This window comes from Heterodontus francisci, chromosome 1 (assembly GCF_036365525.1).
Source record: "Heterodontus francisci isolate sHetFra1 chromosome 1, sHetFra1.hap1, whole genome shotgun sequence".
Lineage (NCBI taxonomy): Eukaryota > Metazoa > Chordata > Chondrichthyes > Heterodontiformes > Heterodontidae > Heterodontus > Heterodontus francisci.
In genome coordinates, this window is record NC_090371.1 from 54,279,576 (window position 1) to 54,423,754 (window position 144,179).

The 144,179-nt window shown below is 44.0% G+C and overlaps 2 protein-coding genes across 3 annotated transcripts; one reads left to right on the plus strand and one right to left on the minus strand.

Moving 5' to 3' along the window:
• Positions 1 to 5,419: 5,419 nt before the first annotated feature.
• On the minus strand, positions 5,420 to 8,090 carry LOC137382863 (apomucin-like). The gene is made up of 3 exons (XM_068055669.1): positions 8,069 to 8,090; positions 7,178 to 7,522; positions 5,420 to 7,095 (listed from the first exon to the last, which is right to left on the minus strand). The coding sequence occupies exons 1-3, from the start codon at positions 8,088 to 8,090 to the stop codon at positions 5,420 to 5,422; spliced, it is 2,043 nt and encodes a 680-aa protein (XP_067911770.1).
• Positions 7,929 to 80,817, plus strand: c1h18orf54 (chromosome 1 C18orf54 homolog). Of its 2 annotated transcripts, XM_068030669.1 has the most exons (8): positions 7,929 to 8,206; positions 19,095 to 19,412; positions 21,072 to 21,944; positions 27,555 to 27,705; positions 41,561 to 41,666; positions 54,915 to 55,049; positions 68,450 to 68,523; positions 80,013 to 80,817. In XM_068030669.1, exons 1-8 carry the CDS (start codon positions 8,200 to 8,202, stop codon positions 80,101 to 80,103), a joined length of 1,755 nt encoding a protein of 584 aa, XP_067886770.1. In that variant the 5' UTR covers positions 7,929 to 8,199; the 3' UTR covers positions 80,104 to 80,817. The 2 variants fall into 2 exon arrangements, with proteins under 2 accessions (XP_067886770.1, XP_067886780.1); XM_068030679.1 differs by lacking the exon at positions 54,915 to 55,049.
• The last annotated feature ends 63,362 nt before the right edge of the window (positions 80,818 to 144,179 follow it).

Below are 144,179 nucleotides of genomic sequence, written 5' to 3' on the forward strand. Positions count from 1 at the left end.
ACCTTACTCAAAAAAAAATTACTCACTTGTTCCTTATTATTAAGCTATTTACACACGCACCCTAACACTGGTGTACCAACTCAGCTATTTAGAGTTATTCCCTAACAGCAGTTACTCACCAACCAATCACCTTGCAGATTTCCTGTGACATCACTGCTCACTTTGTTGGGACTCGGCATCCCAATAAACATGTGATTTTTGGGGAAGTTTGAAGTTTGCACATTTCTGTGATTGTTTACAGTGCCTTTGTTCCTGTTGGGGTCTGCAGCAGGATGGTTAGATTAAATTAGCCTTGGTTTGGAGTTCTGATCATGGGAGTCAGCAGTGGGTGGATCCACTCTGTCCTCACTTTCAGTGCTGTGGTGAGTCATGCAAGGGCTGTTTACTTCAGGGTATTGTTGGTTCCCTTTTCTCCTGACTGAGTCGGAGGATTCTTGGCAAATCTTTCTTTTATCCTCTGGGACATTCCTGCTTGCAGGTATTTGTCCAGATTCTACTGCACGCCCCTGTGGCACCTCGACTAGGTGAGGCATCATCCTCATGGTTTCTCTGCCCTCTTGAGGACTTTCTTTGTCCCTGCAAGTTTCTGTAAATGCTGTTAGCAATCCTGGTGGGGTGTTTCTGGTGTCTGCATTTACATGGGAGGATGTGGCGTCTAACTTTTCCAAAGTTTCGGGGTTGGCTGACCGGATAGTAGGGGTATTCATTTGGGAATCCTCCTTTAACCTGTTCTTTGTCCCTTTTCCCCCTTTCCTCTCCAACTTTTTGCCAGCCCTGTCCCCTTTTGTTCTTGGCGGGGTCCCTTACAATTCACCAGCCTTCTGCTGGAGGGTTTCCCAAAAGCCGATGCAGGAATTAAGGGTACAGATTTCACTGCAAGTTGGACTTTTCCCTCAACATGGCGCATGTGGCAACTCCTACAGAACTCCACCACATCTTTGTGGAGTTTTGGCCAGTCAAACTGCTGTCTTATGTGGGCTTTGGCTTATTGTATACCGACATGTACAGCCATTGTAATCTCATGGGCCATTTTTAATATTTCTCTCCGGTACCTTTGCGGCACCATGAACTGGTGAACCACTGTCCACTCTTTGTCCTCAGGTCTGTGAGGAGAACTCCACTTCCTCATCAGTACCTCATTCTTTAAATAGTAGCAACCAGGGACTCCCTCTGCTTCAATTTCAGTCTGTGCAGCCTGTGCTAACTCTCCCAATACTGGGTCGGCTCACTGAGTGATGGCTAGGGAAGATCCATTTAATTCATTCCCTGGGTCCGCTGACTTTCCAAAGAAAGTTTCAGACAGAGAGATCACATGGTCATCTGTCTGCAGTGCTGATTCAGTCTGAACTGGTTTGGCCATGGCCCCATTCACTACACATTCAGGGGAACTGCAGGGGACTGTCTCCTGCCACTGTCCTGTCTCTCTGACCTTCTGCGGTCTCTCTATTACTACTGGGGAAGCTACCACCTTCACCCCCGCCAGACCATTACCTAGGAGCAGGTCAACCCCATCCACAGGCAAACTAGGGACAATCCCTACGGTCACCACTCCCGAAACTAGGTCGCACTCCAAGTGCACCCAATGTAAAGGTAAAGGCGTACACTGCCCTCCGATACCATTCACCACAATTCTGGTGTTTACTGCACTCTCTGGGGGAAAGGTCATGCCTTTTCCCAGCAAAAGGGATCTGGTGGCCCCTGTATCCCTGAGGATTACTATGAGCTGGCTTGCCCCACTCGAGGGGTATGGGGTTACTCTCCCTTCAGATACAAAATTCTGATAACCTTCAGGGATCTCATTAAATTTTCCTGCACGCGCAGCAGTGTTTTTTCTGGGTCTTAATGCTGCTGCAGTCAGAGCCACAGCTTGTTCTGCTGCGCTTTCCATCAGGGTCCCTTCTTGTTCACTGAGCGGGTGTGCCCCGATTAACCCTACAGGCGTTCCCTGTAGTCTCCAGCAGTCAGCTCTTAGATGACCTGCCTTATTACAATGGAAGCACACAGGCCTCTGGGTCTCACTTCTACTTGCAACACCATCCTTTTTGGCTGGAGGAGGACCCCCTGTGTATCCCAAATTTTTTTTCTCTCCCAACACTGCTTGGGCTTCTATCACCTTCCCACCCTTTGTCCTTTTCGGATTTGTGGGGGTGACTAGGAAAGGTTTTCCCCTGGGAACTGACTTGCATATTAGAGCAAATTCATCAGCCAGAACTGCGGCTTGCCTCGCTCTATTTACTTTTTGTTCCTCCAAATGGGTCTTTATGGAACGTGGGAGAGAGTTTTTAAATTCTTCGAGGAGAATTACCTCTTTGAGGTTTACATAGCTGGGTTGCACTTTAAGAGCCCTCAACCACTGGTCAAAAGACAGCTGCTTACTTCTTTCAAACTCCAAGTAAGTTTGATCAGCTTGTTTCTGGAGGGTTTTGAACTTCTGGCGGTATGAGCTCATATGCCCCAGGGATAGCATTTTGTTCAGTTCATAATTTGATGAAATCTCATCTGGCAACAGGAAATAAACCTCATGGGCTTTTCCTGTTAGCTTATTTTGCAGTAGGAGAGTCCAACTCTCATCCGGCCATTTTAACTGCCTTGCAAGTTTCTCAAAAGATACAAAAAACGCGTCCACATTTCCCTCATTGAATTTTGGAATCAGTTGGGAAAATTTTAAAAACTGAGCACACAGACCCAAATTACTATTCTCCATATTGGCCATGCTTTCACTGGGATTACTCTGTCACCCTCTAGCTAACTTAAGCTGCCTCAGCTCTCTTTCCTCCTGTTGCATCCGGAAATTTCTTTCTCTCTCTCCTGTCTTTCTTTTTCTCTCTCCTGTCTCTCTTTTTCTTTCTCTTTTCTCTCTCTTTCCCTGTCTTCTAATTCAAGTTTCCTCTTTTCCAATTGTATCTTTGCCTGTCTGACTCGAATTCTAACTCCGCCTTTGATTCTTCAGATTCGAAGGAAAAATGGTTGGCCACTAGATTTTGGAGTTCAGACCGCTTAGCCTTGGCACAGAAAGTGATTCCACACTGCTCAACCGTATTTCTCAACTCTTCTATAGACAGTGCCTTTAACTTATCCCAAGTTACTTCACCCTGGCTTGGGTAGTTACTGGCTGCATTCGTGAACATGTTAGTATTCTAGCACACACAACCACAAGAAAACCTGTATTGAAGTCTTTTCCCCTTTTGATTGGGATCAATTTGATTTCCCACTTCCAATTTCTCGTTTGTCTGTGGGTCCAATCTGGACACTAGCCCTCAAGTTTCTGTTACGACCAGGTGAGGAAGGGGTCTCAGGTTCCCCTTTTGCCTTTTTCCTTGTTTGGCCGTAACAGGGTTTAACTTTTAAAACACAATGTTTCAGCTTCACCTCAGTGAGTCCTTACTCAATGCTCTCTAATTATAATTGTAAATGAACCAATCATACAGGTTTTCTCAGGTTTAAACAAGAAAGGTGTAAGTTTATTAACCTTATCACACTAACCCAATTAAAATTACTAAAAACACGCGATGCAACCACGCTAGTGTGCATACGAGATAAACATACACAAATAGATACAAAGGAGGAGAAAGAATTAAAAGGGGAGGGCTTGGAGTAGTAGATGGAATTCAGTTACTGTCTTTAGGTTTGCTGTAAAGTATTTGGTTGGAACTGCGGTCTTGTAGTTCTCACTGAGGCCCAGTGCACACTTTCAAACTTGCTTCTCTGGTACCAGAAGGCTGAAGAGGTCGTCTGTCTTGAGGCTTAAGTTGCTTCTGTGGGTCTCTGGGACTTTGCTTGAGAGAGGGAGAGACAAGGAGAGAGCTTCCTTCTCTTTTGTCTTCAAATTGCAGTCTGCCCCAAACCTTTCTGTGAGACACAATTCAAATAGTTTCCTGTCTGGCCAGCAGGTAAGTCATGTGACCAGCTCTTTGTTTGAAACAGCATCTTCTGGGGAGGATTGTTGATTCTTCAAAACTTACTAGACACACTCGGTGGGGTGCTGTCTCTTACAAGGTCAATCGCTCTCAACATCCTTTGATCATCACTACTGACAAAACCATCTCATTATTGAATCAGGGAGCAGTCCCATTGTCTCTCTGTGCAACTGTCTATCAGAATGCAAATGTGCAACTAGGTTTTCAGCCGTTCAACTCTGTCGTCTTTTTAAACAAGTTATGATCAATGTCCAGTAAGAAGTTCACGTAGTGTTCCATATGACAACTTTAATACGTTTCCATTTGGCAGGTGTGGTTTCCATCACAATGTTAATATGTGGTCCAGTTAGTAGAGCATTAAACTGCAGGTTCTGTTACACTGTGCCCCATTTTGTTTCATCTGACCCTTAAAAACAAGAAAACCATTCCCCTAAAAAGGTTTATAATTCCATCCATATTGGCCGCCCATCAATTATATATTACTAATGTCAGGAAATTCCCCACCTGCAAAGAATCAGGAAAATTAATTTTGCCACATGAACATTGATTTTAAACTGTTGTTGGTGAAGACTTTGGTTGGAGAGAGACAATAGCATATCAACTGATAGTATTTCAAAGGACAAAGGAACTATTCCCTGCTCCAAGTTAATCCACAATGGACTTTTGATTACCAGACTTGAAGGTGGAAAGGCTAGCATTCCAGGTTAATTGCTAAGATGGCCGAATACACAAACAGACGTGGTCGGACCAATTTAGTCACATGACTGGCTGACTGTTGGAGTTTTTTGAATTTGAACTTCCAACAGGGATTTTGAATTCAGAAAACCTCTCTCCTGTCTGCTCTCATCTCGCTCTCACCAGCTTCGGAAACCATTGAAGCCACATAAACCCCAAGTGAGAAAAGCTTCCTACAGTGAACAAAGTTTAAGAAGAATACTGGACCCCAACGAAAAGCAAGACTACTTACAAAAGGACTATAGTGACCACGAAGCACAGTAAACAAGATACTCTTCTGATATTGCCTCAAACCTCTCCATTTTATTTTTCTTCTGCTCTTTTCTGTCCCTATTTGCATGTGTGTATCGCATGTGCATGCTAGCATGGGCGCGTTGTATATCCGTAGGCATTAACCATGTTAGAGTTTAAGTTTAACGTTTAATAAATTTCACTTTTCTTCTTTAAACCTAAGAAAGCCTGCTTATGTTCATTTCTTTGCTTTATAATTGGAAAGTGGTGAACAAGGATTCACCAAAGGGGGAGCTCAAAACACAGTGTGTTTAAAATTAAACCCTGTTACAATAAGACCAGGTGAAGAAAGTAAAAGATGCTTAGACACCAATCTCACCTGGTCGTAACATTAATTACAATAAAAAAGAATGCCGAAAGTAAAACAGTTTGGAAACTTTCCAAAGGCTAATGAAGCCCGAACCCAGTGGGAGTGTGATTCCAGTGAAGCTTTGCACTGAAACCATTGGGAGGGTGACACCAGTGGACCTGTAGACTCAACATAGTGAGAGAATGACTCCAGTGGAGCTGTACACTAAACCCAGTGGGAGGGTGACACCTGTGGAGCTGTAGCCTGAACCCAGTGGGAGGGTGACCTCAGTGGCGCTGTAGCCTGGACCCAGTGAAAGGGTGACTCCAGTGGAGCTGTAGCCTGGACCCAGTGAGAGAGTGACTCCAGTGGTGCTGTAGCCTGGACCCAGTGAAAGGGTGACTCCAGTGGAGCTGTAGCCTGGACCCAGTGAGAGGGTGACTCCAGTGGCGCTGTGTCTTGGTGCCAGTGAAAGGGTGATTCCAGTGGTACTGTAGCCTGGACCCAGTGAGAGGGTGACTCCAGTGGAGTTGTAGCCTGGACCCAGTGAGAGGGTTACTCCAGTGGAGCTGTAGCCTGGACACAGTGAGAGGGTGACTCCAGTGGCACTGTAGCCTGGACCCAGTGAGAGGGTGACTCCAGTGGTGCTGTAGCCTGGACCCAGTGGGAGGGTGACTTCAGTGGAAATGTAAACTGAACCCAGTGAGAGGGTGACTCCAGTGGCGCTGTAGCCTGGACCCAGTGAAAGGGTGACTCCAGTGGAGCTGTAGCCTGGACCCAGTGAAAGAGTGACTCCAGTGGAGCTGTAGCCTGGACCCAGTGAGAGGGTGACTCCAGTGGCGCTGTGTCTTGGTCCCAGTGAAAGGGTGACTCCAGTGGAGCTGTAGCCTGGACACAGTGAAAGAGTGACTCCAGTGGAGCTGTAGCCTGAACCCAGTGAGAGGGTGACTCCAGTGGAGTTGTAGCCTGGACCCAGTGAGAGGGTGACTCCAGTGGAGCTGTAGCCTGGACACAGTGAGAGGGTGACTCCAGTGGCACTGTAGCCTGGACCCAGTGAGAGGGTCACTCCAGTGGTGCTGTAGCCTGGACCCAGTGGGAGGGTGACTTCAGTGGAAATGTAAACTGAACCAAGTGAGAGGGTGACTCCAGTGGTGCTGTAGCCTGGACCCAGTGAAAGAGTGACTCCAGTGGAGCTGTAGCCTGGACCCAGTGAGAGGGTGACTCCAGTGGCGCTGTGTCTTGGTCCCAGTGAAAGGGTGACTCCAGTGGAGCTGTAGCCTGGACACAGTGAAAGAGTGACTCCAGTGGCGCTGTAGCCTGAACCCAGTGAGAGGGTGACTCCAGTGGAGTTGTAGCCTGGACCCAGTGAGAGGGTGACTCCAGTGGCTCTGTAGCCTGGACCCAGTGAGAGGGTGACTCCAGTGGAGCTGTAGCCTGGACCCAGTGAGAGGGTGACTCCAGTGGAGCTGTAGCCTGGACCCAGTGAGAGGGTGACTCCAGTGGCACTGTAGCCTGGACCCAGTGAGAGGGTGACTCCAGTGGCGCTGTAGCCTGAACCCAGTGAAAGGGTGACTCCAGTGGAGCTGTAGCCTGGACCCAGTGGGAGGGTGACTTCAGTGGAAATGTAAACTGAACCCAGTGAAAGGGTCACTCCAGTGGAGCTGTAGCCTGGACCCAGTGAATGGGTGACTCTAGTGGAGCTGTAGCCTGGACCCAGTGAGAGGGTGACTCCAGTGGCGCTGTAGCCTGGACCCAGTGAAAGGGTGACTCCAGTGGCGCTGTAGCCTGGACCCAGTAAAAGGGTGACTCCAGTGGAGCTGTAGCCTGGACCCAGTGAAAGGGTGACTCCAGTGGAGCTGTAGCCTGGACCCAGTGAGAGGGTGACTCCAGTGGCGCTGTCTTGGTCCCAGTGAAAGGGTGACTCCAGTGGTGCTGTAGCCTGGACCCAGTGAAAGAGTGACTCCAGTGGCGCTGTAGCCTGAACCCAGTGAGAGGGTGATTCCAGTGGAGTTGTAGCCTGGACCCAGTGAGAGGGTGACTCCAGTGGCACTGTAGCCTGGACCCAGTGAGAGGGTGATTCCAGTGGAGTTGTAGCCTGGACCCAGTGAGAGGGTGACTCCAGTGGCACTGTAGCCTGGACCCAGTGAGAGGGTGACTCCAGTGGAGCTGTAGCCTGGACCCAGTGAGAGGGTGACTCCAGTGGCACTGTAGCCTGGACCCAGTGAAAGGTTGACTCCAGTGGAGCTGTAGCCTGGACTCAGTGAGAGGGTGACTCCAGTGGAGCTGTAGCCTAAACCCAGTGGGAGGGTGACTCCAGTGGAGCTTTAGGCTGAACCTGGTGGGAGTGTGACTCCAGTGGTGCTGTAGATTGAACCCAGCGAGAAGATGACTCCAGTGGAGTTGTAGATTGAACCCAATAAGAGGGTGGTGCAGTGGAGCTGTAGATTGAACCCAGTGAGAGAATGACTCCAGTGGAGTTGTAGATTGAACCCTGTGAGAGGATGACTCCAGTGGAGCTGTAGATTGAACCTAGGGAGAGGTTAACTCCAGTGGAGTTGTAGATTTGACCCAGTAAAAGGGGTAGCTACAGTGGCGTTGTCGACAGTCGGCCACCGCTCTGAGGGGTTTTGTTGCCATTGTGCCAGAGGGGGCGCAAGCGCATTGTGATCCAACTGTAACAATTATCGGAGGCGGAAGTTTGTGTTTTGAGCAGAGACGGAGAGGGAGCTGGGAGGGTTGCTGTTCTGTTGGCGAGGGGCTGCATTAGAAACAGTCTCCGAACAAATATAATCTAATACATATGGTCGTTATTGATGTTTCCCGGTTTCACACTCACTCAGATTACTGGCAGGGTTCATGTGTTGTTTTAATCCTCCCCTCAGCAGGCTGCAGGGTTTGTGTGTTGACAGGCCGCTTCAATCTTTACTTTTTTAATATCTTCACCCTGCGGAATTCTGGCGGATTTATATGAGAGGTAACAAAGATTGTGTATAACTTTTTAATCTCTTCAGGGTCATTGTCGTAAAGAGCATTCCTTTTAGATTCAAAATATCCAATCAAATAACTGCTATTTGATTCTGATTATTTGATTGGATATGTAAGTTTTCCAGATATGTTAATTTAAATTATTACATATGTTTTATATGTGTGTGTATCAATACTCTTGCATGTTAGACTCAGACTAATTGTTAGGAGACATTTGAAGACTTGTTTGTGTTCATGTTAACTTTTTAAATATTTGATGGTAATCAGGTCAGTAATTGCTTATTGCATTCCTCTGGCTGGCCGTTCGTGCATCCCTCACCCGCTTTGTCCCACTGTTGCTGGCTGTGCTTTCAGCCGTCTCGGTTTTAAGCTGTGTAATTTTCTCCCTAAACTTCTCAACTCTCCCCACCCATCTCTCCCTCTCCCTCCTGGAAGTAAGCTCCAGAGTGATGTCAGGTATTTGGTGAGAATGGGAACTCAGTGGAGAGGAAGGAAGTCGTGCTAAGCAATTTAAACCAAGGGATAACTGTAAATATGTAATTAATTAGATCTAGGATAAAATTAAAATGAACAATCCTTTAAGTGGGTCCAAATGCATTTAATTAAAATCAGTTTTGCAGAAATATTTAAATATTAAATCGGAGTAAAGAGATACTAAACTAAAAATCTATATATAAACATAAATATATATAATGAGATGTATTGTAATATATATCGGTTATGATAGGTTACATATAAAACATATTGTAAAATAAGTAGATAGACTTTTAAGCAAAATGATGAGACGACAGATACTCGCTGCCTGCAATTCCTGTGCCACATTGGAACTTCAGGATGCTTCACGTGTTCTGGATAACCATGTGTGCACAAAGCGCTTCCAGTCACTCAGAGTTTCTGAACTTGAGGAGGGGCTGGAATCACTACAGGGCATACTGGAGGCTGAGAATATCTTGGAGTGTAGTTCCAGGAGGTAGTCACCACATAGCTACCAGAGTTCAGGTGGAAAGTGTGTGGGTGGCCATCTGGCAGGGTTGGGAGAGGCAGGTGGTGCATAAGTCCTCCAGGTGTGAAGCACTCTGCAACTGGTTTTCAGTGAAGGTGACACCACCATGATTAAGTGCCAGCTAGTGCACATCCCTGAATTTAACTGATTGGGTGCAAACCTATCGTGGAGATTTGAGGAACAGTCGGGAGTTGTGGTCCACTTTAGGAAAAGGGGCCAACAGAGAGCATTTCTGGAGTTAGGGAGGAAGTTAAAAAGCAAGACTTTAAAGGTAGTAATCTCTGGATTACTCTCAGTGGCAGCCCATGGGGGGAGGCGGTGGCATAGTGGTATTGTCACTGGACTAGTAATCCAGAGACCCAGGGTATTGCTCAGGGGACCTGGGTTCAAATCCCATCACAGCAGAAGGTGGAATTTGAATTCAATTCATAAATCTGGAATTTAAAAAAAAAAGCTAGTCTAATGATGGCCATGAAACCATTGTTGATTGTTGTAAAAACCCATCTGGCTCACTAATGTCCTTTAGGGAAGGAAATCTGCTGTCCTTACCTGGTCTGGCCTACATGTGACTCCAGACCCACAACAATGTGGTTGACTCTTGCATGCCCTCTGAAATGGCCTAGCAAACCACTCAGTTGTACCTAACCGCTACGAAGTCAATAAAAAGGAATGAAACCGGATGGACCACCCGGCATCGACCCAGGCACCGTAAACGACAACGGCAAACCAAGCCCTGTCGACCCTGCAAAGTCCTGGAACTCCCTTCCTAACAGCACTGTGGGTGTACCTACCCCACATGGACTGCAGCGGTTCAGGAAGGCAGCTCACCACCACCTTTTCAAGTGCAATTAGGGATGGGCAATAAATGCTGGCATGGCCAGCGACGCCCACATCCCATGAATGAATTAAAAAAAATACTTGAGTATAAGTTTAGTCAGGTAGGATATTTGACTGCAGAAATCGTGCAGGAGGGAGGGCTTCAGTTTGCTGGGGCAGGAGGGGTCTGTACAAGATGAGCAGGTTGCACCTCAACAGGGATAAGACCAATTTCATTGCAGGGAGGTTAACCAGTGCTGTGAGGGACGGTTTAAACCAATGTGGCAGGAAGATGGGCACCAGGATGAAGTATTCAAAATAAGGAGATACCAGGAGCGCCAAGGACTCGGAGAAACAAACTGCATTTAAAATAATGAGTAATTCAGAAATAGGAGGGATCAGAAAGTAGAAATGCAAGGCAGACTAAGATGGGCATGTGTGTAAATGCATGGAGCATGGTAAATAAGGTTGGTGAGCTGTGGACACAAGTAGCCACATGGGAGTTTGATATAGTGGCCGTGATGGAGACCTGGCTCAAGCAACGGGAGGAATGAGTACTTAATATTCCCAGCTATAATGTAATCAGGAAGTATAGGGTAGGGAAAAAAAATGGGGGGGGGGGGTAGAGTTGGGAGTATTGATTAAAAAATACTGTTACAGCACTAGAAAGGAATGATGCAGTTGAGGATGCAAGGACATAAAATGTTTGGTTATAATTAAGTAACTGTGGAGGAGCTATTACACTGCGGTGTGTACACTATAGGCCACTGAATAGTGGGAAGGAAATAGAGAAACAAGTTTGCAGGCAAACTGCAGAAAGATGCAAAAATGTTAGACCAATGATAATAGGGGACTTCAATATCATAAAATATCAGGTAAGGGGCAAAGAGATGGAGGCATTTCTGAAATGTGTACAAGAGAACTTTCTTGATCGGTATGTCTCCTGCCGAATGAAGAAGGAAGCAGTGCTAGATGTCGTTCTGGGGAATGAAATGGAATATGTTGTAGAGGGGGAGCATTTGGGACTGAGTGATTACAATATCATTACATTTAAAGTAGATACGCAAAAGGACAACGATAAACCAAATGTGAAAATACTCAACTGGAGGAACGTTAATTTCATTGGGCTGAATTTTATCAGCGTGCTGTGCTGTGCTGTGCTGTGAAGTCGACAGCCTTCGACACAGAAGTGCCGCCGCCAAGCCCCGGCAATATTATGTGTGAGGGCTCATTTTAAATGGAGGGGGCAGAGAGTCTGCCCCTGATGACGTAGAGGAGGCGGCCACCGCGTCCCCCGGTAATGTTGTCTGGCGCAACCGTGCAGGCGCCGGTGCCATTTCTATAGGGCTTCCATCCCTTCAGGAGAAATTAACATTTTTAAAGGTGCTGGTTCAATGAAAATTTAAATTAAGATTTGTCCACACCTGCAATCCCCTCTCCAACCCACCCCCCATCCCCCCCCATGCATAAATAGTATTTTTGGCCTATCCCCCCAAAAAAAATTAGTTATCAGTAATGACCTTCTCTCCCCCCCGCCCCCCCTGAACTTTATTCCCTTTGACCCTAAACCCCTTCCCACCATCCCCACACCCAACGAAAAAGACTTGTCCTGCTTCCCCGCCCCCCCCGCCCTGATAATCTGACTCCTCTGCTCCCCACCCTCCACCTGTGTCTCGCCTCGGAACTCCGTACGGAATTCTGACCACACGCGAGTTGTGGCCGGTGGCCGTAAAATTGACGAGGGACGGCTGGCGGTGGCAGGTAAGTTCATTTGCGCGATTACCCTCATTTACATATTTTAATGAAGGCCCCACCGAGGCCTCGCTGCCGCTGCTAATATCTGGCGGGGCATTCTCGGCGCCGTGGGTCCCTGGCGGGCCACTCCCGCTAGCATTTTCCGGGCCTCCCTACCATGACCCACGGCCTTGAGCTTTAAAATCCAGCCCATTGAGTTGACAAGGGATCTGGCCCAAGTGGGACGGCATCAAATATTGGCAGTGAAGTGAGAGGCTTTTAAAGAGGGCATCGTTTGAATGCAGACTAGGCACATTCCCTCAAAGGGGAAAGGAAAGATATCCAAGGCTAGAAGTCCCTGGATAACTAAGGATAAAAAGATTAAAATGAAACAGAAAAAGGAGGTTTAAAATAAATATCAGATTCAAAATTCAGTAGGGAACCAAGCTGAATGCAAAAAGTGCAGGGAAAAAGTGAAATGTAAGTAAGAGCGACAAGGAGAGTGGATGCGAATAGGTAAGTGAACCCAAAAGTCTTTTTATAACGTATAAATAGTAAAAGGGTTGTCAAGGAAGAATGTGGCCAATTGGGGACCAATAAGGAAATCTTCATGGCTGAAGTATTAGAGTACTTTGTATCTTGTCTTCACTAAAGTGGATGCTGCAAACATCACAGTAAAGGAGGAGACAGCAGAGAAATTGGATAAGATAAAAATAAAGAGGAGGTATTAAAAAGGTCAGCAGGGCTCAACGTCGAAGTCACCCCATCTGGGTGGGATGCATCTTGTGCTAAAGTAAGGGTACAAATTGTGGAGGTTCTAGACACAAACATCCAATCCTCCTTAGATACGGGAGTGGTGCCAGAGGACTGGAGGTTTGGAAATGTTGCACCTCTTTGAAAGAAATTATAGGGGTAGGGATAAACCCGACAACCTCATATCAGCCAGCCTAACGTAGTTGAAGGGGTATATTAATCCGAGGCCAAATAAATTGGCATTTGAGAAAATATAGGTTAATAAATGAAAGCCAGCATGGATTTGTTAAAATGTAATTGTGTTGATTCAGTTCTTTGATGAAGTAATGAGAGGGTTGATGAGGCTAATGCGGTTGATGTGTCTATGGACTTTCAAAAGGCGTTTGCTAAAGTACCATATAATAAATTTGCAGCATCAGCAATATTTTGCCGATAGTACCATACAATAGATTTGTTGGCAAAATTGAACCCATAAGATTAGAGGGGGATTTTCTGTAGGAGGGTATTGGATGGCACCACCCGACTGGTCCAGGCACTGGAATTGCATCTTTGGAAGCCCAATAGCCTGCTCAATGGTTGTCCTGCTGAGTAGGTGGCATTGCTTCTATTGTCACTGTGTCTGTCTGGGGCTTCTGTCAAGGGGTCAGTGGCGATCTCTTCAAGGGATTTCCCTTGTTCCCTAGGATCCATCCACTTTGGGGGTTGGAGTGAAGATCTGAGACAGTCTAGAATGACGAAAGATAAAGCAGTCACTTAGTGCTAGGGGCTTGGATGGGGCAGAATTTGTGATGAGCATCCAGGAGGGCTTCTTGAAACAGTATGTAGCTAGTCCAACTAGGGATGGGGCCATTCTGGACCTGGTATTGGGGAATGAGCCCGGCCAGGTGGTCGAAGTTTCAGTGGGAGAGCATTTCGGGAGCAGTGACCATAATTCCATAAGTTTTAAGGTACTTGTGGATACGGATAAGAGTAGTCCTCGGGTGAAGGTGTTAAATTGGGGGAAGGCTAATTATAACAATATTAGGCAGGAACTGAAGAATTTAGATTGGGGGCGGCTGTTTGAGGGTAAATCAACATCTGACATGTGAGAGTCTTTCAAACGTCAGCTGATTAGAATCCAGGACCAGCTTGTTCCTGTGAGGAAGAAAGACAAGTTTGGCAAGTTTCGGGAAGCTTGGATAACACGGGATATTGTGAGCCTAGTCAAAAAGAAAAAGGAAGCATTTGTAAGGGCTGGAAGGCTAGGAACAGATGAAGAACTTGAGGAATATAAAGACAGTAGGAAGGAACTTAAGCAAGGAGTTAGGAGGGCTAAAAGGGGTCATGAAAAGTCATTGGCAAACAGGATTAAGGAAAATCCCAAGGCTTTTTATACATATATATAGAGCAAGAGGGTAACCAGGGAAAGGGTTGGCCCACTTGAGGACAGAGATGGGAATCTATGCGTGGAGCCAGAGGAAATGGGTGAGGTGCTAAATGAGTACTTTGCATCAGTATTCACCAAGGAGAAGGACTTGGTGGATGATGAGCCTAGGGAAGGGAGTGCAGATAGTCTCAGTCATCTCATTATCAAAAAGGAGGAGGTGTTGGGTGTCTTGCAAAGCATTAAGGTAGATAAGTCCCCAGGGCCTGATGGGATCTAACCTAGAATACTGAGGGAGGCAAGGGAAGAAATTGCTGGGGCCTTGACAGAAATCTTTGCATCCTCATTGGCTACAGGTGAGGTCCCAGAGGACTGGAGAATAGCCAATGTTGTGCCTTTGTTTAAGAAGGGTGGTAAGGATAATCCAGGAAATTATAGGCCGGTGAGCCTTACGTCAGTAGCAGGGAAACTATTAGAGAGGATTCTTCAGGACAGGATTTACTCCCATTTGGAAACAAACGAACTTATTAGCGAGAGACAGCATGGTTTAGTGAAGGGGAGGTCGTGTCTTACTAATTTGATTGAGTTTTTTGAGGAAGTGACGGAGATGATTGATGAGGGAAGGGCAGTGGATGTTGTCTATATGGACTTTAGTAAAGCCTTTGACAAGGTCCCGCATGGCAGACTGGTACAAAAGGTGAAGCCACACGGGATCAGAGGTGAGCTGGCAAGATGGATACAGAACTGGCTCGGTCACAGAAGACAGAGGGTAACAGTGGATGGGTGTTTTTCTGAATGGAGGGATGTGACTAGTGGTGTTCCGCAGGGATCAGTGCTGGGACCTTTGCTGTTTGTAGTATATAGAAATTATTTGGAGGAAAATGTAGCTGGTCTGATTAGTAAGTTTGCGGACGACACAAAGGTTGGTGGAGTTGCGGATAATGATGAGGATTGTCAGAGGATACAGCAGGATATAGATCGGTTGGAGACTTGGGCGGAGAAATGGCAGATGGAGTTTAATCCGGACAAATGTGAGGTAATGCATTTTGGAAGGTCTAATGCAGGTGGGAGGTATACAGTAAATGGCAGAACCCTTAGGAGTATTGACAGGCAGAGAGATCTGGGCGTACAGGTCCACAGGTCACTGAAAGTGGCAACGCAGGTGGATAAGGTAGTCAAGAAGGCATACGGCATGCTTGCCTTCATCGGTCGGGGCATAGAGTATAAAAATTGGCAAGTCATGTTGCAGCTATACAGAACCTTAGTTCGGCCACAATTAGAATATTGCGTGCAATTCTGGTCGCCACACTACCAGAAGGACGTGGAGGCTTTGGAGAGGGTACAGAGGAGGTTTACCAGGATGTTGCCTGGTCTGGAGGGCATTAGCTATGAGGAGAGGTTGGAAAAACTCGGATTGTTTTCACTGGAACGGCGGAGGTGGAGGGGCGACATGATAGAGGTTTACAAAGTTATGAACGGCATGGACAGAGTGGATAGTCAGAAGCTTTTTCCCAGGGTGGAAGAGTCAGTTACTAGGGGACATAGGTTTAAGGTGCGAGGGGCAAAGTTTAGAGGGGATGTGCGAGGCAAGTTTTTTACACAGAGGGTGGTGAGTGCCTGGAACTTGCTACCAGGGGAGGTGGTGGAAGCAGATACGATAGCAACGTTTAAGAGACATCTTGACAAATATATAAATAGGTAGGGAATAGAGGGATATGGGCCCTGGAAGTGCAGAAACTGTTAGTTTCGGGAGGCATCAAGATCGGCGCAGGCTTGGCGGGCCAAATGGCCTGTGCTGTACTGTTCTTTGTTTGAGTCATGGCAGCTGCCGGGAAATTGTGCACACATGGAGGAAGCTCTCGTGGTGGGGAGCAGAAGCCCTTCCTGTTGATGGATCTCACTGCCTGGCCACTAGGTGCCTTGTTGGCCACTTGGGTGCAATCAATGATGCCCTGTACCTGGGGGAAATTCAGCAATAGAGGCAGAACCCAATGCTCTCTGTCCCTGTGAGGTTATGTTGGTTGTTAAATGAATGTGCTGTCCAGCTCTAGTAAAGAGAGCATCAGTGACCAGGAAGATGCAGTGGTATGCAGTTGTTTTTGAGATGTCACTAAGGTCCACAGCTGATCCTTGGAAGGAGTCAGAGGTGAAGAAGTTCAAGGCCACAGTGACTTTGGCCACCGCCAGAGCATGGCAACCAGTGGTATAAGGTCTTTGGCAATGAGGTCACAGATGTCTGTGACCATCTGCCTGGAGAGCCGCAGTCTTCTGGGATACTGGGTCTCGGTCATCTCCAGATAGCTCCCTCTTCGGCAGTCGATTGGTTGAGGGTTTGATCCCCATTATCTTCCTACCTTTCTTTCCTCTCCTGTGCTGTCCTGATGCCCGGGGCTCTGCCTTTCCTGCGAAGGGTATTGCCCCTCTTCACCACTGGCCCCAAAATGTGACTGTCGTGCCCCCATTGCCAGCTGGAGCCTTCCTTCTGGGCAGGCGGCCGCCCAATTGTCTTTGACAACCTTGCCCCCTGCTCTTCTGCCCCAGCGATTCTAGGAGGGTGCCGACCCTGTCCAAAGCCTGAGTGCTGAGAGCCCACTCTCCCTACCACCTGTGCAGTTCCAAGCACATCCATTTACCAAGTGCCCATCCCCTCCTTTGTCGCGCTGACCCGCTAATGGGACTGGGGTGATGCCTTGGGACAGCCATGGCAAGGCTGGGACATTTTATCCTGGGCGGCGCAGTGGTTAGCAGTGCAGCCTGACAGCTCCAGCGACCCGGGTTCAATTCTGGGTACTGCCTGCGTGGAGTTTGCAAGTTCTCCCTGTGTTTGCGTGGGTTTCCTCCGGGTGCTCCGGTTTCCTCCCACATGCCAAAGACTTGCAGGTTGATAGGTAAATTGGCCATTAGCAATTGCCCCTAGTATAGGTCGGTGGTAGGGAAATATAGGGACAGGTGGGGATGTGGTAGGAATATGGAATTAGTGTAGGATTAGTATAAATGGGTGGTTGATGGTTGGAACAGACTCGGTGGGCCGAAGGGCCTGTTTCAGTGCTGTATCTCTGAACTAAATACTTTAGGAAATAAATAACTTCGCAATTTGTAAAAGGGTATAGGTTCATAGAATGCAGTGAAGAAAGTTTCTCAGAACACGTCTTCAGCCAGACAAGGAAGTAATCGTATTTGATTTAGTTAACGGAACTGGTTGGCATTGTGGTTGTAAGGTGACATCTTGGGAATGGTGACTGTAGCAGTTGAATTCTCTTTAAGGCTAGAAAGGGAGGAAGGATGGTCATAAATTAAAATGTTGGATTTAAATGAGGATAACTTTAAAAAGATAAGGAAAGAATTGACTAGAATAGTTAGGAGAAATTAGTTGAGAAATCTGCAGGAGTTCGATTAATTGCAAAATAAGTACACCCTTCAAGGGTGAAAGGGGGACTTTTAGGGTGAAGAAAGCAATGACTATTGGTATAATTAGAATGAATATTAAACGAATGAAGACCATAAGGGTGAAGAACACTTGCCGCTATTCTAATTAAGTATGTCAAGATAAAGAGAAGGTTAAAAGAGGAAATGGTTCCATTAGAAACAGACTTAATTATGGCAATAGCAGAGATCAAAGAGATAAATTATAGAAATTACCAACACTGAAGGAGGCTGATTGCATTTCTTTGCTCTTTCTTCATATCCTTTTCAAATGTTTATTTAGTTACATTAAAATGATGTAGCCTGTACTTCAGTAGTTACTTGTAGTAAAGCTTTAATGAACTGAGGGCGAGGAAACTTTTCCTAATTTACCGTACTATTAGGTAGGGAGTTCCTGGATTTTGAACCAACTTGAAAGAAGGAAAAGTGATATATGTCCAAGCCAGGATGGTGTGTGTTTGGAGTTGATGGCGTCCCCGTGCACCTGCTACCCTTGCCCTTCTAGGTGGTGAAGTTCACAGGTTTGGGTGGTGTTCCCAAAGGAGCCTTGATGAGTTGCTGCAGTGCATTCTGTCGTTAGTACACCGACAGTGGAGGGAGCAGATGGGCTTTGTCCTGGATAGTGACGAACCTCTTGAGTGTTGTTAGAGTTGTCCCCAAGCAGGCATTTGGAGAGCATGGCATCATACTTGTGCCTTGTATGTAGCAGAGTGGCTTTAGGGAATCAGGAGGTGAGCCACTCACAGCAGAATACCCAGCTTCTGAGCTGCAGTACTAGCCATGGCATTTGTGTGGCTGGTCTGGTTGAGTTTTTAGTTAATGGTGAACCTCAGGATATTGAATGTGGGGACTCAGCGATTTCATATAATTGTTCTGTTTATATTGATATCTACATGTTTCACTCCATTATTAATCTCCTGCCTTCCTTGATGTCTTCTCCACTGTGAATATGGGAGCCAAACACATATTTAGCAATCCTACCATATCCATTGAATAGTTAATAGAATAATTGGAAAGAAATTGAAGACAATTTGTGCCCAGCATGGTCCCGCAGAGAGCAATTGAAATGAATGACCAGTTAATTTGTTTGTAGTGGTGTAAATACAGGAAGGAATGGAATATTGATCAGGGTACCAGGAGAACTTTTCGAATAGTGCTTTAAGGTCTTTTAATTCCATCTAAACCAGCAGACAGTACCTGTGACAATGTAGCACATCCTCACACCTGCACTGAAGTGTTCCAGGCTGGAGCTTAAACCCATAGCCTCTGACTCTTAGGTGAGAGTGCTACCATCTGAGCCAAATGAATCCTATTATTTATTTAAATACTGTCATTTCCTGCAATAATGAATATTTTAAAACTGCTACTATTACCTTCTCATGCAAAATGTGCACTTATCCCTCCAAGGTCCTTGAATACTCCGTTGCCAAGCAATCACTTGCTCACATTCCCCAGCATCCTCTGTTTCAGCATCTCAGAATGTTTTTCTATCTGCCCATAGTGGTCAATCCCCTCTGGCCAAAGACAATCTGGATGACTGACCATGGCTTGTTTTCCCTCCTTGAGCTGTTTGCTGCTTCCAAAATGATTGCTCACTCCATTCCCCTCCACTGGGGCTTCACCTTTGCTTCATAGTTCTGCTTGCTCGTGGTTCCACTCCTCTCTGTCCCAATGTAATTACTGCATCTTCTCAAATAATGTCTTGTATGTAAGTTGTTGAAAATGCTGTTGTAACGTAACAGCAAAATCATATACTTATCTTTTTGTTCTTTTTGATGCCTTAAGATGAGACAAAGGCGCAGGATGCGATGTCAACGATCGGCATGAATGATGGAATGGACTTCCATTCTCCCGAATCTACTGTATCTAGATTATTGACCAGTGCTGGTCATCTGAGCAGCTTTGATCATTCTTATGGCTCCACTCAATTTCACAGCTCCATCCTCTACGGAGGTAGAACTTACCAGTCAGCGTCGCAGGCCCTGGAAGCTTACATTGACAACTTTGAAAAGAAGTTGCTGTCCCCTTTGGGAAGTTCAAACAAACCGCATTTGGGGAGAAGTTCCAAACCATTTTTCACTTCCTCACAAAGCAAGAAAGAGGGTAAGAACATTTGGCTTTCCTTTCCTTATCCAGGGCCAAATTGCTATGAAGTTATAAACTCTCAAAATTCAATCTTTTGTTTTTGTTACTGTGAAGAGACCGGAAGATACTGACTCCTGTAGGGGCATAGTTCTGTGGGGAGGAGATGTCTGTCACCCTCCAGTACCTCACCCATTTCTGAGGCCAAAGAGCAGGCTATTTTATCATGTGGCCAACACAGGCAACTCTCTTCCCGTATACTCGCGGGCATCATCCCGCGTGGGTTGCTAGGCAGTGATCAAAAGTAGGCACTTGGCTAATTTTATTCTCCTCTCCAGATAAAGGAAATCAATTTTTTGCTAATCTGCTGCTCCTCTGGTTCTGATCAGCTAACTTGCGGAAATGAAATGAGACTTTTCGGATCTGTATGTTTCAGTGGCACACCACATGGTGCATTTAGTCACTTGGTTTCATTTAACTCTCTCTCACATGTGGATTTATGTCCTTTTTTATGGCTAGAATTGGACCTTTTATACTTCTGGTTTATCTGTTAATTTTTGTTGCTGTCAACTCTATGACCATTAACTTGGGGGTGCTTGTGATGCAGTTGTAATTTGTGACCAGAATTTAAAGGAGGAAGTTTGTGACCTCTTCCTATTCCCTGGAATAGCTGCTTTTTTTTTTCTTCCATCTTGGCTAATGTAGGAAAGAACGAACTTTCATTTATGTAGTGCCTTTCACAACCTCAGGAATTCGCAATGCACATTACAACAGATGAAGTGCAGTCACTTGTAATATAGAAAAATGTAAACTAGGTTGGAAATGTATTCCTTCTAGCTTGTTTATTTGTGGTACATTTGTGTATTTTATCCTATAAAGTCACAAATGTAAAATCTTGAGTCAACCCACTTTGGTCACGTTTGCACACCTATTGTTTTTCCTGAGTTGGAAAGTAACACAGTATTGTCTTAAAAAGTTAAAAAAACCTCCCAGGTGGGAGGGTTACTATTACTGTTATTAATATCTCTAGCCAAGTTTTATTTTAAGATGAATTATTTTAGGTATTATTCTTCTCATTTTTAAAGTCACCCTCGTATTGTGCAAATTCACATTCTTAGCAAAATTTAAGCACTCCTTACATTTTGTTTGTATTTTCAAAAATTTAGATCATCACCTCCCACGTTATTAGACAGTCTTTTGTTTTTCCATTTTCTCCTTTCCTTCCCTGAATGTATTGACTTATGTCTGGGTACAATTCCACGGGCAACAAACAGCCTTTAGTACTTTGACCAAGTTCTCATTCTTTATCTGTAAGCCAAGCCAGTGAGTGCTAGCAACTATACAACTGTCTGGGTCACAGCTAAACCTGATTCATTTCACCTAATGTCAACATATGCTTAGGCCCAAGCAGGAGCTGCTGTATATTGAACAGCCGCAGGGACACTGGCTGAATTTTGTTGTCACCCCCCCTCCTCTCACCATCACTCCCCACCTCACCAAAGACTTGCCCATACTACCACAGCTGCTGACATCAGCTAACTCAGTGTAGACTGGAGATCATACCTGGACCATTCTGTTCTGTATGTCTTAGTTCCAGACTGAACACTATTCGCCCACTGAGCTACTGAGGGAATTAAATACATTTGTTGTTAAATAACCAGTCCTTTATTTGTCTTGTAGTTTTCAGAGAGCGACATTCCTTCAAGGATTTGGATTTTCCCAGTCGGCCTTTGAGGAGGCGGATAGCCAGTGATCCAGATCTTGCGAGCCTCACCACAGATGACCTTTTGGGTATGCCACCGGATGGCTCCTTACCATTGACACGATCCTCTGTGCTGCAGTGCTCAACACAGAGTCGACAGCATTTAAGAAGCCACCTCAATCATAGCTGTTCCTACACGTTTGCAAAGCATGCTCCAAAGTCCTCTCCAGAATATTCTGAGGATTGGCGTCACGAGAGAGATGACAGCTTTGCATTGCTTTGTGGGAAAGTTGGTTATAGCCCATTAAAACGAACTGCAGGCCTCAAAGCATCTCGATTCTCGCATCTAGGAATGGTGCCACAAGAGAAAGATAAATACATGACTTCCTCCATTCCACCATCCGTTCCCATGGATGACTGTAGATTCAGAAAACATCGGCTTGACTCCATTTCCCGGCAGAATTATCCTAGGTGGTTAACCAGCCAAAAATCAGAACTGGGTGTCTCTGGGATAACTAGCATCCCTGAACTGAAATACCCCGGCTGGCTTCAAGACTGTGACCTGGACTCTGATACATGTGATCAAGAAGCATTGAATGAAAGGAAGTATCCGTTATCAACTCGATATGAGACTGAGCTCACAGACTCCAGATTGTACTCTGGATCTGCTGGATATACGCCAAAAAAGAAGCACTTTTCCAATTATTTAGAGAGTGCAGACCAAACTTTTCATAAACACACAGAGCATGGCATTGGTGGCACTTTAGGAAGCACAGCTTTGCATATTGCTCGGTTTGCCCACTGCAATACTGAGGACGTGGAAGATTCTCACTGCAGTAAACCTTTTAGAGGTATAGTAAGTTGTGGTACGGGAACAAAGGTCAACCTCGGAACTCGCTACTTAATTCATTTATGTAAACCGAAATTGGTGCAAAAAAGTAGCAAAAGAACATCTCCTGGTTTACCATTATGTAGGCTTGCCTTGGTGGAACACAAAATTCCATTCACTTTAGCATTTTGACTTTTCATTTTTGGTGTTTGAAACATGGTATAGTAACATAGAATATTTATAGCACAGAAGGAGGCCATTCAGTCCACTGTGTCTGTGCTGGCCAAAAAAGAACTATCCAGCCTAATTTCACTTTGCAGCTCTTGGTCCATAGCCCTGTAGGCTACAGCACTTAAGATGCACATCCAAGTATTTTTTTAAATGTGATGAGGGTTTCCTTTCTACTACTCTTTCAGGCAGTTAGGTCCAGACCCCTACCACCTTCTGGGTGGAAAGAAATTCTCCTCAACTCCTCTCTAATCTTTCTGCCAATTACTTAAAATCTATGCTATCTGGTTATTGATCTATTTCCCTTAGCAGAGAGGCCCTTCCTATCCATTAGGCCCCTCATAATTTTATAGACCTTAATTAAATCTCCCCTCAATGTCCACTGTCCAAAGAAAACAACTGCAGCCTATGCAATCTTTCCGAATAGCTAAAATTCTACAGTCCTGTCAACAGCCTTGTAAATCTCCTCTGTACTCTCTGTAGTGCCATCACATTTTTCCTGTAATGCGGTGACCAGACCTGTACACCATACTCTAGCTGTCCCTAACTAGTTTTTTTTTTCAGTTCTGACATAACCTCTGTATATATTCTATGCCTCAGCTAATCAAGGAAGGAGTCCCATATGCCTTCACACCCATCTTAATCTACATGTCCTGCTACCTTCAGGTATCTGTGGACATGCACTCCAAGGTTCCTCTGTTCCTCTACACTTCTCTGTATTCTACCTTTTATTGTATATTCCCTTCCCCTTGTTTTCCTTCCCCAAATGCATTATCTCACACATCTCTGGATTGAACTCCATTTGTCATTTTCCTGTTCACCTGGCCAGACCCTTGATAGCTTCCTACAATCTTCAGCTTTCTTTTTCATTATCAACCCCACAGCCCATTTCGGTATCATCTGAAAACTTCTTAATCTGCATATTCTGCCTGTATTTTCTGTTTTAATTGCCAATGATCTTTTATTTTGCCAACCTTTTTTTATTAAGTTGTTTGCAGATCATTTCACAGATTATCTTCCTCTTGGTGATTGGGCCATCTGTTGGTTCCTTCTCTCTTTTTCCAACCTTCCTAAAATGCCTGTTGATCTCAGTCTAATGCAGGTCGCACACCCAAAGTATCATGACTGGTTTTTCCCTTTTACAGAAGCTGACTGACCTACTTCCCGAATTTTCCGTTTTTATCTCTGATTCCTAACAGTAGCAGCTTTTAATTTTTATTTGCTGTAAAAATTCCATGTTGCATGTGCGAACGGAATTGATGGTTTACATTTAGGATTGTATTACCGAGCCTGATTTCACTCTAGAGTCGCTTTATGTAAAGTGACTATTTAACAACACAGTGGAGCCATTAGCACAGGTATTAATCACAGTTTTACTGCTTCTGTGGATGCAGAGATAATACAATTTCTGACATCATAGGCATGGGGAAACTTGGCTACAGAGTAAGAACTTTCGTATATATAGTATTATTAACATAAGGTGCTAAACAAACAGAAAAAAGTACATAAAAAGTAGTGAAATACTGCCGATGCCAGAAATCTGAAATAAAAACAAGAAATGCTGGAAATATTCAGCAGGTCTGGCAGCATCTGTGGAGAGAGAAGCAGAGTTAACGTTTCAGGTCATCAGAACTGGCAAATTTTTTTTGAATTCATTCATGGGATGAGGGCGTCGCCGGCTAGGCCAGCATTTATTGCCCATCCCTCATTTCCCTTGAGAAGGTGGTGGTGAGCTGCCTTCTTGAACCGCTGCAGTCCATTTGGGGTAGGTGTACCCACAGTGCTGTTAGGAAGGGAGTTCCAGGATTTTGACCCAGTGACAGTGAAGGAACGGCAATATAGTTCCAAGTCAGGATGGTGTGTGACATGGAGGGGGGGACTCGCAGGTGGTGGTGTTCCCATGCATTTGCTGCCCTTGTCCTTCTAGTTGGTAGAGGTCGTGGGTTTGGAAGGTGCTGTCTAAGGAGCCTTGGTGTGTTGCTGCAGTGTATCCTGTAGATGGTACACACTGCTGCCACTGTGTGTCGGTGGTGGAGGGAGTGAATGTTGTGTATGGGGTGCCAATCAAGCAGGCTGCTTTGTCCTGGATGGTGTCGAGCTTCTTGAGTGTTGCTGGAGCTGCACCCATCCAGGCAAGTGGAGAATATTCCATCACACTCCTAACTTGTGCTTTGCAGATGGTGGACAAGCTTTGGGGAGTCAGGAGGTGAGTTACTCGCCACAGGATTCCTAGCCTCTGACCTGCTCTTGTAGCCACGGTATTTATATGGCTACTCCAGTTCAGTTTCTGGTCAGTGGTAGCCCCTAGGATATTGACAGTGGGGGATTCAGCGATGGTAATGTCATTGAATGTCTTGGGGAGATGGTTAGATTCTCTCTTGTTGGACATGGTCATTGCCTGCCACTTGTGTGGCGCAAATATTATTTGCCACTTATCAGCCCAAGTTTGTCCAGGTCTTGCTGCATTTCTACACGGACTGCTTCAGTATCTGAGGAGTCACGAATGGTGCTGAACATTGTGCAATCATCAGCGAACATCCCCACTTCTGACCTTATGATTGAAGGAAGGTCGTTGATGAAGCAGCTGAAGATGGTTGGGCCCAGGACACTACCCTGAGGAAGTCCTGCAGTGATGTCCTGGAGCTCAGATGATTGACCTCCAACAACCACAACCATCTTCCTTTGCGCTAGGTATGACTCCAGCCAGCGAAGAGTTTTCCCCCTGATTCCCATTGACTTCAGTTTTGCTAAGGTTTCTTGATGCCATACTCAGTCAAATGCTGCCTTGATGTCAAGGGCAGTCACTCTCACCTCACCTCTTGAGTTCAGCTATTTTGTCCATGTTTGAACCAAGGCTGTAATGAGGTCAGGAGCTGAGTGGCTCTGGCGGAACCCAAACTGAGCGTCACTGCGCAGGTTATTGCTAAGCAAGTGCCGTTTGGTGGGACTGTTGATGACACCTTCCATCACTTTACTGATAATTGAGAGTAGGCTGATGGGGTGGTAATTGGCCAGGTTAGACATAGAGTCATAGAGTGATACAGCACTGAAACAGGCCCTTCGGCCCACCGAGTCTGTGCCGACCATCAACCACCCATTTATACTAAAACTACATTAATCCCATATTCCCTACCACCTACCTACACTAGGGGCAATTTACAATGGCCAATTTACCTATCAACCTACAAGTCTTTGGCTGTGGGAGGAAACCGGAGCTCTCGGCAGAAACCCAGGCGGTCACAGGGAGAACTTGCAAACTCCGTATCCTTGGGTCCTAAAACAGGTGGCTTCAGAGACAGCAGATGCTTTGGTTGAAATCTTGCAAAAATCCCTTGATTCTAGAATGGTTCAATGGATTGGAGGGTAACAAATATAACACCACTATTGGAGAAAGGAGGGAGAGTGAAAACAAGGAACTACGGGCCAGTTAGCCTGACTTCAGTCATAGGGGAAAATCCTGGAATCTATTATTATGGAAGTGGTAACAATGCATATAGAAAATCATAGTATGATCAGACAGGGTCAATCAACATGGTTTTATGAAAGGGAAATAGTGTCTCATAAATTTATTAGAATTTTTTAAAGATACAGCTAATGGGAGGTAAAGGGGAACCAGTGAATGTAGATATAGATTTCCAAAAGACATTTGATAAGGTGTCACATAAAAGGTTATCACACAAGATAAGGGCTCATGGAGTTGGTAATATATTAGCATGGCTGGCGGGTTGGTTAGCGGACAAGAAGCAGAGAGTAGGGATAAACGGGGCATTTTCAAGTTGGCAGGCTGTAAGTGTAGAGTGCCGCAAGGATCAGTAATGCTGGGTTCTCAGATTTATATGATCTATATTAAAGACTTAGATGAAGGTACTGACATTTCTGACGATACATAGCTTGGTGGAAATGTAAGCTGTGAGGAGGACAGAGAGAGGCTGCAAAGAGATAGAGACAGGTTAAGTGAGATGGGCAACAAAGTGGCAGACGGAGTATAATGTGGGGGAGTGTGAGGTTATTCCCTTTGGTAGGAAGAATAGGAAAGTGAAATATTTTTTAAATGGTGAGAAACTTCCAAACTCATGTTCAGAGAGATTTGGCTGTCCTTGCACAAGAAACACAAAGTGAGCATGCAGGCAAAGCAAGCAATTAGGAAGGCAAATGAAATGTTGGCCTTTATTGCAAGGTGGCTGGAGTACAAAAGGAAGGAAGCCCTGCTACAGTTGTACGGGGCTTTGGTGCAACTACACCTAGAGTACTGTGCATAGATTTTGTCTCCTTATCTAAGGAAGGATATGCTTGCCTTGGAGGTTGTGTGGCGGAGGTTCACTAGATTGATTCCTGGAATGAGAGGTTGTGTAGATTGTGCCCATTCTCTCTGGAGTTTAGAAGAATGAGAGGTGATCTCATTGAAGCTTCTAAGATTCAGAGGAGATTTGGCAGGGTAGACACTGAGAGGTTGTTTCCCTTGGCTGGAGAGTCTAGAATACAGGGGGCACAGTCAGGATAAGGAGTTGATCATTTCATAGTCATAGAGTCATAGTCATAGAGCGATACAGCACTGAAACAGGCCCTTCGGCCCACCGAGTCTGTGCCGACCATCAACCACCCATTTATACTAATCCTACATTAATCCCATATTCCCTACCACCTACCTACACTAGGGACAATTTACAATGGCCAATTTACCTATCAACCTGCAAGTCTTTGGCGGTGGGAGGAAACCGGAGCACCCGGCGGAAATCCACGCGGTCACAGGGAGAACTTGCAAACTCCGCACAGGCAGTACCCAGAATTGAACTCTGGTCGCTGGAGCTGTGAGGCTGCGGTGCTAACCACTGCGCTACTGTGCCGCCCAATTTCAGACTGATGAGGAGAAATTTCTTCACTTCAGGGTAGTGAATCTTTCTAATTCTCTATTCCAGAAGGCTATAGATGCTCAGTCGCTGAACATAAGTAGTAGGAGTAGACCCTATGGTCCCTTGAGGCTGCTGCACCATTCATTATGATCAGGGCTGATCTTCTGCCTCAACTCCACTTCCCCGCCCAATTCCCCTACTCCTTGATTCCCTGAGAGACCAAATATCTGTCTATCAGCCTTAAATATATTCAACGATGGAGCATCCACAACCCTATGGGGTAGACAATGTTGAGTATATTCAAGGCTGAGATTGATAGCTTTTTGGACTGTCCAGGAATCAAGCTATAAGTAGTTTGGGTGGGAAAGTGGAATTGAGGTCAAAGATCAATCATGATCTTGTTGAATGATGAAGCAAGCTCAAGGGGCCAATTGGCCTACTGCTGCTCCTATTTCTTTTGGTCTTATGGAATAGAGTTGCATTGGACAATACTGGAATGCACTTTCTGTAATATAGTGTCTCATCAAAGAATCTCCTTTCCTTCCCCTGGTCAGACGAACACATTGATTTACTAATCCAGAAGGCAGAACGTGTTCTTGAGGCACTCTCACAGCATATGCCCAGTCCACAACAGAACCATGGCAGTCCTGGTACTGAAGAGGTGCTGGAAGCTGATCGATCCTGGGACAATCCACCTGTTACATTGTAAGTTAAACACACGTTTCTATTTTCCTTATTGATAAAGTGAAAACAATATACCTTGCCAAACAGCATATTTCTCTGAGATTTTATCTATTTTTGGGGTCAAGAGAATTGTACAATTTCCTTAAGATGGGATGTTTAGACCAGAATAGATTGTTGGTGTAAAAACTTCCATTTTGTCCAACTGCAGCTCCTAAACATTGCATTAAATACAAACCAAGGTACAATGTTCTATAATAATAGAATGTGCCTGAACTAGTGGTAGAAAATACTGGAGGTGACCGCCTTGTTATGATTGTACTTAACATTTCTACTTCAGTTTGAATGGCCTATTGATTTGTCTCCAGCAAAGATTTTCCTTTTTTCCTCCCAAGTTTCTTTTCACAATGGTTAATAATTGGAAAGGAAAGTGAGGGCCAGTTGCTAAAAGATGAGCCAAAATAAATCTCCACTCTGGAGAGTGCATGCTGATGGAGGAAGGAAAATGCTGATGAATGAAGGAAAAGATCACCCACAGTAGATAGTTCCCTGAAATGGGATTTTGCCTGTGATAAAAGCCAATACTTAAAACTGATTTGATGGAATTGTATGGGTAAGTATGTATCTGGTGCATACCTATAAGATTATCACCTCTTACAAAACTGGAAGACCTTAAAGAGGAAGTGTCACCTTGTTGAGATTTTCCTGCTCCAAGTCATTATCTCAAATACTGCTGGTTTCCCTCCCAGGATATAGATGGCACAGCAAATTTGTTGTAGTGTATATGTGACTATCTACATTGTGCTTTGCATCAGATGGAGTAGTAACATCAAGAGGGGATCTACAATTTTGATCCAGGCAAATTGTTCATTGTAGGGAAGTGTTCAAATACTGCAGGACATTTAAAAATTGGGAAACTTAGAGTAATATGGGAGTAAAAGGTGTGGAATAAGTTGACAGGAAATGGAGCAGTCCATGCATGTTTTTCTGATTATTTCAATTGTTCCAAGAGACTGGGTTACATAAAGCTAAGAAGTCTTGTGCTGTTCCAAAATGGGTTAGATGTTGACAGTATCCTTTATAGTATAATAGGTGAAACGGCAGGAGGTATTCTGTAACAAAAACATGCTCGGGTTTTTGGCACTTGAGGGGTTAAAATAACTTGGTGTATTGTCTAATCGTTCAGCCATTTTTGAAATATGCAAACATGTTTAGGCTCACACTGAATCCTTGCAACTTTCTCACTAATCTCCCGTAATACTACTCAGTACTCCCACGCAATAAATCTTGCTCAATTCATTGCACGCTTTTGTTTTCAGTTGAGTAAGGAAGGTATAATTTACTGATTATATGATCTGTCCTTAGCAATAACTTGGATCAGAACAGGCCCAGTCTAGCAAGTTCACTGATCTTGGTCTGGATGGGTGTTGAGTTGCTACAATATGCCTCAAGTCCCCTAAGCAGGTTTCTGATTATGATTCTGTGATCTCTCCTGTAAAATACATGCGTGTGAATATTGAATTGGGACAGGACTGAACAATCTACAGTACTGCCCCACTCAACACCCATGAATGAACAGACTGCACATTCTACTTATCTAAGCTTACAAATGAGGAATAGTCTCTTTGCAGAGATACTAAAGGGCTCCCAACAGCATTGGGGCATTGGTGAGACCACATCTCAAAAACTGAGTGCAATTTTTGTCTCCTTATTTAAAGGAGGAATGTAAAAGGATTGGAGGCAGTTCAGAGGAGGTTTACTAGATTGATACCTGGAATGAGTGGGTTGTCTTATGAGGAAAGGTTGGACAGACTGGGCTTATTTTCACTGGAGTTTAGAAGAGTGAGGGGAGACTTGATTCAAGTATATAAGATCCAGACAAGGTGGATGTGGAAAAGATGTTTCCTGTTATGGGTGAGTCCGGAACTAGGGGGCGCCGTTTTAAAATTAGGGGTTGCCCTTTTAGGACAGAGATGAGGAGAAATTTTTTCTCGAGAGTTGTGCGACTTTGGAACTCTCTGCTTCAGAAGGTGGTGGAGGCAGGGTCATTGAATATTTTTAAGGCGGAGGTTGATAGATTCTTGTAGGGCAAGGGAATCGAAGGTTATCGGGTGTAGATGGGAGCCTGAACAGATCAGCCATGATCTTATTGAATGGCGGAGCAGGTTCGCACAGCCGAATGGCCTACTTCTGCTTTCAAATCATATGTTCGTATGTTCAAAGCTAGATAAAGAGTCACAGCCTTTAATATAGGGCACTGAGAAGTTCAGAAAATTTATAGAGGAGTAGCTATGAAGTAGTGGCTGGTTGATGCTCACGTTTGGCTTTAAGGAAAGTAATTAGGGGAGATTTTGGGGTCTCCAGCCTGGAGAAATGGTGCAGTAAAATATAGTGTTTGGTGTGTGGAATTATCATACTATGTCTGTTAAAGCTTTGGAAAAAAAAATCAGTATAATTATAGATTTCTCCCTACTTAACCTGATTTGTATCTGGATAAAATACTTTGAACATAATGGAGCAATTTGTGGCGATGAATTGAAGAGCATCATGAGGTATTAAAGCATATTGGTTTATTCCATGCTTCACTATTCCATATTGATACTCAATTAATTTTCTGTCTATACAAGTAACAATAGTGGTTGGGAGGAGAGAGAGAGATGGCCTTGATTTTGAGCCTTATCTTTCAACATTATTACATAGAATTACAAATAGTCGTTTAGTAGTACAGAACTTGAGTATTGCTGAAAAGGCAGAAAGAATATGTACAAACATTGCGCCTGTTTCAGCTGAACAAAATAAGTGATAGCCATTCGCTGGTTCATTCCTCAAGGCAATGCCTTGACCAATCACAGTCAAACTGCCTGGTTTAACTTTCAAACAAAACCTGGCAGTTAACTGTCAGTCACTGTAAACTGGTGTATTCTCCATGGCAACACCTCTACCAATCAGAGTTCACTTGCCAACCAATCAGCATTCTGTTCTCGTTCAGTATAAGTTGTTGTTTTCCATTACATTGGTTATTCTTGCGGATTGTCCTGATGAGTGCAAGACGAAAAGCTTCAACAACACGTCTCTATTTTCAGCAATACATAAAATTACATAGAACCTACAACAGAGATGGGCCATTCGGCTCATCTGGTCTATGTTCCAAATGAGCCTTCTCCCAATCCTCTTCATCCAACCCTATCAGCATACCCTTCCATTCCTTTTTCCCTCATGCACTTTCCGAGGATCCCCTAAAATCTATGCCACTTGCCTAAACTACTCCATGTGGTAGACACTTCCACATTCTAACCACTCTCTGGGTAAAGAATTTTTTCCTGAATTCCCTATTAGCTTTATTAATGACTATCTTATATTTATGTCCTCTAGTTTTGGTTTCCTCCACAAGTGGAAACATCTTCAATGCATCTACCCTTTCAAACCCTTTCATAATTTTAAAGACCCCGATCAGATCACCCCTCAGTCTTCCTTTCTAGAGAAAAGAGGCCCCAGAATGTTCAGCCTTTCCTGATAAATATATCCTCCAAGTTCTGGTATTATCTTGTAAGTCTTTTTTGCACCCTCTCCAGTGCTTCTATATGCTTTTTATAATATAGAGACCAGAACTGTTCACAGTGCTCCAAATGCTGTCGAAGCAAGGTTCTGTAAAAGTTTAACATAACGTCCCTGCTTTTCAATTCTCTCCTAGAAATGAGCCCCAATGCTTACCTTGCTTTTTTTTGGTCTTTAAAAGTAGCGATGCAGGTTTATGTGATTTGTGAATCTGTAACTCTAGATTTCTTTCCCTTCTACCCCATTTGGACTCTTATTATTTAAGCAGAGTGTGGCCTTTTTATTCTGTCTACCAAAGTGTAATTCCTCACTCTTTTCTGTGTTGCAAATCATTTGCCAAATAGACAAGAGTTACTGTGTTCTCCTTAAAGGAGAAACCGGCCTTGACTAGTTACCTGCAGTAGGAAATGTATCTCCATACTGAAGTGACTATCACAGTAATATTATCGCAGTACCAATGGGTGGACTAGTAATGATTATTACAGTATATGGGTTAAAGACTTAGCAGCAAGTCACTGAGCTGTGTGTTAAGTTCTTCACGTTGTGTTCTGTACAATTTTATGTTTTTAAATATTATAGGTTTTGTTGGACAAAACAATTTGTGCAGTACTTTTTATGAGGAAGCTTTTGACAATGTGTTGTGTTGTGCAGTACGGCAGAGCCATCTGCTGATGAGAAAAGGTTTTGTTGGCTCAACGTGATTTTTTTTTTAAACCTTCAGAAACCACAAACAGTAAATGGTAGTAAAAACTGAGATAGTGAGTTGTGAATTTGAAGTTGTAATGTTATATAATGGCCTCCTTCCATGTTGAAATTAATATACATAATATATAGTGATCTGAAGGGGGATTTCTTTTTGTAACAGCAACATATTGCAGAATTCATGAACTTTTAAAGCCTCCTATGACTCCATAGTTGCAAGCATTCTCCAATGTGGCACTGAACCATGCAAGCTGATCCCTCCTTTTCTGATTAATTTATCTCAGCGAGAGCACAGGTAGGGATGGTGGGCAAGAATCGAGAAGAGCTCTTGCTCCTGATCACCAACTACGAATGCTGAAATCTTGAAAAGAAATGAAAATGCTGCAAATGCAAAGCAGATAAGTTAGTATTTAAAAAGAGAAATGGGCAGTTTACAATTTGGAATTTAATCTTCATCAGAAGTCAAAAGAGAACAGACCAAAACATGGAGGCGAGGAGAGAACAGGTGATGATCAGACTTCAAGAATGCAATACAAGAACACAAGAATTAGGAGCAGGAGTAGCTCCTTGAGCCTGCTTCGTCATTCGATAAGATCATGGCTGATCTGATTGTGGCCTCGACTCTACTTTTCTGCTTGCCCCATAACCCTTGACTCCATTATCAATTAAAAATCTAACTCAGACTTGAATATATTCAATGAACCAGCTTCCACTGCTCATTGGGAAGATAATTCCACAAACTAATGACCCTTTGAGAGAAAATATTTATCTTCATCTCCGTCTTAAATAGAAGACCCCTAATTTTTAAACTGTCCCTAGTTCTAGACTCTCCTACAAGGGGAAACATCCTCTCAGCATCCACCCTGTGAATTCCCCTCAGGATCTTGTACATTTCAATAAGATAATCTCTCATTCTTCTAAACGCCAATGGGTGTAGGCACAAGCTGCTGAACCTTTCCTCATAACCCCTTCATCCCAGGAATCAGTTGAGTGAACCTTCTGAACTGCTAATGCAATTATATCCTTCCTTAAGTAAGGAGACCAAAACTGTACACAGTGCTCCAGATGTGGTCTCACGAAGACCCTGTACAGCTGTCGCAGAATCTTCCTACTTTTATACTCAATTCCCCTTGCAGTAAACATTCCATTTGCCTTCCTAATCACTTGCTGTACCTGCATACCAACTTTTTGTGATTCATGAACCAGGCCAACCAGATCCCTCTGTACTGTAGATTTCTGCAATCTCTCTCCATTCAAATAATATACTGCTTTTCTATCCTTCCTGCAAAAATGGACAAGTTCACATTTTCCCACATTTTACTCCATCTGCCAATTTTTTTGCCCACTCACAACCTATCTAAATCCTTTTGTAGACCTTATTTGTTCTCTTGACAGCTTACTTTCCTGCCTATCTTTGTGTCATCATAAAATTTAGCTACCATCCATTCAGTCCCTTCATCCAAGTCATTGATATAAATTGTAAACAGTTGAGGCTCCAGCACTGATCCATGCGGCACTGCACTAGTTTCAGCTTGCCAACCTGGGAATATCCCTACTCTCTGCTTCCTGTTAGCTAACAAATCCTCTATCTGTGCTAATATGTTACCCCCTACACCATGACCTCTTATCTTAAGTAGTAACTTTTCATGTGGCACCTGATGGAATGCTTTTTGGAAATCCAAGTAAACCACATCTACAGGTTCCCCTTTATCCACCTTGTTTGTTACTTCCTCAAAGAACTCTAATAAGTTAGTCAAACATGATTTTCCTTTCACAGCCATGTTGGCTCTGCCTGATTGCATATGATTTTCTAAATGTCCTGCTATTACCTCCTTAATAATGGAATCCAGCATTTTCCCTATGACAGATGTTAGGCTAACTGGCCGATAGTTTCCTGCTTTCTGTCTTCCTCCTTTCTTGAGTAGAGGTGTTATATTTGCGATTTTCCAATACGCTAAAACTTTTCCTTAATCTAGGGAATTTTGGAAGATCACAACCAATGCATCTACTGTCTCTGCAGCCACTTCTTTTAAGACGCTAGGATGCAAACTGCCAGGTCCAGGGAGCTTGTCAGCCTTTAGTTCCAATAGTTTTCCCAGTACCTTTTCCCTAGTGATTGTGATTATTTTAAGTTCCTCCACCCCCCCACCTCCCCCCCCCCCCCCCCCCCCCCCCACCACCACTTTTACCTCTTGATTTTCAAGTATTCTTGGGATGTTTTTGTTCCTTCTCCAGTGAAGGGAGACACAACATACCTATTCAATGCTTCTGCCATTGCCTTGTTTCCTGTTATTGATTCCCCAGTCTCACTCTCTAAGTGACCAATGCTCACTTTAGTTACTCTTTTCCTTTTTAAATACTTACAGAAATTCTTATTATCTGTTATTATATTTCTAGCTAGCTTTCGCTCATACTCTAATTTCTCCCTCCTTTTTTTTCAGTCATTCTTTGCTGGTTTCTAAAATCTGTCCAATCTTCTGACCCACCAATAATCTTCGCACTTGTTCTTTCAATTTGAGACAATCCTTAACTTGCTTAGTTAACCACAGATAGTGCATCCTTCTCATAGAGTCTTTCTTTCTCAATGGAACTTATCTTTGCTGGGAGTTATGAAATATCTCCTTAAACGCTTGCACTGCTTTTCTACTGTCCTACCTTTTACTCTACTTTCCCAGTCCATTGTGTTGTGTGGCACTGCCACCATGCTAAATGGGATAGATTGCAACAGATCTAGCAATGCAAAACTGGGCATCCATGAGGCGCTGTGGGCCATCAGCAGCAGCAGAGTTGTACTCGACCATAAATTGTAACCTCATGGCCTGGCATATCCACCACTCTACCATTACCATCAAGCCAGGAGACCAACCCTGGTTAAATGAAGAGTGCAGGAGGGCATGCCAAGAACAGCACCAGGCATAACTCAAAATGAAGTGTCAACCTGGTGAAGCCACAGCACAGGACTACTCGCGTGCCAAACTGCGAAAGCAGCATGCGATAGACAGAGCTAAGCAATCCCAGAACCAGCAGATCAGATCCAAGCTCTGTAGTCCTGCCACATCCCAGCCATGAATGTTGGTGGACAATTAAACAACTAACTGGAGGAGGTGGCTCCACAAATATCCCTATCCTCAATGTTGGGGGAGCCCAGCACATCAGTGCGAAAGATCAGGCTGAAGCATTTGCAACAATCTTCAGCCAGAAGTGCCAAGTTGATGATTCATCTCAGCCTCCTCCTGAAGTCCCCAGCATCACAGATGCCAGACTTCAGCCAATTCGATTCACTCCGCGTGATATCAAGAAACGACTGAAGGCACTGGATACTGCAAAGGCTATGGGCCCTGACAATATTCTGGCAATAGTACTGAAGACCTGTGCTCCAGAACTTGCTGCACACCTAGCCAAGCTGTTCCAGTGTAGCTGCAGCACTGGCATCTACCTGGCAACTTGGAAAATTGCCCAGGTGTGTCCTGTACACACAAAGCAGTACAAGTCCAACCTGGCCAATTACTGCCCCATCAGTCTACTCTCAATCATCAGTAAAGTGATGGAAGGTGTCATCAACAGTGCTATCAAGCAGCACTTGCTTAGCAATAACCTGCTCAGTGACGTTCAGATTGGGTTCCGCCAGGGCCACTCAGCTCTTGACCTCATTACAGACTTGGTTCAAACATGGAAAAAAGAGGTGAGGTGAGAGTGACTGCCCTTGACATCAAGGCAGCATTTGACCGAGTATGGCATCAAGGAGCCTCAGCAAAACTGAAGTCATTGGGAATTAGGCAGAAAACTCTTCGCTAGTTGGAATCATACCTAGTGCAAAGGAAGATGGTTGTGGTTGTTGGAGGTCAATCATCTGAGCTCCAGGGCATCACTGCAGGAGTTCCTCAGGGTAGTGTCCTAGGCCCAACCATCTTCAGCTGCTTCATCAATGGTCTTCCTTCAATCATTAGGTCAGAAGTGGGGATGTTTGCTGATGATTGCACAATGTTCAGCACCATTTGCGACTCCTCAGATACTGAAGCAGTCGATGTAGAAATGCAGCAAGACCTGGACAAACATCAAGGCTTGGGCTGATAAGTGGCAAGTAATATTCGCGCCACGAATATGTGCCAGGCAATGACCATCTCCAACAAGAGAGAATCTAACCATCTCCCCTTGACATTCAACAGCATTACCATCGCTGAATCCCCACTATCAACATCCTAGGGGATATCATTGACCAGAAACTGAACTGGAGTAACCATATAAATACCGTGGCTACAAGAGCAGGTCAGAGGTTAGGAATCCTGCGCGAGTAACTCACCTCCTGACTCCCCAAAGCCTGTCCACCATCTACAAGGCACAAGTCAGGAGTGTAATGGAATACTCTCCACTTGCCTGGATGGGTGCAGCTCCAACAACACTCAAGAAGCTCGACACCATCCAGGACAAAGCAGCCCGCTTGATTGGCACCCCAATCGCAACATTCACTTCCTCCACCACTGACTCACAGTAGCAGCAGTGTGTACCATCTACAAGATGTACTGCAGCAACGCACCAAGGCTCCTTAGATAGCACCTTCCAAACCCACAATCTTTACCACCGAGAAGGACAAGGGCAGCAAATGCATGGGAACACCACCACCTGCAAGTTCCACTCCAAGTCACACACCATCCTAACTTGGAACTATATCGCCGTTTCTTCACTGTCGCTGGGTCAAAATCCTGGAACTCCCTTCCTAACAGCACTGTGGGTGTACCTATCTCACATGGACTGCAGCGGTTCAAGAAGGTAGCTCACCGCCACCTTCTCAAGGGCAGTGAGGGATGGGTAATAAATGCTGGTCTGGCCAGCGATGCCCACATTCCATGAATGAATTTTTAAAAAAAGTTCGCCAATTCTGCCCTCATACCCTTGTAATTGCCTTTATTTAAGGTTAAGACACTAGTCTTAGACCTACACTTCTCATCCTCAAACTGAATATGCAGATATGCAGAACTGAGGCCAGTAGATTTATTGGAAAGCAGATCTTTCTTTACAGCTGGAAGAAGGGAGAAATTGCTCAGTAAAATAGAAAGAGCATCTTGGGCTGAGAAAAGACTTTAAAAGACAAAAGATGCACACAATGGAAAGGAAGTTGGAATATAAATGGACCAAACGGGCAGGAAATGGAGGAATACGTACATTCTGAAGTTAAGATACATATCAGCCATGATCTAAGCTGGTAGAACAGGCTTGAGGGGCTGAATGGCCGACTTCTCTTCCTATGAAGTTGTTCAAGGTAGAATTCAGATAGCCAATTTACAGCAAGCTGAAGAGATACTATTCCTGAAGTTTTGTACTACTTCACCTAGTTTACAGAAGCAAGTCAGTGTCAAAGATGGAAAGGTCAGGGTGGGAACAGAAGGATGAATTGAGGTATGAGCCACATGGATGTCAGGATCATGCATGATGACAGCACAGAAATGTTCAATAACATACAAAAGCAAAATACTGTGGATGCTGGAAATCAAAATAAAAGCAGAAACTGCTGGAAATACTCAGCAGGTCTGGCAACATCTGTGGAAAGAGAAGCAGAGTTAACGTTTCAGGTCTGTGTCCTGTCTTCACAACTGGGAAAAGTTGGAAATGTCATAGATTTTGCGTGAATGAAAGGGGGAGGGTGGAAAGAAGAACAAAGGGTAAGGTCTGTGATAGGGCAGAGTCAGGAGAGATTAAATGGCAAAAGATTTCATGGTGCAAGGCCAAGTGGTAATGGGACAAGTGAAGAGACAAAGGATGTGTTCAGAGGAGTTGTGAATGGCAGGATCCTGAATAGCAGCCGTCCAAAAGCAAAGTCAAGGAAATAAGAGAGAAACAAGGGGAAATAAACTTACTGACAAAGAAAAATGAAACAAAATGGGGGCGGAGGTTTTGATTTATATTGTTGAACACAATTTTGAGTCCAGAAGCCTATAAAGTACCCAGTCGAAGGATCGAAAGATGAGGTTCTGTTCCTTGCCTTTACGTTGAGCTTCATTGGAACACTGCAGGAGGCCAAGGACCGAAAGGTCAAGAGTGGGACCAAGGTGGAGAATTAAAATGACAGGTAACTGGAAGCTCAGGGTCATGTTTGCAGACTGAGTTGAGGTGTTCCACAAAGTGGTCACCAAGCCTGTGATTGGTCTCCCAATGTACAGGAGGCCGCATTTTGAGCAGTGAACGCAGTATACCAAATTGAAAGAAGTGCAAGTAAGTCACTGCTTCACCTGGAAGGAGTGTTTGGGGCTTTGCACGGTGAGAAGGGAGGAAGTAAAAGAGCAGGTGTTGCATCTCCTGCACTTGCATAGAAAGGTGCCATGGGAAGGGGAAGGGTGTTGAAGATGATTGAGGAGTGGACCAGGGTGTCGCGGAGGGAACAGCCATGTCGGAAAACTGATAGGGGAGGGGAGAGGGAAGATGTGTTTGGTGTTGGCATCATGCTGGAGATGGCGTTAATGGCAGAGGAGGGTCCATTGAAACTAATTCCATTTCCTGCTCTTGCCCTGAAGTGGAAAAATTCATCATCTTTCCTTCCACTTCCCATCCTTCTCTTGCCTTCACATGGTCTATCTCTGATTTTCCTTTCGCTTCCTTGACTTCTCTCTCCATTTCTGGGGATAGGCTATCAACCAATATTGACTACAAGACCACTGACTCCCACAACTACCTTGATTACAATTCATAACGCCCTGCTTCCTGTAAGAACTCTCTTCCATTCTCCTAGTTTCTTTGTCTCCGTCGCAGCTATTCGAATTATGCAACTTTCTGTCCTAGTGCTTCTGATGTCTTTTCCCTTAACCGAGGACTCCACCCCTGACTGTGGTTGACGGTACCCTCGACCATGTCCATTCCATTTCACGCACTCTGCTCTCACTGCTTCCGCTCCCTCGCAGAACCATGATAGGGTTCCTTTTGTCCTCACCTTCCACCCCACCAGCCTCCATATTCAATAGATCGACCTCTGCCATTTCAGCCACCTCCAGTGTGATGCCACCACCAAACACATCTTCCCCTCCCCTGTCAGCAATCCGAAGAGAGCCTTCTCTCCATGATACCCTGGTCCATTCCTCACTCACCCCTAATGCCCCCTCCCTTTCTTAAGGTACCTTTCCGTGCAAGTGTAGGAGATGCAACACCTGCCCTTTTACCTCCTCCCTTCTCACTGTCCAAGTCCCCCAACACTCCTTCCAGATGTAACAGCGATTTACTTGTGCTTCTTTCAATTTAGTATACAGTATTCACTGCTCACCATGTAGTCCCCTCTTCATTGGGGAGACCAAACGCAAGCTGGGTGACCGCTTTGCGGAAAAATCTCCACTGGTTGGACTCATACCTAGCACAATGGAAGATGGATGTGGTTATTGGAGGCCAATCATCTCAGTCCCAGGACACCACTGCAAGAGTTCCTCGGGGTAATGTTCTAGGCTCAACCATCTTTAGCTGCTTCATCAATGACCCTCTCTCCGCCCACGCCCCTGTCATAAGGTCAGAAGTGGGGACTTTCGCTCTTGATTGCACAATGGTCAGTACCACTCATGACTCCTTAGATATCTGCATGCAGCAGCAATGTTGCCAGGGCTTGAAAGTTGCAGCTATGAGGAAAGATTGGATAGGCTAGGGTTGTTTTCCTTGGAACAGAGGAGGCTGAGGGTGACTTAATTGAGGTGTACAAAATTATGACGGGCCTAGATAGAGTCGACTGGAATGACCTATTTCCCCTAGCGGAGAGGTCAATTACCAGGGGACACAGATTTAAGACGATTGGTAGAAGGATTAGAGGGGGCATGAAAAACATTTTCACCCAGAGGGTGGTGGGTGTCTGGAATTCACTACCTGGATCGGTGGTGGAAGCAGAAACCCTCAACTCTTTAAAAGGTACTTTGACCTGCACCTGAAGTGCTATAACCGGCAAGGCTACAGACCAGGTGTAGGAAGGTGGGATTAGATTGGGCTGCTAGTTTTTTCAGCTGACACAGTGACGATGGGCTGAATGGCCTCCTTCTGTGCTGTATCTTCTCTATGGTTCTAAGACCTGGACAAACATTCAGGCTTGGGCTGATAAATGGCAAGAAACATTCGTGCTACCCAAATGCCAGACAATGACCATCTCCAACAGGAGAGAATCTAACTATCTCCCCATGACATTCAGTGCCATTGCCATCGCTGAATCCCCAAACCATCAACTTCCTGGGAGTTACCATTGACCAGAAACTGAACTGGACCAGCCACATAAATACTGTGGCTACAAGAGCAGGTTAGAGGCTGGGAATTCTCAGTGAGTAACTCACCTCCTGACTCCCCAAAGCCTGCCCATCTTCTACAAGGCACAAGTCAGGAGTGTGATGGAATACTCTCCACTTGCCTGGATGGGTACAGCTCCAACAACTTGAGAAGCTCGACACCACCCAGGACAAAGCAGCCCACTTGATCGGCACCCCATCCACCACCTTAAACATTTACTTTCTCCACTGCTGGCACACAGTGGCAGCAGTGTGTACCATCTACAAGATGCACTGCAGCAACTCACCGAGGCTCCTTAGACAACATCTTCCAAACCTGTGACCTCTACCACAAGGACAAGGGCAGCAGACGCGTGGAAATAACCCTCCAAGCCACACATCATCCTGACTTGGAACTATATTACCATTCCTTCACTGTCACTTGGTCAAAACCCTGGGACTCCCTTCCTAACAGCACTGTGGGTGTACCTACCCCATGTGGACTGCAGCGGTTCAAGAATGCGGCTCTCCACCACCTTCTCGAGGACAATTAGGGATGGGTAATAAATGCTGACGTAGCCAGTGATGATCACATCCCGTGAATAAATTTTGAAAAAAACACCTCCACTCAGTCCACAGGCATGACTCCGAATGTCCCGTTGCCGGTCCTTTTTATTCTCCACCTTGCTGCCACTCTGACCTGTCTGTCCTTGGCCTGTTGCAGTGTTCTAATGAAGCTCAACGCAAGCACGAGGAACAGCACTTCATCTTTCGACAGGGTACTTTCCACCTTTCTAGACTTAACATTGAGTTTAGATTTTAGATTGTATCCTCAGCACCCGTTTATTTTTTCTTTGCTCGTTTGTTTTTTTTCTCTATTTTGTCTCTTATTTCCATGACTTTGTTTTCGGACAGCAGCTATTCTGGACCCTCCCCAACAGCACTGTGGGTGTACCTACACCACGTGGACTGCAGCGGCTTAAGAAAGCAGTTCACCACCACCTTCCTAAGGGCAATTAGGGATAGGCAAGAAATGCTGGCCTTGCCAGCAATGTTCACATACCAAGAATGAATAGAAAAAAAAATCCTGCCATTCACACCTCCTCGAGACACAGCTTTTGTCTCTTTACTTGTCGCATTACCACTCCCTTTGGCTTTGCACCATGGAACCTTTCGTCATTTAATCTCTCCTGCCCTCCACTCTATCACAGACCTTCTGTTCTTCTCCCTACCATCACCCCATTCACTTGCTCAAAGCCTTTACATTTCTGTTAGCTGTTATCACCCGTGGACCTGTACGTCAGCAAGATCTGGTGCCTTTGCAGGGGAATGTTTGGGATCTAGTCCTCAGTGATAAATTGACTGTTGAATTCCTCTGTAATCTTTTTTTCCTGTTGTTTATCTAGCAAATCTCCGGTGCCCGTAGGCCACAGTGGAGAAGATTGTTTTGAATCTTCAAACCCTGCTCTGATTGATGACTCGCTTCAGGACTTTTTAAATACTGCCCATCAGGTTAGTGTAGAGGGAGGATGGTTACTAATTCTCATTCACTCCCACTCTCATTCATTTTCCTTGAAAAAGTATTTTTGAAGTGTACACGCTGTTGTAATGTAGGATATGCGGCAGCCAGTCTGCACAAAGCAAACTCCCCATGAGCAGCAATGTGACAATGAGCAGATGATCTGTTTCTGTGCTGTTGATTGAGGGATAAATATTTGCCAGGATGCCAGGGACAACTCCCCTGCCTTTCTTCAAGAAAGATCCATGGGACCCAAGCAGAGAGATGGGGCCTCGGCTTAATGTCTCATCAGAAAAATGGCACCTCCGATGGTGCAGCACTGCTCAGTGATTTTTGTGCTCAAGCCCTGGGACTTGAACCTGGAACCTTGTCAATCGGAGGTGAGTGTGCTGCCAACTGAGCTATGGCTGACGCAGCTGTGGAGTGGAAAGATTTTATTTTGTTTCTCAGTTTGATGTGCACACCATAAATATATAACAAAGTGAGGGATGCCAATTCTAGGAAGGAGAATGCTTTCTTGTTTTGGCATCATATCAAGCACTTCCAGCTCCAGGATATCATAGTTAATTAAAAAATAAAGTCTCCTCTGCTCCAAGAGTGCCTTGAGCACAGCATCAGAAGTGTACTCCCTACCATGCCAGTTTGTCATTTTCTATTTCCTTCATCTATTGGATCTGTGAGTAAAATTGCCAATTAGTGTTAAAATTAGAAGTAGCTTTGTGCTGTGGATACATGCCCTCTTCCAACTAGATGAATACTATTTTACTTTGTTTCAATTATGACCGTTGTAATAAATAGACATGGGCAGCTTCCACCCCGGTACTAGCTGAGAAATCTAGAATATGGGCACAGCCTCTGGATAAACAGTCGATCATTTAGGACTGAGATGAGAAATTTCTTCATTCATAGGGCTTGAATCTTGGGAATTGTCTGCCCCAGAAGATTGTTGATGCTCCATCATTGAGTATATTCAAGATTGAGACTGATGGATTTTTGATCTCGGGGAATCGGGGGTTATGGAGAGTAGGTGGGAAAGTGAAGTTGAGGTAGAAGATCAGCCATGATTGTATGGAATGGAGGAGCAGGCTCAAAGAGCTGAATGGTCTACTCCTGTTCCTATTGCTTATGTTCTGAAGGACACTGGAAAAGAAAGGAAAGTTGTATATCAGACAGTAGTTAATAGGATAGAAGGATTGAAAGTGTTTATTTTTGAAGAGGTGCTGATGGAAGCTTTGAAGGGGCCAGTGCCTGTGGAGAGGAAGCCATTTATTAACAATAACAGTTGTCTGATTTGGGTGTTCAGAAGTTTAATGGGAATGGGAGGTAAGTCTCACGGTCCACACAAACATGAAAAGCCTGGGAAAGACTGAAATAGGATGGAAACTAGAGAAAACGTTGAAAGAGTTGGTTTCGTCTGCTGGCTGCATTAGGAAGAGGTGGGCAAGTTTTACTTAATGGGCAAAGGAAAGTCAGGGATGGTGGGAGGGGAAGTAGCAGAACCAGTTGAACAGATGGGGTTCAGTTTTGGTCTGGGCCTGTTTTTGGGAGAGGGGAGTTTAAAATGGGCAGTTGGATTATCATTTTGCTTCAGGATGATCCTAGAGAAGTCTGTGGTTTTGGCACTGGAGTATGAGGCCCTGTAAAACTTGCAGTGTTTGACAGATCTGATGATTGAGGTATACTCAAATCTGCAGTCCTTGGATTTAGGGAGCAAAAATTGGTACCATTCAAAGAACAATGACAGGAATATAAAACATTGAGGGTGAAGATGAAGGAGTGGTTCAGTAGTTAAACAGTCGCAGGGATATTTTAGTGAATGGAAGGTCAAAGGCTAGATAGTTGGTCGTTTGAGAATGTGATTGTAAGTGACTGGGGGGAGATTTTTCCCCCTGGACTCGATGCAGAAGGCAGAAATTATTTTTTCAGGATTAGTGTGACATGCTTTACCACAGTTGATATAGAGATTACAACATGATTTAATACGAAATTGGATTAATATTTGAAAAAGAAGAAAAAAGGATATGGAGAAGGGGCAGGATCTAACCAAGGAAGTACTACTTTGATTTTTTTTTCAGGTAATGTGAAGCAAGTTGGCAACCTAAAAGTGGAATGTTTGTAAAATAGTGATGGCAATACAGTCAGTGTAACAATAAAAAAAGGGTAAAGCTGTGTCAATGATGCAGTAGGTTATTGGAAAAAAAGCAAATTATAGCAAGGCAAAAGGATTTTTAAAATTCGATCTTAAGATGTGGTTATCGCTGGCAAGGCTGGCATTTATTGCCAATCCCAAATTGCCCTTATAGGCCATTTCAGAGGGTAGTTTAGAGTTAATCACATGGCTGTGGCTCTGGAGTCAAGTGTAGGCCGGACCAGGTAATGACGGCAGATTCCCTCCTCTGAAGGACATTAGTGAACCAGATGAGTTTTTATAACAATCGGGTAGTTTCATGAACATTATTAATGAGACTAACATTTTATTCCAGATTGATTGATTAATTGAGTTTAAAGTCTCCCAGCGACCATGGTGGGATTTGAACACGTGTCTCTGGAGTATTAGTCCAGGCGTCTGGATTACTAGTCCAGTAATGTTATTATTGTGTTACCATCCCATTAGTCTTGTTTGGAATAAATGAGATTTGGCAAACAGAACCATAGATATGTATTGGGAAATATTTAACAGGAGATTGTCAGCATAAGTTTCAGTAAAGAAAACAGGGAGTACATTGAAAGCTAAAGATCCATGAATGAAAAGGAACATTAGATCAAGTCTGGAATTAAAAAAAATACTTAAATGGAAGGTAAAAATGAAAGCCAAAATAAATGTAAAGATACGTGGAAAAGCTACAAGAAAAATGAGCAGTACAAGATAAAATAAACAAAACAAACAGAAAAGTATAATAAAAGAGCTTTTTAATTAGGGACATCAGTAGAGTCATAGAGTTATACAGCACAGAAACAGGCCCATCGTGTCCCTACTGGCCATCAAGCACCTATCCTAATCTTATTTTCCAGGAGTTAGCCTGCAGCCTTGTATGCTACAGCATTTCAAGTGCTCATCTAAATACTTCTTAAATGTTGTGAGGGTTCCTGCCTCTACCACCCCTTCAGGCAGTGTATTCCAGATTCCAACCATCCTCTGGGTGAATTATTTTTTCCTCAAATCCCCTCTAAACCTCCTGCCCCTTACCTTAAATCTATGTCCCCTGGTTATTGACACCTCTGCTAAGGGAAAAAGTTTCTGCCTATCTACTCTATCTATGCCCCTCAGAATTTTGTATACCTCAATCAGGTCCCCCCTCGGCCTTCTCTGCTCTAAGGAAAACGACCCTAGCCTATCCAGTCTCTCTTCATAGCTGAAATGCTCCAGCCTAGGCAACATCCTGGTGAATCTCCTCTGCACTCTCTCCAGTGCAATCACATCCTCCTTATAGTACTCCAGCTGTGGACTAACTAGTGTTTTATACAGCTCCATCATAACCTCCCTGCTCTTATATTCTATGCCTCGGCTAATAAAGGAAAGTATCCCGTATGCCTTCCTAACCACCTTACTTACCTGTGCTGCTGCCTTCAGTGATCTATGGACATGTACACCAAGGTCCCTCTGACCCTCTGTACTTGCTACGGTCCTACCATCCATTGTCTATTCCCTTTCCTTGTTAGTCCTCCCAAAATGCATCACCTCACATTTAGGATTAAATTCAAATTGCCACTGCTCCGCCCATCTTACCAGTCCATCTATATCGTCCTGTATTCTAAGGCTTTCCTCCTCACTATTTACGACGCCACCAATTTTCGTGTCATTTGCGATCATATCTCCTATATTCATGCATAAATCATTAATGTACACTACAAACAGCAAGGGTCCCAGCACTGATCCCTGCAGTGCACCACTGGTCACAGGCATCCAATCGCAAAAACAACCCTCGACCGTCACCCTCTGCCTCCTGGCACTAAGGCAATTTTGGATCCAATTTGCCAAATTGCCCTGGATCCCTTGGGCTCTTACCTTCTTGACCAATCACCCTTGCGGGACTTTATCAAAAGCCTTACTGAGGTCCATGTAGACTACATCAACTGCTTTACCCTCATCTACACATCTAGTCACCTCCTTGAAAAATTCTGTCAAGTTTGTTAGACACGATCTCCCGCTGACAAAGCCATGCTGACTATCCCTGATTAATCCCTGCCTCTCCAAGTGGAGATTAATCCTGTCCCTCAGAATTTTTTCCAATAGTTTCCCTACCACTGATGTTAGACTCACTGGCCTGTAATTACCTGGTTTGTCCCTGCTACCCTTCTTGAATAATGGTACCACATTCACTGCCCTCCAGTCCTCTGGCACCTCTCCTGTGGCCAGAGAGGATTTGAAAATTTGTGTCAGAGCCCCTGCTATCTCCTCCCTTACCTCACATAACAGTCTGGGATACATCTCACCTGGGGGGCCTGGGGATTTATCCACTTTTAAGCCTGTTAAAACCACTTATACCTCCTCCCTTTCAATGCTAATTTGTTCAAGTATATCACAATCCCCCTCACTGATCTCTACATCTGTATCATCCTTTTCCATAGTGAACACAGATGAAAAGTAATCATTTAAAACGTTACCTACGTCCTCTGGCTCCACACACACAGATTGCTACTTTGGTCCCTAATGGACCCTAATCTTTCCCTGGTTATCCTCTTGCCCTTAAATATATTTATAATATGCCTTGGGATTTTCCTTAATCTTGCCTGCCAGTGTTTTTTCATGCCACCTCTTTGCTCTCCTAATTACTTTAAGCACCCCCTACACTGTCTATACTCCTCTAGGGCCTCCACTGTATTTAGCCCTCTGAATCTGCCATAAGCCTCTTTTTTTCCTTATCTAATCCTCTATATCCCTTGACATCCAGGGTTCCCTGGCCTTGTTGGTCCTACCCTTAACCTTTACGGGAACATGTTGGCCCTGAACTCTCATTGTTTCCTTTTTGAATGACTCCCACTGGTCTGATGTAGACTTTCCTACAAGTAGCTGCTCCCAGTCCACTTTGGCCAGATCCTATCTTATCATTATTGAAATCGGACTTCCCCAGTTCAATACCTTTATTTCCAGTCCATCTTTGTCCTTTTTCATAACTTCTTTAAATCTGACAAAGTTATGGTCACTATCCCCGAAATGCTCCCCCACTGATACTTCTACCACTTGTCTGGCTTCCTTCCCTAAGATTAGGTCCTGTACCACCCCATTACATGTAGGACTTCCTACGTGCTGGCTCAAAGATTTCTCCACTTTAAGAATTCTACCCTGTTTAAGCCTTTGGCACTAAGACTATCCCGGTTAATATTGGGGAAGTTGAAATCCCTACTATTATTACCCTATTTTTACACCTCTGAGATTTGCCTACATATATGCTCCTCTGTCTCTCCCTGACTGTTTGGAGACCTGTAGTAAACTCTCAGCAAAGTGATTTCCTCCTTTTTGTTTTTAAGTTCGACCCATATGGCCTCATTTGAGAAACCTAAGATATTATCCCTCCTTACTGCAGTAATTGACTCCTTGATCAATAGAGCAATGCCACCTCCTCTTTTACACTTGTACAGGTCCCACCTTTGCCAGATACAAACCCAGTGGTGCAGGAAACTAAAACCCTCCCTCCTGCACCACCTCCTCTGCCACGCATTCATCTGCTCTATCCTCCTATTCCTATACTCACTAGCACGTGGCACCGGGAGTAATCCAGAGATTACAACCTTTTGAGGTCCTGTTTTTTAATCTGCTATCTAGCTCCCTAAATTCTCATTTCAGGACCTCATCCCTGTTTCTACCTATGTCGTTGGTACCAATGTGAACCACGACTTCTGACTGTTCACCTTCCCCCTCAAGATGTCCTGCAGCAGCTCCATGACATCCTTGACCCGAGCACTAGGGAGACCACATACCATCCTGGGGTCACATTTGTGGCCACAGAAGCGCCTCTCTGTACCTCTTATGATAGAATGCCCTATCACTATAGCTCTCCCACTCTTTAATGAAGAGGAATAGTTAAGATGGAGGTAGGACAGCTAAGAGATAGATACATAGAACATAGAACAGTACAGCACAGTACAGGCCCTTCGGCCCACGATGTTGTGCCGAACCTTTAACCTACTCTAAGATCTAGGTAACTACCTACCCTTCATTCTACTATCATCCATGTACCTATCCAAGAGTCGCTTAAATGCCCCTAATGTATCTGCTTCTACTACCACCGTTGGCAGCGCATTCCACGCACCCACCACTCTCTGTGTAAAGAACCTACCTCTGACATCTCCCCGAAACCTTCCTCCAATCACTTTAAAATTATGCCCCCTGGTGATAGCCCTTTCCACCCTGGGAAAAAGATGAACGAAGCAAACCTGTATTGGGGAGTGGGGAAATGGATATGATGAATAAATATGTTGTCTGTGTTTCAGAGAAGTGGGGTATTGGCATTGTTGAGCCACCACATACCAAGTGTAGAACAGTTAGTGGAGGTTATTATTAAAGGAGCAATGATACTTAAAGAGTTGATCAACTTTAAGGTAGATAAATTAATGAGATCTGTTGTTTTATGCCTGAAGATCCTGAAAAATGCTAAGGAAGAAATAGTGGATGCTGTGATTATAACTTTCCAAAATTCTTGGAACTTTCAAAAAGGAATCATAGAATGGCCTCCTCCTGTGCTGTAATCATTTGGCCTGCTGTGTCCATGCCAGCTGTCTGCAAATGCAACACACCTTGTCACACTCCCCCGCCTTTTCCCAGTAGCCCTGCAAATTTTCTATTTCAGATAATTATCCAATTCTCTTTTGCAGGCTTTGATTTGAATCTGCCTCCACCACACTCTCAGGCAGTGCATTCCAGATCCTAACCACTCACTGCGTAAAAATAGTATGTCGTCATGTCACCAATTCTTCTTTTGCCAATCACCTTAAATTGGTGTCCTCTGGATCTGGTTCCTTTGGCCAATGGGAAGTGTTTCTCCCTATCTACTCTGTCCAGACCCCTCATGATCTTGAACACCTTTATCAAATCTGCTCTTAATCTTCTAAGGAAAGCAGCCCCAGCTTTGCAAATCTATCCACACAACTGAAGTTCTTCATCCCGGGAACAATTGTCGTGAATCTTTTCTGCACCCTCTCTAACGCCTTCACATCCTTCCTAAAGAGTGGTGCCCAGAACTAGATACAATACTCCATTTGAGGTTGAACAGCGTTTTTATAAAGTTTCACCATAACTACCTTGCTTTTGCACAATATGCCTCTATTTATAAAGCCCAGGATTCCATATTCTTACTTTGCTATTTTCTTAACCTGCCCTGCAACTTATAATAATTTGTGCACAGATACCCCAAGGTCACCCTGCTCCTGCATCCCCTTTAGAATTGTACTCTCTGTTAAATTGCCTCTCCTTGTTCTTTCTGCCAAAATGAATCACTTCACGCTTCTCTGCATTAAATTTTATCTGTCACTTGTCTGTCCATTCCACCAGCCTATCTTATACCCTCTTGAAGTTTATCACTATCCTCTGCACAATTCACAATACTTCCAAGTTTTGTGTCATCCACAAAATTTTGAAATTGTACACCCAAGCCTAGGTCATTAATATATATAGAGAAAAGCAGGAGTCCTAACACTGACCCCTGGGGAACCCCACTATATACTTTCCATCAGTCCGAAAAACAGCCGTTCACCACTACTCTCTGTTTCCTGTCACTGTCAGTTTTGTACCCATGTTGGCTACTGTCCTTTTTATTCTATGGGCTCTAACTTTGCTGACAAGTCTGTTATGTGGTACTTTATTAAACACCTTTTGGAAGACCATATGTACCTCCATCAACCCTCTCTATTACCTCATCTAAAATCTCAAGCAAATTAAACACCATTGGCCCTTAACTAATCCATGCTGGCTTTTCATCCACATTCGTCCAAGGGGCTGTTAAATTTGTCCTGAATTATTGTAACTAAAAGCTTTCTCACCACTGAGGTTAAACTGACTGGCCTGTAGTTGCTGGGCTTGTCCTTACACCCTGGTTCAAAAAAAGGGTGTAACATTTGCAATTCTCCAGTCCTCTGGTACCACACCTGTATCTAAGGAAGATTGGAAGATTATGGCCAGTGCCTCCACAATTTCCACCCTTTTCTCAGTATCCTTGGATCCAGATTTCGGAGCTTGAGCAGCAGCTGGAGTCATTGTGGTGCATCCGCAAGGCTGAGTGTTTCATGGATAGCACATTTATAAATGTAGTCACCCGGCAGCTTAGGGGTATGCAGGCAGAGAGGGAATGGGTAACTGCCTGGCATTCAAGAAGGACCAGGCAGGTAGTGCGGGAGTTCCCTTAGTGCATCTCATTCACCAACCAGTATTCCGTTCTGAATACTGGTGACAGTGATGGTTCCTCTGGGGTGTGTAATCAGAGCCTCGTCCACAGCACTACAGCAAGCTGAGCTGTATAGGGAAGCTGGAGGAAGATTAGAAAAGCAATAGTGACAGGGGATTCGCTAGTTAAGAGGAACAGACATTTCTGCAGCCGCAGAAGTAAATCCAGGATGGTATGTTGCCTCCTTGGTGCCAGGACCAAGGATGTCACTAAGCGGCTGCAAAGCACTCTGAGGGGGAGGGTGAGTAGCCAGTGGTCGTGGCCCATATCGGTACCAAGGATGTGGGTAAAAAGGGTGAAGAGGTCCATCAGGCAGTTTAGGGAGCTAGGAAAGAAATTAGCAAGCGCATGACCTCAAATGTGGTCATTTACGGATTATTCCTAGCTCCAAGCACATGGGTGTATAGAAATAGAAGGACAGAGCAGATAAATGCATGGCTTGAGAGATGGTGCAGGAGGGAGGGCTTTATATTCCTGGGACCTTGGGAGCAAATCTGGGGGAGATGGCACCTGTACAGGCTGGACGGCTTGCACCTGAACTGAGCCGGGAGCAATGTCCTTGTGGGGTGATTTTGTAGTGCTTTTGGGAGGATTTAAACTATTTTGGCAGGGGTGTGGGAACCAGGAGGTAATATTAGAGAGGAAAACCAAGGTGCACAGAGAACTGGGAGAGACAGATATCACTAGAGTAGGAAACAGTAAGGTATTAGGTGGGGTCAGTGCAGAGAGAATCTAAAAAGGTCTAAATTAGCTTGACTGTGCAATTGTGTGAATGCGTGGAGTGTGGTAAATATGGTTGGTCAACTGCAGGTGCAGATAGTCATGAGGAAATACAATGTCATGGCGATAACAGACATGTCTCAAAAAATGGCAGGACTGGGTACTAAATATTCCTGGATACAAGGTATTCTGGAAAGATAGGGAAGGAAAGAAAGGATGAGAGGTAGCAGTATTGATTAAGTAAAACATTACAGTGCTGGAGAGAGAGAGGATGTCCTAGAGGGGTGAAGAACAGAATCTATGTCATTAGAACTAAGAAACAATAGAGGTACCATTACATTGCTGGGTGTATTCTAAAGGCCAGAAACTAATGGGAAAGATACAAAGGAACAAATTTGCAAGGAAATTACAGACAGGTGCAAGAATTATAGAGTACTTATAATGGGGGACTTCAGTTATCCTAATATAGATTGCAATAGTAGTAGTGTAAAGAACATAGAACAGTACAGGCCCTTCGGCCCACGATGCTGTGCCGAACCTTTAACCTACTCTAGGATCAAACTACCTACATACCCTTCATTCTACTATCATCCATGTACCTATCCCAGAGTCGCTTAAATGTCGCTAATGTATCTGCTTCTACTACCACCGCTGGCAGTGCATTCCACGCACCCACCACTCTCTGTGTAAAGAACCTACCTCTGACATCTCCCCGAAACCTTCCTCCAATCACCTTAAAATTATGCCCCCTGGTGATAGCCCTTTCCGCCCTGAGAAAAAGTCTCTGGCTATCCACTCTATCTATGCCTCTCATCATCTTGTACCCCTCTATCAAGTCACCTCTCATCCTCATTCGTTCCAATGAGAAAAGCCCTAGCTCCCTCAACCTTTCTTCGTAAGACATGCCCTCCAGTCCAGGCAGCATCCTGGTAAATCTCCTCTGCACCCTCTCTAAAGCTTCCACGTCCTTCCTATAATGAGGCACCCAGAACTGAACACAATATTCCAAGTGTGGTCTAACCAGGGCTTTATAGAGCTGCAGCATAACCTCGCGGCTCTTAAACTCAATCCCCCTGTTAATGAAAGCCTTCTTAACAACCCTATCAACTTGGGTGGCAACTTTGAGCGATCTATGGACATGGACCCCAAGATCTCTCTGTTCCTCCACACTACCAAGAATCCTGTCTTTAAGCCTGTATTCTGCATTCAAATTCGACCTTCCAAAATGAATCACTTCACACTTTTCCAGGTTGAACTCCATCTGCCACTTCTCAGCCCAGCTCTGCATCCTGTCAATGTCCCGTTGCAACCTACAACAGCCTTCCACACTATCCACAACTCCAGCAACCTTCGTGTCATCGGCAAACTTGCTAACCCAGCCTTCCACTTCCTCATCCAAGTCATTTATAAAAATCACAAAGAGCAGAGGTCCCAGAACAGATCCCTGCGGAACACCACTGGTTACCGAGCTCCAGGCTGAATACTTTCCATCTACTACCACCCTCTGTCTTCTATGGGCCAGCCAATTCTGTATCCACACAGCCAACTTTCCCTGTATCCCATGCCTCCTTACTTTCTGAATGAGCCTACCATGGGGAACCTTATCAAACGCCTTGCTAAAATCCATATACACCACATCCACTGCTCTTCCTTCATCAATGTGTTTTGTCACATCTACAAAGAATTCAATAAGGCTTGTGAGGCATGACCTGCCCCTCACAAAGCCATGCTGACTGTCTCTAATCAAACTATGCTTTTCCAAATAATCATAAATCCTGTCTCTCAGAATCCTCTCCAATAATTTTCCCACTACCGACGTAAGACTGACTGGTCTATAATTCCCAGGGTTATTCCTATTCCCTTTCTTGAACAAGGGAATAACATTTGCCACCCTCCAATCATCTGGTACTACTCCAGTGGACAGTGAGGACGCAAAGATCATCGCCAAAGCGCGGCAATCTCTTCCCTCGCTTCCCGTAATATCCTTGGGTATATCCCGTCTGGCCCCGGGGACTTATCTGTCCTCATGCCTTTCAAAATTTCCAGCACATCCTCCCTCTTAACATCAACCTGTTCGAGCATATCAGCCTGTTTCACGCTGTCCTCACAAACAAACGACCAGGTCCCTCTCACTAGTGAATACTGAAGCAAAGTATTCATTTAGGACCTCCCCTACCTCCTCCGACTCCAGGCACAAGTTCCCTCCACTATCCCTGATCGGCCCTACCCTCATTCTGGCCATCCTCTTGTTCCTCACATAAGTGTAGAACGCCTTGGGATTTTCCTTAATCCTACCTGCCAAGACTTTTTCATGTCCCCTTCTAGCTCTCCTAAATCCATTCTTCAGTTCCTTCCTGGCTACCTTGTAACCCTCTGGAGCCCTGTCTGATCCTTGCTTCCTCTACCTTAAGTAAGCTTCCTTCTTCCTCTTGACTAGCTGTTCCACATCTCTTGTCATCCAAGGTTCCTTCACCCTACCATCCCTTCCTTGCCTCATTGGGACAAACCTATCCAGCAGTCGCAGCAAGTGCTCCCTAAACAACCTCCACATTTCTGTCGTGCATTTCCCTGAGAACATCTGTTCCCAATTTATGCTCCCCAGTTCCTGCCTAATAGCATTGTTATTCCCCCTCCCCCAATTAAATATTTTCCCATCCCGTCTGCTCCTGTCCCTCTCCATGACTATAGTAAAGGTCAGGGAGGTGATCACTATCACCGAAATGCTCTCCCACCGATTGATCTGCCACCTGGCGTGGTTCGTTGCCAAGCACCAAATCCAACATAGCCTCCCCTCTAAGCGGCCTATCTACATACTGAGTCAGGAAACCTTCCTGGATACACCTGACAAAAACTGCTCCATCCAAACTATTTGCACTAAGGAGGTTCCAATCAATATTAGGGAAGTTGAAGTCACCCATGACCACAACCCTGTTACTTCTGCGCCTTTCCAAAATCTGCTACTCTTTGTCTCTGTTGCTATTGGGGGGCTCTATAGAAAACTCCCAATAAAGTGACTGCTCCTTTCCTGTTTCTGACTTCCACCCATAATGACTCAGTAGACAAACCCGCCTCGAAGACCTCCCTTTCTGCAGCTGTGATACTATCCCTGATTAGCAATGCCACTCCCCCACCTCTTTTATCTCCCTCCCCTCCAGAGAGGGGTAAGAGTTTCTGGAGTGCATTCAGGAGAATTTTCTACAGCAGTATGTTTCCAGTCCAGCAAAGAAGAAGGCATTGCTGGATCTGGTTCTGGGGAATGTGGTTGATCAAATTTCAGGAGGGGAACATTTAGGGGGCAGTAATCATAGCTAACGTAAACCTTATTACACTATGGAAAAGGACTAGGAGTAATCCAGAGTAAAAATAATTTATTGGGGGAGGGCCAACTTCAATGGGATGAGAACGGATCCGGCCTAGGGAGGTTGGAATCAAAGATTGGCAGGCAAAACTGTAACAGAACAATGGGCTACCATTGAGGAGATAGTTTGGGTATGGTTAAGGTGCAATCCCACAAGGGGGAAAGGTAGGGCAAATAAATCCAGAGCTCTCTGGATGGCGAAAGAGATCGAGTAAGATGAAGCAGTAAAAGGGCGTGTATAACCGATGTCAGGTGGATAACACAATGAGAACCAGGCAAATATAGAAGGTTCAGAGGGGATGTGAAAAAAAAATAAGAGAAGCAAAGAGAGAGTATGAGAAGAGACTGGCAGCCAATATAAAAGGGAATCAAAAGACTTCTATAGGCATATAAATAGTTAAAGGAGGAGTCAGGCTGATTAGGGACCTAAAAGGGGATTTGCGTATGGAGCCAGGGGACATGGCATATTTACTTTGAAAACATTTAAATACTTAAGCCTTTGAAACACACAAGATAAAAGGAAAACCTGAATGCTTCAAATCTGAAATAAAAACTGGCAGTGCACAGCAGGTTAGTCAGCATCTAAAAGAGAAAGATAGGTTATTTTTTTTTTTTGGTGGGACCTTAACTTTCACTTACAGATGCAAATTGACCTGCTGTGCATTGCCAGTGTTTTCATTTGAAATGCAAAGCATGAAAACCTGTCCTTTTTTTTCTGAGATTTTCCCCCTTCTCTTTACTCACAAAGTAAACTGAATGCAGTGCTCTGTTCTCTTTGATTTTAGAGGAATCATCCTGGTTCATCAGGAATTTTTGGAGGAAAGCACCATGGACCAGTTGAAGCACTCAAACAGATGCTGTTCAGCTTGCAAACGGTGCAGCAGAGCTTTGATGATGAGCACACAGAACAACATGAAGAGGTTAGAAAAGTAAACTGGAAAGCATCTTTGAATTTCTAGTTTAAGAATACAAACTTGATAGTATAGAGTGTAACAATGTAGTTAAAGACGTGATCTAACAAATGCTTCTCAAAGTTATTTTGGTTGATGGATCCCTTTTCACCCTGGAGGGGTGAAATCAAAAAGGAAATTAGGACAGCAAAGAGAGGGCATGAAAGAATATTGGCAAGCAAAATCAAGGTGAACCCAAAGATGTTTTATCAATACATTAATAGTTAGAGGATAACTAAGGAGAGAGTAGGGCCCATAAATGACCAAAAAGGTAACCTACGTGTAGGAGCGGAAGATATTGGTATGGTTCTTAATGATTAATTTGCGTCTGTCTTCACAAAAGATGGAGACGATGCAGATATTGTAGTTAAGGAGGAAGAGTGTGACGTATTGGATGTTTTATTTTTTATTTTTATTTATTTTATTTAGAGATACAGCACTGAAACAGGCTTTTCGGCCCACCGAGTCTGTGCCGACCATCAACCACCCATTTTTTATACTAATCCTACATTAATCCCATATTCCTACCACATCCCCACCTTCCCTCAATTCCCCTAGCACCTACCTATACTAGGGGCAATTTACAATGGCCAATTTACCTATCAACCTGCAAGTCTTTGGCTGTGGGAGGAAACCGGAGCACCCAGTGGAAACCCACGCGGTCACGGAGAACTTGCAAACTCCACACAGGCAGTGCCACTGTGCTGCCCATAAACATAGGGAGAGAGGAAATATTAAGGAGATTAGCATAGTTAGCATAGAAAGTTGATAAATCACCAGGGTCAGCTGTTAAAAGACGCAAGAGAGGAAATAGCAAAGGGTCTGACCATCATTTTCCAGCCCTCACTGGTGGTGCCGGAGGATTGCAGAATTGCTAACATTGTACCTCTGTTTAAAAAGGGAGCGAAGGATACACCGAATAATTACAGGCCAATCAGTCTAACCTCAGTAGTAGGCAAATTATTGGAATCTATTCTGGAGACAGAGTAAACTGTCACTTAGAAAGGCACAGGTTAATCAAGGATAGTCAGCATGGTTTGTTAAGGGAAGATCTTATTTGACCAACTTGATCGAATGTTTTGAAGTAACAAGGAAGATAGAGAGGGTAATGCAGTTGATGTGGTCTACATGGATTTTAGCAAGGCTGGTTAAAAAAAATAAAATCCCATGGGATTCAGGGAAATGCAGCAAGGTGGATACAAAATTAGCTCAGGGTAATTGTTGACTGCTGTTTTAGCGACTGGAGGGCTGTTTCTAGTGGCGTTCCACAGCGCTCAGTACTGGGTCCCCTGATTTTTGTGGTGTATATTAATGATTTGGACATAAATGTAAGGGGCATGATCAAGAAGTTTGTGGACGACACAAAGATTGGCCGTTTGGTAGATGGCGAGGAGGATAGCTGTAGGCTGCAGGAAGATATTGATGGTCTGGCCAGATGGGCAGAAAAGTGGCAAATGGAATACTTGGAGAAGTGTGAGGTGATGCATTCGAGGAGATCAAACAAGGCAAAGGAATATGCGATTAATGGGAAAATACTGAGAAGTGTAGAGGAAGTAAGGGACCTTGGAGTGAATGTTCACAGATCCCTGAAAGTAGCAGGACAGGTCGATAAAGTGGTTAAGAAGACCTATGGAATCCTTTCCTTTATTAGCTGAGGTATAGAATACAAGAGCAGGGAGGTTATCCTGGAACTGTATAACTCATTGCTTAGGCCACAACTTGAGTATTGTGTGCAGTTCTGGTCACCTCATTACAGAAAGGATGTGATTGCACGAGAGAGGGTACAGAGGAGATTTACGTGGATGTTGCCAGGACTGGAAAAATGCAGCTATGAGGAAAGATTGGATAGGCTGGGGTTGTTCTCCTTGGAACAGAGAACGCAGAGGGAGATCTGATTGAAATGCAGAAAATTTTGAGGGGCCTGGATAGAGTGGAGGTGAAGGGTCTATATCACCTTAGCAGAGAGGTCAGCGATGAGGGGGCATAGATTTAAAGTGATTGGTAGAAAAATTAGAGGGGAGATGAGGAAAAACTTTTTCACCCAGAGGCTGGTGATGGTCTGGAACTCACTGCCTGAAAGGGTAGTTGAGGCAGAGACCCTCAACTCATTCAAAAGGAGTCTGGATATGCACCTCAAGTGCCGTAAACTGCAGGGCTACGGACCAAATGCTGGAAGGTGGGATAAGAATAGGTGGATCGTTTTTCGGCCGGCACAGACACGATGGGCCACTTGGCCTCTTTTTGTGCCTTAAACTTTCTATGATTCTATGCCATTCCAGGGAGACTCATGTCTCCACTAATGTAGCTCTGGCGGAAATGGCAGCCCCTGCCCTCCTACTGAAGGCATCTCCATGGCACCACTGACACTTCTGCTGCTGGGCCTTCAGCATCGCCCACACTCCAAGGATGGCCGTCGGCTCTACCCATGTATCCCACTGAATGGACCTCCCGACATTGGTTCCTAATTGGCCAGGGCTCCCGGAGGCAGCTTCTTAATTGCTCCCCTCGGGAAAGATCATGTCTAAACACCCCCGAAGCCACCTCTGGGTTCCTGACCCGGAATTGAGGCTGGCCATTCAGACCAGAGTAGCAGATTTGGTTATCAGCTAGCCCTTTGTTATACAGCTATAAAGTCCTGAATCATCCTGTACAATATTGGTGATTTTGAGATCCTGAGCTGTCTTATGCATCCTTTTGCTGGTGGGTAACTACACTCCATTCATGGTCCATTTGATGATGTCTCTAAAATTGCAGCACAGCTTCAGAGGGTCACCCAGATGCACTAAAAACATTTCAGTACTTTGTATGGTGCCCAATGTGGTATGATATGTACCATGGAAAGAGGCACCAAGAATCAGCACACAATCTATTCAGCTGATTATCATTCCTTGCTCCTTGTTTTCCCTTCTCAGTTTGGACTTGACTGCATTCAGACCCTTCATGCATCTTCAAAGGATTTCTGTGGAAAAAGATGGAGGTTTTGATGACAACCTAGAAATTCAATTAAATGGATTAATAAGAAATTTGAAAGTGGTAAAAATCCTTTAACTTTAAAAAATGAAAAAATAAATGAGATAAATTTCAGCAAGTGGCTGAAAATTTCTGACTTTTGTCAAAGTACACCATCGGAGAGATAATTTACCACATCCTTCTCTCTTTCTTTGGTGTTCAACAAAATAAGACATAATAAATTTAGAAGTGTATCTTTTTCCAGCAGTTTCTTTGTTTGCTGTGAATACAACAAAATATAACAATCACAGAATTGTTGCAGTGCAGAAGGAGGCCATTCGGCCCATCATGTCTGTGATTGGCTCTCTGAAAGAGCAACTCCCTCAGTCCATTCTCCTGTCTTCTCCCCATAACCCTGCACATTCTTCCTTTTCATATAACTGTCGAATTCCTGTCTGAATGCTTCAATTGAACCTGCCTCCTCCATGTTCTTGGGCAGTGCATTCCAGACCTTAACCACTCGCTGCGTGATAAAAGTTTTTCCTCATGTCTCTTTTGCTTCTGTTACCAAATGCTTTTAATCTGTGCCCTCTCGTTCTTGATCCTTTCACGAGTGGGAACAGTTTTTCTCTATCTACTCTGTCCAGACCCCTCATGATTTTGAATACCTCTATCAAATCACCTCTCAGCCTTCTCTTCAAGGAAAACAGTCCTAACTTCTCCAATCTATCTTCATAACCGAAGTTCCTCAACCCTGGAACCAGTCTTGTGAATCTCTTCTGTACTCTCTCCAAAGCCCTCACATCTTTCCTCAAGTGAGGTGCCCAGAATTGGACACAATACTCCAGCTGAGGCCAAACCAGTGCCTTATACAAGTTCAACATAACTTGCTTGTTCTTGTACTCTATGCCCCTATTAATAAAGCCCAGGATACTGTATGCTTTATTAACTGCTCTCTCAACTTGTGTCGCCACCTTCAATGACTTGTGCACATATACACTCAGGTCCATCTGCTCCTGCACCCCCTTTAGAACTGTTTCCTTTATTTTTTGTCTCTCCATGTTCTTCCTACCAAAATGGGTCACCTCACATTTCTTTGCATTGAACTTCATCTGCCAGCTGTCTGCCACCTGTCTGCCCATTCCACCAACTTGTCTCTGTCCTTTTGAAGTTCTACACTATCCTCCTCACAGTTTACAATGCTTCCAAGTTTCGTATCATCTCCAAACTTTGAAATTGTGCCCTGTATACCAAGGTCTAGGTCATTAATATATATCAGGAAAAGCAAGGGTCCCAACACTGATCCCTGGGGAACTCCACTACTAACCTTCCACCAGTCTGAAAAACATCCATTAACCACTACTCTTTGCTTCCTGTCACTCAGCCAATTTTGTATCCATATCTCTACCATCCCTTTTATTCCATGAGCTACTGTCCCTTTTATTCCATTACACTTAATCACTGCAGATTCCTCACTGTTCTCTCATTCTTCTCACCACTACAAAACAATAAATTGTTCACAGTGCAAAGCGAAAGGGTTTTTTTGGCTGCTATTTACTCTCAACTGCACAAGGGCTTTTGACGATCTCCACACTTGTCTTTTTTTTAAAAAGCGACAGAAATCAGCCAGTCTTCTCGATCCTGATCACTATGCAATATCCCACCCACACACACAAAAGTGCACATGTATAAAATGAGTCAGACTTGATTGCAATAATACCTCGCAGTTAAATAAACTCTTGCTTATTTACTGTTCAGACTCGTACCTGAAAACTGACCATTTGGCTAAGGTTTCAAAGAAGAACCCTGGAACTGAACCCCAGTGTGTGTCAACACTGTCTGGAAATGAGGACAGGGAAAATACATTTAAAAAAAAAAAGAAGCAGCAAAGAATATTTTCTGATTCTTGAATGAAAATGTGCTTGTTTTTGCACAGAGCATTGATGATCTCATTAAGCACGTTAGTTAGTGAGTTACTGAGCCTAGCCATGTGTAGGAACTGAGTCATCATTAGTCATTAATCCTAGGGCGCTTTAACTTCAACTCTCTTCGTTCAGTTCTCTGCCTGGCTCATTACTGCCTTTGAACTGAACAACTGACTGATTACACAGTCACCCACCCGAATGCATTCCTTCCCTTTATCTCAAATTGCTGAAAGTATTAACTCTTTCGGGTTTCATTTCCTCCTATTATTTTCAAAGTTTTAAAACCCAAGCTGGATGTCACATAGCTGCGGCTTCCTGATTTACCTTATCAGCTATTCTTTCAGCATTGGTCTGCTGTACTTCACTTAATTAAAGAGAAATTGACATGCTTTCCCTCTTTTAAGCCTGTAAGTTATTGTTGGCATCACTCCTAATGTCTGTGATATTGGAGCACTAGTGAACAGCAATTAAACACTCATTTTGTCGTGTTTCAAATGCTTCATGATCACACTGGAGTAAAGGTTGGTTCTGAATGCCACAGTGGTCTAAATTACATTATTCATCAATCTTGATTGTTGCTAGTTGAAGAACTTGTTCAAAGCACAAAGCATCATATTCATATATGCAATACATAAGTTGGCAAAGGACAATTGGCAAAAGCAGAAAAGGGTAGCTGCAAGTGTGAGGTGACAAGCACAACATCCTGTCAGGTCTCAGTGGTGCACACTATATCATATCTAACCCTGCCATAGCAAGTTACAACTATGTAAGAAAGTCAGAAGGGATGTGCCTAAGGAAGCTGAGATTATAGCAGGGAAACTGTGACAGACAAGCATCATCTCCTTCAGGGAGGCTTCCCGATTACATCATTCATAAGTACCGCTTTGCCCGCAGCTGTCAATATCATCTTGGTCCTCAATGTAATAAGTTTGGCTCCATCCATGCCGACAGGAAACATCCACAGTGTCAGCTCGAAGCTGTCCACAGATGTATCACATGATTTCCTCAGCAAGTCAAATGACCTGATCATTTTCACTAATAACCACCAGAAGTTGTAACAGGAGAAGACATCACCATTCTGTCAAGGTTGAAAGGTCATGCAGTTCTGGCCTCTTGAGCATCCCAATTTTGATAGCTTCACCATTGGCAGCTCTGCCTCCAGCTGCCAACAGCCTAAGCTCTGAAATTCCCTTCTGAAACGTGTCTGCTTCTCTTCTAAGATGCTCCCTAAAACCTACCTCTTTGACCAAGCTTTCGGTCATCTTCCCTAATATCTCCTTATGTAGCTCATTGTTACATTTTGTTTGATAACACCCCTGTGAAGCACCTTGGCACCATTTACTATATTAAAGGTGCTTTATAGAAGCTTTCACATGCGTTCAAGTCCTCTGAAGAAGGAATTTTCCTCCACACAAGATCGGGGGCAAGTTGTTCAACCTTGCCCGTCTAAGAGCGAAGTCCAAAGTACGGAAAGTCCTCATCAGAGAACTCCTCTTTGCTGACGATGCTGCTTTAACATCTCACACTGAAGAGTGCCTGCAGAGTCTCATCGACAGGTTTGCGGCTGCCTGCAATGAATTTGGCCTAACCATCAGCCTCAAGAAAACGAACATCATGGGGCAGGACGGCAGAAATGCTCCATCCATCAATATTGGCGACCACGCTCTGGAAGTGGTTCAAGAGTTCACATGTCAGCCAAGAGCGATGTCTCAATTCATTCCATCTTCGCTGCCTCCGGAGAATACTTGGCATCAGGTGGCAGGACCGTATCTTCAACACAGAAGTCCTCGAGGCGGCCAACATCCCCAGCTTATACACACTACTGAGTCAGCGGTGCTTGAGATGGCTTGGCCATGTGAGCCGCATGGAAGATGGCAGGATCCCCAAAGACACATTGTACAGCGAGCTCGCCACTGGTATCAGACCCACTGGCCGTCCATGTCTCGGCTTTAAAGATGTCTGCAAACGCGACATGAAATCGTGTGACATTGATCACAAGTCGTGGGAGTCAGTTGCCAGCGTTCGCCAGAGCTGGCGGGCAGCCATAAAGACGGGGCTAAAGTGTGGCGAGTCGAAGAGACTTAGTAGTTGGCAGGAAAAAAGACAGAGGCACAAGGGGAGAGCCAACTGTGTAACAGCCCCGACAAACATATTTCTCTGCAGCACCTGTGGAAGAACCTGTCACTCTAGAATTGGCCTTTATAGCCACTCCAGGCGCTGCTCCACACACCACTGACCACTTCCAGGCGCTTATCCATTGTCTCTCGAGATAAGGAGGCCAAAGAAGAAACAGGAGGAGGCCATTTAGCCCCTTGAGCCTATTCCACTGTTCAGTGAGATTGTGGCTGATCTGCAACCCAACCTGCCTTTGCCCCATATTCCTTTCCTTAACAAAAATCTATCCATCTCAGATTTAAAAGGAACAATTGATCTAGCATCAGTTGCTGCATGCAGAAGAGAATTCCAAATGGCCACTGCCCTTTGGTGTAGAAATGTTGCCTAATTTCATTCCTGAAAGGTCACACTCTATTTTTAGAGAACCCCCCCACCAGTCCTAGACTTCCCACCCAGCATGAATAGTTTCTATCTACCCTATCTGTTCCCCCTATTATCAAGAAAACTTCAATGAAATCACTCCTTAACATTCTAAATTCCGGGGAAATACAGTCTTAATTTGTGTGATCTCTTTTCCAATTGTAACACTTGGAGTCCAGGTATCATTCTGGTAAACTTATGCTGCTCTTCCTCCCAAGGTGTTGTGCCAAAAACTGCTCACAATACTCCAGGTGTGGTCTAACCAGGGCTTTGTTTGACTGAAGCATGGCTTCTACTCACTTGTATTCTATTCCGATAGATATAAAGGCTAACATTCCATGAGTCTTTTTGATTATTTTCTGTACCTGTTCAGGACATTTTAATTATCTATGTACCTGGACCCCCAAGTTTCTTTGGACCTCCACTGTTTCTAGCTTTCAACCATTTAGAAAGTCCCCTGCTCTATATACTTTTTAGGTTCAAAGTGGTTCATTTGCACAGTTTGCCCATTCACCAGCACCATATCAGTAATCCTCCCTTTCTTAATCTGGGCTGCCCCATTCTTCAGTGATTTTATTCAGGTCCCCTCAGTGCTTATTCCATTCTTTAAATACCTCCTGAGTGCAGTACACATATTGAAAAAGGCAAAATCATATCTTGAATTTGTTTGTACTTGTCAAAACTTGAAAGTAACTCTCCAATGGCCCTTTAATAGTGACTTAGAACATAGAACAGTACAGCACAGTACAGGCCCTTCGGCCCATGATGTTGTGCCGAATCTTTAACCTACTCTAAGATCAAACTAACTACCTACCCTTCATTCTACTATCATCCATGTACCTATCCAAGAGTTGCTTAAATGTCCCTAATGTATCTACTACCACCGCTGGCAGCGCATTCCACGCACCCACCACTCTCTGTGTAAAGAACCTACCTCTGACATCTCCCCGAAACCTTCCTCCAATCACCTTAAAATTATGCCCCCTGGTGATAGACCTTTCCACCCTGGGAAAAAGTCTCTGGCCATCCACTCTATCTATGCCTCTCATCATCTTGTACCCCTCTATCAAGTCACCTCTCATCCTTCTTCGCTCCAATGAGAGAAGCCCTAGCTCCCTCAACCTTTCTTCGTAAGACATGCCCTCCAGTCCAGGCAGCATCCTGGTAAATCTCCTCTGCACCCTCTCTAAAGCTTCCACACTTCTTACAATCTTATTTATTCTTGTCTCTAGATTTTCCTTTAAAATTTAGAAACTTAGACGAAACATAGGGAGGAGTTTTCCCAGGCCGGTGAAGGTGGGATCATGGGTGGGTGGGCCGGGAAAATAGCAGAAATTACTGTCGGGCAGGTATCCCAACTTCTTCCCGCTTCCTTCTGTCAAGGCAGGTTGGCAGTGAAGTTGCAAACCCCCAGGCCTGAAGCAGGTATAGCCTCAATCAGTAGTCATTTTACGCTTTCAATGTTGCACGTTCACATGCTGTGTTGGCAACTCAGCAAGTTAGAGAAGGCGAGTGCACAGTGGGAAGTCATTGAGGGCTGAATTAGACCTGAAATCAGCAGTGTAAAGGGGGAAAGTGGCAAGTATTAGACCAGCCATAGTCAAAAATTTGTGCTGACAGGAGCAACTCCTTGAGGCAAATATAATAGATTGTATTGGGCAAAAGCAACTTGGTGCCATTTCATTAGGAGAATTGAACACCTATGCAAGGTGATCGTACGCTCAAATGCCTGAGACATCACAGCACTCGTGGCCGAGATGGACTCCTCTATCTTCAGCTCAAGGGTGCGCACTGCCTGCCAAAATTCTGACATTCCCACACATTTCCCATTGTTGCACCACAAGTAGCCAAGGTTCAGCATCTGTGTCGAGTTGAGCATAGCTGGAGGTGTCCTTGGGACTCCGAAAGGGACTCTGCACAGCTGTCCCTGCCTCCAGCACCTGCTGCTGCTTACATGTGAAATGTTCCTCACCTTGTGCCACCCTTTCTATCTGTGATGCAGGACCCACGGCAGTGAGTGTATCTGCACTGGTGGAAGGTGTGCATGAGGCAAGTGACGGTGCTCCGAGGACTGCATTGCCTCCTCCCTCATCTCTTGGCGCACCTCCAGCAATGTCCCTGTGGAAGATGAAAGACATTCATTCGTGCTGCATATAGGTGACAGAGGGATCAATCCCTAGCATTTTGCAGACCATATTTGTTATATGGTGACAATAGCTTGTTACAGTCAAGTGAGGAGGGATTGAAGGGCTTCCCTCTTTTCCCTCTCCTTGTTTGACCACAGCAGGGGGAGGTGGTGGTGTAGTGGTATTGTCACTGAACTAGTAATCCATGGCATCTGGTGAAATTTAAATTCAATTAATAAATTCAAATAATTAATAAATAAAAATCTGGAGTTGAAAGCTAGTCTCAGTAATAGTGCCATGAAACTGTCATTGATTGTTGTAAAAGCCCATCTGGTTTACTAATGTCCTTTAGGGAAGGAAATCTGCCATCTTTACCTGATCTGGCCTACATGTGACTCCAGACCCACTGCAATGTGGTTGACTCTTAACTGCCCTCTGAAATGGCCTAGCAAGCTAATCAATTGTCAAAGGCAATTAGGGATGGGCAACAAATGCTGGCCTTCCCAGTGATGCCCACATCCCATGAAAGAATAATATATTTTTAAAAATTCTTTCTTAAAGTGGATGTACTGGCCAATTCGGTAAGTGTTTGACTACTTACTTGCTATGATCATAAGAACCAATCAGACAAGTTTTCTTGAGTTAACAGAGGGAGGTGGTGGCGTACTGGTATTGTCACTGGACTAGTAACCCAGAGACCCAGGGTATTGCTCTGGGGACATGGGTTCAAATCCAACCACAGCAGAAGGTGGAATTTGAATTCAATTAATAAATCTGGAATTAAAAGCTAGTCTAATGATGGCCATGAAAACATTGTCGATTGTTGTAAAAACCCATCTGGTTCACTAATGTCCTTTAGGGAAGGAAATCTGCTGTCCTTACCTGGTCTGGCCTACATGTGACTCCAGACCCACAGCAATGTGGTTGACTCTTACATGCCCTCTGCAATGGCCTAGCAAGCCACTCAGTTATAGCACCACCTTCTCGAGGGCAATTAGGGATGGGCAATAAATGCTGGCCTGACCAGCGACGCCCACATCCCATGAACGAATAAAAAAAAACAGAGGTTAACTTTATTGTACCTAAACCAAACTAAAATGATAAACAACATGCCAACTTTCACTCACACACGCACCTCTGGACATTTATACACACACACACACACGCGCGCGCACAAATGCGTTAGAGTGGGGAAATGTCGATTGGTTGAGTTAGAGTCCATAAAAAAGGTATACAGTCTGAGGTTTGGTGATTCAGGTGGCTTCTAACTGAATTTGGTGGTCCTGAGGCTTTTAGTTTGAAGAGGTAGATGACTGATTCGATGGGTCTTGTAGAAACAGTGATGCGGATCATTTCCTCCAACCGAGTTTCTGACTGTAGCAGGAGTATGCAAAGGTGGTCAGTCAGTAGGCAGGATTTGAAAGCTTTCAAGCTGGAATAGAGAGAGAGAGACCCCACACTTAGGGTCTGTTCATGTCGAGTCCAATTGCTTCTCCTTTGTTGCAGAGAAAACCCCCATTAAAACCACAGATGGGGAGGGGCTTGTCACATGACAATCACTCAGTCATTCAAACACAGCAGCTAGTAGTATTTCTCTGCTGAAAAGAACAGGTAGTTCCTTTAAACTTCCTGGGTCTTGTTTCTTGCTGGGAAATACACAGACATTTTGTCTCCCTCCTCACAGTCCTTTGCAATATAGGATACAGTGTAGCAAACTAGGTGATCATCTTAAGCTGTTAGCAGTCATCCTGTTTTAAATGTTCTTTTTAAATTTCTTCAAAAAAAATATAAATTCAGATTTCCAGTCAGTGGACCAAAGAAAAATATCATTCAACAAAATGCATTGGTGTAACAGGCTCGACATGTGTTACAGGACCGTGCAATGTGGAAGTGAGATATTTAATGCTTTCACTCAGTCTCTATGCCACCCCATCTCTTTACCGGTGACAGCCTGCACTGCTGCCACACTGCCAATTTCCAGGGCATTCTCCGCCATTGCCATCACAATGGCCAAGCAGGCAACTCCACCATCACTTCTCTGCCTCTCCTGGGAATGTAGACTCCCCTTCTGCAACGAGAAATGGCAGAGAGTTAGGACTGTTTGAAGTACAGTCTTTGTTCAGGAGGTATGCATGACATTTGAGGGGGAGGGGTCTTGTGGGATGGGGAGTGCTAGGTCAGCACATTATGGGTGAGTGTCAATGCTGGCTGTGGAGATGGAGTGTTAAGGCGGAGCCTGGGGAGAAATTCTTCTGTTTGATTGGGGTTTATGTGTCTCAATGGATTATCTGTGCTGGAGACTGCAAAGAAAGTGAGAGTGATGGCTGTGAGCTGAGAGTTGCATGGCACTCACCTAAAGGCCTGCTTGGGTATGCAATTGAAAGTCGACCCGGGCCCGACCCGACCGCATCCAACCCGGGCCCGAGCCCTTCTGTTTTTTTCCCACGCCCGACCCAACCCAACCCAACCCGACTCCCAGAATGAAGTTACTATAGATCTGCAGTACTGTTTGACTGAAGACTTCTGGTTGATGAGTTTACTTCCCTTTCCCTCCCTGAGCAAAAGGCAGCATTGTGTCCAGTCCGGCCCGGCCCCGCATGTCGGACCTGGAAGAGAGACCCGACCCCGACGCGGGTCTGGTCTGGTTCGGGTTGGGTGGCCATGCTCGAACTCACCCTGCCAGACCTCATGAGGTCATTGAAATGTTTCCTGCACTAGATCCACATCCTCCACTCCACACTACAGTGGCTCACTCCTCTGTGACCTCCAGCCAAGTCTGTTTGGTGAGGCTGGCTGACCTCTTTCTACCATCTTCTGGAAAAAGCACCTGCCTCCATGCCCTGGCTGCTTCCACCTCTAGGGATATATCCTTGAAGTGGGTGAAGCAGCCCTTCCCGTCTCCCATCCATTCTCTTCCTCTTTCGTGCCTCTGAACAAACCACACCGCACAATGCTGCTGCTGTGAGTAGTGCCAGAGTCCCTTTAAAAACTGATCCTTCATTCGTGCTTCTGACACTTCATCCTGCCTGTTCCCCATAATTGGACATCAATCCCTGAGGCATAGTCTTAATTAGTTGACTCCTGTAAAGAGTAACCAGAAGGCCTGCTACTCGGACAGTTGGATTGTTGCCCCAGAAATGGTCCCTCCATAGGACTAAGTCCACAAGATTCCACCCATTGAAAGATTTATATCACAGAAGGAGGCCATTCAGCCCATTATGTTTGTGCTGGCTGAAAAAGAGCTATCCAATCTAATCCCACCTTCCAGCTCTTGGTCTTTCTGCCTCTACCATCCTTTCAGGCAGAGTTCCAGATCCCCACCACCCTCTGGGTGAAAAAGTGAAAGGTCAGGAAACCACCACAGCAGGAGAAAATGCAAACTAAATCAACAAGGTAAGAAGTTACAAAGTTTCAAAATCCTGCGAGCAGATAATACAATGAGTCTTGATTTCAAAACAGGCAAGGAGGAGAAAGGGCAGGTTGGATGATGTATTTGTAGCTCAGAGGAGTAATGTATGTAGTATCAATAATATATATAGAGAGAGAAACAAGGAAGGTTGAGAGAGAGGAACTGGAGACTATGATGAAACGTGTCTCCCTGTCAGAGTTTTTAATATCTTGTCCAAGATTGTGATAGAGGTGCTACACGGTCTCAGGGAAAGAGCAAGTTCGTGGGCTTTATAGACAATTAAAAGCAACTCAGCTTCTAAATGACACTTGGTGGACTTCCAAAGACCAATCAGTGTCTGAAGGTATTTTTAAAATATATTACATGTAATTATTGCTACATTCATGATTTTATCCATTTGTTAAACAAAACTTTTCTTTTAAACAGATACCTAAAAACATAATGACTCAGACACAGGGCTTGGATTTTGATGAGGCACCTGGCAACAAATCATTACAGAGGTATATAAATGTGCTCTGATCTGCCGATTTAATGTTGGGTTACAGCAAAGCCATTATCAGTGGGCACTGCGGTAGGTTGTTGTGACACTTGGCTAAACTGTTGCTTTGCAAATGTGATCTTGTGGCTGTCATTGTGGAAAGGTTAATTTCTGTACAGAACCAAGCCCCATTCATCCAGCATCCCTGTGAGCGTCGATCTACGTTGGCTCCTGGTCCAGCAATGCCTCAATTTAAAAATGTCCTCTCCGAGCTCACCTTTTCCACCTCCTCCTTCCTCGACACTGTTCCCACTAAACTGCTGAACACCAACTTCCAATCCTGGTCCAAAAACAAAATACCACGGATGCTGGAAATCTGAAATAAAAAGAGAACATGCTGGGACTCCTCAGTAGGTCAGGCAGCATCTGTGGAGAGAGAAACAGAGTTAATGTTACGTCAGAGTATTCTGCAGCCTTTGACACGATTCATCACGCCATCCTCCTCCAGTGCCTCTCCACCATCATCCAGCTCGATTGCACTGCACTCGCCTGGTTTCATTCCTATCTACCAAATCGCAGCCAGATTATCACCTGCAATGGTTTCTCTTCCTGATCCCGCATTACCTCTGGTGTCCCCCAGGGATCTGTCCTTGTTCCCTCTTATTTCTCATCAACATGCTGTCCCTCAGCGACATCGTCCAAAAACACAGCATCAGTTTCCACAGTGTGTGCTGATGGCACACAGCTGTAACTCACCACCACCTCTCTGGTCTCCTGCACTGTCACTAAATTATTCGATTGTTTGTTCGACATCCAGTACTGGATGAGCAGAAATTTCCTCCGATTAAATATTGGAAAGACTGAAGCCATTGACTTCAATCCCTATCACAAACTCCATTCCCTAGCTACCGACTCCATCCCACTCCCTGACAACAGTCTGAAGCTGAACCAGTCTGCGCCCAACTTTTCTATCAAATTTGGCCCGGAGATGAGCTTCCGCCTACATAGCTGCACCATCACTAAGACCCCCTATTTTCACAGGGAGATGGTGGTGTAGTGGTCATGTCACTGAGCTAGTAATCCAGAGGCCTGGACTAATGCCCTGAGGACTAGGGTTCAAATCCCACCATGGCAGCTGGTGGACTTTAAATTTAATTAATAAAATTTGGAATTGAAAGCTAGTCTCAGTAATGATAATCAATTGCTGTAAATCTGCTGTCCTTACCTGGTCTGGCCTAAATGCGACTCCAGACCCACAGCAATGTGCTTGACTCTTAACGGCCTTCTGAAATGGCCTAGCAAGCCATTCAGTTGTCAAGGGCAATTAGGGATGGGCAACAGATGCTGGCCTTGCCAGTGACTCCCACATCCCATGAAAGCATAAATAAAAACTTGTGTAACTTTGCCCCTGTCTCAGCTAATCTACTTCTGAAACACTCATTCATGCCTTTGTTACCTCTAGACTTGACTGTTCTAATGCTGGCCAGTCTCCCACATTCTACCCTCTGTAAACTTGAGGTCATCCAAAACTCTGCTGCCCTTGTTCTTAATCGCATGAAGCCATGCCATCCTTGTCCTCACTGACCTACATTGGCACCCTCACAACATTTAAGAAGTATTTAGATGAGCACTTGAAACGCCATAGCATACAAGGCTTTAGGCCAAGTGCTGGAAAATGGGATTAGACTAGTTAGGTGCTTGATGGCTGACACAGACGATGGGCCGAAGGGCCTGTTTCTGTGCTGTATGACTCTATGACTCTGGCTCCTAGTTAAGCAACATCTTGATTTTAAAATTCTCATCCTGTTTTCAGATCCCTCCATGGCCTCACCCCTGCCTATCTCTGTAATCTCCTACAGCCACACAATCCTTTGAGATATCTGTGCTGCACTAATTCAGACCGCTTGAGCATCCCTGATTTTAATTGCTTCCTCTACGGTGTTTTCATCTGCCTATGCCCTAAGCTCTGGAATTCGCTCCCTAAACCCCTCCATCTCTCTACCTTTCTCTCGTTCGGAACCTATCTTAGGCAATATCAGGGCAGATGACCATGTAGCTAGGTCTCATATTTTCAGTGAAGTGTGCAGGAGGGCATGCCAGGAGCAGCACCAGGCATACCTCAAAATGAGGTGTCAACCTGGTGAAGCTACAACCCAGGACTACTTGCATGCCAAGCAGCATGCTATAGACAGAGCTAAGCGATCTCATAACCAATGGATCAGATCTAAGCTCTGCAGTCCTGCCACATCCAGTTGTGAATGGGGCTGGACAACTAAACAACTAACTGGAGGAGGTGACTCCACAAATATCCCCATCCTCAATGATGGGGGAGCCCAGCACATCAGTGCAAAAGAAGGCTGAAGCATTTGCAGCAATCTTCAGCCAGAAGTGCCGAGTTGATGATCCATCTCGGCCTCCTCCTGAACCTTCCAGCATCACATAGGCCAGACTTCAGCCAATTCGATTCATTCCACATGATATCAAGAAACGACTGAAGACACTGGTACTGCAAAGGCTGTGGGCCCTGACAGCATTCCGGCAATAGTACTGAAGACCTGTGCTCCAGAACTTGCCGCGCCCCTAGCCAAGCTGTTCCAGTACAGCTACAACACTGGCATCTACCCGGCAATGTGGAAAATTGCCCAGCTATGTCCTGTACACAAAAAGCAGGACAAATCCAACCCGGCCAATTACCGCCCCATCAGTCTACTCTCGATCATCAGTAAAGTGATGGAAGGTGTTGTCGACAGTGCCATCAAGCGGCACTTGCTTAGCAATAACCTGCTCAGTGACGCTCAGTTTGGGTTCCGCCAGGGCCATTCAGCTCCTGACCTCATTACAGCCTAGGTCCAAACATGGAAAAAAGAGGTGAGGTGAGTGTGACTGCCATTCACTTCAAGGTAGCATTTGACTGAATATGGCATCTAGGAGCCCTAGCAAAACTGGTGTCAGTGGGAATTGGGGCAAACTCTTCTCTAGTTGGAGTAATACCTAGCGCAAAGGAAGGTGGTTGTGGTTGTTGGATGTCAATCATCTCAGTCCCAGAAGATCACTGCGGGAGTTCCTCAGGATAGTGTCCTAGGTTCAACCATCTTTAGCTGCATCATAAGGTCAGAAGTGGGGATGTTGTTGATGATTTCACAATGTTCAGCACCATTTGCGACTCCTCAGATACTGAAGCAGACCGTGTAGAAATGCAGCAAGACCTGGGCTATACCCAGGCTTGGGCTGATAAGTGGCAAGTAACATTTGCGCCACACAAGTGCCAATCAATGACCATCTCCAACAAGAGAGAATCTAACCATCTCCCCAAGACATTCAATGGCATTACAATCGCTGAATGCCCTGCTATCACCATCCTGGGGGTTACCATTGACCAGAAACTGAACTGGAGTAGCCATATAAATACTGTGGCGACAAGAGCAGGTCAGAGGCTAGGAATCCTGCGGTGAGTAACTCATCTCCTGACTCCCCAAAGCCTGTCCACCATCTACAAGGCACAAATCAGGAGTGTTTTGGAATACTCTCCACTTGCCTGGATGGGTGCAGCTCCAACAACACTCGAGAAGCTCAACACCATCCAGGACAAAGCAGCCCGCATGATTGGCACCCCATTCACCACTCTAAACATTCAATCCCTCCACCACCGACGCACAGTGGCAGCAGTGTGTACCATATACAAGATGCACTGCAGCAACGCACCAAGGCTCCTTCAACAGCACCTTCCAAACCCGCGACCTCTACCACTTACAATGACGAGCAGCAGATGCATGGGAACACCACCACCTGCACGTTCCCCTCCAAGTCACACACCATCCTGACTTGGAACTATATTGCCGTTCCATCACTATTGCTGGGTCAAAGTCCTAGAACTCCCTTCCTAACAGCACTGTGGCTGTACTTAACTCACATGGACTGCAGCGGTTCAAGAAGGCAACTCACCACCACTTTCTCAAGGCCAGTTGAGGATGGGAATAAATGCTATCCTAGCCAGCGAAACAACCCAGGAATGAACAAAAAAAAATGCTTTTAGTTCTCAGTGGCATCTCTTCCCCCTTGCCTGCTCAATGGCCTCCAGTTTTAAGATACGTTTGGATCCCTCCGACAAACCCAGAACCCCATCTTTTCACTGGTTCCCTGCAATATTTTGAAGTTTTCAATCTTTGCAATTCTCTATCCTAGAGGGTTGTGGATGATTCATTGTTGAATATATTTAAGGCTGTGATAGACAGATTTTTGGTCTCTTAGGGAATCGAAGGATAAGACAAGTGGGCAGGAAAGTGCAGTTGAAGCCCAAGATTAGCCAAGATCTTATGGAATGGCGAAGCAGGCTATTTGGGCTCCTATTTCTTATGTTCTTATGTCCAGTTGTCCCTTTGGATTTATCTGGTCTGTACAGTGTCACTCTTACTTTATTCATTTGGTAGACCATTCCAGAATCCCCATGATGCTTTCCTGTTCCACCTGCCAATGCACCAAGCCATAAATGCTCACAGATCTCAAACCTTTCAGTACCAACTGTGCAATAGTTTTGAGACACCCAAAGATTGATCTTGGCATGTTCATAGGTACAACATTGAACATGCCATTAACCAGAGAGATTCTGCCCCTGCTCCACCCCTCAAAAAAAACCTTCCCAATGTTTCCTACTTGAGCCAAACCACCTAAACAGAACAGCTTTTGCAATTATCACCTGCTGACCACTCAAGGCTGTTGCTTACTAGCAGCAGTACCTGCAGAGTAGTCCATTGCTTTGATTGCGCTTACTCTCCCTCATTGAGGTGCATTGATGATTTTGCTTCCCCCTCCCAACAACGCCCCCCCCCTCCCCCAACCCCCTGAGATTCGTCTGTAACAGTTCGAACACCTTCCTCCCAAGAAACATTATTGCCTTTGCTCCCTTCCAACTTGGATGTTTTCTGTCCTTGGGTCTGCTCTTCCCTATAACTCCTTTTGTCTTCTGCTAAGTGCTTGAGGTTCATAAACCAACTTCTCCTAACTTCCCCATTGCTGAGATTGTTTGTTGCTTTCCTTCTTCCTGTACTATTTCCTTTCGACTTGCTCTCTCCTTACTTCCCTTCTTCCCTCTCTTTCCTCTCATCTTTTCTCTTTTCTTTCCTTTTCCTTCTTCTCCCGCCTTCTTCTATCTTCCCCTCTCGTCTTCCTCTCCTCTCCTCATTGTATTTTCCACTCTCTGGTCCATTTTATCTCCTTTCCCTCTAACCTTGCTTGGACTGAATACGACACTTGGTCTTGATTCCCTGAGTGCAACACCATGGGCGATTGTTGGATTTATTTTACTTTAAATGTTTGGATGTTTTTTGTGTTTCACTTAATGACAGAATCTGGGACTTGAACAGTTCAGTGCAGTATTGAGAGAATGCTGCACTGTCAGAGGTGCTGTCCTTTGGATGGGTTCTTCTGCACCCGCACTTCTTTCGGCTGACCATTGGCAGCTGTACCTTTAACTGGCTAGCCCCTAAGTTCTGGAATTCCCTCCTCAAAACTCTTGACCTCTCCATCTCTCTCTGCTCCTTTAAGATGCTGCTTAAAACCTGCCACTTTGTCACCTGTCCTAATGTCTCCTCCTTTGGCTCAGTGCCAATTTTTGTCTGATTGCCCTCCTATGAAGTGCCTTGGCACATTTTACTTCATTAAAGGCACTTTATAAATGCAAGTTGTTGTTGTTTGAGACATTAAGTCGAGGCTTTGTTTGCCCTCTCAGTTCAATGTAAGAAGAAGAGATGGCGAATTCTCCGGTGTCTTGGCCAACATTTATTCCTCAACCAATGCCACCAAAAACAGATTAGCTGGCCATTCCTCTCATTGGTTTTGTGGGATCATGCCGTGCATAAATTAGCTGCCACATTTGCCTACAAAACAACAGTGATCACACTTCAGAAATAATTCATTGGCTATAAAGTGATTTGGGTCATCCCTAGAGTGCCCTAGCACTAAATGTACACGCACACAAAATTGTTCTTTTTGAAAGACCAAAGTCCATTGTACAGAGCACCATCAAGTTTAAAAAGAATAGCATAGAGAACAAGGAAAGTTGAGAAGTAGTAATTAAGTAGTGCCAAACTTTTTAGAATAGACTTTCCATCCCTAATATAGTAATTTAATGTTTTAGGCTCAACGTCACTTGAAATCAACCCAACGTGTCTTTGTAACATTGCATGTAACATCTATTAAATACAACTGAGTCCTCTTACAGGTTGTTAATTGGTTTATAATCCTGTAATTTATCAGATGACTTCATCGGATGAGATGAATAGGTAATTCATCTGGCTGTATCGTTACTGTGCATATTAAAAATCATCTTCAATTATTTACTGGGGATAAATGCTCATTCGTGTAAGATCCTACAGCAAGTTCTTTTAATTATAAAAGCAGAAAATGCTAGAAACAGAACATCCACAGTATTTTGCTTCTGTGTCCCTAGCATTATCGTTTGCTTAGTAAATAGGAGCTCTTTCATAGCCTCAGAAATGCTTTACTGGCTCTTTGACTAGCATTAAAATTTCCATGGGAAAAAATAATTTCCGGTTATCTTGGGAAGATTTAAGGATGTTTTTCTTCTCATCTGATGATGCACTTCATTTTACATGGAAAATGTAAATAGATTTTGGTAGTCTGTAGTGACTGTAAATGCATTAGATTGTATTCATTTTGAACAGATTAGTGTTAGAAAATGGTGTAGAAGGTGCAAATGCAGTTTTCACAGTGTGAACAAACATCATTCACACTAGTGCAAATGTGTGCAGATCTATTCCCCTCTTTTTTTTATTCATTCATGGGATGTGGACGTCGCTGGCTAGGCCAGCATTTATTGCCCATTCCTAATTGCCCTTGAGAAGGTGGTGGTGAGCTGCCTTCTTGAACCGCTGCAGTCCATGTGAAGTAGGTACACCCACAGTGCTGTTAGGAAGGGAGTTCCAGGATTTTGACCCAGCGACAGTGAAGGAACGGCGATATAGTTCCAAGTCAGGATGGTGTGTGAATTGGAGGGGAACTTGCAGGTGGTGGTGTTCCCATGCATTTGCTGCCCTTGTCCTTCTAGTTGGTAGAGGTCGCGGGTTTGGAAGGTGCTGTCTAAGGAGCCTTGGTGCATTGCTGCAGTGCGTCTTGTAGAGGGTACCATCCCCAAAAGGAGATCTTCAGAGCAACCTGTACTGGGGTATAAATTAGGTGTTTCATTTTATAGAATCACATAGAATTTACAGCACAGAAACTGGCCATTTGGCCCAACTGATCTATGCTGGTGTTTATGCTCCACATGAGTCTCCTCCCAACCAACTTCATCTCATCCTATCAACATATCCTTCAATCCATTCTCCTTCATGTACTTATTTAGCTGCCGTTAAATGCATCTGTGCTATTCGGTCAGGTACTTCCCCATCAACATCCTGTGGGTTACCATTGACTATAAACTTAACTGTAGCGGCCATATAAATACTGTGGCTACAAGGGCAGGTGAGGTGCTGGAAATTCTGTGGTTGTTGGAGGCCAATCATCTCAGTCCCAGGACATCACTGCAGGAGTTCCTCAGAGTATTGTCCTAGGCCCAACCATCTTCAACTGCTTCATCAATGACCTTCCCTCCATCATAAGATCAGAAGCGGGGATTTTCACTCATGATTGCACAGTGGTCAGTACTATTCAAGACTCCTCAGATTCTTAGGCAAGCGTCAATGGGATAAGAATGGAGCTGGGGAGAATAAATCAGAGTCAAATGCTGGCAGGAAAACCGATAGATGGACGATGGACTACCTTCAAAAACGTGATAGTTCAGGCACAGTCAAGGTATGTTCCCTCGAAGGGGAAAAGTGGGGCAAACAAATCCAGAGCTCCCTGGATGACAAAAGAGGTAGAGATTAAGATAAAGAAAAAAAAGTGTGCCAGATGCCAGGTCGAATGTATTGTTCAGAACCAGGCTGCATATAGAAGGTCCAAAGGGGAAGTGCAGAAGCATAGAGAAACCATGAAAAGAGACTGGCAGCTAGTATTAAAGGAAATCCCAAAGTTTTTTGTAGGCATATAAATAGTAAAAGGGTGGTAAAAGGAGGAGTGGGGCTGATTAGGGACCAGAAATGGGATTTACACATGGAGGCAGAGGGCATAGCCTGAGGTATTAAATGAATACTTTGCATCTGTCATTACCAAGGAAGAAGATGCAACCCAAGCAATGTTGAAAGAGGAGGTAAATCAGACACTAGAGGGGTTTAAAATTGATAAAGAAGTATTAGATAGGCTCTCTGTAGTTAAAGTAGATAAAGCACCAGGGCCGGATGAGATGCGTCCAAGGATACTGAGGAAAGTGAGGGTGGAAATCGCAGAGGCACTGGCCATAATTTTTCAGTCTTCTTTAGACTCGGATGGTGCTAGAGGACTGGAGAATTGCTAATGTTACACCCTTGTTCAAAAAAGGGTGTAATGATAAGCCCAGCAATTACAGGCCAGTCACTTTGGTGGTGGGAAAACTTCTAGAAAAATATAATTCGGGACAAAATCAATAGTCACGTGGACGAATTAAGGAAAGCTAGCGTGGATTTCTTAAGGGAAAATCATGTTTAACTAACTTGCTGGAGTCTTTTGAGGAGGTAACAGAGAGTTGATGAGGGCAATGCTGTTGATGTGGTGTACATGGACTTCCAAAAGGCGCTTAATACAGTGCCACACAACAGACTTGTGAGCAAACTTGTAGTTTATGGAATAAAAGGGATGGTAGCAACATGGATACGAAATTGGCTGAGTGACAGGAAACAAAGAGTAGTGGTTAGTGGATGTTTTTCGGGCTGGAGGAAGGTTTGTCATGGGGATCAGTGTTGGGACTGTTGCTTTTCCTGATATTAATGACCTAGACCTTGGTGTACAGGGCACAATTTCAAAGTTTGCAGATGATACAAAACTTGGAAGCATTGTGAACTGTGAAGGGGATAGTGTAGAACTTCAAAAGGACATGGACAGGTTGATGGAATGGGTGGACAGGTGGCAGATGAAGTTCAATGCAGAGAAATGTGAGGTGATTCATTTTGGTAGGAAGAACATGGAGAGACAATATAGAATAAAGGGTACAATTCTAAAGGGGGTGCAGGAGCAGAGGGACCTGGGTGTATATGTGCATAAGTCATTGAAGGTGGCAGGACAGGTTGAGAGAGCAGTTAATAAAGCATACAGTACCCTGGGCTTTATTAATAGAGTGCAAAAGCAAGGAATTTATGTTGAACTTGTATAGGAAACTAGGATTTGGCCTCGGCTGATTCTGGGCACCACACTTGAGAAAGATGTGAAGGCGTTGGAGAGAGTACAGAAAGGATTCACGGAAGTCGTTCCAGAGATGAGGAATTTCAGTTATGAAAATAGATTGGAGAAGTTGGGACTGTTTTCCTTGGAGAAGAGAAGGCTGATGGATGATTTGGTAGATGTATTTAAAATCATGAGGGGTCTGGACAGAGTAGATAGAGAGAAACTGTTCCCACTCGTGAAAGGATTGAGAGTGAGAGGGCACAGATTTAAAGCATTTGGTAAGAGAAACAAAAGTGACATGAGGAAATACTTTTTCATGCAGCGAGTGGTTAGTTCTGGAATGCACTGCCTGAGAACGTGGTGGAGGCAGGTTCAATTGAAGCATTCAAAAGGGAATTAGATAGTAATATGAAAAGGAAGAATATGCACGGTTGTGGGGAGAAGGAAGGGGCATGGAACTGAGGGAGCTGCTCTTTCAGAGAGCCGGTGTGGACAGGATGGGCCGAATGGCCTCCTCCTGCGCTGTAACAATTTTGGATATCCACATGCAGTACGACCTGGTCAAACATTCAGGCTTGGGTTGATAAATGACAAGTAACATTCGTGCCACACAAGTGGCAAACAATGACCATCTCCAATAGATAGGTGCTTGATGGCCAGCACAGACACGATGGGCTGAAGGGCCTGTTTCTGTGCTGTATAACTCTATGACTCTAAGAATCTAACCCTCTCCCCTTGACATTCAGTGCCATTTCCATTGCTGAATCCCCCACCATCAACATCCTGGGGATTACCATTGACCAGAAACTGAACTGGACCACAGTATAACTACTGTGGCTACAAGAGCAGGTCAGAGGCTGGGAATTCTGCAGCGACTAATTCACCTTCTGACTCCCCAAAGCTTGTATACCATCTAAAAGACACGAGTCAGGAGTGTGATGGAATAGTCTCCACTTGCCTGGATGAGTGCATCTTCAACTACACTCAAAAAGCTCGACACCACCCAGGACAAAGCAGCCCATTTGATTGGCACCCCATCCACTACATTCACTCCCTCCACCACAGCCACACAGCGTGTACCATCTACAAGATGCACTGCAGCAGCTCTCACCAAGGCTTCTTCGACAGCACCTTCTAAACCTGTGAGCTCTTCCACCTAGAAGGACGAGCAAGGGACACATGGGAACATCACTACCTGCAAGTTCCTCTCCAAGCCACACACCATGCTGACTTGGAAATATATCACCGTTCCTTCACTGTTGCTGGGTCAAAATCCTGGAACACTCTCCCGAGCAGCACTATGGGTGTACCTACACCATATGGACAGCAGCAGTTCAAGAAGGCAGCTCACCACCACCTTCTCCAGGGCAATTAGGGACATGCAGTAGTTGCTGGCCTTGCCAGCGACTCGCACATCCTGTGAAAGAATAAAAAAAAGTGCAGTGGCAAGTTCCACATTCTCACCACTCCGGATTAAGAAGTTTCTCCTAAATTCCTTACAGGATTTATTAGTGACAATCTTCTATTTATGGTTCTAAATTTGGGCTCCCCATAAGTGGAAACATTTTATCTACATCTACCCTATCAAATAGTTTCAGAATCTTACACTTCTAATTAGGTCACCCCTAAACCTTTTCTTTGCAAAGCAGAGAAGCCCCATCCTGGTCAGTCTTTTCTGATCTTTTTAATCTTTCAGTTCTCAATTATTAAATTCTATATGAATTTGGAATCTCTAATGATAAATGCTGCAGTATGTGGCATTTCTTATCTCAGTACTAAAATTGGTTCTTGTATTCAAATGGCTAGCTTCCTTTTTGTACGGTACGTCTGGGTAGTAGGCATGCTGCTAGTTAAGTTCAGTGATAGTTGCTGATTTTATCTCTTTATTTGTGAGCTAGATTATAATTGCTGGTTTCAGAAAATGCTGCATTATTGTTAACTAAGATTTATTGAACTGAATGGGCATTGCTTATAAGGTGTGTCTAAATAATCAGTGTATCTAGTTATCATGCAATGGAACATCTTTCTGTCAATACATCAACTTTAAATTTAAAAAATCAACTGGAATAAGCATTTGGGGTTAAGTTAGTGAAAAAGGACTGTGGAGAAAGGATGTGCAGACAAAATGGTAAATTCAGATACTCAGGTAGGTATTCTGTATAGCTTCAGTTCCAATCTGGTTTGTATGAATAGAAACAAACCCCTAGCAGTGTATGAACGCAGGCTAAAGTGTAGTGACAGCTGAAATTTTTCTTTCACCAGGGCGTTGAACCACTTGAAACATCTGAAGGAACTTGTGGATGATATCGGTGGTAAGATGGAAAGGGAAGCACAGAGAAATCAATACGAATGATGAGCAATTAGGGAAAATATTTTAACATCTAATAGCTTGTGCAATATAATAAATTAACTTTTTAAAGTTTAATTGAGAAGTGAATGATCAAAATATGCTGGCTGGCTATATCTGTGATGATTTGAGTCACCTGACTACAGTCACATTCTCTTCTAATGCCAAAATATATTCTTTTGAATTTATAAACCTTATTTGAGTAATTGTTCATCTTTGCCTGTGAGAAAATTATGGTTTAAGGCCCTCTCTTAGGGCAAAGGTGGATATATGCCGTTAGGTCGCAGATCAGCTGTGATCTTACTGAATGGTGGAAGAGGCTCCAGGGGCTAAATGGTCTACTCCTGTTCCTATGTTCTTGGCAAGCGCGGCGCTGTCAAGACTTCTTTGCCTTCAAATGAGAGATTAAAGCAAAGCTTCATCTTTTTGTTCTGTAAAGTCAAATGGATAGTAAACATCCCATGGTATTTGTTGAAGAAGAGCATCCTCACCAACGTTCCTCCGTCAGCCTACACCACCAAGAAACAGATTAACTGGCCATTAATCTTGCTGTTTGTAAGATGTTGCTGTGGTCAGCAAGGCCATCATGATTGCACAGATAATCGTCATTGTACTCCAAAGTAATTTGTTGTATATGAAGGACTGTGAATGTTTCTGGGAGGGATAATGAATTGCAGTATACTTGTTAATAAAGATAAGGAATTCATTTCCGCTATTCACCATCAGGATCATGCACATAAAGTTTATTGGGTTCTATGCCAACCATGTGTTACCTCTCAAGTTGAGCAATGATAACATTTTCATCCACTATATCAGTATGAGACTCAGCTAGTCTAAATTGTACAGTTTTTTGCTGAATTAAGACTACCCAACCTTATTTCACCAAGAGCAATTGATGCATGGCATGACATCATAGAGTCATTTATGGCACAGAAGGAGGCCATTTGGCCCATCGAGTCCGTGCAGCTCTCTGTTGAGCAATTCAGTCAGTCCCATTCCCCTGCTCTATCCCCTCTGCAAGTTTATTTCCTTCAAGTGTTCATCCAAGTGCCTTTTGAAATCAGTGCACTGGCTTAAGGTGACCTGGAGATGCAGGGCACTGCATGAATGGTACTTTCCTGTGTAGTGATAAGATGATTTGGTAGTTTTCCTACATAAGTTGGTGTGGATAGATAAGGGCAAATGCAGAATGGGATGGAATTGTTTTTCTGCAAATCTAGCAGTTGTTTCGAGGCACTAACTTCAACCTGTGAACAAAATGGCAACTGCTCTGTGGAGGAGGCGAATTTCTGTAGGGGTTCTGCTTTTCTGCGGAAGAACCATGAAAACTCTGGCATTGATATATAATCTTAATCGTAAGTTGAGATCCTGGTATACCATACAAGTTTTAGTGTTCTATTAAATTGTCAGCTTTTTAGTCACACAAGTTACCCTCTGGTCGCTCACCTACCCCAGGAGATAAATTCAGTAGAATGCATGCCAGAACAGGTTATACATGACTTGTCATGGGTGGGCTTGATGGGCTAAATTAGATGTTACTATTTCATGCTTTCTAATTGACCTGTGTTTTCACAGTAAACTACTTTTGTAACATACTGACAGGAATAGGGTTCTGATGATTATTACGATCCCATTAGAGACAGTAATGTTTTTAAAAAGAAATTCAAACTCCCAGTTATTACTGAAAGAGTTATGGCACAAGACTAATAACTAAAAAAGTAAACACTAACTTAATGTTACAATTTGAAATCACTTATTCTTTAAACTTAAAATCTTAACGGAACATGAAGGCATATACTTTAAACTCTAAGTCTCGACAGAACGCTCCCGCTTGACTTTTCCTTCCACCCAAGTGTTCCCTTATACTTTACAGGATTTTGCCGATTTGTTCATTTCTCCTGAGACCAATTCAAAGTGCACCACAACTCTTAGGAATTCACTTCTGTCATGCAGGCCCCCACCTGCCAAGAATGAGGCAAATTAATTTCACCATATGGACACTAAACTTCAAATTGTTGCTGGGAAGAAAAGAGGGCCTATTACAAGGAATTGCCAGGCCCTGAGCCAGAAAGACATTTTTACTTACTACCAGACAGTGTTGGAACAAGGGAACCAGTCCTTGCTCCCAATACACAGAATGTGGTTAGACCAGTTTAGTCACATGACTAACTGGCTGTTGAAGAGTTTTGAACTGAGTTTTAAATTGGAGAAACAATGTGTTTGAAGACAGATAGCTCCTGGCTCCTGGATTGAGAACATCACTCTCCTGTCTGCTCCCATCTCTCTCTCATGAGCTTTGGAATCCACTGAAGACACATGAACCCCAAGAGAGAAAAGTCTCCGACAGTGAACAAGGTTTAAGAAGCATACTGGACCCCAACGAAAAGCAAGAATTACCTACCAGCAAGGACTCTACAGTGAGCTCGAAGAACCGTAACAAACTCTTCAGATATTGCCTCAAACCTCTCCACTTTATCTTTCTTCTGCTCTTTTAGGTCTCTATTTGCATTTGTGTATCGTGTATGCATGCTAGCGTGCACGCGTCGTGCATCCATAGGAGTCAATCAAATTAGAGTTTAAGTTTTAATAATTTTCATCCTTTCTTCTTTAAACCTAAGAAAGCCTGTCTGTGCTCATTTCTTTGCCTTATTATTGGTAAGTGGTGAACAAGGATTCACCAAGGGGAGCTTAAAACACGGTTTGTTTAAAATTAAACCCTGTTACAGTAAGACCAGGTGAAGGCTGAAAGGGACCCCGAGACACCTTTCTCACTTGGTTGTAACACTTTGAATTTCCTTAGTTCCTTCTTAGATCTTTCTGATGAAAGATCATTGACCTGAAACATTAACTCTGCTTTTCTCTCCACAGATGCTGCCTGACCTGCTGTGTATTTCCAGCATTTTCTGTTTTTCTTTCAAATTTCCAGCATCTGCAGTATTTTGCTTTTGTAGAAACATACCTTGCTGGAAATCTGGGAAAATTATTTGAGTTGGAAGTAAAAGAACATGCCTTATTTTTGATTAGGGCATTTTACAGCCTTCCAGACTCAACATTGAGTTCAATAATTTCAGATCATAGTCACTGCTCCCATTTGTTTTTTGGACAGCTGGTGCTGATAACTGTTCCGCTGTTGCCATTTACAGCTCCTCTAGACCCATCTTTTGTTTCTTGACTTGTCCTATTGCCATCCCCTTTAGCCTTGCATTATCATCCCTTTTATCATTTAATCTCTCCTGCCTTCCATGCTATCACAGACCTTCCCTTTTGTTCTTTCCTCCCCTCCCCACCTTTCCCTAAAATGTGTTACATCTCTAACTTTTTCCAGTTCTAACAAAAGGTCATTGATTTGAAGTGTTAACTCAGTTTCTCTCTGCACAGATTCTGCCATACCTGCCAAGGAGATCAAGCATTTTCTGTTCATTTTTCTGATTTCCAGCATCAGTAGCATTTTGCTTTTGTAAGAAGCCTCATTTTCTGTTGTTCATTTCCTTTCATGCACTAAACATTCTTATCCACTAGGTGATGCTATCTTTCCCTGGCAACTGATTAAATAATCAGCACTGCTGAAGTTCAACAGAGATGTTTCTGTTGCCCTGCAGTTTGGAGTATCTGTAAAGCTACTTCTAAGCGCTTCACAATTACTGTAGCTCACTACTGCTCTTAAATTAGTGAATCAGGCAAGAATGCAGTAGTTAATTGGTGAGGAGGTAGAAAATTGCAGGGCCCACTCAGTTATTTGGAATGGCAAATAGAAATTTTCACTCCCTATTTTTCTGGCGTGACCTCATTCCTCCACTATCTTCCCCCTCCAATCAAATCTATAGTTTTATTGGACAACTTAAGTTAGTTTCAGCACTGTAAGATTTAGAACCTTACTTATTGCCTGGTCCAAGAACAAATTATAAGAATTTGGACAAGGAGACACCTAATGTAGTGATATCGGGATAATTTATTAAGGCGAAGAGCAATACTTAAATCCAAGGCAGTCAATATCCTAGTCCAGATGGCCTTTACTCTCCACCGGCTCTACTGGCACAGTTGGCTTGTGACTCTTCTTCTCTTATCTCTCCCTTTGTCATCTTCAAATCTGTGCACCGAACCTCTCCAGGTCTGTCCTTTTATTCTTTGTATTCGGCAGCTCCTCCTGTGCACTGATTGGTTTGTTCATGCATAGCACTGTTTTCATTGGTCCTGCCACTTCATTTGTCAGTACTTCCGTTTGTACATTAATCATGATCACATGTGCAAAACAATGTGTACAAACAATCCATTAATAAACTTGCGGCCCATTAGATCATACATTTCCGACAAGACTCATCCTGCATTTTTGTTACATTTTGATCATAACTTGTTACATAGTTTTAAATATCTGTCCTTTTCTTTCAATTTATCTGTTCATGTTATTAGATCATAACATTTCCAACAAGAGTCTTGTTGAAGAGAGCGAAGTTTAAAAAAAAAAATTGAGTACTACGTATTATTTAAACTTAGAGACATTGCCAAAATACAAGCCTTTCCCTAAGGCTGTTACCGAGTATAACTGAAAACATTGACACTCTTCAAAAAGTTGATTGATGATTGTGTGTGAGGAAATTACTTTAAATGGGAAAATATTTGAAATGACCTCATACTGCCATTGCAAGTAAGTCAGCTGAAGCAATAAATAGTGCTGAGTCCAGTAGTAAGAAACAAATGAACAGAAAGTGTGAGGAGAGTTATATAGAATTCAGATTTATGAAGCTCAGTGATGCACGACCGCAATGTCAGAGTCATAACAACACAGAAGAAAGCCATTCAGCCCATCAAGTCCATGCTGGCTCTCTGTAGAGCAATCCAGTCAGTCCTATTCCCAGCTTTATCCCCATAACCCTGCAAGTTTATTTCCCTCAAGTTCCCATCTAATTTCCTTTTGAAATCAATCATTGTCTCGTAGTCAGTGACTTCCAGGTTATTACCACTCACTGTGTAAAAAGGTTCTTCATCAAATTCCCCCTTGTATCTCTTGCCCAAAGTTTTAAATCTGTGTCCCTTAGTCCTTGTACCATCAGCTAATGGGAACAGCTATTCTTTGTCTACCTTATTTAAACCTGTCATAATCTTGTACATCTCATCTCCTTTGCTCCAGTAGTGTCTGTGGTAAAACATTTTGAGGTGCGTGGTTTCCATCAGGCCCGCCAATCCTCTGTGACTGACAGCGGGCTGCCTGTGGCTTGGCTTTGATTGGCAGTTGTCCTATTAAAGTGCACATCAGGCGGAGGTGGGACCTACATCTGATGGGCGGCAGACGTCTGTCTCTGATTGCTCAGTGCCTGTGACTGACAGCGGCTGCCTGGGCAGGATGAGCGCAGATTGGCGGTTCGTTGGGATTGGCCACCCCTGTTGTTTTCGCACAGAAAGTATGAGGAGAGTTATATAGCATTCAGATTTATGAAGCTCAGGGAGTGAGCGGGAACGGCTGCTGCAGGGGAGAGGGAGAGTGAGGCCGAGGGGAGAGCAGAAGGGGGCCAGCACACAGCCTCAATGGTGACCCCCAGGATGTTGATAGTGGGGGATTCAGCAATAGTAATGCCATTGAATGTCAAGGGGAGATGGTTAGATTCTCTCTTGTTGGAGATGGTCATTGCCTGACACTTATCAGCCCAAGCCTGAATGTTTGTTCAGGTCTTGCTGCATGTGGGCATGGATTGCTTCAGTATCTGAGGAGTCATGAATGATACTGAACACTGTGCCATCATCAGCAAACATTCCTACTTCTAACCTTATGATGGAGGGAAGGTCATTGATGAAGCAGTCGAAGATGGTTGGGCCTAGGACACTATACCTGAGCAACTATTTTACTAATATCCTTCCGCAACTTCCTCTGGCTTATATGTGGCTTATCCACACTAACTGATAAAGCCATTGCAATGGCCTAGCAACTTACTCAGTTGTACAATAGCTTCAAGAAGGCTGACCATAGAATCATAGAATGGTTACAGCACAGAAGGATGCCATTTGGCCCATCATGTCCGTGCCAGCTCTCTGCAAGAGCAACTCACCTAGTCCCACTCCCCTGTCTTTTCCCTGTAGCCGTGCAATTCTTTTTTCTCTTCAGATAATTATCCAGTGCCCTTTTAAAGGCCTGGATTGAATCTGCCTCCACCACACTCTCAGGCAGTGCATTCCAGATCCTAACTACTCACTGCGTAAAAATGTTTTTCCTCATGCCACTATTGCTTCTTTTGCCAATCACCTTAAATTGGTGTCCTTTGCCTCTGGATCCTTTGATCAATGGGAACAGTTTATTCCTATCTACTCTGTCCAGACCCCTCATGATTTTCAACACCTCCATCAAATATCCTTTTAATATTCCCTTTTCCAAGGAGAACAGACCCAGCTTCTCCAACCTATTCATGTAACAGAAGTTTCTCATCCCTGGAAACATTTTTGTGAATCTTTTCTGAAACCTCTCTAATGCCTTAACATCCTTCCAAAGGTGTGGTGCCCAGAACTGGACAGTGTTTTATACAGGTTTATCATAACTTCCTTGCTTTTGTACTCTGTGCCCTATTTATAAAGCCCAAGATCCCAAATACTTTAGTAACACTTTCTCAATCTGCCCTGCAACCTTCATTGACTTGTGCACATATACCTGCAGGTCCCTGTGCTCCTGCACCCCCTTTAGAAATGTACCCTCTAATTAATATTGCTCCACCTCACTCTTACTGCCAAAATGAATCACCTCACATATTTGTGCATTAAATTCCATCTGCCACTTGTCCACCCATTCCACTAGTCCTCTTGAAGTTTATCACTATCCTCCTCACAGTTCACAATACTTACAAGTTTCGTGTCATCCACACATTTTGAAATTGTTCCCCGTACACCCAAGTCTAGGTCACTAATATATACCAAGAAAATCAGTGGTCCCAACACCGACCCCCGGGGAACCCCACTAAATACCTTCCACCAGTCCGAAAAACAATCGTTCACAACTACTCTCTATTTTCTGTCACTGAGCCAATTTTGTATCCATGCTGCTACTGTTCCATTTATTCCATGGGCTCAAACTTTGCAAACAAGCCTGTTATGTGGCACTTTATCAAATACCTTTTGGAAGTCCATATACACCCCATCAACCGCGTTGCCCTCATCAACCCTCTCTGTTTCCTCATCAATAAGCTCAAGCAAGTTAGTTAAACACAATTTGCCCTGAACAAGTCCATTCTGTCTTTCCTTAATTAATCCGCATTTGTCCAAGTGACTATTAATTTTGTCCTGAATTATCATTTCTAAAAGCTTTCTCACCACCGAGGTTAAACTGACTGGCCTGTAGTTGCTGGGCTTGTCCTTCCACCCTTTTTTGAACAAGGGTGTAACATTAGCAATTCTCCAGTCCACTGGCACCACTCCTGTAACTAAGGAGGATTGGAAGATCATAGCTAGTGCCTCCACAATTTCCACCCTTACTTCTCTTAAGTATCCTTGGGTGCATCTCATCTGGTCGTGGTGACTTAACAACGTTAAGTATAGCCAGTCTATTTAATACCTCCTCTTTATCAATTTTTAGCCCATCCGGTATTTCAACTACCTCCTCATTCACCGTGACGTGGGCAACATCTTCTTCCTTGGTAAAGACAGATGCAAAGTATTCATTTAGTACCTCAGTCATGCCCTCTGGCTCAATGCGTAAATTCCCTTTTATGTCTGTAATTGGCCCCACTCCTCCTTTACCACCCTTTTACTATTTATATGCCTTTGGAAGGCTTTTAGATTCTCTTTTATGTTAGCCACACGTGTCTTCTCGTACTCTCGCTTTGCTTCCCTTATTTGTTTTTTCACTGCTCCTCTGAACCTTCTATATTCAGCCTGGCTCTCAATTGTGTTATCCACCTGACGCCTGTCATTTGCACTCTTTATCTGCTTCACCTTACTCTCTGTCTCTTTATTCATTCAGGGAGCTCTTGATCTGTTTGCCCTACCTTTCCCCCTTGTGGGGGATATACCTTGACTGTACCCAAACTATCTCGACTTTAAAGGCAGCCCATTGTTCAGCTACAGTTTTTCCTTCCAATCTTTGATTCCAATTTACTTGTGCCAGATCTGTTCTCACTCCATTGATGTTGCCCACCCCCCCAAATTAATTATCTTTACTCTGGATTGCTTCTTATCCTTTTCCTAGCTAATCTAAACCTTATGAACTGTCACTTGATTCACTTGACCCACCTTATTCCCCAGAACCAGATCCAGCAATGCCTCATTCCTCTTTGGAATAGAAACATACTGACATAGAAAATTCTCATGAACACTTTCTAGAAACTCTTACCCCTCTCTGCCTTTTACACTATTATTATCCCAGTCCATATTAGGATAATTAAAGTCCTCCATTATGACTACTCTATGATGCTTACATCTCTATAATTCCCTTGCAAATTTATTCCTCTGTAACCTTCCCACTAGTTGGTGGCCTATAGAATACCCCCAGCAATGTAATGGTACCTCTATTGTTTCTTAGCTCTAACCAAATAGATTCTGTCCTTGACCCCTCTAGGACATCCTCTCTCTTCAGCACTGTAATGTTCTCCTTAATCAATACAGCTACCCCTCCTCCTTTCCTTCCTTACTTATCTTTCCTAAACACATTGTATCCAGGAATATTTGTATCCAATCCTGCCCTTTTTTGAGTCAGGTCTCCATTATCACCACAACATCATATTCCCATGTGGCTATCTGTACCTGCAGCTCACCAACCTTATTTACCACACTCTGTGCATTCATATACATGCACAGCAAACCTAATTTAGGCCTATTACATTCCCTCTTATTCGACCCCACCTGATTTCTTACGATTTCCTACTCTAGTGGTCTCTGTCTCTCCCAATTCTCTGTGCAGTTTGGTTTTCCTCTCTAAATATACCTCCTGGTTCCCACACCCCTTCTAAGTTCCCAATAGCACTAGCAAATTACCCCGCAAAACATTGGTCCCAGCTCTGTTCAGATGCAGTCCATCTGGCCTGTACAGGTCGCATCTCCCCCAGAACTGATCCCAATGTCCCAGAAATCTGAAGCCCTCCATTCCTGCACCATCTCTCCAGCCACCCATTCATCTGCTCTATCCTCCTATTTCTAAACTCACGCATGCAGTACTGATAGTAATCTGGAGATTATTACCTTTGAGGTCCTACTTGCTAGTTTCTTTCCTAGCTCCTTAAACTCTGCCTGTAGGACCTCAACCCTCTTTCTACCATGGCAACATACCATCGTGGCTTCACATCTATGACCACAGAAATGCCTGTCTGTCCCCCTAGCTATTGAATCCCCTATCGCAATTGCTTTTCCAATCTTCCTCCTGCCTCACTGTATAGCTGAGCCAGCCCTGGTGCCATGGTCTAGACTCTGGATGCAAACCCCAGAGGAATCATCAATCTCACCAGTATTCAGAGCGGAATGCTGGTTGGTGAGTAAGATGCACTCAGGGAACTCCTGCATGACCTGCCTGGAGGTCACCTATTCCCTCTCTCCTTGCATACTCTTAAGCTGCAGAGTGACCACATCTATAAGTGTGCTATCCATGAAATTCTCAGCCTTGGCGATGTTCCACAGTGACGCCAGTTACTGCTCAAGCTCTGAAACCTGGAACTCGAGCTGCTGCAGCTGACAAAATATCCTGCACATATGGTTGTGCAGAACACGAGAAGCTTCCTGGAGTCCCCACATGGAGTAGGATGTGCATTCCACTGGGCTGAGCTGCCTTGCCATGCCTCTATTTATTAGGCTATTAAACTTACTAGTTAAAAAACGACTCACCAGCTACTCACCAATTATTTGCTCCGGACCCGCTTCACACTGCTCCTGGTTCTGATGTGATCCGACCAAGGAGGGAGGAGTGCACTGTCTTTTCTAGTGCCACTTCTCCACAGGTCACAACATATATTTGAACGTTTACCCAGTTACCGATATGGTCAACCATAGACTCTAGTCTTTATCCAGAATAAAATACACCAACCAGGTTTTTTTTAATAAACAACAAAATTATCAGTTTATTATAAAACAAGACATAACTGGTAACAAAGCAAAACATTAACACATAGATTGAAATATGAAAGCTGCTGTTTACCTTAGCCCCTCAAACACACATACATGCACCAGTTAACTGGAAAAAATAGAGATTTTCTTTTTAGTACTCTGTTACAAAAAATGACAAAAAAAAAGAGTACTTTGGCTAAACACTTGCTAATTCTTGAAGAAAAAAGAGAAGATATGGAAAGATTTCAGTTGTCCCTTTTTTGGTTTGGCATCTTTTAAAAGTGAGATAGGAAGAATTCAGGGCCGGCATGTTCCTGTTAGATGGAAGGGCAAGGCTGGCAAGTTTAGGGAACCTTGGTTGATGAGGGATATTGAGGGTCTGGTCAGGACAACGAAGGAGGCATATGTCAGGTATAGGCAGCTGGGATCAAGCGAGTCCCTCGAGGAGTATAGGGGATGTAGGAGTACACTTAAGAAGGAAATTAGGAGGGCGTAAAGGGACTATGAGATCTCCCTGGTAGATAAGATAAAGGAGAATCCTAAAAGATTCTATAAGTATATTAAGAGTAAAAGGGTAGCTAGGGAGAGAGTAGGTCCCCTTAAGGATCAGTGTGGTAATCTATGTGTGGAGCCACGGGAAATGGGCGAGGTCTTAAATGAATACTTATCGTCTGTATTTACCGTGGAGAAGGTCATGGAAGCTAGTGAGTTCAAGGGAGGGAACAGCGATATCCTGGAGCATATCAACATTACAAAGGAGGAGGTTTTGAAGCGCATTAAGGTGGATAAATTCCCAGGGCCTGACCAGGTGAATGCTAGGATGCTGTGGGAAGCAAGGGAAGAGATTGCTGGGGCCCTGGCAGAGATTTGTGTATCATCGTTAGCCACGGGTGAGGTACCGGAAGACTGGAGGATAGCTAATGTACCTTTATTTAAGAAGGGGAGCAGGGATAAGCCAGGCAGCTACAGGCCGTTGAGCCTTACATCAGTGGTGGGACAGTTATTGGAAGGGACTCTGAGAGACAGGATTTATATGAATTTGGAAAGGCAAGGTCTGATTAGGGATAGTCAGCATGGCTTTGTGTGTGGGAAATGATGCCTCACGAATTTGATTGAGTTTTTTGAGGAGGTGACCAAGAGGATTGACGAGGGCAGGGCGATGGACATTGTCTACATGGACTTTAGCAAGACCTTTGACAAGGTCCCGCATGGTAGGCTGGTCCAGAAGGTTCAAACACGTGGGATCCAGGGTGAGCTAGCCAATTGGATACAAAATTGGCTTGGTGATAGGAGGCAGAGGGTGGTAGTGGAGGGTTGTTTTTCAGATTGGAGGTCGGTGACCAGTGGTGTGCCGCAGTGATCGGTGCTGGGCCCTTTGTTGTTTGTCATATATATTAATGACTTGGATGTGAATGTAGGGGGCATGATTAGTAAGTTTGCAGATAACACCAAAATTGGTGGTATAGTGGACAGTGAAGAAGGTTGTCTAAGGTTACAACAGGATATAGATCAACTGGGAAAGTGGGCAAGGGATTGGCAAATGGAATTTAATGGAGACAAGTGCAAAGTGATGCATTTTGGGAAGTTAAACCAGGGCAGGACATATACAGTGAATGGCAGGGCCCTGGGGAGTGTTGTTGAGCAGAGAGACCTTGGGGTGCAAGTACATAGTTCCCTGAAAGTGGCAACAACGGTGGCGGAGAAGGCATGTGGTATGCTTGCCTTCATCGGCCGAAGCATTGAGTACAAGATTTGGGACGTCATGTTACAGTTGTACATAACGTTGGTTAGGCCGCATTTGGAGTACTGTGTGCAGTTCTGGTCGCCGCACTACAGGAAAGATGTGATTAAGCTTGAGCGGGTGCAGAAAAGATTCACAAGGATGTTGCCTGGTTTGGAGGGCTTGAGTTATAAAGGGAGATTGGATAGGCTGGGTCTGTTTTCCCTGGAGCAAAGGAGGCTGAGAGGGGACATGATAGAGGTATATAAAATTATGAGAGGCATAGATAAGGTAGATAGCCAGAGTCTGTTTCCCATGGTAGGGATAATTAAAACTAGAGGGCATAGATTTAAAGTGAGAGGGAGGAGGTTTAAAGGGGATCAAGGGGGTAAATTTTTCACACAAAGTATAGTGGGTATCGGGAATGAGCTGCCAGAAGAGGTGGTGGAGATAGGAACAGTCGCAACATTTAAGAGGCATCTGGACAGGTACTTGAATGAGCAAGGCATAGAGGGATATGGAATTAATGCAGGCAGGTGGGATTAGTATAGATAGGAATTATGGTCGGCATGGGCGCGGTGGGCCGAAGGGCCTGTTTCTATGCTGTACGACTCTATGACTCTATCCCAAATACGTGCAGCTGGCTATCACTGGGATCTTTCTCTCTCGAGCAATTCGTTCAGGCGGCGTCGATGATTTATCCGGCACATTGTTCCAGCGCCTCAGGAGAAACGTGGCATCGGGTTTCAAGCAGGCCTTTCAGGACAAATGTAGCATCAATTTCTCTATTTCTTACACTCACTTCTAAGAGATTCTCAAAGAGATGGGAAAACTGGCAGGCTGGGGTGACTGCTCTCCTTGCTGGTTTTTAAAACTGCAACTGACTGTCCAAAGCGAAACCAAAAACCATCTCAAGAGTCAAGCCTCCTGACCCCTATAAATCTTGATCTGTCACTTCTCTGAAACCATCTTCTCCAAGTCAAAAAAGCGCCCTGCTGGGTATTTATCTGAAGACAGCTATTTGCAAACAAGACCTTTCAGTCCTTTCAATGGCCCCCGTGAAAAAAACATCCATTCTTTTCGGTTTTCCCAAATAAACAAAAGTCCTCAAAATCTATCATAAAATAGAAGTACTTTCATAACAGATGAAAGGTCATAGGCCTGAAATGTTAACGCTGCTTCTCTCCACAGATTCTGCCTCACCTGGTGAGTATTTCCAACACTTTCTGTTTTTATTTCACACTACTCCTGGCCTGCTTCACCATCTTTACAGGGTAACTAGTGATGGGCAATAAATTTGGCTTACCAGTTTTTTCCACATCCCAAGAGATAATAATAATGAAAGGAAGAGGACAAGAAATCTGAGGCTTTAATACAGGGGGCATTAGGACCTGAAGGAATTAATGTGATAACACGGGAGTAATTCCTTACAGCACTTATGTGAGTCATACAACATTAGAATGATCATACTGAAAATTCGGAATGAGTGGTTAAGGAGATGTATACCAAGCAAACACAATTTGTTCCTAACAAATTGAAAAAAATAACCAGTCCAAATAGCCCAGTTAGTTAAACCAGAAGAAGTAATTCATCATATTCTGTTCAGGGAATTATTTTACAGAAACAATATTGCCATATGTAAAAGTATTGCGCAGTCTATTATAAATGATTACAGGGTACTGTGGACAGACTATCTATAATTCAAAGCATAGATCCATTTTAATACTGTTCTGTTTCATGCCCACTTACATATGGATATCTGACAGCCACAAATGGCAGCAGTGCAAAGTGTAGTAACAACCACGCATCTTATAATGAGGTTGGGAAATTGCATGACTGGAGGCCCAGTTCAGTCGCCACTGAAAATGTGTCCTGCACATTATTGCATTGAGAGAGCACAATAATGACAATCATTCCCACTCCTTTTCAACAGCAACCTTGTTAAGCATTCATGTGCTGTACTAATGAAGGCTTTAAGCAGAAAGACATCTCTTTCTGATATTTGGGTAGAAATCCCATCTTAGCTACCCATTGTAACCATGCATTAAAAGGAAGTTGCTTGAAGTTTCAAGTTAAAGGTCCAATTCAAAAATATTCTTAACATTTAAAAAAGTTCTCAGGTAATGTTAAAAATATTAAATATTTTTAAAAATCTCTACTGTTTTCTGGATCAGACCATGGAGGAACTGGTTACCTAGTGAGTGAAGTGGCAGAAGCAGTGCTATCCATATGATAGAAATTGCCTGTACAGTAACTCTTTTCATGAGGTCAGTGAAATTAGCTCCTTAAAGAAGATGCAATCTATAAAATGTCTTCTGCAGCACCAATGTTCATGCCTCCTAAGAGTGCACCACTTTATAACTTGTGTCCCATAGTATTTGAACCCTTTGTCATAGTGATAATTTTTGAATGTTGCTATTGAATTTGCTTCCACCACCCTTTCAGGCAATGAATTCCAGATCATTCCAACTTGCTGTGTAAAAATAGTGCTTCCTCATGTTGTCTTTTTTTTGCCAATCACCTTAATCTGTGTCCTTTAATTACCAATGTTTCTGCAACTGGAAATAGTGGCCAAACTTTTACTCCGCCCCAGCAGGTCGGATGGTGGCATGGGGGCAGCTGATTGGCCGACAGCTCACTGAGGCGGACCTCCTCCCTCAAATGGGTGGAAGTGCCGCCTCAGGCCAATTAAAGCCTGGGGATCCATAAAGTACGGGATGGATCCCCGGGCTGGGCGGAAGCGGGTTCGGCACCGGCATTTACGGCGGAGTCCAGCTCCCATCCACCCAGCGTAAAATTCCGGCCAGTTTCTCCTTATTTACTCCATAAAAACCATTCGTGATTTTGAACAGCTTTAACAAATCTTCTCTTAGCCTTTTCTGGTCTAAGGGGAACAACCCCTGCTTCACATAACTGAAGTCCCTCATTTCTGGTAACGTTCTACTAAAGCTTTTCTGCATCCTCTCTAAAGCCTGGACATATTTTAAAGTGTGGTTCCCAGAATTGAGCATGATAATCTAGCTGAGGCCAAACCAGTGTTTTTTAATAGCTCAGTGTAACTTCCTTGTTTTTTTTGTCTATTCCTCTATTAAGAAAGCCAAGGTCCCACAAGCTTTTTTTATACAGCCTTTTCAACTTGTTCTTTCAATTTCCAAGACTTGTGTACATTGTTACGAGAGTACTTCTATTTTTTGTAAAATATGTTTTAAGGACTTAGAGTTGAATTATGGGCATTGATTCATCTGGAAGCTTCAAGAGATGCTGAACTTCATGCTTTTTTTTAAAGAGGTCACCAGAAGGCTTCCTGGACTTGGCTTGTAAACAAGTCTGTACTGGAAAGCATGACGTTGAGCTCTTCTTCCGTCGCCTCCGCCTCCGGGCTCACTTCTTTGACCAGGAGTCCTCCTTCCGACCAGCAGACTCATTCACCCGCCTCCAGCATTCTCCCACTACCGGGACCCCTCCCCCTGGTCTCTTACCCATAAACTCTTCATTGAAAACTGTTGGCGAGACATTGGTCATCTCAATTTCTCTGCCCCCCTCACTCACTCTAAACTGTCCCCCTCTGAACTTGAGGCACTCCATTCTCTCAGGTCTAACCCCGACATGGTCATCAAACCTGCAGACAAGGGTGGTGCTGTTGTTGTATGACGTACCGACCTCTACCTTGCAGAGCCTCAATGCCAACTCACAGACACTTCTTCCTACCTCCCTCTGGACCATGACCCCACCTCCGAACATCAAGCTACTGTCTACAGGACTGTCACTGACCTCATCTCCTCTGGAGATCTTCCCTCTACAGCTTCCAACCTCATAGTCCCGCAATCCCGGACAGCCCGCTTCTACCTCCTTCCCAAAATCCACAAACGGGACTGTCATGGCACACCCATTGTGTCAGCCTGCTCCTGCCCCACTGAACTTATTTCTTCCTATCTTGACTCTATCTTTTCTCCGCTGGTCCAGTCTCTTTCCACCTACATCCGTGACTCTTCTGACGCCCTACGTCATTGTGACAATTTCCAGTTTCCTGGCCCCAACCGCCTTCTCTTCACTATGTTCAATCTCTCTACACCTCCATCCCCCACCAGGCCGGTTTGAGGGCTCTCCGCTTCTTCCTTGAACAGAGGCCCAACCAGTCCCCATCCACCACCACCCTCCTCCGCCTGGCTGAACTTGTTCTCACATTGAACAACTTCTCCTTCAACTCCACTCACTTCCTTCAAGTAAAAGGTGTTGCTATGGGTACCTGCATGGGTCCTAGTTATGCCTGTCTTTTTGTGGGATATGTCGAGTATTCTTTGTTCCAGTCCTACTCAAGCCCCCTCCCCACACTCTTTTTCCAGTTCATTGATGACTGTATCGGTGCCGTTTCTGCTCCCACCTCGAACTGGAAAAGTTTATCAACTTTGCTTCCAATTTCCACCCTTCGCTCACCTTTACATGGTCCATCTCTGACACTTCACTTCCCTTCTTCGACTTCTCTGTCTCCATCTCTGGTGATGGGCTATCTACTAATATCCATTATAAGCCCACCGACTCCCACAGCTACCTCGACTACACTTCTTCACACCCTGCCTCCTCTAAGGACTCCATTCCATTCTCCCAGTTTCTCCGTCCGACGCATCTGCTCTGATGATGCTACCTTCCATGACAGCGCTTCCGATATGTCTTCCTTTTTCCTCAACCGAGGATTCCCCCCCACTGTTGTTGACAGGGCCCTCAACCGTGTCCGGCCCATTTCCCGCACCTCTACCTTCAGTCCTTCCCCTCCCTCCCAGAACTGTGACAGGATTCCCCTTGTCCTCACTTTCCACCCCATCAGCCTCCATATCCAAAGGATCATCCTCCATCATTTCCGCCACCTCCAGCGTGATGCCACCACCTAATGCATCTTCCCCTGCCCTCCCCTGTCAGCATTCCGAAGGGATCGTTTCCTCCGTGACGCCCTGGTCCACTCCTCCATTACCTCCACCACCTCGTCCCTTTCCCATGGCACCTTCCCCTGCAATCGCAGGAGGTGTAATACCTGCCCATTTACCTCCTTTCTCCTCACTATCCCAGGCCCCAGGCTCCTTTCAGGTGAAGCAGCGATTTACTTGTACTTCTTTCAATGTAGTAGACTGTATTCGCTGCTCACAATGTGGTCTCCTCTACATTGGGGAGACCAAACGCAGACTGGGTGACCGCTTTGCAGAACACCTCCGCTCAGTCCGCAAGCAGGACTGTGAGCTTCCGATGGCTGGCCATTTCAACACTCCCCCCTGCTCTCATGCTCACATCTCTATCCTGGGCTTGCTGCAGTGTTCCAGTGAACATCAACGCAAGCTCGAGGAACAGCATCTCATTTACCGATTAGGCACACTACAGCCTGCCGGACTGAACATTGAGTTCAATAATTTCAGAGCATGATGGGCCCCCCATTTTACTTTTATTTTTAGTAATTTTTTCTTTTTTACATTTTTTACATATTTTTTGTATGTTTATTTTCTTTCATCTTAGTTTGTTCAGTTTGCTTACCGACTTTTTTTTCATGTTTGTACTTGCTGCAGTTTAATCTTCGTTAACACCCTATCTGTACTAATGCTTTGTCTTTCAACACATCATTAACATATTGTTATCTTTGCTCCATGACCTTCTGGTCAGCTAATCTGTGGCCTTGTCCAATCTACACCTCCTTTATTATCTCTTGCCCCACCCCCGCTTTACTTTCTTATAACCTTTGACATTTCTAATATTTGCCAGTTCTGAAGAAGGGTCACTGACCTGAAACGTTAACTCTGCTTCTCTTTCCACAGATGCTGCCAGACCTGCTGAGTATTTCCAGCATTTTTTGTTTTTATTTCACATTTCCAGCACCCGCAGTGTTTTACTTTTATATTACTGTACTGGAAGGCATCTGTTTTCAGATAAAATACCAGCAGGGGGCTTGTTTTTTTGACTTGGAGAAGATGTTTACAGAGAAGTGACAGGTCAATATTTATAGAGGTCAGGAGCCTTGACATTTGGAATGTTTTTGTTTCACTTTGAATTGTTAAAAAAAACAACTGGTTTGTGCCTGCCAAAATAACCCAGCTCATCTCTTTCTCTCACTTGGGAAGCAACCCTGCATATCCAGTGTGTGAGTCTCCTCTTTCCTCCTGTATTTGAAGAAACCCTGTGTATCCAATGTGTTTGAACTGAAACCCCTGTTGCCACTTTTCTGCTGCAAGGCCTATCTGAAGCCTCTGTAGCTGCATTTCTTGGAAAGCCTACCCAAATTGATCTTCAACATCACCTAGAAAGAACTATTCTAGGAAGATCCCAGTGACAGCCGTAAATATGCATTTTGGATGCCAGACCAAAACAAAGGATATCTTTCCATATCTTCTCTTTTTTTCTTCAAGAATGAGCAAGTATTCAGTCTAAGTGTTTTTTTTGTATGCTCTGTCCCCAGCAATGGTGTCCGGCGCCACCATGCAGATTCCATATTTAAAGGGCTTGAGGCCTTTCCGAGGCATTTAAAATTTTTAAAGGGACAGTTTATAAAACATTAAAATTACAATTTTAGTCAAACTTCTAATCCCCTCTCCCACACACCCCCCACCAATGACTAATCACTTAATTAATTGCCTTCTCCCCTCAAAAGAACTTTTCTTCCTATCCTGAACTTTAGCCATTGAACTTTACAAACTTTGACCTTCAACCCCTTCCCATCATCCCCTCAACCAATAGCAAGGGTTTTCCTTGCTCCCCACCTCCCCCCGCCCTGAAAACATCACTCCTCCCCCGTCCTCAACTGTGTGATGCCTCGGATCACTGAACAGAGAACCACAGGCACGGGAGTTCCAGCAACCGGCCAGATTATCAGTGTGCGACAGCTGTCGCGATGAGGTAAGTAATTATGCATTCATTAAAATTTATTTAAATTACGTTGCCGTCGCTGAGCAGCGGTGGGGGGCACCCAAGCCCCACCTCCGCCACCTGTAAAATGGGGAAAGGCCTTCCCAGCGTCAGGGAGTGTGGCGGGCCTCTTCCAGAAGCATTTTCCAGGCTCCCCCGCCTCGACCCCTGACATCAGGGGGCTGGTGAAATCCAGCCCTTAGTCTGCTCTTTTCATGGACCATAAATAATCTGATCTATCATGGACTTTAGCTTGAACATATAGGCTGAAATAGCAACAAAGGAATGTTGCATTTAATGCATATAAAATGCATTTAAGTGCTCCTTCAGTACATTTGCCACTGTAATTTCTGCTCTTTAGAAATTAAAATGAGGTTTATGGGAAGAACTGGAAACAGTACGCTGTTATATGAAAAGCACTGTTGATCCATTTAAAGGTTATAAGCATTTTAGAGGAGGGGAATCACCTCTTTGGTATCTGGATGCCAACTTTTGAGCAATTATTTACTGTTGACTTCTAACATTGATTTAGATAGCCCGAAGTTGTTAACAAGGTTCAGGCTGCTTCATGATCTGTGGTTGTTGTTTGAAAATTTCCTCCTTTTTCCTGTCAGTGACTCATATTGGTGTGTGGTTCCATGGATGCCAGCACTTGTATTTTATATGGTGCAGGCCACAATCTGGCCTACCTAGAATGTGCAGCAGCAGATCACAACATTTTGGGTACCTGCACATCTGGGCTGGTTTCCAAAGGTGAAAGGACTGAGTTCCAATCACTGCACCACTCAATGCCAAAGATGCTAGAACTTTAATAAAGGCCAATAAGCTGCTGTGATTAGAATCAAAAGAAGGTTTCAGGCACAGAAAGATGTCACTTGGCCCATCGTGTCTGTGCCGTCCGAAAAACGATCCACCTATTCTAAACCCAACTTCCAGCATTTGGTCTGTAGCCCTGCAGTTTACGGCACTTGCGGTGCATATCCAGACACCTTTTGAATGAGTTGAGGGTTTCTACCTCAACTACCCTTTCAGGCAATGAGGTCCAGACCATCACCACCCTCTGGGTGAAAAAGTGTTTCCTCATCACCCCTCTAATCTTTAAATCTATGCCGCCTCGTCACTGACCCCTCTACTAAGGTGAATAGACCTTTTACCTCCGCCCTATCCAGGCCCCCCAAAATGTTGTACATTTCAATCAGATCTCCCTCTGCGTTCTCTGTTCCAAGGAGAACAACTCCAGCCTATCCAATCTTTCCTCATAGCTGCATTTTTCCAGTCCTGGCAACATCCTCGTAAATCTCCTCTCTACCCTCTCTCGTGCAATTACATCCTTTCTGTAATAAGATGACCAGAACTGCATACAGTACTCAAATTGTGGCCTAACCAATGAGTTATACAGTTCCAGCATAATCTCCCTGCTCTTGTTTTCTATACCTCGGCTAAAAAAGGAAAGGATTCCATACGCCTTCCTAACTGCCTTATCGACCTGCCCTGCTACCTTCATGGATCTGTGGATATTGACTCCAAGGTCCCTTACTTCCTCTACACTTCTCAGTATTTTCCCATTAATTGAGTATTCTTTTGCCTTGTTTGATCTCCCCAAATGCGTCACCTCACACTTCTCCAAGTTTGATTTCATTTGCTACTTTTCTGCCCATTTGACCAGACCATCAATATCTTCCTGCAGCCTACAGCTGTCTTCCTCGCTATCTACCACACGGCCAATCTTCGTGTCATCCGCAAACTTCTTGATTATGCCCCCGACATTTACGTCTAAATCGTTAATATACAGCACAAAAAGCAGGGGACCCAGGACTGAGCCCTGCGGAACACCACTGGAAACAGCCCTCCAATCGCTAAAATAGCCGTCAACAATTACCCTTTGTTTCCTGCCACTGAGCCAATTTTGTATCCACCTTGCTCCATTTCCCTGTATCCCAGGGGATTTTATTTTTTTAACCTGTCTGCCATGTGGGACCTTATCAAAAACCTTGCGAAAATCCATGTAAAATCCATGCTTGAGATTGTAAGACTAATGCCTGCCTCAGCACTCTCCTGAGTGGCTAAAATAGGACTCTTTATAAATTTCAACAGAGCCTCCCTTAGCTGCATTGGAGGGAGACAATGATGTAGTGGTAATGTCAATGAACTAGTAATCCAGAGGACTAGGCTAATGTCTTAGGTCACAGGTTCAAATCCCACCATGGCCGCTATGGAATTTAAATTCAATTAATTAATAAAAAATCTGGCATTGAAAACCTTTCTCAGTAATGGTGCCATGAAATTATCATCAATTGTCATAAAAATCCATCTGATTCACTAATGTCCTTCAGGGAAGGAAATCTGCTGTCCTGACCTGTGACTCCAGACCCACAGCCATTTGTTGACTCTTAACTGTATGTTGAAATAGACGAGCAAGACACTCAGTTCAAGGGCAGTTAGGGATGGACAACAAATGATGATGATGCCCACATCCCATGAAAGAATAAAAAAAATGTATTCTTTTAATGATTGGTTTTAAACTAGTTGGGAAAAATATCCAGCATGACTATGATTGATGTCTTAATTTCACAAAAGTAGACTATTTTCAGTATTTACAACCAAGGTTAAGTGAAAGCCTTTGGACTATTTGTCCAAACTATCTGAGATGGAGAATAGGTGTAGTGTGGAGTTAGAAGCTGTAAATGAATGATGAAAAGATATCAGGAAAGATGAGAGAAAAACATTTTAAAACTAGCAAGCATCATTTAGAAGATAATAGTTTTTTGTTTCACAGGTGTTACAACCAGGTGAGAAAAGTGTCTAGGGGTCTGTTACTATCTTCACCTGGTCTTATTGTAACAGGGTTTAATTTTAAACACACTGGGCTGAATTTTACCGGCCCCTTGACACCGCGGGTTGCAGCGCGGGTGCTGGTACAATGTCGAGACCCGCCTGCCGCATTTTACTGGCGGCAGCGGGACCTTGGTGCAGCCTCACGCCGCACAATAGCGGCACCACAGTTAACATATAGTAATGATTACTTACCTTTGCTGATTATGCAGCCCGCCGCCTCTCCACCGACACTGCTGGATTTTTCATTGAACTGGCAGCCGTCATGTGCAGTCCCATTCACGATCTGAAAAGCCGGCGGGTCTTCACTCTGCATTACGGAAGGGAGGAGGGAGGGGGGGCTACACAGGGGTTGCACTCTGCATTCTGAAAGGGAGGGTGTCTGGGATTACTGGAGGAAATTACTGATGGTACCATGCACCATCCCTCTGTTAACAGTGTACACAATGTACTTGTGAGGGGGCAATGGCACACTAGGCACCCTGTATGTGGAGAGGGTGCCAGAAAGGGGAGGATATTAAGGTTTCATGGATGGTGGGGGAAATCGATTCAGCTGGTAGGATCTTGATGTGGTCATGTTGTGCGACTCATGACGTGGTGCGAGTGTTGGCCAAGATGGGCAATGCTATGGCACGCCAAATAGTTGATCCAGGAAAGCAGCTGATGTACGCATCAACACCAATCCATGCCCTGCTAGGTACCTTCGAATACATGCAGGGTTCAACTTTATTTATCACGTAAAAATAGGTCTGGCTCATCCCACATTGTGTGGTCTTCTGCACGTGAGGATCTGTATGCGCCAGAGGCAATATCAACAGGCAGGTGTGATCCACGTAGAAGCTCCCGGTCGTGAGCAGCAGCCCCCAAGGGGAGCCCGCCATTACAGTTGCTGTGCATCTACAGGCCCCACATGACATGCCACTGGATGTCAGAGCACCAGTGTCAGAGGGGATTGCGCATATAGAGAGGGTGGTGACACGTCTCTGTGCCCTGCTCAAGGATGACCTGCAGCCCATGGGCTCCGGTGGACATTCCATGCCTTTGCTCTTCATAGTGGCAGCGGTTCTCAAGCCTGATGCCTCTGCAGCCTTTTAGGGGCCCACCAAAGACCTAAGTGGGGTCACACAGTCAGCAGTGCACCACTGCATCAGGGAGGTCACCAATGCCCTGCACCAGAGAGCCAGAGAGGATGTCCGCTTCAGGACGGACTCTCACAGCTAGGCCCAGAAGCACATTGGTTCTGACACCATTGCCGGAGAACCATAGGTTGTAATGTTCATAGACTGCACTCATGTGGCAATCAGGCCTACTGCCAGGTTACCACCTGCAGACATCACCATTAAAGGAGCCCTCTCAATCTAGGTGAAGCTGGTATGTAAACACTGCAGATGCTAGCAGCGAACGTGTGACCGCTTCTCAGGCAGCTACCATGACACCTGGGTCTTGCGCCAGTCCCACTGCCACCGCTATTCACTAAACTGGCTCAGATGGAGGAGTGGCTTCTTGGAGATCAGAGCTATCCTTTGCAGACATTGCTCCCGACACCAGTGAGAGACCCCAGCACTGCTGCAGAGGAGAGATACAATGCCAGCCAGCCCCTGAGCTAAATGAGCCACCATTGAGCAGGAGATCAGCATGCTGAAAGAGCGCTTCCAATGCCTAAATGTATAGGGTGATGCCCTGTACTATGGGCCAAAAAGATCAGCTCCTTTCTTTGCTGCTCTGCACGACTAGACTCGCAATAGGCCTGGCATGATGAGGAGAGACGTCAACAGGATTCCTCCTCGGACTACGAGGACACTGAGGACCTACAACATGAAAGACGCATGGGAGGGCAGATGGCACCCAGGCTCTGCACGCGGGGCTAGCAGTGAGCTAGGGATGTACAGGAGTGGCTTATCAGACAAAGGCTCTCTGCTCCATAGGAACTGACATGAACTCTACAAACCACACATCACCCTCAGTCACCTGCTGTGCACCAGTCCACATCTTCAGCATCCCTGTGTAAACCATTAGAGGCAGCAGCTGACTGAGCCAATGTCCATGTCACTGCATCCGTGGAGACACTCATGTGTAATGGTGGCATAGCAATGCTGTTATTGCATACGTTGGATCTTCTGAAGGGCCAACGGTGCAAAGGGATGTGACTTTGGTGCTACATGCTGGCAAACATCATTCCCACAGAGCAAAGGACGCACATGTTGGTGAGGAACATTTAGTGAAAGACGTATTTACGTTGCTATGACACCCGTGCATTCCCATTTGTGTCAGTGTGTTCTCTGTAAACCTCTAATATCTTTTACGGTCTATTTAAGTTTCATGACCTGGAATGTGCAAATTTAAGAATATTCACCCAGGTGCAGCACGCCTACAAGAAGGAATGTTATACTTGTGGGAGAAGAGGATCGCAACTTCACAGGACACTGGAATACAGTAGGATAAGTATGTGGCAGCAAAGTGGAAAGTGCTGGGGTCACTCAGCAGGTCAGGAGCATCTATGGAGAGAGAAGCAGAGTTAACTTTCAGGTCTGTGAACTTGGACAAGTTAACTCTGCTTCTCTCTCCACAGATGCTGCCTGACCTGTTGGATTTCTGCAGCACTTTCTGCTTTGCTGCCAGATTGACAGCAGCTCCACTGTTCAGCAGTCAGGTAAGTATTCTTTGACAGCTGTCAGAAGAAAGCAGGTGCTGGGGCGCTTAAAATAGGGCCCCAGCACCTGCTGCACAACTGTCAAAGGGTTCCTCACTGCGCCAAATGTCCCGCCTGTCCCTGTGTAATATCGGGGAAGGGTGGCTTGGCGTAGTGATGCTAATGAGCCCCGGCGTGTAATATCGAGGGTGCTCTGTGGCGACCGCTAAATGCGGGCGCCGTACTGAGTTGAAAGGGCACCGCCGCACAGCACGCCGCCTGAATAAAATTCAGCCCACAATGTTTTGAGCTCCCCCTTTGTGAATCCTTGTTCACAACTTTCTCAATTATAAGGCAAAGAAATGAGCAAAAACAGACTTTCTTTGATTTAAAGAAGAAAGATAAAATTTATTAAACCTTAAACTTAAACTCTAATACGGTTAACGCTTACGGATATATGACACGCCCACGTCAGTATGCACATGCGATACACACATGCAAATAGGGACAGAAAAGAGCAGAAGAAAAGATGAGTAGAATAGTTTGATGCAATCTCTTGTTACTGTGCTTCGAGCTCGCTGTAGTCCTTGATTGAAGATAGGGTCTTGTGTTTTGTTGAGACCCGGTGTTCCTTTTAAACCCTGTTCACGTACGAGACTTTTTCTCTCTTTGTGTTTACATGTCTTCAATGGTTTCCGAAGCTGGTGAAAGCGACATGAGGGCAGACAGGAGAGAGGTCTCATCAAGGGGTGGTGCAGTGGTTAACACCGCAGCCTCACAGCTCCAGCAACCCGGGTTTGGTTCTGGGTACTGCCTGTGCGGAGTTTGCAAGTTCTCCCTGTGACCGCGTGGGTTTTTGTCGGGTGCTCCGGTTTCCTCCCACAGCCAAAGACTTGCAGGTTGATAGGTAAGTCGGCCATTGTAAATTGCCCTTATTGTAGGTAGGTGGTAAGAGAATGGTGGGGATGTGTTAGGGAATATAGGATTAATGTAGGATTAGTATAAATGGGTGGTTGTTGGTCGGCACAGACTCGGTGGGCCAAAGGGCCTGTTTCAGTGCTGTATCTCTCTAATCTCAAACCAGGAGCCAGGAGCTTTCTGATTTCAAATCCTTTGTTGGAAGTTCAAATCTCAACAGCCAGCTAGTCATGTGACTAAAACTGGTCTGACCATTTCTGTGTATTGGGGAAGCAACGACTTTTGTTCCAACACTGCTCGTGCTATCCAAATGTCCTTCCAGTCAGGGTCTTGCAATTTTAAGTTTAAATATTCATGTGGCGAAATCATGTGTGCCTCACTCTTGTCAGGTGGGAGGTTTGCCTGACACACGCAACATAACAGTGTTGGATGGCAGCAGGCAGTGAACAAAATGCCACTTTCCCTGTATTTAAGTGCAGTTTTTATTTGATGTACTGTGAAACTTGGGGATAAGAACCAGCTAAGATTTGAGTACATGTATTATGATTTGTGCTCATCCAGATACATTTTCTGCCTTCATTGGCATGCCTTTACCTCCTAAAACCTTAAAAGTGGCCTCAATCACAAATTTGGTACAAACATGTACAAACAATGGATCCATTTCGTGCTACAAGGTACTACATAGGAGTTTGAAATAAAAACAAGAAATGCTGGAAATACTCAGCAGGTCTGGCAACATCTGCGGAGAGAGAAGCAGAGTTAGCGTTTCGGGTCAGTGACCCTTCTTCGGGTTCCGAAGAAGGGTCACTGACCCGAAACGTTAACTCTGCTTCTCTCTCCACAGATGCTGCCAGACCTGCTGAGTATTTCCAGCATTTCTTGTTTTTATTTCAGATTTCCAGCATCTGCAGTATTTTGCTTTTATTACATAGGAGTTCCGTTGTTTCTCCCGTCACTTCACAAGACAAATAATATGAGCCATGCCACACATAGACTAAACTCATAAGCAGGTTTATTCACAGATAGGGTATTTCACAAAAGCAGCAGCACAAAGAAGACATTACATAATTTGAAATACAACTGGAGGCATTGTTCAAAAGAGACTTTCTATAGCTGAATTATCTCGAAACCATTATGCTATTGTTTAAATGAATGCATAACTCCAATTTAAGTGTAGCATTTTTCAAAATGATTTATTTTAAGCTGAGAAGTACAGAAAAGAATAAAAAATGGACCGAATGCTTCATTTGTTTGTTACAAAGTGATCCCTGAATGCAGATTCAGATCTGAATATAAGAATTGAAGCCTCTAATTGGGCAGTGGCATTGGAATTTTTGGGGATCATCTGTGATCTGCTCACCTGAGCTTCCTTGTGGAAGGAGGACTCACTGTTGAGCATATTTACTAATTGGTCACTGCAGACAGCTTTTAAAATAGGTTCTGCCATTTTAAGAGGGATAGTTGAAAAAATTGGAATAAACATTGGTTAGTTAAAAAATGGCACTAACAATTAAGCAGGAAAAATGTGGTCAAATATGGCTATGTGATTTCAAAGTATCAGCACTAATAGAACAAATTTTCAAAAACCTGTATTTTACAGAGCTTTCTAATTTGTCTTGGATTATCACTGTAGCTTTCAAATACAAAGAACACAGCTAGTGTTCGCATTATTAAGTTCACTGGCATCTCATGATAAAACATAGAGTATGAGTTCCTCAAAGTATTTTTTCCCTAAGCTGCTAGCAGTTTCAGGATACCTCCTTTCTCCTCAGGTTAATTAGTTTGGTTTCTTTTCAACTTATAATCAAGAACTTGCATTTATATAGCACCTGCCATGTCCTCAGGATTCCCCATAATACTTTGCAGCCAACAAAGTATGTGTAGTCACTGTTCTAATGTAGGCAAACATAGGACCCAGTTTGCACATAGCAAAGTTCCACAAACAGAAACAAAAAAAAAAGAGCCTTGTGTATAGTTTTGGTCTCCTTACCTAAGGAAGGATACACTTGCCACAGAAAGAGTGCAACTAGGTTCACCAGGCTGACCTCTGGGATAGCAGGATTGTTCTATGAGAAGACTGAGGAGACTGGGCCTATATTCTCTAGAATTTAGAAGAATGAGAAGTGATCTCATTGAGGCATACAAAATTATTACAGGGTTTGACGGGGTAAATGCAGGAAGGATGTTTCCCCGGCTGAGATTGGGGCAGAGGGGGGTGGTGTTCTAGATCCAGGTGACAGTCTCAGAATAAAGGTAGGCCGATTTAGGACTGAGATGAGGAGGAATTTCTTCACTCAGAGGGTGGTGAACCTTTGGAATACTCAACCCCAGAGGGCTGTGGAGACTCAGTCATTGAGTATATTCGAGACAGAAGATCGATAGATTTCTGGATATTAAAGATATCAAGGGATATGGGATAGTGTGGGAAAATAGCATTGAGGTAGAAGATCAGCCATGGTCTAGTTGACGGAGCAGGCTTGAGAGGCCTAATGGCCTACCCCTGCTCCTATTTCCTATGTTCCCTCTGTTCCTATAATCTGTTTTAAAGGTATTGTTTGAGGGATAAATGTTCATCTGGACATCAGAAACTGACTTGATCACAGATCTGAAACATTAACTCTGTTTCTCTCTCCACAGATGCTACCAGAAATGCTGAGTATTTCCAGCATTTTCTGTTTTTATTTCAGATTGTTAGCACCTGCTGTATTTTGGTTTTGTATTTTTTGTTATATCTTCACTTCCTCGCTCTCACTATATGTGTTAAAGGCCTGTTTTCTAGCCTATAAAAAACTTGCGTTTTAATTGACTGAAAAATCATCCCGACAAATAAACTTGCCTACAATACTAAGTTTAAAAATAGCGCAAACAAAAATGTTGCTTCCAAAGTGGATCCCACTTGGGAAATGCATGAAGAGAAAAACCTCTTTTTAACATAAGAAGGTCCTCTCCATGAGACTCAAGCCTCAGTAATGACATGGTATTCATGTATTAATCTCCAGTGGTGTCAATGCAAAAAGCAATACATTTGACATTCTCTTGTTGGATTATTACAATCAATTATCTCACTTCCATCCATTATTCAATCTACATAAATAATTTAACAGTTTAACAGCGTACAGTATAAGCATATACTCAGTGGTGGAAATTTCTCTGTTTTCTGTTTGTAGCAAAGCAAATCTTGCCTTTGTCTGAATTATGAAAAAAGTACCTCTACAATTAATTGACCAGCATAGAGACGTTGGTCAAAATATTTTAATACTATATTGATAATATTCTGGTTTTCCTGCCTTTTTCCGGTTGTTATATTAAGTCCAGTTGGTGTTACCTTTATAAAGATCCAAAGTAACTGTTGATTGATTATATTAACTAACATAAAATACTCTAGAACTGATGTTCCATTTTAAATATAATTTGATTATTAAGGTTGCCATTAACCAGACATTTCTGAAGCTGGAGTCTCATTATTGGTACAAACACTGGCAAATTTCTGGCACCTTGCCAAGTGTCTGTTCTTCATGTGCCAACCTGAACAATGTTTCCGAGGCAATTTGACATGACAACAGAGAGGAAACATCATAAGCAACCTAAACCCTGGCCTCACTCAGTGTTTGCACAAGTACACTTCTTCAGTAGAAATTCCTTGACATCCAACAGGAATGGGAAAACCACTTTCCCCTTTTCTAACAGAGGAACATTGCCGTCAATTTAATGTAGTCTTACCATCAACCTAGATGAGACTAACTCAGAAAAGACCCAGGATTAAACTTGGGAGTTTTTTGATTTGTGTGACAGAGTTCCAAGGCCGACAGTCCATTGACTAATTTATTTATCAAGGGGGCCCCTAGCCAGAGACTTTTACATTTCACATACACATAATAAACTTTCATTGTAGTATACATTCTTTGATCTTATTTTCTTTCTGGCTATATGTAGCTATTAGGTTATGGCAGATTAATAGCCTGGTCACGATCAAACACTGGAATTTTCTTGAATTCGTTCTGTGGTTTGAAAAATATCTGGGCTAATATTTGATCAGCCGTTGCATGGAAGTAGTCATCCATATCCAGAGTTTCCAGCTGCAAAAAGAGTGAAAGCATGAGTTTTAATACTCCAGAAATTTAAACTCCAATGAGTTCTCAGATATTAGAGCTAGTATTTTATTCTTATTTATTTGTTGGTGTGGGTAAGACTTCCTTAAAAGACATTGAATACAAAAATCCACATGGGTATAAGTGTTGGGATTCATCCGTTCTCCCTTCCCCCCACCTTCCTCCCGGTATCCAGTCCACCTCCCCAACAGACCTTTCTTGCCAGCTCTCAGCATGGAGTAAATGTCTGATTTATCACTGCAGGCTGCAAACTGCAGCCAGGTGCCTGTTTGGCAATTGTAACTCATCAGAATGTTACTGAGGCCCAAAATCTAAATGTGAAAGGACTTCTGCATGGGGCGGCACCACAGGCACATCACCGATATCACACCTATTTGGCGCCCAAACCACTAGCCTCTAAGTATATTGGATCTCTTTGGGCCGCTGCATGGTAAGAGATGGACTGTGGTTTCCAGCTGAAGCCACTGTTTTTCTGCAAGGGTTTAGACAAAGAAGATGGGAGGGTGAGTGACCTTGGGATATTTGCCAAAGAAGCTGGTTACAGAGGAGCATCAGTCTGTGGCTAGGAGTAGAATTCCTGCCCATTCTGGCAAGGTTGAAAAGTGTAAGAATGAACATGCAATAAATCAACGTATGCTTAGGTGACACCAAGTATGGGTTTCAAAACAATGTAGGTTCCAAGCAGGAAAGGAGACAAGCAGAATTTGGATCCTGACACTTTGTAGTTCCTCACCTCCATGAACAGGACTGTGCTCTCACCTGGTCTCCTGTGCCAAAGGCCAGGATTAATAGCAGATCTTCAACACAGGTGCTTTTAACATAGTGCTGTGTTCCAATGGGGAAGAAGAAAACATCGCCAACATTTATTTGAAAGTCAGTGACGGAAGAACCGATTACTCCCACCTGAATGGATGAAACAATGTCAGCATTTCATTTTTCCAAGACTATTAAGCCGCATTGTATTTGACAAGATAGATGACTTATTAATGTAGCCTTTTTGCTTAGAAACCACAATATTAAGGCCAACAAAAGTGATAATAGTATTTGTTTAGATCCTATAGACAATAATTTATCTAAACTGGTGAAATGAAGACTCAAAATATCTCATCGGTTACTGATTTGGCAAAAACATTTTTCTTATGGGTTTGGAGATATCTTAATTCAACATTTAATTACTTTATTCCAATTAAAGGGATACTCATCATGTAAACACATTTGAAAAAATTCTTTAAAAAAATTAGAATATCACTCTCAAGCGACATGATGATGATAAATTTCAATGCACATACGATGTGTAGTTATAAACAAAGAGAAAAAGGTTTGCCAAATACTGCTTTATGAAGGGCAGTGCCCCTTTAAAGTGTGGACACCAGAACTCTTAAGATATGAATATAAAACTAGGAAGCCTCAAGCAAGCCTCGAGATTGCAAAATATTCTTTTCTCACAAATAGATAGAAGGAATAGACTTCTTATTTAAAGTGATTAATGCTCTGTGACTGTGACAAATGCAGAATTCTAACATCCCACCCTGTGCCACAGTGGTTAATATAAATCAAATTAAATTTTGGTCTTGGTATCACAAAAAAAGATTAGAAAGGTACCTGTCCACAGCCGCTTATCACGTATCCCATTTCATGAGCATTAAAATGAAAATGAGGCTGCCGCAGTCCATTGCTGTATATTCTCAGTGTTGCTAGGGTGAGACTGTCTGCATGCTGAAGAAAACAGATAGAAACCTAGTTATTAATTTTATGTAGGTTAGTCAAGATAGGTTCCAATTACTGTTACATCTAGATAGGCTCCAAGACTAAAGATTACAAGACATTTCCTTTGACAAATAGGGCTGAATTTTATCAGCGCTGTGAAGTCGGTGGCCTTCCAACATGGAAGTGCTGCCGCAGAGCCCCTGCAATATTACATGCATTTAAATGGAGGGGGCAGAGCGGCAGCTCCCGATGATGTAGAGGGGGCGGCTGTCACGTCCCCGGCAATGGCGTCTGGTGCCACCGCACAAGCGCCGGCGCCATTTTTAAAGGGCTTCAAGCCCTTACATGACATTTAAATTTTTAAAGATAAAGGATGGTGAAAATGTAAGTGAAACACCTAATAACATTCCCACTGCCCTCACACACACCCCCAAGGAAGAATCGATGTATTAATTGGACATCCCCCCCCAAAATATTTTTGGTCTGATCCCGACCTTTCCCCCCACCTTTACCTACTTTAAACCTTGGCCCGTTCCCACTATTCCCCCTCCAATCAAAAGCCTTTTCCCCACTTCCCCCCATCCCCCCCGCCCTGAAATTTGCACTCCTCCCCCTCCCCACCAATGTCTCGCCTCGGAACTCCATAATCAAGGAAAAAATTAACAGGCACCTGGAGATGTTTGAGTTAATTAGGGAGATCCAGCTCGGATTTATAAAAGGCAGATTATGCTTGATTAATCTAATTGAATTTTTTGATGAAGTAACAGAAAAGGTTGATGAAGGGAATGCAGTGAATATTATCAACATGGATTTTAAGAAAGCGTTTAACAAAGTACCACATAAAAGGTTGGTTAACAAAGGCTGGTTAACAAAGCTAATAACATTCTCACTGCCCTCACACACACCCCATGAGACTCATGGAATAGGAGGGTCAGTGTCAGCTTGGATAAAAGATTGGTTAAGGACAGAAAACAGCGAATCATGATAAATGGTTGTTTTTCAAACTGGCAGATGGTAGACAGTTCCCCAAGGTCAGTGCTGGGACTACTGCTTTTTTTTGATATATATATATATATATAAATGACTTGGATATTGAAATACAGAGTAAAATTTTCAAAATTTGCTAATGATACCAAACTGGAAGCTGTGGCATACAGTGAGGATGATACCAAAGGACATAGATCTGATTAGGGATAGTCAGCATGGCTTGGTGCATGGGAAATCATGTCTCACAAATTTGATTGAGTTTTTTGAGGAGGTGACCAAGAGGATTGACGCAGGCAGAGCGGAGGACATTGTCTACATGGATTTTAGCAAGGCCTTTGACAAGGTCCCGCATGGTAGGCTGGTCCGGAAGGTTCGAACACATGGGATCCAGGGTGAGCTAGCCAATTGGATACAAAATTGGCTTGGTGATAGGAGGCAGAGGGTGGTAGTGGAGGGTTGTTTTTCAGATTGGAGACCGGTGACCAGTGGTGTGCCGCAGGGATCGGTGCTGGGCCCTCCGTTGTTTGTCATATATATTAATGACTTGGATGTGAATGTAGGGGGCATGATTAGTAAGTTTGCAGATGACACCAGAATTGGTGGTATAGTGGACAGTGAAGAAGGTTGTCTAAGGTTACAACAGGATATAGATCAACTGGGAAAGTGGGCAAGGGATTGGCAAATGGAATTTAATGCAGACAAGTGCGAAGTGATGCATTTTGGGAAGTTAAACTAGGGCAGGACATATACAGTGAATGGCAGGGCCCTGGGGAGTGTTGTTGAGCAGAGAGACCTTGGGGTGCAAGTACATAGTTCCCTGAAAGTGGCAACACAGGTAGACTGTGTGGTGAAGAAGGCATATGGCATTCATCGGCAGAGGCATTGAGTACAAGATTTGAGACGTCATGTTACAGTTGTACATAACGTTGGTTAGGCCGCACTTGGAGTACTGTGTGCAGTTCTGGTCGCCGCACTACAGGAAAGATGTGATTAAGCTATAGAGAGGGTGAAGAAAAGATTCACAAGGATGTTGCCTGGTTTGGAGGGCTTGAGTTATAATGAGAGATTGGATAGGCTGGGTATGTTTTCCCTGGAGCGAAGCAGGCTGAGAGGGGACATGATAGAGGATATATAAAATTATGAGAGGCATTGATAGGGTAGATAGCCAGAGTCTGTTTCCCATGGTAAGGGTGACTAAAACTAGAGGGCATAGATTTAAGGTGAGAGGGAGGAGGTTTAAAGGGGATCAAAGAGGTAAGTTTTTCACACCAAGAATAGTGGGTATCTGGAATGAGCTGCCAGAGGAGGTGGTGGAGGCAGAACAGTAGCAACATTTAAGAGGCATCTGGACAGGTACTTGAATGAGCAAGGCATAGAGGGGTATGGAATTAATGCAGGCAGATGGGATTAGTATAGATAGGCATTCTGGACGCGGTGGGCCGAATGGCCTGTTTCTGTGCTGTACGACTCTATGACTCTATGACTGGATAAGCTAGCAGAATTGGCAGACAAGTGGCAGATGAAATTTGATATGGAGAACTGTGGGATGATGCATTTTGGCAGATGGGATGGGGTGAGGCAATATATACTTAATGGCATTGTTCTAAAGAGTGTCCAGGGACAGAGGGACCTGGGGGTTCATGTGCATAAATCTTTGAAGGTGGCAAGACATATTGAGAGAGTGGTTAACAAAGCATATGGGATCTCGGGCTTCATAAATAGACGTATTGAGTACAAAAGCAGGAAAGTTATGCTGAGCCTTTATTAAGCTCTGGTTAGGCCCCAACTAGAGAATTGCATCCAGTTCTGGTCACCACACTTCAGGAAGGAAGTGAGGGTCCTTGAAACTGCAGAGGAGATTTACCTGAATGGTTCCAGGGATGGGGGATTTTAGCTACAAGGTTAGGTTGGAGAAGCTAGGGTTGTTCTCCTTGCAGCAAAGAATGTTAAAGGGAGATTTGACAGAGGTGTACAAGATTATGACAGGTTCAGATAATTTAGACAAAGAATAGCTGTTCCCATTAGCTGGTGGTGTAAGGACTAGGGGACACAGATTTAAGGTTTGAGGCAAGAGATACAAGGGGGATGTAAAGAAGATTTTTTTTATGCAGCAAGTGGTAATGTTCTGGAGCTCGCTGCATATGAGAGTGGTGGTAGCGGAGATGATCAATGATTTTAAAAGAAAATTGGATAGGCATTTGAGAGAAATAAACTTGGGGGAATGGGACTGACTGGATTGCTCTACAGAGGGCTGGCATGGACGCAATGGGCTGAATAGACTCTTCTGTGCCATAATAATGACTCTATGATCGGTGAACGGGACTTGATGCAGTCGGTTAATGATTGATGGAGGGAGTGGACTTGATAGACCAATGGTATGTTCTCATTTCATGCTTTCTTCTGTTCCAATGAAACCTATCCCTGTGAAAGGAAAAACATCCCAAAAGAAGATCCACCACATTCAACAGTCACTCCCTTCATCACCGATGCACAGTGGCAGCTGTGTGTACCATCTACAAGATGCACTGCAGCAACTCACCAAAGATCCTTTGACAGCACCTTCCAAACCCATGACATCTACCACCAAGAAGGACAAGGGCAGCAGATGCATGGGAACACCACCACCTGCAAGTGCCCTCCAAGTCACACACTATCCTGTCTTGAACTATATCGCCGTTCCTTCACTGTTGCTGGGTCAAAATCCCGGAACTCCCTTCCTAACAGCAATGTTGGTGTACCTACCCCACATGGACTGCAGCGGTTCAAGAAGGCGGCTCACCACTACCTTCTCAAGGACATTAGGGATGGGCAATAAATGTTGGCCTAGCCAACGACACCCACATCCCATGAATGAACGAATAAAATAAAAAGTACGTATGTATTAGCAAAACTCCCATTGCCGCATGTGCTTTTATATGCCTGCGTTCTCCTGGTTCAGCAAATATCCAGAGGTACTACTGACTAATAATATAATAAAAAAACGTACCTGATGAAGTGACTCACTGAACACTTTCTCATTTTCTGGCAGTCCTGTTGTTATTCTTCGGTATCTCGCCCACTGAATAATACCACCCGGGAATGTATAATATTTGGACCCTGGAACGTCAGAAGAAATATATGGTACCATTTTCCTGGTGTTTTGGTGGCTCTTCCACTAAAATTACAGCAGACAAACGGAAGAACCCTATAGTAGATATTCACCCCCACTGTCCCTACAAAGTTACAGTGGCATACAGACTGCTTGCAGATCTGTATAGACAGATAGACAGACAGCTGTCTATCTGTGAACACAGCAAGCTGCTGTGATATTTCTGGTAATTTGGTCTGTAGTTCAGCACATATATATATATTCTGGTTAAAATATTAGTAGGCCTTTGCAGGATCTATCAGAGTTTCCTGGAAAGCAACACTAACCAAATATTACTCTCTAAATCTTTTTTGTTGTTGATTTCAGTTATGAAATCATTCTTGCTCCTTCTGGCACCCCAAAAATAAAGGTTAAAAAAAATCCTGAGCCCTTTTTTTGTGCAGCCTTCAGCACTTCCTGGTTAGTCCACCAAATGCTTGGTATATTTGGGAGGAGCATCTATTTGGGATCTATTTGATTAGATCTAAGAACAATAGAGGTAGCATTACATTGTTGGGGTATTCTATAGGCCACCAACTGGTGGGAAAGACATAGAGGAACAGATTTGCAAGAAAATTATGGAAAGGTGCTGGAATTATAGGCTAGTTATAATGGAGGACTTTAATTATCCTAATAGAGACTGGGGTCGTACTGGTGTAAAGGGCAGAGAGGGGCAAGATTTTCTAGAGGGTGTTTAGGAGAATTTTCTACATCAGTATGTTTCTAGTCCAATGAGGAAGGAGGTATTGCTGAATCTGGTTCTGGGGAATGAGGTGGATCAAGTGAATTAAGTGTCAGGAGGGGAACATTTAGGGGACGGTGACCATAGCATCATAAGGTTTAGGTTAGCTAGGAAAAGACAAAAAGAGTAAAGATAATTAATTAGGGGTGGGGGGAGGGGTTGTGGCGAGCAACTTCAATTGAGTGGGAACAGACCTGGTTCAAGTGAATTGGATTCAAAGATGGGAAGGCGAAAGTATAACTGAACAATGGACTGCCTTTAAAGAGGAAGTAGTTCAAGTACAGTCAAGGTACATTCCCCCACAAGGGGGAAAGGTAGGGCAAACAGATCCAGAGCTCCCTGGATGACGGAAGACATAGAGAGTAAGATGAAGCAGAAAAACGGTGCATATGACAGATGTCGGGTGGATAATATAATTGAGAACCAGGCTAAATATAGAAGGTTCAGGGGGGAAGTGAAAAAAAATAAGAGAAGCAAAGAGCGAGTATGAGAAGAGACTTCTGGCTAACATTAAAGGGAATCTAAAAGTCTTCTTTAGGTATATAAAGAGTAAAAGGGTGGTAAAAGTAGAAGTAGGGCTGATTAGGGACCTAAAAGGAGACTTTACGCATGGAGGAAGATGACATTGCTGAGGTATTAAATGAATACTTTGCATCTGTCTTTGCCAAGGAAGAAGATGCTGCCAAAGTCGTAGTGAAAGAGGAGGTAGTTAAGACACTGTATGGGTTAAAAATTGATAAGGAGGAGGTATTAGATAGGGTGGCTGTATTTAAAGTTCATAAGTCACCAGGATAGACGAGATGCATCCAAGGATACCAAGGGAAGTAAGGGTGAAAATTATGGAGGCACTGACCATAATCTTCCAATCCTGCTTAGATAGAGGGCTGGTGCCAGAGGACTGGAGAATTGCAAATGTTACACCCTTGTTGCAAAAAGGGTGTAAGGAGAAGCCCAGCAAATACAGGCCAGTCAGTTTGACCCAGTGGTGGCAAAGCTTTTAGAAATTATAATTCGAGACAAATTTAATAGCCACTTGGACAAATGTGGATTAATTAAGGAAACCTGGCACAGAATTGTTAAGAGCAAATTTTATTTAACTAACTTACTTGATTTTTTTAATGAGGTGACAGAGAGGGTTGATGAGGGTAATGTAGTTGATGTGGTGTACATGGACTTCCAAAAGGCATTTGATAAGGTGCCACATAACAGGCTTGTCAGCAAAGTTAGAGCCCATGGAATAAATGGGATAGTAGCAGCATGGATACAAAATTGGCTGAATGACAGGAAACAGTTATGAATGGTTGTTTTTCAGACTGGAGGGAGGTTTATAGTGGGGTTCGCCAGGGGTCGGTGGTAGGACCACTGCTTTTCTTGATATTTATTACTGACCTGGATGTGGGTGTACAGGACACAATTTCAACATTTGCAAATGACACAAAACTTGGAAGTATTGTGAATTATGAGGAGGATAAATTATGTTCCTATGATCCTACATAAAGAGGACATAGATAGGCTGGTGGAATGGGCAGACGAGTGTGAGATGAAACTTAATGCAGAAATGTGTGAAGTGTTCATTTTGGTAGGAAGAATGAAGAGAGGCAATATAAATTATAGGGTACAATTCTAAAGGGGATGTAGGAGCAGAGGAACCTGTGGGTACATGTGCACAAATCATTGAAGGTTTCAGGAAAGGTTGAGAAAGCATACAGCATACAGGATCCTGGGATTTTTAAATAGGGGCATAGAGTACAAGAACGAGGAAGTTATGATAAACCTTTATAAAACACTAGTCCAGCCTCAACTGGAGTATTGTGCCCAGTTCTGGACACGACACTTTAGGAAGGCTGTTAAGGCATTAGAGAGGGTGCAGAAAAGATTCACGAGTTACATGGATTGGTTGGAGAAGCTGGGCTGCTCTCCTTGGAGAAGAGAAGATTAAGAGGAGATTTGATAGAGGTGTTCAAAATCTTGGGGTCTGGACAGAGTAGATAGGGAGTTTCTGTTCCCATTGGCAAAAGAACGACAACTAGAGGACACCAATTTAAGCTGATTGGTAAAAGAAACAACGGCAACATGAAGGAAAGCTTTTTTACACAGCGAGTGGTTGGGATCTGGAATGCACTGCTGGAGGCAGATTTAATCGAGGCTTTCCAAAGAGATCTGGATCATTACCTGAAGAGAAAAAATTTAGAGGGCTCCGGGGAAAAGGTGGGGGAGTCGGACTAGGTGAATTGCTCTTGCAGAGAGCTGGCACTGACACGACGGGCTGAATGAACTCCTTCTGTGCTGTAAACATTCTATGATTCTGTGTGTGATGCATGCTTAGACCATTTGTACCTGAATTTTGCAATAGGAGTTTCACAACCAGTGTAGGATCCGGATTTGAATATTGAAACGGCCTAATGTCCGGTTCAGGCAGGCTGCATTAGGTGGACTTTGGTCATCTAAGGGTGGCTGAGGTGCCCCACCCGCGACAGCTGCAGCCCATTAACAGATATAAAAACAGCTATTGCACTGAGAATCCAGGGCCGTATTGAAGCTGCCTGGCTTTCCATTCTAAATATAACTCTTATAAGCAACATTCACAGTTCAATTTTTTTTAAGGACAGCATTTAAACCAGTCAACGACACTTAATGCTCAGATCATTACCTGGAAGATCGTAAAAATATCTCCACACAATGCTCTCCTCGGACTGGATATAACTTGCATTCGTAACAAGTTCCTTCAGATTTGCTGGGAGGTTTACAGCTTGGTCTTCCTTTTGTTTGGGAAAACTTCTTATAAATTTAACTCCTCCATCAGGCTTAAGAGAGGAACAAAAAGAGAATAGTTGTCAGTCCAGAAAATTTCCACTGAGTTATTCTCATTTCAAATTGGTACCCTTCAGCTTTGCTGAAAATATCTGCAACTTTGTCTGCTCAGGCTTACAGTCAATACAGTTCTGATGACGGGTCACTGACCTGAAATGCTAACTCTGCTTCTCTCTCCACAGATGCTGCCAGACCTGCTGAGTATTTCCAGCATTTCTTGTTTTTATTTCAGATTTCCAACATCTGCAGTATTTTGTTTTTATTACAGTCAATACATATTGTCTTGCACAACTCTGCAAGTTAATAAAAGCAAAATACTGCGGATGCTGGAAATCTGAAACAAAAACAAGAAATGCTGGAATCACTCAGCAGGTCTGGCAGCATCTGTGGAAAGAGAAGCAGAGTTAACGTTTCGGGTCAGTGACCCTTCTTCGGAACTGACAAATGTTAGAAAAGTCACAGATTATAAGCAAGTGAGGTGGGGGTGGTACAAGTTAATGGCTTTCTGACGTGCCTTAATGTGAACTTGCAATGAGCTAATATTAAGCTGTCACAAGTTACAAGACATGCCTTATCATGAAATTGAACTCAAATTACAGGAATAGTTCACCCACTTGCAATGAGGAAATGACAGATACTAAAACTCATTCTGATTTGATAGCTCCGATTTTTACTTAGGGTGGGAATCAGGTGGGCAGGGGCTGAAATAAGAAGCAAACCACACTGACTTCAGCAGTATGAGGCCTGGACGATTTTGACACTTGGACCTCGTCTACATACCTCTGGTCAGCTGCCCACCCAAAATTAATGCGCTACCATCCAAGACCATTGTCAGCCCTGCCCAAGACCATTGTCACCCCTAGTATCTGGTGACACTATCACAGGCGATCCAAGTTAGCCTGCCATTTATTATAAGTAAATAGATTTATTATTTTGTGATCAGAGCTTCAAGAAAATTATGAGGGGCGATTTTAACACTGCCTGCCTGACAGAAGCCAGGCAGATGGCAAACCTTGGCCTACTCCAAAACCATAAATGCATTGGAAGTACAGTGGAAACTCCATTTATCTACATAAAGACTGTTTCTACCTTGCTAGTGGTGAGTTATGGCAGTGGAGTGGGAGCAGCGCCAAGGAATTTCTTGGTCAATGTAATTAAGACATTTGTCCACTGACCTTTAATGATCTGGAAGCAATATCCTCTGGTGTGGAGAAAAATGCATCATCCATATCTAGGGTTAAGAGTTCATCATGTGTTGTGAAGTAGAGAAGGAAGACACAATCTTCTGATCCCACATTCTTCACCCAATGAAGCGTGTTTTTAGGGAAGAAGATGACTTGACCTGCTGTAACATTATATGTTGCGACTGTATTGGTTCCGTCATCTATAACGCCAATCCATGCCTTTCCCTGTAATCATAAAAGAGCTTACAATTAAAATGGATAGAGCCTTTCAAAAATACACTTAGGAAGCACAAGTAGGCTAGCTTTCTTGATAAAGAACTAAATTTTTAAAAGTTCAATTAGTCACTTTATAGCCTACTGGACTAAACATCGAGTTCACAATTTCAGATGATAACCACTGCTCCCATTTTTTGGGCTGCAGATGCTACTAACGATTTTGCAGTTGCCATTTACAGCTCCTCTAGGCCCTTATTTTTTGTTTCTTTACCATTACCACTGCCTTTTTTCCTTGCACCATCATCCATTTTGTCATTAGGGGAAGGCGGTGGCGTAGTGGTAATGTTAGTAGACTAGTAATCCCGAGCCCAGGCTAATGCTCTGGGGACATGGGTTCAAATCGCACCATGGCAGATGGTGAAATTTGAATTCAATTAATAAATCTGGAATTTAAAGCTAGTCTAATGATGACTATGATACCATTGTCGATTGTTGTAAAACCCCATCTGGTTCACTAATGCCCTTTAGGGAAGGAAATCTGCTGTCCTTATCTGGTCTGACCTACATGTGACTCCAGACCCACAGCAATGTGGTTGACACTTTTAAAAAAAAATGGCCTAGCAAGCCACTCAGTTCAAGGGCAATTAGTTCAAGGGCAACAAATGTTGGCCTAGCTATCAATGCCCACATCCCACAAATGAATAAAAAAAATTAATCTCTCCCACCTATCAGCCGATCGCAGACCTTCCCTACTATTCTTTCCTCCCCTCCCCACCCCTTTCCCTGCCTCTAAAATTGCTTAAGGCCTATTACATCAGTAACATTTTCCAGCTCTGATAAAAGATTGCAACTATAAACTGTTAACTCTGTTTCTCTCTGCAGAGTTGGCTCACCTCAGACAGTGTGGGCAGTGTAACTGGCCTCACCATCTCTGGGGTAAGAAAGAAAGAAAATCAGCTGGAGTTTCTCCTTCTGTTAACTGTCCAGTGACACCTGTTCAAAATAGCATAAGCATGGATATCAAGTGAGGGAAGGTTCAGATTTGACTGCACGGTGAATAGCCTGCCATTGCCTATTATATAGACTTAGAGATGAACAATAGTCACAAACATGAGATATTGCAATGCGACAGGCATGCTTCGAATCAAGCTCCAATATGAGTCACTGCCTTCAGAAGATGACAGAATGCAACTGGGAAAAGGGAAATAAATAGATAGCTATAATTGTTATCAAATCAATTTACAGAATTGGGACTTTGCACTTACCTTTAAGACATATCCATGCTCATTTGCATTTAAGTGCCAGTGAGGAACACGTAGCCCATTGCTCTTAATGTGTAAGGTACCTATAGTTATTTTGGATTGAATTCCATTAATACTCGTCCCAAATTCCATAGATAGTTTATTTTCATAATCACTTGGATTTTTTCGATATCGTCCCCATTGAATAGCACCGCCAGGAAATTTAAAGACCTAGAAAAGCAAAAACCGAACCAATATTAAATCAGCAGTTTCTTGAAATCTGTATGTCTTTTTCAGCTTTCAAATTGTTTGCTGACCATCTAATAATACACAGTCTGTATTAAATTTTTTATGGAATGCTAATTACTGTCAACTTTAGAAAATTAGCTGCCACATAAAGAAGAGCTGGTGTTTTATGCAACATAAACCAAGAAAGGCATGGACCATTGAAGAGACACACTAATGACTACAAGTGACTTTAACAGAGTACCAGTGAAACTGAATTTCTGATCCAAAATGTTTCCCCAATCCTCTCCAATTATTTGGGAGTTAACGCTCAGTGTACTAGGAAATCTTATTTAAGCACACTTTTTAGAAACAGAATCACTTACCATCCTCCTTTCTCACAAGATTGTCTCTTGCATTAAAGGCACTATATAAAAGTAAGTTATTGTTGTAAGACAACTTGGCTCTGATTGTTTCAGATTCCTATGAGTAAGTTGGTTATGTTTATGTTTGCTGTTTTCTAGCAACCTATTAGTGCAGGGGTTTGCAGTCATTAAGATTGAACAATGGCCTGACGTCCACATCTCACAAATGAATAAAAAACAATTACTCAATACATTGAGGGAGAAAGATTTGATCATGTAGCCACTACATGTGTGGCCCACGTGGGTTTCCTCAATGATATCAATAATGAAATCCAAGTGAGGCGTGCAGGTAGCAGTCCACGGTGCTGTTTGCCACCGGGGAATCTATGTAGTCTGCTTTGAAGTGACATTATGTGACTAAATCTTTCCCCCCATGTGCCATCTGCCAATTTGTGGTTCGAAAGCACTTTGGCATAGCCTGAGATGAGAAGATGTTACATGAATGCTTTCATTTTTCTATGGTTCTATAGTTTTATAATCCTTTCATCAGTTGCTAGCTTCTCCATAAACAAAAATATTACACAAACTTAGCAGGTTCCAAGTGTTTATTTCACACAAGGACAGAAACACATTTCCTGTATTAAGACAAACCCTGCAGAGAACAAAGAAAGAACAAAGAACAAAGAACAAAGAAATTTACAGCACAGGAACAGGCCCTTCGGCCCTCCAAGCCTGCGCCGATCCAGATCCTCTATCTAAACATGACGCCTATTTTCTAAGGGTCTGTATCTCTTTACTTCCTGCCCATTCATGTATCTGTCTAGATACATCTTAAAAGACGCTATCGTGCCCGCGTCTACCACCTCCGCTGGCAACGCGTTCCAGGCAGCCACCACCCTCTGCGTAAAGAACTTTCCACGCATATCCCCCCTAAACTTTTCCCCTTTCACTTTGAACTCGTGACCCCTAGTAATTGAATCCCACACTCTGGGAAAAAGCTTCTTGCTATCCAACCTGTCTATACCTCTCATGATTTTGTACACCTCAATCAGGTCCCCCCTCAACCTCCGTCTTTCTAATGAAAATAATCCTAATCTACTCAACCTCTCTTCATAGCTAGCGCCCTCCATACCAGGCAACATCCTGGTGAACCTCCTCTGCACCCTCTCCAAAGCATCCACATCCTTTTGGTAATGTGGCGACCAGAACTGCACGCAGTATTCCAAATGTGGCCGAACCAAAGTCCTATACAACTGTAACATGACCTGCCAACTCTTGTACTCAATACCCCGTCCGATGAAGGAAAGCATGCCGTATGCCTTCTTGACCACTCTATTGACCTGCGTTGCCACCTTCAGGCAACAATGGACCTGAACACCCAAATCTCTCTGTACATCAATTTTCCCCAGGACTTTTCCATTTACTGTATAGTTTACTCTTGAATTGGATCTTCCAAAATGCATCACCTCGCATTTGCCCTGATTGAACTCCATCTGCCATTTCTCTGCCCAACTCTCCAGTCTATCTATATTCTGCTGTATTCTCTGACAGTCCCCTTCACTATCTGCTACTCCACCAATCTTAGTGTCGTCTGCAAACTTGCTAATCAGACCACCTATACTTTCCTCCAAATCATTTATGTATATCACAAACAACAGTGGTCCCAGCATGGATCCCTGTGGAACACCACTGGTCACACGTCTCCATTTTGAGAAATTCCCTTCCACTGCTACTCTCTGTCTCCTGTTGCCCAGCCAGTTCTTTATCCATCTAGCTAGTACACCTTGGACCCCATGCGCCTTCACTTTCTCCATCAGCCTACCATGGGGAACCTTATCAAACGCCTTACTGAAGTCCATGTATATGACATCTACAGCCCTTCCCTCATCAATCAACTTTGTCACTTCCTCAAAGAATTCTATTAAGTTGGTGAGACATGACCTTCCCTGCACAAAACCATGTTGCCTATCACTGATAAGCCCATTTTCTTCCAAATGGGAATAGATCCTATCCCTCAGTAACTTCTCCAGCAGCTTCCCTACCACTGACGTTAGGCTCACCGGTCTATAATTACCTGGATTATCCCTGCTACCCTTCTTAAACAAGGGGACAACATTAGCAATTCTCCAGTCCTCCAGGACCTCACCCGTGTTTAAGGATGCTGCAAAGATATCTGTTAAGGCTCCAGCTATTTCCTCTCTCGTTTCCCACAGTAACCTGGGATAGATCCCATCCGGACCTGGTGACTTGTCCACCTTAATGCCTTTTAGAATACCCAACACTTCCTCCCTCCTTATGCCGACTTGACCTAGAGTAATCAAACATCTGTTCCTAACCTCAACATCCTTCATGTCCCTCTCCTCGGTGAATACCGATGCAAAGTACTCGTTTAGAATCTCACCCATTTTCTCTGACTCCACGCATAACTTTCCTCCTTTGTCCTTGAGTGGGCCAATCCTTTCTCTAGTTACCCTCTTGCTCCTTATATATGAATAAAAGGCTTTGAGATTTTCCTTAACCCTGTTTGCTAAAGATATTTCATGACTCTTTTAGCGCTCTTAATTCCTCGTTTCAGATTGGTCCTACATTCCCGATATTCTTTCAAAGCCTTGTCTTTCTTCAGCCACCGAGACCTTATTAGAATTAGAATTAGAACATTACAGCGCAGTACAGGCCCTTCGGCCCTCGATGTTGCGCCGACCTGTGAAACCATCTGACCTACACTATTCCATTTTCATCCATATGTCTATCCAATGACCACTTAAATGCCCTTAAAGTTGGCGAGTCTACTACTGTTGCAGGCAGGGCGTTCCACGCCCCTACTACTCTCTGAGTAAAGAAACTACCTCTGACATCTGTCCTCTATCTATCACCCCTCAACCTAAAGCTATGTCCCCTCGTGTTTGCCATCACCATCCGAGGAAAAAGACTCTCACTATCCACCCTATCTAACCCTCTGATTATCTTATATGTCTCTATTAAGTCACCTCTCCTCCTCCTCCTCTCCAATGAAAACAACCTCAAGTCCCTCAGCCTTTCCTCGTAAGACCTTCCCTCCATACCAGGCAACATCCTAGTAAATCTCCTCTGCACCCTTTCCATAGCTTCCACATCCTTCCTATAATGCGGTGACCAGAACTGCACGCAATACTCCAGGTGCGGCCTCACCAGTTTTGTACAGCTGCAGCATGACATCGTGGCTCCGAAACTCGATCCCCCGACTAATAAAAGCTAACACACCATATGCCTTCTTAACAGCCCTATTAACCTGGGTAGCAACCTTCAGGGATTTATGCACCTGGACACCAAGATCTCTCTGTTCATCTACACTACCAAGAATCTTCCCATTAGCCCAGTACTCTGCATTCCTGTTACTCCTTCCAAAGTGAATCACCTCGCACTTTTCCGCATTAAACTCCATTTGCCATCTCTCAGCCCAGCTCTGCAGCCTATCTATGTCCCTCTGTACCCTACAACATCCTTCGGCACTATCCACAACTCCACCGACCTTAGTGTCATCCGCAAATTTACTAACCCACCCTTCTACACCCTCTTCCAGGTCATTTATAAAAATGACAAACAGCAGTGGCCCCAAAACAGATCCTTGCGGTACACCACTAGTAACTAAACTCCAGGATGAACATTTGCCATCAACCACCACCCTCTGTCTTCTTTCAGCTAGCCAATTTCTGATCCAAAGCTCTAAATCACCTTCAACCCCATACTTCCGTATTTTCTGCAATAGCCTACCATGGGGAACCTTATCAAACGCCTTACTGAAATCCATATACACCACATCCACTGCTTTACCCTCATCCACCTGTTTGGTCACCTTCTCTAAAAACTCAATAAGGTTTGTGAGGCACGACCTACCCGTCACAAAACCGTGCTGACTATCGCTAATGAACTTATTCTTTTCAAGATGATTATACATCCTGTCTCTTATAACCTTTTCCAACATTTTACCCACAACCGAAGTAAGGCTCACAGGTCTATAATTACCTGGGCTGTCTCTACTCCCTTTCTTGAACAAGGGGACAACATTTGCTATCCTCCAGTCTTCCGGCACTATTCTTGTCGACAATGACGACATAAAGATCAAGGACAAAGGCTCTGCAATCTCCTCCCTAGCTTCCCAGAGAATCCTAGGATAAATCCCATCTGGCCCAGGGGACTTATCTATTTTCACACTTTCCAAAATTGCTAACACCTCCTCCTTGTGAACCTCAATCCCATCTAGCCTAGTAGTCTGAATCTCAGTATTCTCCTCGACAACATTTTCTTTCTCTACTGTAAATACTGACGCAAAATATTCATTTAACACTTCCCCTATCTCCTCTGATTCCACACACAACTTCCCACTACTATCTTTGATTGGCCCTAATCTAACTCTAGTCATTCGTTTATTCCTGATATACCTATAGAAAGCCTTAGGGTTTTCCCTGATCCTATCTGCCAATGACTTCTCGTGTCCTCTCCTTGCTCTTCTTAGCTCTCCCTTTAGATCCTTCCTGGCTAGCTTGTAACTCTCAAGCGCCCTAACTGAGCCTTCACGTCTCATCCTAACATAAGCCTTCTTCTTCCTCTTGACAAGCGCTTCAACTTCTTTAGTAAACCACGGCTCCCTCGCTCGACAACTTCCTCCCTGCCTCACAGGTCCATACTTATCAAGGACACGCAGTAGCTGCTCTTTGAATAAGCTCCACATTTCGATTGTTCCCATCCCCTGCTGTTTCCTTCCCCATCCTACGCATCCTAAATCTTGCCTAATCGCATCATAATTTCCTTTCCCCCAGCTATAATTCTTGCCCTGCGGAATATACCTGTCCCTGCCCATCGCTAAGGTAAACCTAACCGAATTGTGATCACTATCACCAAAGTGCTCACCTACATCTAAATCTAACACCTGGCCGGGTTCATTACCCAGTACCAAATCCAATGTGGCATCGCCCCTGGTTGGCCTGTCTACATACTGTGTCAGAAAACCCTCCTGCACACACTGGACAAAAACTGACCCATCTAAAGTACTCGAACTATAGTATTTCCAGTCGATATTTGGAAAGTTAAAGTCCCCCATAACAACTACCCTGTTACTCTCGCCCCTGTCGAGATTCATCTTCGCTATCCTTTCCTCTACATCTCTGGAACTATTTGGAGGTCTATAAAAGACTCCCAACAGGGTGACCTCACCTCTCCTGTTTCTAACCTCGGCCCATACTACCTCAGTAGACGAGTCCTCAAACGTCCTTTCTGTCGCTGTAATACTCTCCTTGATTAACAATGCCACACCCCCCCCCTCTTTTACCATCTTCTCTGTTCTTACTGAAACATATAAATCCCGGAACCTGCAACATCCATTCCTGCCCCTGCTCTACCCATGTCTCCGAAATGGCCACTACATCGAGATCCCAGGTACCAACCCATGCTGCAAGCTCACCCACCTTATTCCGGATGCTCCTGGTGTTGAAGTAGACACACTTTAAACCAGGTTCTTGCTTGCCAGTGCCCTCTTGCGTCCTTGTAACCTTATCCCTGACCTCACTACTCTCAACATCCTGTACACTGGAACTACAATTTAGGTTCCCATCCCCCTGCTGAATTAGTTTAAACCCCACCGAAGAGCACTATCAAATCTCCCCCCCAGGATATTGGTACCCCTCTGGTTCAGGTGAAGACCATCCTGTTTGTAGATGTCCCACCTACCCCAGAAAGAGCCCCAGTTATCCAGGAAACCAAAACCCTCCCTCCTGCACCATCCCTGCAGCCACGTGTTCAACTCCTCTCTCTCCCTATTCCTCGCTTCGCTATCACGTGGCACGGGCAACAACGCAGAGATAACAACTCTGTTTGTTCTCGCTCTAAGCTTCCACCCTAGCTCCCTGAATTTCTGTCTTAAATCCCCATCTCTCTTCCTACCTATGTCGTTGGTGCCTATGTGGACCACGACTTGGGGCTGCTCCCCCTCCCCCTTAAGGATCCCAAAAACACGATCCGAGACATGTTTATGTATGCTTCCTTTTTCCTCTTAGCTAGTCTCACAATTTCTCCTGTCATCCATGATTCCCTAATCTTGCCATTTCTATCCCTCATTTTCACAGGAACATGTCTCTCCTGCACGCTAATCAACCTCTCTTTAAAAGCCTCCCACATATCACATGTGGATTTACCTTCAAACAGCTGCTCCCAATCTACAATCCCCAGCTCCTGCTTTGTCCATGAGTATTTTAAAGCTTACAGAATTGTGATCACTATTCCCAAAGTAGTCCCCTACTGAAACTTCAAACACCTGGCCGGGCTCATTCCCCAACACCAGGTCCAGTATGGCCCCTTCCCGAGTTGGACTATTTACATACTGCTCTAGAAAACCCTCCTGGATGCTCCTTACAAATTCTGCTCCATCTAGATCTCTAACACTAAGTGAATCCCAGTCAATGTTGGGAAAATTAAAATCTCCTATCACCACCACCCTGTTGCTCCTACATCTTTCCATAATCTGTTTACATAATTGTACCTCTATCTCACGCTCGCTGTTCGGAGGCCTGTAGTACAGCCCCAACATTGTTACCGCACCCTTCCTATTTCTGAGTTCTGCCCATATTGCCTCACTGCTCGAGTCCTCCATAGTGCCCTCCTTCAGCACAGCTGTGATATCCTCTTTGACCAGTAATGCAACTCCTCCACCCCTTTTACCTCCCTCTCTATTCCGCCTGAAGCATCGATATCCTGGGATATTTAGTTGCCAATCATGCCCTTCCCTCAACCAAGTCTCATTAATAGCAATAACATCATACTCCCAGGTACTAATCCAAGCCCTAAGTTCATCTGCCTTACCTACTACACTTCTTGCATTAAAACAAATGCACCTCAGACCACCAGTCCCTTTGCGTTCATCATCTGCTCCCTGCCTGCTCTTCCCCTTAGTCACGCTGACTTCATTATCTAGTTCCTTACAGGCTTTCGTTACTACCTCCTTACTGTCCACTGACCTCCTCATTTGGTTCCCATCCCCCTGCCACATTAGTTTAAACCCTCCCCAACAGCGTTAGCAAAAGCACTCCCAAGGACATTGGTTCCAGTCCGGCCCAGGTGTAGACCGTCCAATTTGTAATAGTCCCACCTCCCCCAGAACCGGTCCCAATGTCCCAAAAATCTGAACCCCTCCTTCCTGCACCATCTCTCAAGCCACGCATTCATCCTGACTATTCTTTCATTTCTACTCTGACTATCACGTGGCACTGATAGCAATCCTGAGATTACTACCTCTGAGGTCCTACTTTTTAACTTGGCTCCTAACTCCCTAAATTCTGCTTGTAGGACCTCATCCCGTTTTTTACCTATATCATTGGTGCCTATGTGCACAATGACAACTGGCTGTTCACCCTCCCCCTTCAGAATGTTCTGCAGCCGATCTGAGACATCCCTGACCCGTGCACCTGGGAGGCAACATACCATTCTGGAGTCTCGTTTTCGACCACAGAACCGCCTATCTACTCCCCTTACAATCGAATCCCCGATGACTATAGCCCTGCCACCCTTTTCCCCGCCCTTCCGAACAGCAGAGCCAGCCACGGTGCCATGAACCTGGCTACTGCTGCCTTCCCCTGGTGAGCCATCTCCGTCGACAGTATCCAAAATGGTACTAGTATTTCCATTATACAAAAAACATAAACATCTTTTAAAACTTAACTCCACTGGCAGCTGCCACCATGTTAGGATGTATGAACAAAAGAACAATTTGCCTTCCTGTGCATGGGTGTCACCAAATCTTGAGCACCTTAAACCAAAATGACCTAATTCAATTTTATTTTTTTATTTAGAGATACAGCACTGAAACAGGCCCTTCGGCCCACCGAGTCTGTGCCAACCAACAACCACCCATTTATACTAACCCTACAGTAATCCCATATTGCCTACCACCTACCTACACTAGGGGCAATATACAACGGCCAATTTACCTATCACCTGCGAAAACCCACGCGGTCACAGGGAGAACTTGCAAACTCTGCACAGACAGTACCCAGAATCGAACTCGGGTCCCTGGAGCTGTAGTGCTAACCACTGCGCCACTGTGCCGCCCTAAATTCAATTGAGCTTCAACTTCTGTATCACTCATCTATTGTTTTACAGAATGCTTTTCCCTCCTGCCTTTTCAACCAATTCTCTTCTACTCATTAAGTAACATTTGGCATGCTCTTCCAAATCTTTAATGTTGAATATTGTCAAAGGGAACATTTAAATAATTCTGACTGAGTTTACCACTTTACATTCACAAGGAGATAAAACTAGTCTGTGAAAAAGAAACAACCATTTTCAAATTGTTAAAGAAATATGTAAGTCAGAAAAATTAAGATTACTTTAAACAGATCCAAAAAAGTTCATACCTCTGATTTATCCAAGTGATACAGGTATTTATATTTGATATCAATACTTGTATCTGAAGAACTTGCTGTTGAACTTGGCTGTAATATGTGCTGAGGGTCAAGTTGAGGGATGACATAGACGAGTGCCAGTACCAGAACTCCTATTGCAGTTGTAATGATACTTGCCAACAAACATGTAAGGAAGACCTTCATTATGGAAACTTGCTTTCTTTTATCCTGTAACAGAGATCATTTTTATTTTCTCAAGCCATTATTTACATTTCTATTGGCAAGAGAGAACATTTAGATCAATGTAAGACCATGTACAGAAATCATGAAAAACTGGTGGACAGGTACAAAAAATAAATTAAACAAATAGAATGGAATGTTAGCTTTCATCTCAAAAGGGCTGGAATATGAAAAGATGGAAGTTATGCTCCAGCTATACAGAGCTCTGGTTAGATCCCATTTAGAGTAATGCATTCAGTTCTGAACACCACACTTCAAGAACGATATATTGACCTTGGACTGGGTGCATTGCAAATTCATAACCTTAAAATTAGAGCTAGGCTGTTCAGGACTAATGTCAGGAATCACTCCACACAAAGTGTAGTGGAAATCCACAACTCTTTCAACAATAAAGCTGCTGAGGTTAGGTCAATTAAAAATTTCAATATTGAGAATCTATAGGTAGATGGTTTAGAGGGGTTTTGAGGGGTAATTTTTACCACCCAGAGGGTGGTGGTGATCTGGAACTCACTGCCTGAAAGGGTGGTAGAGGCAGAAACCCTCATCATATTGAAAAAGTACTTGGATGTGTACTTTGAAGTGCCACAACCTACAAGGCTATAGGTCAATAACTGGAAAATGGTATTAGGCTGGATGGCAACTTATTGGCAGATGCGGACAGGATGGGCTGAATGGCCTCCTTCATGCTGTAAATTTCTATGATTCTATGATAGTTTTTTGTTATGCGTAGATATTAAGGGATGTGGAACCAAAGTAGCTAAATAGAGTTAGGGTACAGATCAGTCATGATCTAAGTGAATAGCTGAGCAGGCTCGAGGTACTGAATGACCTTCTCCTATCCTATATTCCTACCCCAAACAACATGAACGTAACATGGGGATTGAGAAAATGGCCAAAGCAGCAGGGTGTCAAGTGCTATTCATATTTTCTTGGCTCAGGAAGGAACATGGTAGCAGAGACGTAACCGCTTTTCTGAACTTATCTCTGACAATCGTAAAACTATTCTGACCATTGCCTTTCAGGGACAAATTTTTCTCCATTCAGTGAGCTCTGCCATGGAACATGTACCAGTAATTTCCCACATGACAAATTACCAATGTCGGCTGTGGAATCAAATATTGATCCAGGTGGTTCCTGTAAACTTTGGAAATGTCTATCCATTACTGTTCAAGAAAAACAATAACAGAACTGAACATTTAATGTCTCAATAAATTCTGTAAACAACATAATTCCACGTAATTTCCAATTTGATTCAAACAGACCAGCATGCATAAAACGTGCGAAAGTTAGGTCCCAAAAGATTGTTATGCTCTTTACTTTTAAATATTGGCTGGAATAGTAAAGTTTTAACCAGTATAACTATCACAGTTATTAGCAATCTTCAGGTAAAAGTAAATTACTAACCATCATCATTGTAGTTTTAAAGTCGAGGCTGGAGTGATCCCAAGTCTCCACTAATGCAATTCATTTGCCTATACTAAGCTGTTTGAAACATGGTGGAGCAAGTGACTGTCTGGTTCATTTCTCCTTACTCTGACGGAAAGCCCCGCACTTCCCTTTGATACTTCATCCCATGTCATTAGTGGGATCTGGAACTCACCATGTGGGAACTGGATATTAATAACTATTATTTTTAATAACATGTGCAAATGCCCACCGTGTGTCTCTTCGCCATCCCTTACCTGTTTGTAGATCTCTTTCCTTTCTGTCTTCAGAGATTGGTCCATTGTGTTTTCTGAAAACTCAAATGCTTGATTATCTGTTCCTGACATTTTCTTTAAAGTTCTTGCAAAAGCAAATTTGTCTTAAAGCATTAAAGCTATTAAAAGATACAAAAGTTTTCTTTCTCCCTGCAGTCAATATTTGGATGTAAAAGTACACATAATAGAATTCCGGTTGGAATTAACTAATTGTATCCAACTTTGAAGCCTCTTTATAGGTAAAAGACAAGGAAGTGAAAGTTACATTCCCCTAATCACTCAAGGCCATGCCATTTTATGACAGCAGTAATTTATATAGTATTTTGTCACTGCACCTAATTCAATGAGATCATAGTTTCTATTCAGTGATGATCCCTTCAGGTCACAGAGGTTGCACACTTGTAACTATAAGTGACTTTAACAGAGTACCAGTGAAACTGAATTCCTGATCCAAAATCCAAAATGCTTCCCCAATCCTCTCCAATTATTTAGGTTTTAATGCTCAGTGTGCTAAGAAATCTTATTTAAGCACACCTTTTAGAAACATTAGCCAGAATTTTCTGTTGGATGGTGGGGGGAGGGGTCCGTCCACCAGCCAAAAACTCGGTGGCAAGCCCACCTCCACCAGGCCTGGGGAGCAAGACCAGATTTTACACTCCCCATGCCTTTAATTGGTCTTGGCTGGGACTTCCACCTCATTGAGTCAGGAAGTCCCACCTAATGGAGCTGCCGGCTAATCAGCAGATTGGCAGCTCTTAGTCCTAGCGGCGCCACCAGGAGTGGTGGCCACTTCTGGGACTACACCCAGCTTCAGGAGGAAGATGAAGGACAGCCCCGGAAAAAAAAGGTAAGTTTTTAGGGCCTCATCGGGGACAGTCAGGCAAATTTGATTGCGTACCCGCAACCTGTGTGGCCAACCTGGGTTTCCTCAATTATATCAATAGTGAACTCTAATTGGGGCATGAAGGTAGCAGTCCGCAGTGCTGTTTGCCCCTGGGGAATCTATATAGTTTGCTTTGAAGCGACATTACGTGACTAAATTTTCCCCCAGTGTGCCTACTGCCAATTTATGGTTAGAAAGCACTTGGGAAAAGCCTGAGATGAGAAGATGTTACATGAATGCTTTCATTTTTCTATGGTTCTATAATCCTTTCATCAGTTGCTTGCTTCTCTATAAACAAAAATGACACTAACTTAGCTGGTTGTAAGGGTTTATTTCATGAGGACAGCAAAACATTTCCTATGTTAAGACAAATCCTGCAGAGTGGCAGTAGTATTTCCATTATACTAAAAAAAAAAGCAGTCTTTTAAAAAATTGACCTGTGTAAACTCCACTGGCAACTGCCACAATGTTAGGACATGCAGATTGATAGGAAGTGTGAACAAAGGAACAATTTGCCTTCCTATATATGGGTGTCACCACATCTTGAGCACCTTAACCCAAATGACCTAATTCAATTCAATTGAGCTTCAACTTCTGTATGTCACTAATTTATTGCTGTACAGAATGCTTTTCCCTCCTGCCTTTTCAACCAATTCTAATCTACTCATTGAGTAACATTTGGCATGCTTTCCCAAATCTCGAATGTTTAGATTAGATTAGAGATACAGCACTGAAACAGGCCCTTCGGCCCACCGAGTCTGTGCCGAACATCAACCACCCATTTATACTAATCCTACACTAATCCCATATTCCTACCAAACATCCCCACCTGTCCCTATATTTCCCTACCACCTACCTATACTAGTGACAATTTATAATGGCCAATTTACCTATCAACCTGCAAGTCTTTTGGCTTGTGGGAGGAAACCGGAGCACCCGGAGAAAACCCACACAGACACAGGGAGAACTTGCAAACTCCACACAGGCAGTACCCGGAATCGAACCCGGGTCCCTGGAGCTGTGAGGCTGCGGTGCTAACCACTGCGCCACTGTGCCGCCCATCATATTATAAAAGGGAACCTTTAAATAGTCCTGACTGAGTTAACCACTTTACATTCACAAAGAGATAAAACAAGACTGTGAAAACAATACAACTACTTTCAAATTGTTAAAGAAACGTGTAAGTCAGAAAAATTAAGATTGCTCTAAACTGATCAATAAAAGTTCATACCTCTGATTTATCCAAGTGTTAGGAAAGTGCTTCCATTTTTAAAATATTTTTGAGGACTCATATTTTAGAATTGTGGAGATGAATTCATTGGAGGACTGATGTGATTCCATAAATGCTGGACATTTTTTAAAGGGTAACTGGAAGGACTCTGTTTAAAAACTTTTACTGGATGCCACATGTCTTCAGCTAAGTGAATAACAGGTGCCTTCTGACTATGGGAGTTGTTTACAAGAAAAGTGACATATCAAGATTTTCCATGGCAATGCCTCTACTAATCAGAGTCCACTTGCCAACCAATCAGCAGTCTCCTCTCGTAGAGTATAAATTTGTTTTTTTCCCTTACATTGGCATTCTTGCGAATTGTCCTGATGAGTGCAAGAAGAAAAGCTTAGACAAAATGTCTCTATTTTCAGCAATACTCAAGTTCTGTACTAGCAAACAAAAATAGCGTATAAAATTGGCCATATAGGTAACTGCGTACACATTTAAATATATGTTATGACGTGTGGAATAGTGGAACTAGAGAAAGACAGTGCACTCCTCCTGCCTTGGTTGTAACAGTACTTACATTTGATATGAATACTTGTATCTGAAGAACTCACTGTGGAACTTGGCTGTAATATGCGCTGAGGGTTAAGTTGAGGGATGACATAGACAAATGCCAGCTCCAGAACTCCTATTGCAGTTGTAATGATATTTTAGATTAGATTAGAGATACAGCACTGAAACAGGCCCTTCGGCCCACCGAGTCTGTGCCGAACATCAACCACCCATTTATACTAATCCTACACTAATCCCATATTCCTACCAAACATCCCCACCTGTCCCTATATTTCCCTACCACCTACCTATACTAGTGACAATTTATAATGGCCAATTTACCTATCAACCTGCAAGTCTTTTGGCTTGTGGGAGGAAACCGGAGCACCTGGAGAAAACCCACGCAGACACAGGGAGAACTTGCAAACTCCACACAGGCAGTACCCGGAATCGAACCCGGGTTTCTGGAGCTGTGAGGCTGCGGTGCTAACCACTGCGCCACTGTGCCGCCCTATTTGTCAATAGACATGCAAGGAAGACCTTCATTATGGAAACTTACTTTTTTTTATCCTGCACTAGAGATCATTTTTATTTTGTCAAGTCAATATCTACATTTCTATTGGCATGATAGAATTTGATAGATGGAGAGAAATAATTTCCTGTGTTGGGGAAGTCCAGACAAGGTAGCATAGCCTTCAAATTAGAGCTAGGCTGTTCACGGGTGATATCAGGAATCGCTCCACACAAAATGTAGTGGAAATCCATAACTCTTTCCTCAATTAAGCTGCTGAGGTTAGGTCAATTAAAAATTTCAAAATTGAGATTCAATAGGTAAGTGGTTTAGAGGGGGTTTGAGGGGAAAGTTTTTTCACCCAGAGGATGGTGGGGCTTTGGAAGTCACTGCCTGAAAGAGTGGTAGAGGCAGAAACACTCATCATATTGAAAAAGTACTCAGATGTGTACTTGAAGTGCTGTAACCTACAAGGCTACGGACCAAGAGCTGGAAAATGGTATTAGGCTGTATGGCTACTTAATGGCTGATGTGGACATGATAGGCTGAATGGCCTCCTTCTGTGCTGTTTAGTTCTATGATTCTATGATCTTTTTTGTTTTGCACAGATATTAAGGGATATGGAATCAAGGCAGCTAAACAGAGTTACGAACATACGAATTAGGAGCAGAACAAGGCTGTTCGGCCCCTCAAGCTTACTCAGCCATTCAATAAGATCATGGTTGTTTGTGTCTCGAATTCCACACTCCCAACTATCCCCAATAACCTTTGATTCCCTTGCCTAACAAGAATCTATCTACCTCAGCTTTAAAAATATTCATTGACCCCGCCTCTACCACCTTCTTAGGCAGAGAGTTCCAAAGTCGCACAACCCTCTGAGAGAAAAAAATTCTCCACATCTTTGTCCTAAAAGGGTGACCCCTAATTTTAAAACAGTACCCCCTAGTTCTGGACTCACCCAAAAGACAAAACATCCTTTCCACATCCACCTTGTCAAGACCGTTCAGGATCTTATATACTTTAATCAAGTCCCCCCTCACTCTTCTAAACTCCAGTGAAAATAAGCCCAGTCTGTCCAGCCTTTCCTGATAAGACAACCCGCTCATTCCAGGTAGCGATCTAGTAAACCTCTTCTGAACCACCTCCAATACATTTACATCCTTCCTTAAAAAAGGAGACTAAAACTGCACACAGTATTCGAGATGTGGTCTCACCAATGCCCTGTATTATTGAAGCATAACATCCTTACTTTTATTTTCAATTCCTCTCATAATAAAGGATTGCATTCCATTCGCCTTCTTTATTACTTGCTGTACATTCATACTAACTTTTTGTCACCCATGCAGTAGAACACTAGATCCCTCTGCACCTCGAAATTCTGAAGGCGTTCTCCATTTAAGTTATACTGTGCTTTTTTATTCCTCCTGCCAAAGTGAACAACTTCATATTTTCCCACATTATACTCCATCTGCCGGATTTCTGCCCACTCATTCAACCTATCTAGTTATGTATTAAGGGTACAGATCAGTCACAGAATCAGAATCACAGAATCACAGAATAATACAGTGCAGAACAGGCCCTTCGGCCCATCGAGTCTGCACCGATGCATCAAAGACACCTGACCTGGCTACCTAATCCCATTGCCAGCACTTGGCCCATAGCCTTGATCTAATTGAATGACTGAGTAGGTTCGAGGTACTGAATGACCTTCTCCGATCCTATATTCCTACCCCACCAACATGAACGTAACATGGGGATTGAGAAAATGGCCAAAGCAGCAGGGTGTCAAGTGCTATTCTTGGCTCAGGAAGGAACATGGTAGCAGAGACGTAACCTCTTTTCTGAGCTTATCTCTGACAATCATAAAACTATTCTGACCACTGCCTGTCAGGGACAAATTTTTCTCAATCCAGTGAGCTCTGCCATGGAACATGTACCAGTAATTCCCCACATGACAAATTACCAATGTCGGCTGTGGAATCAAATATTGATCCAGGTGGTTCCTGTAAACTTCGGAAATGTCTATCCATTACTGTTCAAGAAAAACAATAACAAAACTGAACATTTAATGTCTCAATAAATCCTGTAAGTGACAGACATGAAAATTATTTTTCCACATAATTTCCAATTCGATTCAGACAGACCAGCATGCATAAAACATGCATCAGTTAGGTCCCAAAAGATTGTTATGCTTTTTACTTTTAATTATTGGCTGAGATAGTATTGTTTTATTAACCTGTGTGGATAGCTATCACTATCATTAGCAATTTTCAGGTAAAATTAAATTACTAACCATCATCATTGTAGTTTTAAAGTCCAGGCTAGTGTGATCCCAATCCTTTACTAATGCCGTTCATTTGCCAATACTAGTTTGAAACATAGTGGAGCAATTGACCGTCTGGTTCATTTCTCCTCACTCTGAAGGGAAGCCCCGCACTTCCCTTTGATACCTCATCGCATGTCATTAGTGGGATCAGGGACTCACCATGTGGGAACTGGATATTAATAACTACTATTTTTAAAAACTTGCAAATGCCCGCCATGTGTCTCTTCGCCATCCCTTACCTGGTTGTGGATCTCCTTCCTTTCTGACTTCAGAGATTGTTCCATTGTATTTTCTGAAAGCTCAAATGATTGATTATCTGTTCCTGACATTTTCTTTAACCTTCTTGCAAAAGAAAATTTTCCTTAAAACATTAAAGCTATTATAAGCTATAAAGGTTTTCTTTCACTTTGCAGTCAATATTTGGATGCAAAAGTCCACCTAAAAGAAGAATCAGCTAACTGTATCAAACTTGAAACCTTTTAAGGTAAAAGACAATGAAGTGAAGTTTACAGTCCCATAATCACTCAAGACCATATTGTCATGCAGGCCCCCACCTGCCAAGAATGAGGCATATTAATTTCACCGCATGGACATTAAATTTCAAATTGTTGCTCGGAAGAAGAGAAGGCCCGTTACAAGGACTGCCAGACCTTGGCTGGAAAAAACATTTACATACTAACAGACATTGAAGGTAGGGAAGCGCATTCCATTCCCTGCTAAGATGATACAATACACAGAACCAATATGTGGTCAGGCCAGTTAGTCACATGACTAACCTGCTTGGCAACCTGGGGGTTTCTGAATTGTACAGTTTGAACTGAGAGCCTGGAGAAAGCAGGATGCTCCTGGACTGAAGCAGACCTCCTCTCCTGTCTGTCTGCTCCCATCTCTTTCTCACAGAACTTCAAAACCCACTGAAGACACAAGAACCCCAAGAGAGAAAAGTCTCCTACAGTGAACAAGGTTTAAGAAGAATACTGGTCCCTAACAAAAAGCAAGATCTACCGACAATCAAGGAGTCTACAGCGAGCTCAAAGCACAGTAACAAAAAACCCACTTCAGAGATTGTCTCAAACTTTTCCACTTTATTTTTTCTTCTGCTCTTTTCTGTCCCTATCTGCATGTGTGTATTGTGCATGCATGCTAACATGGGCTTGTCGTGTATCCGTAGTTGTTAACTGAATTAGAGTTTAAGTTTAATAAATTTCAGTCTTTCTTCTTTAAACCTAAGAAAACCTGTTTGTGCTGGTTTCTTTGCCTTATAATTGGAAAATGGTGAACAAGGATTCACCAAGGGGGAGCTAAAAACACGCTGTGTTTAAAATTAAACCCTGTTACAGTAAGAACAGGTGATGTCTGAAAGGAAATCCTAGACCTCTTTCTCCTCTGGTTGTAACATTATAATTTTATGACAGCTGTAATCTGTGCAGTATTTTGTGATTACGCTTAATCCAATGAAATTATATTTTCTAATCAGTGTTGGTCAATTCATGGCGCATCAGGTTGAATGCACCTGGTGAACACCCATCTGGGTACAATTATGTCAGTATGTGAAGTATCTGTAAGGTGTACACAGCTATTCTCCTAAAAAGATATAACTGTGTTTAATTGATTGCTATCTTGATAGTAGACACACAGGTTTCCTTGGCAAGAGGGGAAATTCCTAACTTTTTTTTCTTTCTTTTGTTTCCTCTTTTTTTGGTTCCACTGTGCTGCAGAGAATTTTCAGTGCAGAGTGGCTGGGGAGAGAACCTGCCCCAACTCTCTGTCAATAATGTGAAATAACCAAGCATGGGGGGGCATTAAAGACAGTGCTTAAGATGTTCACATAATTCTATTGTGTACAAATTTAACAAATTTGTAAAACTGTTTTAAAAATCAACCATGTTGACTTAATTAACCACACACAAGAAAATAAATAGAGCAACTGTGAAATGCTTATGTGGAGAACAGACAATGGTTAAATAACATAAGTGATAGATACATGAAACAAATGGAGGTGGTGGGCCTGAATGGTACCTACCTGCCTCTCATACAGGGCTCTGCTGTAATGAGAAGAATTAAAGAAATAAAAGACACATACGAGTTATGAATAGTGTGAGAAGAGCTAAAAGAAATAGGTAAGTGAACTGGCGAAGTGGAGCAGGCTCTGGTGGCTCAGGATTTTGGTGGAAGGAGAAAGCAGGTTAATGCCACGGACTTCAGGTAAGGCATCATCTATAGAGAGAGAAAGATAGGGTTAACATCTCAAATTGAATGCCCCTTAACCATAAGGCCTAAAATGGTAATCCGACCTTCATAGATACTGCCTGAGCTGCTGAGTGTTTCACAGAATTGTCTGCTTTTCTTTTTCTTTTTTCATGAGACAGAGGTGGATCTGAACTCATGACAGCTGGTTCCCGAGAGGGAACCTTGCTGGCTGCAACTCTGGAAGATGCTCCTGTGCATGTCAGTGTCAACCGCCACCGTATGCGGATTTGCTGGAGTCCTGGCATCTGCTAATATCCTGAAAAATGGCACAAGGACTTGACCATTCCTCTGGGCTCTGCATCTGCAGCTCCACTGATCAGTTCGATTGCTGATCTACTGGTGAATATCAGAGCTGTCCAGCCCTGGGAGACGGACAGTGGTCACGAATTGGAAGACGCAATCAGTTCTGTGCTTCAAGCTGTCCCCAGTTACCTACAGAGATGCAGTCTGTGCTCACATGGAGGCGGAGGGCCTGAATGGTACCTACCTGCCTCTCATTCAGGGCTTTGCTGTAGGTGTTAATGAAGCTGCCACTTGCTGCATTGTTGCCTAGAAGGAAGAGAAACCTCCTGGGATGTTGTTGTAAAAGAGAGATGTAGACTCAATGGTCAGACCTTCTAATTGCTGCAGGTCCTGGGACTTTTTTCACAAAGCCTGCACATAGGTTTGAAGTTCCACCATTCTTCTTTTGAGGTAAGTAGCTATGAGTTCTGGTCTCACAACTATGAAGTAATTGACAGTCCCTGCCTCTGTGGGGAAGATGGCACATTCTCACCCACCTCTCACTGCTTCATTCCTGTTTGGCCATGACTCACCTGGTAAAAATTCCTCAGTATCACTATCTAAATCTCTTCATGTGAAAGTCCCTGCACTGGAGCCTGGGAGAGAGTAGTCAGTGGCAAGTGGTCACCTGGGGGAGGGGTTTGATGGCTCAGCTCTCCCTGTTACCAAGACTTCTTCCTCCTGTTCCATCGCACAGGGCACTATGTGGAGATTGGACAGCTCTCCTCCAGCTCCTCATCTTCCTGCAGTCCCCTTGGTTGTGGTGGATCTGCAGGGAATCATGATAGATTTTGAGAAGGAATGAACTTGACCCTCTCAAGATGTAGGAGACAAGGGGATGGAAAGATTGTATGGTTGTATGTATCTATAAGCAACGAGGATAGGTAGGTTAAAACATTGTAGGTTCCTCACCTTCCCCGGCATGATGCTGCTGACCATCCTCCAGCATAGGTGAGGTGGACAGTGCCCTCAATAGGGCCAGGGCATTTTCCTCATGGGGTGGTGAAGGAACAGAGTGTTGAGATGTTCTTTCTTGTGGCCTGCCTCTGTCGTACATTGTGCATCAGTTTTTTCCTGAAATAACAGATAAGTAAGGGTAAGATTTGCAGGGGAGGGGGGTGTGGTGATTATAGTGGAAATGGTGAAGTGTGAGATGTGTGATAGGATGGGAGGTGGTGTGGAAAAAAGCTGTTAGATTGGAGGAAGGTGGTTGAGGGATTCCATAAGGTAGTTTTTGTATTTTGAGGTGGTGTGTAGCGATAGTGAAGGCAAGGGAGTTAGTAGGTGCCCCCAACCAGAATGTAGTGTGAAAGGTTAAGGTTGTGAGTGTTGTTTTAAGAAGGTGAAGAGTGTGGTGGTTTTCAGGGTGGTCAAGGAAAAAAGAAAAATCACTGTCCGTGCCTTACCTTGCCAGATCTGGTGAGATCATTGAATTTATTCTTGTAGTGCTCTGCTGTTCTAGGAGTGAGGGAGCTGGCCAACAGTGCCAGTGCTAACACCATCTCCCTCCAGGCAGCATGGTTCACTGTTTTACCAGGCTTTTTGGAGCGAGTTTCAGGAGGCTGTGCCTGTTCTGCTCCACCGCTTCGAAGAGGACATCAGGGATCTCCTCTGAGAACTTCTTTAGTCTCCTTCTCCCACCTCTTCTGTCTGCTTGCCCAATGGACACTGTTGTGGCAATGCTGCTGCCAACATAGAATAAAGATGTAATTCAGAGATGCCATGGAGAGATTTGAGCAGAACAGAAATAGAAAACACTTGCCTGTCAATCTCCCGGATTGGAAGACAGCAGTTGGAATATCTGATTTTTTTTTTTATTCATTCATGGGATGTGGGTGATGCTGGCCAGGCCAGCATTTATTGCCCATCTCTAATTGCCCTTGAGAAGATGGTGGTGAGCTGCCTTCTTGAACCGCTGCAGTCCATTTGGGGTAGGTGTACCCACAGTGCTGTTAGGAAGGGAGTTCCAGGATTTTGACCCAGCGACAGTGAAGGAACGGCGATATAGTTCCAAGTCAGGATGGTGTGTGACTTGGAGTGGAACTTGCAGGTGGTGGTGTTCCCATGTATTTGCTGCCCTTGTCCTTCTAGTTGGTAGAGGTCGCGGGTTTGGAAGGTGCTGTCTAAGGAGCCTTGGTGCATTGCTGTAGTGCATCTTGTAGATGGTAAACACTGCTGCCACTGTGCGTCGGTGGTGGTGGGAGTGAATGTTTGTAGATGGGGTGCCAATCAAGCGGGCTGCTTTGTCCTGGATGGTGTCGAGCTTCTTGAGTGTTGTTGGAGCTGCACCCATTTAGGCAAGTGGAGAGTATTCCATCACATTCCTGACTTGTGCCTTGTAGATGGTGGACAGGCTTTGGGGAGTCAGAAGGTGAGTTACTCGCCTCAGGATTCCTAGCCTCTGACCTGCTCTTGTAGCCATGGTATTTATATGGCTACTCCAGTTCAGTTTCTGGTCAATGGTAGCCCCTAGGATGTTGATAGTGGGGATTCAGCGATGGTAATGCTGTTGAATGTCAAGGGGAGATGGTTAGATTCTCACTTGTTGGAGATGGTCATTGCCTGGCACATATTCGTGGCGCGAATATTACTTGCCACTTCTCAGCCCAAGCCGGGATATTGTCCAGGTCTTGCTGCATTTCAACACGGACTGCTTCAGTATCTGAGGAGTCACAAATGGTGCAGAACATTGTGCAATCATCAGCGAACATCCCCACTTCTGACCTTATGATTGAAGGAAGGTCATTGATGAAGCAGCTGAAGATGGTTGGGCCTCGGACACTACTCTGAGGAACTCCTGCAGTGATGTCCTGGAGCTCAGATGATTGACCTCCAACAACCACAACCATCTTCCTTTGCGCTAGGTATGACTCCAGCCAGTGGAAGGTTTTCCCCCTGATTCCCATTGACCTCAGTTTTGCTAGGGCTCCTTGATGCCATACTCGGTTAAATGCTGCCTTGATGTCAAGGGCTGTCACTCTCACCTCACGTCTTGAGTTCAGCTCTTTTGTCCATGTTTGAACGAAGGCTGTAATGAGGTCAAGAGCTGAGTGGCCCTGGCGGAACCCAAACTGAGCGTCACTGAGCAGGTTATTGCTAAGCAAATGCCGCTTGATGGCACTGTTGATGACACCTTCTATCACTTTACTGATGATTGAGAGTAGGCTGATGGGGTGGTAATTGGCCCAGTTGGATTTGTCCTGCTTTTTGGGGGCTTTTTGCCCACTATCTGGGCAATTTTGCACATTGCAGGGTAGATGCCAGTGTTGTAGCTGTACTGGAACAGCTTGGCTAGGGGCATGGCAAGTTCTGGAGCACAGGTCTTCAGTACTATTGCCGGAATATTATCAGGGCCCATAGCTTTTGCAGTATCCAGTGCCTTCAGTCGTTTCTTGATATCACGCGGAGTGATTCGAATTGGCTGAAGTCTGGCATCTGTGATGCTGGGGACTTCAGGAGGAGGCACTTCTGGCTGAAGATTGTTGCAAATGCCTTATCTTTCGCACTGATGTGCTGGGCTCCCCCATCATTGAGGATGGGGATATTTGTGGAGCCACCTCCTCCAGTTAGTTGTTTAATTGTCCACCACCATTCATGGCTGGATGTGTCAGGACTGCAGAGCTTAGATCTGATCCGTTGGTTATGGGATCGCTTAGCTCTGTCTATCGCATGCTGCTTATGCAGTTTGGCACGCAGATAGTCCTGTGTTGTAGCTTCACCAGGTTGACACCTCATTTTGAGGTATGCCTGGTGCTGCTCCTGGCATGCCCTCCTGTACTCTTCATTGAACCAGGGTTGGTCTCCTGGCTTGATGGTAATGGTAGAGTGGGGGATATGCTGGGCCATGAGTTTACAGATTGTGTTTGAGTACAATTCTGCTGCTGCTGATGGCCCACAGCGCCTTATGGATGCCCAGTTTTGCATTGCTAGATCAGTTCAAAATCTATCCCATTTAGCACGGTGATAGTGCCACACAACACGATGGACGGTATCCTCAATGTGAAGGCGGGACTTCATCTCCACAAGGACTGTGCGGTAGTCACTCGTACCAAT

Coding starts and splice junctions, on each gene's coding strand:
- LOC137382863 (XM_068055669.1), bottom strand. CDS start 8,090: ATGAACCCTGCCAGTAATCTGA. Junction 7,523..8,068: donor GAACCCTGCCAGTAATCTGA/GTGAGTGTGAAA, acceptor CACTGGGTTTAG/GCTACAGCTCCACTGGAGTC. Junction 7,096..7,177: donor TGGAGTCACTCTTTCACTGG/GTCCAGGCTACA, acceptor CACTGGGTCCAG/GCTACAGCTCCACTGGAGTC.
- c1h18orf54 (XM_068030669.1), top strand. Junction 55,050..68,449: donor ACACAGAACAACATGAAGAG/GTTAGAAAAGTA, acceptor TCTTTTAAACAG/ATACCTAAAAACATAATGAC. Junction 68,524..80,012: donor GGCAACAAATCATTACAGAG/GTATATAAATGT, acceptor TTCTTTCACCAG/GGCGTTGAACCACTTGAAAC.